The sequence below is a fragment of the Pinus tabuliformis genome, chromosome 1_2 (assembly GCF_031772625.1).
Source record: "Pinus tabuliformis cultivar Carrire ecotype Pingquan chromosome 1_2, CPIR1, whole genome shotgun sequence".
NCBI lineage: Eukaryota > Viridiplantae > Streptophyta > Pinopsida > Pinales > Pinaceae > Pinus > Pinus tabuliformis.
The window spans coordinates 435,107,471-435,251,649 of record NC_142298.1 but is presented as its reverse complement, the minus strand read 5'-3'; positions in this window follow the sequence as shown (position 1 = coordinate 435,251,649).

Here is a 144,179-nt window from a genome sequence, read left to right as displayed (position 1 = left end):
CTCTGCTCGAACATACCAGTCATAATACAAGAAACGCCTCAGGTGAGGTAGTCATATTTAAGGAGCTATACCCTCGCTAGTTACTCCAATTTGGCAAGTTTTAACTTTTGCCCCACATCCTTTCTTTATGCAAGCTCGGAAACGACTAATCCAAAAAATAGATAAATAACCGCTCTTTGCTTACACTCCAAAAGGTTTGCATGCCCCCAGGTATAAAATATAATTTCAAGGTTACCCCTCCTCCGTCCCACCTCTGTTTTTCTACTTGTCGTCTTGCTATATTTTTAACGATACTTGTCTTCTCGTTATTCTTCGGTGCCGACGGTACTTGTCTTCCCATCAGTTCACTTTTAGGTTTTTGCAAGATCGCAACAGATAAAACATTGGTGTTACGGATGGAGGTTTTCTCTTACTTATTATTATCCGAAAAATGGTTTTTTTTGTTGCCGCAAACTAAACTCTCTTTTCGGCGGTGCCTATCATTAGGTTGCTAAGGATGGTGACTACTTGTTGCAGCAATTTCATCTCTTTCTTTGAAGACTGCCCCTACTTATCCTTCAAAACATATTGTTTTAATGGGTGAGGCTTGACATTCAAAGATGGTGGCTACTTGCTGCCACAAATGATCTCCTCCTTAGGAGAGCCTACTTTTTTAGACACAAGGGAGACGATCTTTTCGCTCACATAACTTTGACAAAAGAATTTTATCCTATAACAACCCTCTCTTCCTTTTTCGGACGGGGTACGGACTAGTCTGTTCTTCTGTGGAAATTAACTTTATACCCAAGGTTTTCTCTGCCCAAGGCAGGCCAGGGTGCATGCCCCCTGGGTCCCAGTTCTTTTCTTTCTGAATTACTCGCATTCATCGGGAAGTAGAACCGGGGTGGAGGCATTTCTTGAGTGAATAAGCCGTTTAGGTTTGGTATTTGACTATTTGCGATGCGAGATCCCGGAAATGAAAGTTGGTCTACGAGCTTGACCATCTTTCCTTCGTGTGGAAACACATTACTCTAAAGAGTGAGGAGACTATAGCTCCCATGCAATATATATAGTCCCGTCCAAGGAGTAGGTTATAATCCAAGGGTCCTTGGACAACCATGACATTCATATGAACTGTCTTCTTCCTCAATGTAATGGGAACATTGGGGAGGATCCCTAAAGGGCGACTGGTTCCTTTATCAAAACCTGATAGATTTCTCATCTCAGGTAAAAGCACTGGGGAACCCAGTGCTTTCCAAGCAATAGAGGAAAGGATACTCACAGATGCCCCTTCATCAATTATGGTTCCAGCCATTACCATTCTATAGATTTGGACAATGATTCTGAATGGTATACTGGCTGGTAACTGGGGTCTGCCTAGTTGGTTCCAATCAAAGGATACAACCAGGTTGCTTGGTGGTGGGACCGAATACACGGCCGGATACGACCCTGACGATGTTCCTTCCTGTGATAAAGGAATGGGCGCATTGCCCTGATGCTCATCAGAGTCTGTGTTGATGAAAAGAATCTGGACGGTGTCATCCTTATTCTCTTCAGTGAGGGTGTCATTTGAAGATGAATCTTCAACGACGGTGTCATTTGAGGATGAAACCTCTGAAGGAAGAACCGGGTCAACTGCCGCCGTTTCGACCTTTAGACTTTCGTCTGGTCTGGATTCAGTTGGTTCATTCTCAATGACCGACACTTCAGCTGACCACTTGAGCGGGCCAGCTGGATTTTCAACTATCGAGGGATTAGGCACGAGTTTTTGGTATCCAGGAGGAAGTCGTAACGGTGATACCGGACGATCTTCCAAAACTCTCTTTGCCTCATCTAAGAATGGACATTTTTGGATGGCGTGATCGCCTTCACACAATATACAGGGTGATCTTGGTCTCCCTCTTCGTCCTTCACTCTCGCTAGTTGACGGACTGCAATCAACATGACTACCAGAGGTTGATGCTACCGGATTGTGCAACCTTGGGGACCAGTCCCTTAGTATCCGGGGAATACAAGGACAATCATGATGGAAGTGGGCCCCTTTGCAAATGACACATGGCGATTTAGGCCCGGTCGGTGCAGTGTGTGGTTTTTGTCAGCTGTCTTTTGCTTGCCCCCAGTCGCCTTCGCCATAGGCCCCTTCTGCTTCTTTTCTCTTTTCTTCTTTTCCTTCTTCTCCATGGGAGGCTGACTTTTGCCGGCTCTACCTTGTGAAGATGAAGGATCAGAGGAAGAATTGTAAGAAGTGGAAGGCTGGTGGGTAGCTCTAGATTGGTCTGACTGTTGATTCGACTGCTCAGGATTAGTGGCGATCTGGACTACATTAGTTGAAAAGAGCCATACAGGTAGGCCAATTGTCAATCCTGGAAGTGACAATGTGGCCATATGAGGCGCACCAACATCTCCCCAAGAGGAGAAGGGATTTGGACTTCCACCAAGGTTACTTCCTTGGTTGGTGGGCTCCATACTTTTCAACTGAAAGATCAACGTGGGAATAAGAGGTGATTATGTTCCGTTTAAAATAAATTTTATTAACGACGCTTTTAGACACAAACTTGCTTTTTCATGTTTTAAGAGTCGAGATAAAGCTAAAGATGAATCTAGTCTCCTTCGATGTATTAACGAGCCCGAAGTGACAAATGCTCGGGTGGACTTTTTCAGTTATAGAGTTTGAAAAAGGCCAAAAGAAACTGCTCTGGAGTTCTAGGCAGAGGGTGTGCCAAACTTTTGCGAAACCACAGAATACGTTTTACGGTACGGGTGGTCGATCTTCGTGAATGCTGTGTTCACTGCATCGCGATCAGTAGGGCGGCCGACACGACTTCCTATGGATAAAGGATAATTGCCTATAGGGGTCTCCCAATATATACGCGACGGTACGTGGAGCACAAGTCCGTATTAGTGCTACCGACTCTCAGGAGGAATCACCCACCTTCGTAGATATCGACAGTCACTATGTTTAACGACGCCGGAACACGTCTCTACCTAGACCTCTATTTGTTTGCGTTATGTTACAAAGCGTTGTTATGTAAATTGAATTTATTTTAATGTTGATCTTGCTTAGTAGTTTGCCTTTAAGGATCACCACGAGATGTATGTAACAAATTCCTGAATGTAGTCTAAGATGAGAAGCAAACTTTTCAATCTTTCAACTTTGAAAACCTTAACTACTGAGGGAAAAGAAAGGCAAATCTTTTCACACAGATCATAGAGCACACACTAAATGCAAATTTTTCCTAAATCGTCAAGCAAACAGTCAAATGCAAAATGCACAATGCATGTATTTTCTTTTCCCTTTCTTAATGTGGATGGGTTACAAAAAGAAAGTTGTTATATAACTTTGATTTCGATTTAAAGCGAAAGTAAACAAGCTTGTCCAAAATCAAAAGACACCTTAAGATCACTTGCTTAATCACTGGAAATGCATGAAATCAAACCATAATGACGAAAGTAAATGACTAATCAGCTATGGACAGCAAACAAGCTAACTCTTCAGACCAGCAAAATGCCTAACACAGGTTCAGATCTAAGAGGCCAAAAGCAAGACTAGTTTACTTTTCGTTATGGGAAATTGTAAATGAGTAAGAAATACAAAAGAACAAGTACAATTTCGTTATATAACAGAGGCGGAATGATGGCAAGTAATATTGGTTTCAGAACAGGTGCAAGACTGGTAACTGGCAGCCAAATCAATAGTGAAAACAGGCAAGAGAAAAGGAGGAAACCCCAATAGCACTAGGCAAAATTGGGCCAACGCAGGTGCTGCACAGCCAGTCTGGCTCTCAGCGCAGGTAGCCCCTTCGGGACCTACGTTGCAAAGCATGTAGCCTGTGTACTACCTGCTTTGGAAAACGAAAGTTGCGTTTTCCACAGTTTCCGGGTCATAATTTTCTCAAAAATGCACAGTTTTTGCTCAAATCAGAAGCAATCAGTCAAGCACACTCAAAGGGATGATTAGGAAGGTAAAAAGCTATCACTAAGAGCTTACAAGGATCCTTGTAGATCAGCTTTTCAAATCATGAACTTGCTCAGAAATGAGCTAGAGTAGCTGCCCTCTACTTCGCTTTTGATATAGTCAAAAGCTTTTCGATTTGGTACTCTTTTGTTCAGAAATGAATAGCAAGATACTACAAACACAATCAAATGGATACGATCCCCAGCGGAGTCGCCAGTTTGTTGTAGGGAAAAGTATCTGACTCGGATGACCCTATCCCACTCTAAGGGTGATAGTTCCTTAGCAACAACTGTAAAACAAACTACTTAAGGTTTACTTCTTTATGAAAGCAAAAGAGAATGGAGAAAAGCACTAACCATTGCCTTGCTCTTAATGTCGAATCCAAACTCTTCTCTTTGGCCGCTTGCTCCTAGCTCCTTGCTCTTTTGCTTGCCCAGCTACAATGAGATCCTGCAAAATAACAAAGAAGGAAACTACAAGAGGCATGCAATCATAACTGGTTCATGGATTAGTGTAAACCAAACATGTAATCATCACAATATATCATTGAAACAAGAGCACATAGAAGAACCTCAATAGCTTTTATTAATGAAGAAAAAGGTTCTGAGAGTATTACAACCATTGAAGGCTCCAACCCAGCAACACCTCCCAGTAGAAAGAATTTCTCCTCTTCACCTCTCTCAAACAATCACCCAATAGTTCTATAATGAAACCAACAGCATATCATTACTTTGCACAAAATTCCAGCCTCCTGAGCTCATAGGAGAGAGCTCAATATATAGATGAATTGAGAAAGGATGAGTCAGCTTGCAACTGATGTGTAGCTGCCTTGTGTCCTCTCTCTCTTCAGTTAATCTTTAGTTGATCTTCAGTTCTTGAGTCCACTTGGTGAACCTTGCTTCCACTTGGAGAAACAAAGCCTCTGACTCATCACAAGGCGAAATCCTTGATCCAAGTGTCATTTTTGGAAGATTCCAGAGCAATGACTCAGTGTGCCACTTGTCCCATCTCGCTCAGCTACTATGTGTCCCTGCTACTATGTGTCCCATCCAATGGAAGGGTTGTGTAGGGTGCAACCCACTAAAACATGTGGTCAAAGACAGAGCCCATAGAGTATTACCTTGGATCATTTCTAAGGGATTGAGTAAAGGTGAGCTATGTGAAAGAAGACTAGATGATGTGACACGCTGACGTGCGAACGATATTGGTATCAGGTGGTATGGTTGGCCCACAACCACATAGGCCTGAACACCTAGCCCAGAAGCATGAAAAGGAGGCGTAAAGGAAAATGTTGCATAAATCCTAGCGGGATGATGAAAAAAGGTTGTGGCTAGACTTTCACCATTGTGGTAATGCTATTGGTCGGAGACTGGCCCACTTGCTTAGTCAACCCAATGAAGTTGACCTGAAATATTAAAGCGGGAGTCAATTATGAAGCACTGAGAGTTAATCTAGTGGGATGACGTAAGTCATGCCATGCAGTGGTATGCACCCATTTGATTGGTGGGGAAGGGTCCTACCAGCTGTTACAAAATATTTTGTCATGCCTCCTGCACTTCCTTGTGTCATACCCTGAAGTGTCAGAAGCTTGGCAATCGTGCAATGTACCCATCCTGATATGCATTTCATATCCTCCCTGAAACACTGATGGAAACATGCCTTGAGCCTTCCCTGAAGAAGTAAGTTCTAAAGCCCTAATTTCAGGACCAACGCAACCCTGACACTGGAAACTAGTGTTGGTCGTGAGTTGCACTATACTGCCCTCCCTCACATTGCCAGCACATTTTTTAGTTGGATACTCATGCTGATCCCTAAAGGAAATTTTTCCCAAAGAGGACATGAAGATTTGTGATCTAGAGGCTTCGAGAATAATGAGTTGGAGGTTGTTCAGTGTGGATGTGGTCTAATTCTCTCAATATTTCCTTTTGTTCTTATTCCTATGAGCTACCTCCATGAGATGAGGCCCTTCTCCTATCTTTGGAGAGATCCCAAACCCCTTTCCCTACCTATATATTCATACTCTCCCATTACCAAATGGTTGGTCTCTGATTATTTGCACCCTTATGCTGAGATAGTGTCTACATGCTACTCATTTGGCTAGGAAAGGAGTGCTTGGAGAGCTTGAGCTTGGATTTGGGCATTCACTCAAGCAGAGCTTATTGACATTAAGGCTTGGTTGTATGATTCCTCCTTTATTTCATTAATATATACAACTATTGGTTCACTTTCCATAAGTGTTTGTATTAATGCATCATTTATCTTAATGCTCCTTAATCTGTTAAGTGGATTACTTTCGATTATGCTCGTTGCACTTGTATTCTTTGTTGTGTCTTTGATCTCTTATGCAGGTATCCAAACGCTGTGAGCAGTAGAGCTATGCTTGAGGCACAAGCGATTTGAGGCCTTCAACAAAAGAGTACGTTATAGCATCATAACAAGGTAGGACATCTTCCACTTCCACTTCTCTCATTTTGATTGTAATTTAGGAAATTGTCCATGTAGATTGTCACGTAGGTTTCTAGTCCCACTCATTGGGATAAAGGGATCGTCTATTCGTAAAGAGGATTTTCCTAGATAACAAAATGGTGAATCCACTGTGGAAGCTATAAGCCTTTCCATCCATTCCTTCAATCAGATTCTCTGATGAGTTTGACCAACTGTGAATATCTTGGCTTGTGTCTATCATTGTAGCTATTTGCAGTCATTCATTATTGCTTGAGGATGTTTAGCCTGCTATTATATTGAATATTTTTTATTTCTTTCTTAGTTTTCCCGCCCAGCACGTTTTTTTCTCCATAAAAGCAGTGCCAGCATTGATTTTTTAATTACAGTCGCATTGATCTGCCTTGCATCACCCCTTTTCCTTTAACAGATGAGTTGATCCAAGAGGATAGAATAAAATTAGAGTTTCTTCTTGTTTTCAGTGTTTTTTGACCTGTGCTAGTGATTTTCCAGTGTGACTACAATGTATTTGCCTTGATTGACATCCGTGTATGATTTCAATTTATCTCTTAGCTTTGCTGAACTGTTTTTTGAAGTTTGAGTGCTTTCTAGGGTTATTAGGTTTTCTAGGTCACCCTCTACTCATTGCTTGGTTTGCCTATCTGAGATTGATTTCTTCCATTCAAGAGTCTTACTGCAGTTCAGACATTATTCTCAAGTTTCTTCCAGTTCGTGATTAAGTTATTTTCATTAGTATTGAGTCATTTTGATGATTTGAAGATTAATTTTGCTCCATTGTCAAGCATAGATTACAATTGCATGCTTTGGAAGGATTGAAATTGAATGCTTGTTTGATTTATTTTTTTCTAAAAGAAAAGTTAATGATTTCCTCATTTAAGTATTTTTGAAACAATTTGCATTTGAAACCATAAGTGAAAGGAATTTTCATTTTCATTGTTTTAGATTGCATTTTCTCTTTTTCTCAATACATTAGTTTTAATTGTTGTATCAAATTCAAAGGAAAAAAATAAAGTGAGTGCATCTTAGTGAAATAAAAGTGATTTTTGTTTCTCTTAGGATTGCATCTTGGCTTTGCATTTGTTTGTGAAAGTGAAAGATTAGATCTCATTTTTTAATTTTTCATTGTAAAGATAAGGAGGTGTGTTTTGATGTATTATACTTGTTTGATGCATTATTTAGTTGTCTCTCTTCCTTCATTAGTTTAGCCTTCATTGAATGAAAATATTTCATTTCCATTTAGTTGCATCATAGGTACAGGTGACATCGTTGAGCCATCAAACTGAAACTTAATTGAAGATAAACTTAAAATTTACCTCAATTAATCTAAGGAGCATTTGGAACTTAATGCAAGTATCTAGAGATCTAAGCTAGAGACGTGTTCTAGTGTCTTTAAACATAGCAACTATCGTTAACTTCCTCCATTATATCCCGTGGGTGAAATCTCGTTCCAGTATGTAAGTATATCAAAGGTTCTCCAATACTTTTGGGTATATTGTAGGCACTTCAGTATGGAAAGTATATGGGAATGCTCTCATTGAACGGTTATGCATTAGGTAATGCTAACATGGACGTGTGCTCCCTGTACCATCGAGTATATATTGGGAGACCCCACTAGGTTTCTATCCTTTAGCCACAGGTAACCAAGTTAGGCGCCTTGTAAATGTGATACACTGAACACAATATTCAGGGATATTGGTCATCGTACGTCAAGTCCTTAGCTTCGGCTAAGGTATATATAATGGTTCATGGATACTTGGTAAACATGTTTTCCTAGATTACCCCTTCTTTATTTATTTTTGTTAAAATTCTAAAATCAATTAATTGACCATAGAAAAACATCCTTCCTGTGGAAATACTCCTTAGTAGATCTTAGGTTGATACTAATGGAAACATTTCAAGAGTTTACTAGTAAAGGAAAACCCTCTGATGGGAATCCTATTCCTTTTCCTTCTTTTGGAAATACTGGTGCTCCCTATATGGCATCATTGTCCCTTCCTAGATTAACCATTGGTCTGCTAGTTTGGTTATTTTCAAGCTCGGTGATTCCGAGTGTCTAAACACCTTTTCAACCGAGTTGTCCTCCACCTGAACAAAATCAACCTCATCTTGATCATAAAGTTGACCCATCACCTTCTTTGCCTATTTCTTCACCTCGTTCTTCCTCTTTGCCTAGTGAAAGTCAGGATTCTAGTAACCAGGAAGCTAAGAAGAAGAATAAAAATAAGCAAGGGGGAAATGAAGTACCCATTGCTATGGATGCAGCTGATGTAGAAAAATCTTTCAATCCGCCCCAGAAAATAAAATTCCCTTACATGTTATGTAAGGGTGACCACCTTCTTTGTAATTGTCCTAGTATTTCCAAGGTCTTAGAAGTGTGGTCCACAAGCTCGCTTCAACCTTTATCATCAGTCCCTGGAGATCATGCTAGTGATAAACCTTCAACTAATAATAATAAAGCTCATGGGTAAAAGGGAAAAGCCAAATTTCCTTGTAATTTGTGTGAAGGTAATCATCCCATTCACCTTTGTCCTCTTGTGGATGAAGCTTCCAAAGAGTTGGAAACCCTCAAAACTTTCTAGCCTTGTCTTCTAGTTGGTTATCAAAAGCTTTCCCCTAATCATTCATTAGTTGATCAAAATTCATATTTGGTCAACCCCACTATCTCTGAAAGTGAGTCTCGTGAGTCTGTTTTCGACCAACCATTCGTCAAGAAAATAGTAGACTTGGCTCCACCTTCAATTAATTGTACCTTTTAAGTAGAGAGTGAACCTCATAACACTCAGTTTCTTCTGGTTTCTTCAATTTTGAATGAACTGGAGGGAAATACTCCCGTTCTCGAGAGTCCATGAGATCAGTTCTCTTGTTCCCATAGTGAAAGAGGGCAAATCTCACATTCCTACAACACCCCCCTAAGAATAGTTTAGTCACTTCTTTTGATTGGAGTTGATTGGCATGATATCATCTTCCGTCTTATGTGCCTTTCCAGATTATAGTACAGGTTTACCATATGGCCATACCTAGCATAGTCATAGACTAGGGCACATCTGTTAGCATCCTATCTTCAACTACCTGGCAAGCTTTAGGTTCTCCTCAGCTTGTCCCCATCACCCAGAATATTTTAGCTTTTAACAGAGGAACCAGTCAACCATTTGGGATCCTTCCTATGTTACCTATTACTTTGATAGGAACTATTGTCTATATATACGTGATGGTTATCTAAGGCCCTTTAGATTTGAATTTATTACTTGGCTGTGACTATGTTTACATCATGAGAGCTCTTGTTTCCTCCATATTTCGAGTGATTTGTTTCCCGCATGAAGGAAGCATTGTGATCATTGATTTTCTTACATTCATTGGTCTTGAAGCAACTCCCAATCAACCATCATCCCTAAATGGTTCTTATGAGCAAGCAGTATCACCTCGCCACAGGTTAATTACATGGCCACCTGTTCCATGCCCACATCTACTAATGATCTAGTGGGTGATGTAGTACACCATGTATTGGGGGCATTGGAGCTGGATTTTTCATTTGGATCCCTGGACATGTATCCCTTCCAGAGTGTTGTTCTCCCCTCTGATGAGAACCACTTGGAGGCCCTGGCCTCTTTTTGTTTGTGATCAAAGGTCTTGGAGAAAAGTTCCTTATCTTATGTCAAGCTCATTAAAAAAATGAAACAAGGACCATGAGGATAGTTCTTTTACTATGTCAACCTCGTGAAAAAGAATGAAACAAGGTGTCATGAGCATGGTTCTTTTCCTATGTCAAGCTCATTAAAAAAATGAAACAAATCCCCTTCCAAATTGAGTGTTTGATTAGATCTTGTACAATCCAAGTCGAGTCTTTCACTTGATCTCGTAAGTGAACCTTCATTCCATCCACATGTTAGTAACCAATAATCTTCTTAGGTGAATGAAATGAAGCTCAAGGGGTATGTACCTCAAATTGAGTCATTATGTTGGGGACACCAAAACCTATCTCAAGCATAGTTTATCTTTGTTTCAAGCTTGTGTAAAAATGAAGCCAAATCCAAGCATAGTTTTTTCCCATGTCTCAAGCTTGTGAAAAGATGAAACCATATTCAAGTATACTCAAGCATAGTTTCCCATGTTTCAAGCATGTGTAAAAATGAAACCATTTACCTCTTTACATCTCTTGATTGCCATTTTTATCAATTGATTTTTTCCAAATGGGCCTTGGTTGTTTTATTCCATCGTCACCATCTCTTTAGCCGATCATATGCTTTCACTTGGTTGTTTTACCTTTTCCTGAGGAACATCTTTGATGAGTGGTATTATTAGCCAACCTCTTGACCTTTACATGTTTAGAGCATTTCCATCATCATCGGAACTAGTTGTTATCCTTTTACACCACTCTTCCTCTGGGTGGAGTCATCTTTAATCTCTTTTCTGACTCTTGAAAGATGAAAATATTGTTGAGTACTTGTCTTTTCAAACTCGTTAAATTAAATGATTTGACTTCATCTCAGTATATGTTTACCCCTTTTTTCAGGATGGGATTGACTACTTACAAAAAAGGAACACCTTGATCAACTTGGTCAGGGGGTTCTCTCGAATATTGTTTTCTACCTTTCCGGGTTCAAGAGACAAATTATGAAAAGGGACGTGATGGAGTTTTATTTTTCGTCTGTTTTTCAAACTCTCTAAATATGGAAAAGTCACTGAGTTACTCTTCTGTCAGACTCATAAAAATTAAACGATGAAAGACTTGTCACCATGATGAGCCCGATTTTCTCCTTCCTAGGATTCGTAAAGCTTACTAGAATAGATTCATTCAATGAATGAACTTATATGGAAAGCATTTGGTATCCTCTTCAATATTGTGTAAAAATAAATAGGTACTCACTAGAAATAGTGGGGAAAAGTTAAAGTGAAACATCTCTTGTATCGTTAGCATGTTGCTCTTGAACATGACACTCATTTGTTTCTCATGTCAGGTTTGGGATATCATCACTTAGTCACTTGTCCTTACAGGTTTGGGTAATATATTTTTCCTCTCATCTGACTATTCCACTTCATCATTATGACCCTTGGTCCTATGTTGAGTCTAATGCTGCCACACTCTCAAGTCGTGTTGCCGATATGTTCAAGAGAAGTCCTATATTTAGTTTACTACCTATACATTGTCTGACCTTTTTCCATAGTCCTATATCATACTCATTTATTCCACTTTATTCCTTGTTTCGTGTTGATCATGAGGGAATCATTATGACCCTCCTTTGATGGGTCATTTCCTGTCAACTTCAGCTCGTTATCTAGGAAGATGATTTAGAAACTTCCTTTCTGTACCTTAGATCTTCCATGCCTTAATGGCAAGTTCTTCACATCCAACGACAGGTTTTCATCACTGGCCTTGGATCAGATGACTCCACCAGTGTTCGAAATTTGCTTCATTTTTACATTCACGGATTATACTATCATACCTTGAGAACCATTTTCATTATTGGTGGTTTCTCTCATGCCTGTTAATGGTTCACATCATTCGTTGGTAATTAGGTGGTTTTCCAACATGTTTGACTTTGACACATTCATTCACATGTTAGAATTTGTACTTTGATCAGGTTAAGGATGGAGTGCAAGACCCTAAGTTTTGTCTGATATGACTCAGGTCGCATGGAGTTATGTATTTTTCATGATTGTACACATGTTTCTTCTATACAAATGGTTGTGACCATACCGCAGGACTTTATATTTATGATGATGATGATCCTTCTATCGGGTGGATGCATCCATACCTTGGATCTTAGACTTATAGGTGATCCTTTTCTCGGATGGTTGCGTCCATGTCATGGATCCTTTCACATAATACTTTCTAATCGAATGGATGAATCCATACCATGGATTCATGGTTTGATATTAGATATGTATATGTATATGCATCCTTCATTTGCAGGTCTTCTAACAATGTTTGTTCTTGTCCTTGCAAAATCTCATAAAGAATCTCATTCATCACTCCCTGTTCTCCCTTCATGCTTTAGGGGGCATCTGTTACACGATATTTTGTCACGCCTCCTACACTTCCTTGTCTCATACCCTAAAGTGACGAAAACTTGGCAATCATACAATGTACCCATCCTGATATGCAGTTTAGATCCTCCTTGAAATACTTATGGAAACATGCCTTGAGCCTTCCCTGAAGAAGTAATCTTTAAAGCCCTAATTTCAGGACCAACATAACCCTGACACTAGAAACTAGTGCTAGTCGCGAGTTGCACTATATTGGCCCTACGCTGCCAGCGCACTTTTTACTTGGATACTTGCATTGATCCCTAAAAGGAAAGTTTTCCCGAATAGGACAAAAGCTTCATGATCTAGAGGCTTCCAAAACGACGAGCTTGAGTTTGTTCAATGTGGATGTGGTCGAATTCTCTCAATATTTCCTTTTGATCTTATCCCTATGAGCTACCTCCTTTAGATGAGAGATTTCTCCTATATTTGGAGAGATCCTAACTCCCTTTGCCCACCTATGTACTCATCCTCTCCCACTCCAAAATGGTTGGTCTCTGATTATTTTCACCCTTATTCTGAGATAGTGGCTACATGCTACTCATTTGGCTTGGAGAAGGAGTTTTTGGAGAGCTTGAGCTTGGACTTGGAAATTCACTCAAGGAGAGATTATTGACATCAAGGTTTGGTTGTATGCTTCCTCCTTTATTTCATTAATATATACAACTGCTGGTTCACTTTCCATAAATGTTTGTGGTAATGCATCATTTGTCTTAATGCTCCTTGATCTGTTAAGTGGATTACTTTTGATTATGCTTGTTGTACTTGTATTTTTTGTTGTGTCTTTGATCTCTTATGCAAGTAATATCATCAACTATTCCAATGGAAAATAATATCATCAACTATTCCATAAGCTTAACAAATTTGGGTTTGAAACATCATTAACTATTCCAATGGAAAATACATGCTTAGGATATTTTAAATCTTAATATAATTTGGTGAGGTGAAAACTCCATTTTTTAACCTTCACCTGAATGACTAATATGATATGCTAATAAAGGGTTGCAAGAAAGGCTTCAAACACATAATACATCATTGAAATAACCATTATCTATTTTAACTATTCTAGACCCTAAAACACTAAGAGATCTATCATCGCCATCAAATACTTGTTTGGTGTTACAATTATTAAGAGTGGAAAAAATGGCTTTATCCTTATCCATATGATAAGATGTTGCAAATTCAAAAATTCATTCTTCGAAAGAAAAAGTAGAGGATTCAATGAAGGAGAAAACAAAAGAAAAAAGTGCATGTCCATGATAAGAAGTGTTAGAAAAAGAATCAAGTTCGATATTTTTCTTCTTCGTTGCTGCTTCTAAGGCCTCCATCTTTTTAAATATCTAGATTGTAGAAAAATTTCTTTCCCATAATAGATGCAATGTCTATCAATCTTCTTAATCTTTGATTTTGGTCCCTTTTCACGCTTAGGAGCAGAGGCCAGTTGAGAGGATTTGAGATCCTCATTTTTCTTATTGTTTAGAGTTGTTTCTTATTTGAATGTTTTGCTTTATATTTCTATATGAATTGTCAGATCACTTTTGTCTAGAACATATTGTTGAGAATATCCTAACAATTATTGTAGATGTTTCTTTTGTAGGTGATACCTTGTTTTTGAACATTGTATTAAATGTCATTAAAGAGTTACTCCATTTTGTGTCGAGACTTTGAGGCTATGTTTTCATATTTATGAGATTTACTATTTATGTATATTTTTGGCCAAAGGAGACTATTCCATTGTGTCTGTAACACTACTTCCATGAGTTCAGAATACCTACCATTTCATCCAAAAATGTGTCTATTTTCTTGATATACATATTTTTCATCAGATATGGATGTATAAATATTAGATATGCCCTTTAAAATAAAACTCCATATATTTTTATATTTTAGTTTTCTACTTTTATTCCTAGTTTTCTAATCTTTCTAATATGCACACGTTATTTTCCCTACGCACTATGCAATCTAGACAAATTCAAAACAAATTGGAAAGAGTTTTTTTTTCAAGTTATTCTCTTTATCATGCACTTCATGTGGTCTCAATAAATTAAAAGTAAAGAGAAAACATGTGTTTCTAGGTAAGATAACTAAGATATAACACCATTTTTGTTGATATTAAAAAAAAAATTAGGTTATTATTTATTTTTGGATTCCATTATTTTTGTAATGCACGGACTTCAAGACGGGGCCCCAACAACAACACCACCACCCTCATTCTTATTCATTAGTATTATTACCTGTTTTATACCATATCATTTGGTTAAAAGTTACTTTGCATAGTAATATGTCTCATTTATAAAGTAATTTCATTGTTAAAATGACTTTCACTTATTTTATAAAAGTAGGTCACTTCATAAAATAACTTTTGTAAAAATGAAACTATGCTCAAAGATACAGAGTAAAAATAATATTTTATTTCTCACCAATATTCATCAACACACAGTCCAACTTCTACCTACCACATGGAGTTTTGTTACAATTAATGTCTTTCTAAAAACAATTACATAACTTTCACATCCAAAGTCCATTTTTTAGTGCCATTTTTTTTAAACAACATATTTTTCTAAGAGTTTTCCATTAAAATAGTCAGTTTTAACTTTTGAAACTATATTATCTGCATATTTTAACATAGCCACTCCAAATGAAACTTTTATCACCAATATCAATTGCTTCTCATTTAAATCCCACATGGAATATGTAGTAAGAAGTAAAGGACGATATTGGATTACCTTTAAAAAAAGAAAAATCCCCCACTCATGTCAATAAGAGAGCCAAATGGAACAATAAAAATGATAAATAATGTGGATTAATTGAAATGAGTATTTCTCCTTATTTGTGGTTTCATATTCAAGGAATCAACAACATAGATGTATCCTATCAAGTAAAGTTGAAAAAGATATTTTATGAAAATAATGTGATTAGATTTGATCATCTTAAAAATCATGTCATAAATTTAATTCCTACTAATTTCTCCTACATTAAATATTATTTATATAACTTCAAAACATGTAGACATTTACTTAAAAATTATTGAGTTCATCTGAAGGATGATAAATCATATATGTTATTATTTCCAAGATTGGTATTACATATTATATTTTTGCATAAAGATCCCACCGTTGAATCTTTTTCTGATTCTCTAATTAGAGAACAAGATAAGCTCTTCCATAATGGAGTGATTGGCACCACAAGTACATCTAACAATACCTTGGTGGCCCAAAAGAAAGAGAAAAAAATCATCCAAAGAAGCAACATCCTCACAATAACAAAAAAATCAAGGGCATTAAACCCTCCCAACCATCTTCTACTCTCAATGGTGACTGACCAAAATTTAAGAGTAAGAAGAGTAATGGACATTGAAATTATCATTGAGGAAAATGGTCATATAGATTCTAAATGTTTTAAAAAGATGGAGGCCTTGGAAGCGGCACTAAAAAAGCATAACATTAACCTGAACTCTTCTTCTAACACTTCTTCTCATGGACATGCAATTTCTGTTTCTAGTTTATCCTTAAATGCAACATCTAATTCTTCTTGTTATGCATGGCTTATTTATTTTGGATAATGTTATCACGTGGTTAAGGATAAATCCATTTTCTACCCTTAATGATTGTAACACCAAAAAATATTTCCCCCCTGATAGGTCTTGGCTATCGACAATTATCCCTATCATATTGAACACGGGTGGATCAGGTGGCCACTTGGCCCATAGCTTCAACCCTCATATAGGTCGGCAGGCTCATATTTATACTCGCGATATGGAATCATTTACTTGCTCTTAGTTATCATACATCATCCCTCATTGGTTCATCATGTCACCTTATTATTGCACGAAGAGGCTTACTTTGATGGAGATGGCTAGAGGTGGCATCATAGTTCATATGTGTCCTTATTTAAGGCTATTTCCAGACCTAATGAGTAGTTCTGAATTTTTTTTATTGATGTCAACTATTCTTATTTTCTCTCTCCCTTTATTTCATGGCTTCCATGCCTTCACTCCTGATTGTATCCATGCACTCTTTGGATGACCCATATATCGGTCTACAGTGAACTTCTAAAAATTGGAGGGTCAATGTAGCCATCCTCCTTTAGTATGGGAATTTACATCCTCCTACATTTGTATGGTGGGTTTGGGGTCTTCGCTAGCCTCTAAGACATTTAGTGATGGTTTAGATCTCACAAACAGTGCTCTGCTTCCTCTTGATTAACAAGCAGTTCTAATTTATCATTTATGTCAGTGGATACTTATTTATAATATGGGACATAGATTTGCATTTTCATTTGTGTGCATTATAAGACTCAAAGACCTCTCAATGGAGCCTCCTATCCTTCCTAATCTATGGTTTCAATAGTTTATGGTTTGTGGATGCTCAGTTGGCTTGTAGCAGTTCATGGTTTGTGGTATCTCTTTTGGTTGTTAACATCTTGAGGTTCATGGATGCTTGTGGCTGATGTTCATGGTTCACAGCTCAGAGGTGTACTATTCCTACTACTCATGGTTCGTTGGGGAAGATCCATCACACTGAATGCTAAGGGCCCAAGTTTGTGGAATGTTGTTGTTCAACGCCCATGGTCCACTATTGCTCACGATCCATTAGAGGGGCTCCTTAGTGTGGCTTGACACCTGCCACTCCTTTTGTGGAACTTCTTGGCCCCAGGGTAGTATTTTTCATGATTTAATGGTAAATGGTTGAAATGATTTTGATATGGTTCGGCCTACACAACTCTATAGAATAAAAACTTCATGTTTTTTCACTTTTAAAACTCAATATTCATTATGGAAAATTTTTCTTTATATCTATAAAAATGTTGAAGTAAGATATTTATAATCTCAATATTATCATTTTTTGTTACTAAGTTGGTTTCCCGATGGGAAAAATAGTAACATAGAGAACTATCACATGTAAAGTTCTATTTTAGTAATAAGATGGTGAACCTTACACAACAAAAAAACACCAAAAATATATTTATTGGTGATGATAAATCTATTATTGTTGTAGGATATGAAATATCTTGAAAGTAGATATTGGTCATTTCGTTGATGTATTATGTGTTTCAAGTATTTCCTACATCCTTCTATCAATATATCAAATCACTCATTTAGATGAAGGAAAAATAGTATAGTTTTCACCTCACCATGTTAAAACAAAGGATTTAAAATATCATAGGCATGTCCTTGCCACTAGGATGGTTGATGATATTACAATATTGTACAGGTTTTACAACTTTGGGTCATCAACTTTTCTCTTAATTTTTATTTCTCACAATTATGAGTTGAGAAAAATTTTGCATGAGAAATTTGGTCATCTAAACTATCACACATTTGATGTAGTTATGTCATCAAAATATCATGAATAGTCTTCCTCTTGTTTCTTACAGAGATGTTTTTTATGCTTAGAGTTGTGTTCTAGGAAAACAACATCATGATAGTTTTGACAATTGTTCCTCTTGGAACATCTTAACCCCTTTACATCTTGGTCATAGTGATTTGTGTGCTTCACTTTATTCTCCTAATTTATCAAGGTACACGTACTTCTTAGCTTTCATTGTTGACTTCTCCAAATGCAACTAAGTTTTCTTAAAACTTGAGAAAAATCTTAATATTTTTGTTGACTTGTTCTTGGCCTACTAGGCCCTTGTAGAAAAACAATCTGGACATCCACTACAAAGATTAAGAATAAACAATGGAAGTGAATATGTCAAAAACAAATTCACAATTTATTGTATTTCACAAGGAGCTCAAATGTAATGTAGTGATCCATATACAATAAAAGAAAATGATGTTGCTAAGACAAGAATTGAGCAATAAAGGAAATGGATAATTGTATTATTCAATCTAATATCTAAAGTCTTGATTATTAGGTGTAAACAGTCAACTATGAAAATTAAAAATTAAACCAACATTTCTTTAAAAAAATATAATGGAGAAGAAGAATCGACTAACATTAATCCAGATGCAAGCTACTTTCATGTATTTGGTAGTATAACATAGGCTCACATTCTTGATAAAAAGAGGAAATCATTATAGCCTAAAAGTGAGAAGTGTAATTTTGTTTGATATTATAAATATGTGAAAGGTTATATACTTCTTCAACCTAGTCTGAATGAAATAATTATTAGAAGATATGTTAAATTTGATAAAGATATCTTGGCTTCTGAGCTAAATTAATAATATATTCTATCTTCTTTGACTTACGATCCATATTTCACAGTTATGTTAATTTTTGCTCCTATTTAGTTTCTTATTTAGATGATGATAATGATGATTAAAAAGAACCTTTAATTTCTCACCTTCCTCCATATGATTCCATTGAACATGAGCCTGCACCAACACCAACTTCCCAATTGGTTTTGTTCAACAAAAGAAGTAATTATCAGATCTTTTTAATGATCCTAGAAATCGACGTCATACTCGTTCATAGTGCCAAAAAGTCTCCTCTCTTTTGGCTTAAGTTTCAGAGACTCATCATTTGAAAACATTTGCATAAGATTAAGTCCATCCAAATTAGGAAATCATCATGAATAGAGAATAATGTTCCTTGATGGTGAATGGTACTTGGGAATTTATACCTCTTCCAAAAGGAAGAAAACTTATCATATGTAAATGGGTATATAGAAATACGTATGCATCAAATATAAGTGTTGAAAGACATAAGGCTTGGTTATTTGCTAAAGGATTATCTCAAGTTAAAGGAATTGAATACAATGAAACCTTTTCCCATATCACCAAAATGAATCTATTCACGTTATTCTATCTTGTGTTGCCTCACATGGATGGAAGATCCATGAAATGGATGTTAAATCTAACTTCTTCCATGGGGATATATAATAAAAAATCTACGCAAGCAACCTCTTGGCTATATCAAAGTGAGTACAACCTTGTTTGCTACCTTAGTAAATCTCTCTATGCTATTAATAAAGCTCCTTGAGCTTGGTATGAAAAAATGGATATCTTTTTTCTTATCATCAACTTCTCTAGATGTCATTTTGACCCCAATGTTGACACAAAGAAAGTAGGAAGCCATCTCATAAGCATTTTTCTTTTTGTTGATGAACTCATACTCATTGCTAATCAGTCTAAAAATTTAACCCCTATGAAATGCATACATAATAATATGTTTGGAATGACAAACTTAGTATATTTGCATTATTTTCTTGGTCTCTAGTTATTGCAAACCAAGAAAAGAATTTGACTTTCCCAATATAAGTATGCATGTGACCTTATTCATTTCTTTCACATAGAATATTGTAAACCATCAATTTATCCATTTGAATATGAGTCAAACTTGTTGTTAGTTTCACTACACCTGAAGTTGATGTCACTTAGTAGCATTAGTTGGTTGGTGGCATCCTATATTTGACTCATGCCCATCATGATATATCCTTTTATACTAATTATGTTTCCCAATATATGCAAACAACCAATGAAATTCATTGGAATGAAACAAAAAAGATACTTTGTTATATCCAAGTTATGGTTCAATTTGATATACATTACAATTCAAGGGGGAATCCTTTGCTGGTTGGTTGCATTGATCCAAATTGGGCTAGTGACCCTAATGTTTAGAATTCTACTACAAGTTATCTTTTCAGCTTTGGTTGAAGGCTTGTGAACTTAGGATTGTAAGAAGTAGCAAGACATCACTCTTTATTTAATAGAAGTAAATTATTTGAGGAATAATTAATGCAAGTAAAGGAGTTTTGTATCTTCAACATATCCTTTTAGAGTTTGTATTCTAGCACCAACATCCAACCACCCTCTGGTGTGATAATTAGAGTGCCATCAAGCTTGCCAAAAATCTAGTTCAACTTTAGTATAGTAAATACATCGAGCTACATGTACTTCATTAGAAATTTAATTCATGATCAATTTATTTAAGTTCTCTTTTCCCCACATATCTTTAAGCTACAAAAAATTTTAGAAAGTCTCTTAAAAATATATTTTTTCTAAACTTTGATCTATGTTAGGAGTTCAAAAAGTTGTCATTAAGGGTGTCTAGGCTCTAATACCCGTGTCCTTCTATTGTGTCACCTTTGTAAATCCTTCAATCCTATCCCAAGTTTCTCTGAAGGTGGGATGATAGGATATTTATACATTTAGCAGTTACTAAAGTTTAATTCGATTTAATGTGTTTATTAGGTAAAAATGTGCTTCTTTAGTATGCATTAGTTATATTGTAATCTAATGGTCATAATATGTTCCAAAAATAAAGTGATATGACAACTAATATTCTCCTAAATATTAATGGATATTTATCTATGGCTTAGAACCTAATTGTTTAAGGATATCTAGTTAAATAGCGTGGAGGGTCATGGCCAATTATCAATTGTGAGAAGCCTCTTATGTAAAAAAAAATATTTTGCATTAATAAAATTTCCTCACATGGGAACGATGGTTGGGGTTGTGGATTATTTCCAAATTAGACAATTTTAACCACATAAAAGCGTTGGTTGTATGATATTTAATCTAGTTATAGTGTGGGTGGTTATTGACAGTGTTTTTCTTGTATGTAATATCTTGTTTTCCTGAACGTAAACCATTTTCATTCCATTCCAATTATGTTTTCACTGTGTATTTAGTTTCCGTTTGACTTGGCTCATATTTCCACTGTTAAAAACTCTACTATCATAATTATTTATTTCCAGTTGGACTTGTAACACTAAATTATTTGATACTCATTAATAATACCAATGATCACTCAAGTAGGATTTTTAGGAACCCTTGGTATCTTAAGAAAACTTTGTGCATGAGTATTTAATATAACTATATGCAATGCAACATATTCATGGGTACAACAACTTAATAAACATGCATAATCACATATAATGCATAACATCATGTATACATGATGATCTGCACAACATTAAATAAAAATACATAATAATATAACAATTATATTTGTAAACTTCCATCAATTAGATGTAAATTATGATGTTCATCCTAACCATATAGTACATTTCTTATAATCTCTTAGCAATGGGTGATCTCTGAGTTGGGGCTATTACTCCACAAGAGAAAAGGTTCACCTAGAGCAAACTATGTGCACATAGTCCGTACCAAATAGTTATTATGCTAGGAACCAACTTTAGCATCATCCATAACTACAATCCTACATCCCCCATCCTAGAAAAGCAAAGGTAATGCACCCATTTCTCTACCTTTATAGTTCTTTAGGTTATGCCACTAACGTTCCATGGATTTCAACACATGTCTACCAAGAAGTCCCAAAGAAATGTGGCTCCGAGAGTTCCAACTACCTTTAGGAATATTATAGGCACCACTCAGGCCTCATTGATCCAAGGGATCAAAAAAATTCTCAAAATTGACAGTGTGCAGTAGAGCTCGAAAACTAGACGATTGGATAGATCTCGATGATCTGAATCCAGTGTAATTAGTTTTACTCAAAACCGATATCTTATGCTTCTAATATCAAGTTCTAATTGAATTGACAAACAAGTAAATTTTTGGAAAATGGATAGGTGACTCGGTATTTTTGGGCCAGTGACAGGATGCCACATGGCCTTATCTGGTTGGTCGAAAAGTATTTTTTTTTTCTTCGGAAATTATCCAATTTTATCGAAGGTCGAATTTTTAATTATTGTATTGATGATTGGGTTATTAAGTGGCCGATGGTAGAGGGCCACTTGGGCGAACTAGAGGTGGTCACGTCACCTCCAATTGGCACATTAAAATTTTGCTAAGGGTGGAATGGAGGCCACGGGGGAAAACCCATGACCTCCTTAACCAAGTGACAAGCTTCCACGAAGTGTGCTAAACATGAGCCTTATTAACTATATCGAAAAACCCACTCATAAACATTAATAGCTCATATATGGAGGGGGGGCTAGCACACGGTCATCACATGCACCACAAGACCAAGGGAGCATGTGGAGACAAGGGCTAGACAAACCCCCCTAATATCGACACTTTTTACGATCATATGGTCGTCATGTGAACATGAATTTTAGGACTCGGGGATTAGTGGCACCCTTAACGATCCTAAAAATTTATCTACCAAGAAGGAATTATTCCATGTTTGTGTGTCCTTTCCACGTTTGGTGTGCTCAAGCCAGGTTTGGGGTGAATTGTAGGATCACTAGTCAGAAATTTGGAAAAAGAAGAAAACAAGCATAACTTTCTCTAGCCAAATGAGGTGCAAAATGAACCAAAATGGGGGTTCTTGACTATTCGGGAGCAATTGAAGACATTTGTTTTTAGCATTCTGAGCCCTATAACTTGATGTAAACACATATTTTTGAGCATAATGGAAGAGGCACAACATTAGAAGCTGAACCAAGAGATGTAGCCTAGGAGGGGTGAAATCCTTTATCATTTTTCGTTTTGTGTGTGATGTTATGGAACTACTCTTTTCTTTATTTTCTGCAAAACTGAGATAAAAATCATCTTTATGTATTTAGTAAATTGATCCTCTACCCAAAACACATATAATTCACACTTGCAAAATTGTTTTAAAAAAAAATATTCAAGTTTGTACATTTAGATCATTTTGGTATTAGAGCCCATGTTATTGTGAAGATTTGATTTGTTTGTAAGTGTTTTTCTGATGCTTACAAGGTTGAAGCTTAAAAGAGGAGAAGGAGAAATTGTGGAGCCAAGATCTCAAATTGTTTCAAGGAGAATAAACACACCTCAAGCTTCAATAGTCATGGCACATGAAGAAGTTCTCGAATAGATGTTTGAATATGAGAATACTTTTAGAAAACAATTCTTTGAGATGTCTGATATGGTTAAGGTTTTGTATGAGGAGAGGAATTCCAAACAATATGGGGAAAGCTCAAAACCTCATGGAGGAAAAGGAGACAAACCTTGAAAAGGGAATGGATAAAATGGTGAAAAGCGACCACCTTCACCTCCATCATCATCCATGTCTTCATCTTCATCTTCATCGTCATCTTCAAATTCTTCTACCCTTTCACAAACACATCCAAATTCCCCAAAGGGTCATGGTAAAACTCCTTTTCTTAAGCTTGATATTAAGTTTGAATTTCCTATGTACAATAGAGAGTTAAATGCAGAGAAATTAGATAATTGGATTCATGATATTGAAGAATATTGCATGATAGAAAGAATCAAAGATGATGAAACCAAGATTCATCTTTCTTCTCTTAGATTGGAAGGTGCAACACTAATTTGGTGGGAAGCCAAAAATGAAGAGGACATGAAGAAACATTGTAAGGTTTTATCCTCTTGGAATGATTTTTTTGTTGCAATAAGAAGGAAATTTTATCCATTAGCATACATGAAAAAATATATTATGGATTGGTAAAACTTTAGGCAAGCTAAAGGGAAAAATGTGCAATCTTATACTCAAGAATTTAAGAAAAGAGCTTTGATTTTGGGTATAGATTTGTCCTCACAAGATACTGATCCAAGTGGATATTGGTGGCCACCCACCTATCTCACTTGGACCCCCAACACTATCTCTTTTAGTTTTTCAGTTTCCTTAATTGTAGCACAATTTACTATTTTTGGCAGTTTTTCAGGTCTTGAACTTCGGAGCCATTTTGAGGCCCTAAACGACATTTTTAGGGAAAACAGAGAGACCAAAACCTTCCAAAGTTGGCATGCCTATTTTTGTTTGTCCTTCTCTTTGAGATATTCGAAATGAGGGATTATGATAGTCAAATAGAGATCATATGCCAAGGTTACGACCCTGGGAAGTTGATGTTCCAATTTACCCAAAAGGGGTCCACAGTTTTGGTCCTTCATCTCCTAGAGTTAGGTTTTTGGATGTTTAGGGTTTTGCATTGTTTCTCAATAATAAATAGGCCTTTGAGCCTCATTATAACATAGTTCAGAGGCATCTGGCCACCAAATCTCTTCTCAAAGATAATACCATCGCCCGAGCTAGTTCATTTTTATTTATGTATGTAAGCATATTTCAGTTGTTTGACATTAGTGAAATGAGGTTTTATTTCTGTTGCATCTTTGTGTATATGGGTATTTTCATATTTTGTTGCATTCCTGCATAATTCTAGATCAATGGTATCAAAGCAGTCTTCTCTTTCTTTGTTTTTCTTTGCGTGACCCTAATGAGGTCAGGGTATAAAGAGTTAGGGCTTGATCTGGTTGAACCTTTGCAAGACCAGCCTAGAAAAAGCCGACAACCTCCCATGGCGGAAGAAAAGAAAGATGAGGGGGTAGGAGATCCTTTCAAAATATTTCTCGAGGAAGCTCTCAAGCGATAGAGGAACACGATAATGGATAATTTTTCCCAGATCCTTTGACGGCTACCCACATACGACACATATTCATCCAGTAGCCACTATGGAGGCGCCACTCCTTTTAAGGTATAGGTTAACTTTCATATTCCCATATTTGAGGGCCATATAGATGAATACATCGTAAATAAATGGTTAAAACTGTTGGAAGGGTATTTTTGAGTTCATGACTTTCCTAATTGCGAAAAAAATACTTTTACACTTCTGGAAGTCACCCCACACATCAAGAACTTGTGGGAAACCTACTGTGAACAAAAGGACGAGAGGGAATCCTCATTGTTTTCAGTTGCACCCTCCTGAAATTCTTCCGAAGATGCCATCAAGGAACAATATTACCCTGTTAAGAGCTATGAAGATAAATACATAAAGTGGATGACACTACAACAGGGAAGGGACCAAGATGTGTCAAAGTTTATAAATGTTTTCCATACCCTTCACATGAAGGTGGGTGTCAAGGATTCCGAGTGGCATTTGGTACTCAAGTACCACGACTTCCTACACAATTACATCTAGGACGAGATGGAGTTCCTAAACATCTCCTCGCTTGGGACAACGTACTCATACGTTATTAAGATTGAGTAGAAGTTTAAACAGAAGTAGAGAGACTTTGGATCCGCGAATCTAAAGCAAGGAAAATGTGCCCCAAAACCACAGAGTAAAGGACAAAGCCAAGGTGGGGCGACCCAGGACAACCCACCGAAGCAACAAGCAAATAACAACACCATGAAGAAAAAGGACATAGGAAAATGGTGTGAGTACCATAAGAGCTCCGCTCACAACACGAATCAATGTTGGGCCATCAGTCACTAGTGGTCGAACTAAAGGCTTCAGAATCAGACGCATGTTCCAACTCTGAGTAGGAATGAAAAAGGGAGGCAAATCATTGACGCGGATCCTAGTGCCATTGTGGCCACCACTAAGATCCAGAAGAGTCAGTCTGAAGATCCAGAGGAGGGGGAACAACTCTTCCACTCACAAATGTGGGTGAAGGGTTCTCTGCTGCAGCTCATTGTCAACAGTGGGAGCCAAAATAACCTCATTTCATCCGAGGTCATGAAGTGGGCAGGCCTACCTACTACAGCACATCCAAAGTCGTACACTATTGGGTGGCTTCACCAAGGATGAGATCTTCACGTCAGCCAAGAGTGTCACCTTCCCTACAACATCAAGCCCTTCATAGATGAGGTATTGTGTGATTTTTCTCCTCTTGAAGTTTGTGATGTATTATTAGGACAACTGTACTTGTAAAGCGAAATGTTGTATATGAGTCTAGACCTCGCTCCGTGATGATTACTTTGGGTGATAAGTTGTACATGATACTCGAGGTAGGCCCGCTAACCACAATCTCCTTGATCATTGCAAAGAAATGCAGTAAGAACATTTCCCAAGCCAGGAAATCTTTTTTCCTTATGATTTGCCCTGAGGATAAGAAGAAGGTTATGACCACAACTTCTAGACAGGGCTCCTCCACAGAGCAGTAACAGATGGACAAGGTCATGGAGGAGTACAGGGACATTTTTGCCTCACCTACAAGGGTACTTTTCCACTGTCAGGTTAAGCACTCCATCGATTTTTCCCCGGGTGCGCTACTACCCAATGGACCGATCTATCGACGCTCTATTCTAGAGAATGATGAGATCAAGAGGAAGATTCAGGAACTGTTGTAGAAGTGACACATCAGACCAATATCATCACCTTGTGGGAGCCCAATTGTATTGGTACAAAAGAAGGATAGGGGTTGGAGACTCTGTATTGACTATCGGGTGCTGAACAAGATCACCGTTTGGAATAGGTACCCAATCCCATCGATTGATGACCTTCTGGATCAGCTCAAGGGGGCCAAATATCTTTGTAATATTGACTTGAGGTCAGGTTATCACCAGGCACCTATCGAACCCTCCGATGTGTGGAAGATTGTCTTCAAATGAAACGAGGGCCTTTTCAAATGGTTGATCATGCCTTTTGGGTTAATGAATGCCCCCACGACCTTATCCTCATCTTCAGCCAGAGTTGTGAAGATCACCCCAACCATATTCGACAGGTCCTTCAAATCCTGTGACAACACAATTTGTGTGCCAATTTGGAGAAATGCACTTTTGGCATGACTCGGGTTCAATATCTGGGGTACACCATTGATGAAAAGGGTGTGCATGTGGACCCAGCCAAGATATAAGTCATTTGGCATTGGCCTTCCTCTAATAGAGCTCCACAACTTTCTGGGTCTTGCCAATTTCTATCGAAAGTTCATGTTGGGGTTCTCTCATATCACTTGGCCTTTAAGTCAAGTCACCAAGGGCAGAAAAAAAGCAAAGTTATTTTGGTATGAATCCTAACAGAAGGAATTTTCTGAGTTGAGGCATCACCTCTGCTCTACACAAGTGCTTACATTACCATACCTGCAACAACCATTTGAGATCAAGACAAATGCCTTTGACTATGCTATTGGTGTGGTTCTTACTCAACAGGGGAATCCAATGGCATATCATAGTGAGACATTTTCATACACAGTCTGAAATTATCCCACCTATGACAAAGAGGTTTGTTTCATTGTGTAGGCTTTCCAACAATGGAAGAATTACATTCTGGGGAAAGAAACAATCGTCCACATAGACCACCAACCCTTGTAATTCATACAGACATAAGGGAAGTTGCAGAATGATTGCCATCAGAAATGGTCCACATACCTGCACCAGTTCCATTTGAACATTAAGTACAAGAAGGGAAGCAAAAACAATGTTGTAGACTGCCTAAGTCGATCACCGTTCATGGTAATGACCACTATGCTCGACTCTTTTGGGAAGGAGACTGTGGGTTGGCCACATCTTTACAAGAGCAATTAAGAATTTGCAGCACATACTAGACACTCTTGAAAGGTAAGAAAGTTCCAAAATTTCACCTCTAGGATGCATTGCTATGCCACTTGGGACAAATATGTGTTGTTTCAAGAGAGTGTGCCAATATTATTTAGTAAGTGCACTACAATCAGATCAATGGACATTTCTAGGTAGAGAAAACAGTGGTAGTACCACAAAAGTATTTTTATTGGCCAAACCTTTGACGGGATGTTGGGAAATACATCATATCCTGCACTACCTACGCCATTTCCAGACCAAACATCAACAATAAAGGCCTATATACTCCTCTGCTTACTCCTATTCGACCTTTGGACTCCATCTCCATGGATTACATGTCGGGATTTCCTTCTACTAAGCATGGACATGACTGCATTTTCATGGTAATCGACAAATTCTCTAAGATGGCCATTTTGTCGACCTACAAGAAGAGTATCACAGTATAAGCCATTGCTAAGCTCTTCTTTGAATAAGTGTGGGTACATTTTGGGATCCCACAATCCATTATCTGAGATCAGGACATCAAGTTCATAAGTACATTTTGGTCAAGTCTCTGGTCGATATTGGATACCAATCTCACTAAGTCCATGACTTTCCACCCCCAAATTGATGGCCAAACAGAAGTTGTCAACAGGATGATCGTACAAATTTTGCATATGTACAACATGAAGGATCCACACAAATGGGAAGAAAGCCTCCCCTATGTCCAACACAACTACAACAAAGCTCTCCATAGCTCAACTGGCAACAACCCATTTCAGGTGGGGTTGGTGTTGGGCCCGGGATCCCCTAAGGAAATTTTTGGGGCTTAGAGCCCAGATTTTGGTCAAAGATTGTAATTCTGATGTAAAGACTCGAGATTTTGTGGGTGCAGAGCACGTAGTTGGTTAAAAAGTCATAGGGTTATCCGCCCTTAATTTTTTTATTGTAATGTTGACTGTAGAAACCTACCCATGGTCCGCGGACTATGGGATTGTATAAATAGAGTGAGGGTCTAAGTAGTTTGATAGATAGATAATGGATAGTCGAAGATGAAGAATTGAGTCATATCTATGGAGTAAAGCCTAGTTTTGGGGTGTAGAGTAGGAGAAGGCTCTACATCTGAGTGCACAGAGGCCTAGTAGTCTGCAGCTAAGTGCTCGGGCCCCTGCAATTGAGTGCGCAGGGCGAATCGAGTCTGTAATAGTTGGAAGTATTGATAAAGAGAAGTTTCCTACAATTTCTGTGTATTTATTTCCTGTTTTATGCATTTGTTACATTGGATATACATTGCACTTTTAATGCTTATATGATGCGCAAATGTGTATAAATGTGTTGATTAAGTAAACATGAAATAGAATATCTTTTCACATGAAGTTAAGTAAGGTCTGTTAAGAAGATAAGTAAGACATGCGGTGTAGTTTGGGGAAATAGCACAGGTCACTAGCATAGCAGTGCGAAAGCATCTCAACCCTTGGTTAGGGCTGCGCAAAAGACGATTATAACAGATGGCGAAGGTATTGAAGGTTAGAATAGTGCGTGAAGCAACCTATGCAAAGGAAGATATAGTTGGACTAAATTGACATCATAGACATCTCAAAGGTGCGAAAACTTGGTTCCAGCATCCCCCCATACTTCTTCGGGTGAGTCTTCAGTTTGCGCTCTGCAGGCTGATGCCAAAAGGGCTAGTAGTGTAGGGATTTGTTTGGCTAAATAAATCCAAACCTAGGTTAGGCCCCCATAAGCCAACAAATGGTTCTGTTTCTAGGACCGAAATCTGCATAGAGATGTCTGATGTCGTATCACTGGAATCAAACTAAGAAAGAAATTGAAGGCTAGTTGGTAGAAGAATTCACGAGTTCGTGGCGTAGGAGAATAGGAACCCACAACTGTCAAAAGAAGAGTGGTTAGACTACTACCTATGAGTGGATCGTGAAACTAGCAGATAGCTAAGGAAGGTGGAAACTTGACGGTCCTATTGTGTGGACCATAGAGTTAGTGCGAAGGTTGGAAGCATCAGAGGATAAGATTGTGTGCGCCATTGATCATTGGCTTGATCAGATTATAGGAGGATTCAGTACTGAGTTCATGGTCATCACCTTAGTTAGCTATAGAAAGGTAGAGTGATGCTTTCTGAAAGGACTGCGAGGTAAGTATGTAAAGTCTTTGAATACTTGGATTAAAATTCTATTGTGTGAAAATAGGGTTATGCAGTTACCTTGTTGTTCGGGGCTACGCAAAGTGGAAAATCTTACAGGAATGAAGAAAATAAGGGACTAGAAAATAGCCCCTTGATTTCACCTCTGTGAGGGGACGAGGAAGAGCTCACAAAGGTCTTTCCACAAAGTGTGATCCATCTGATAAGGGAAAGAATTCTGCAAATACCACCTCCACCCACACCTCCACCAGCTTCACCACCATCACCTCCATATTCACTCGTACCACCTCCACCACCACCGAGATTTAATATGAAAAGCATAGTGAAGTTTCCTGTGTTCAAAGGATTGGGAAATGAGGATCCAGACCAATTCTGGTTCGTTGTAAGGGTTGTATGGGAAGCGCAAGGAGTTACAGATGACAATATAAAAAAAGCGACACTTATTATGTTAAGAAATTGACTGCATAACATAAATAATTACCAAAAGGAATAAATATAAAAATAACTAGCAACAACCATAAACACATAAACACAAATATTTATCTGGGAAAACCCCAATTCCGAGGAAAGACCCAACCTAATAAGATCTCATTAGCATTAGCCACAACCCTGGCCAATCTGACCAAGTGAGGCTTCACCGCTCACCTCCAGGTCTTGCATTACAATGAAATCCTTCCAGCTTTTTATAAGCTCCATTACATATAATACCACGGGTAGAATACTATGGGTGCACAATACCATGTGCCCCAAAACCATCACTGTTTAACCTGGTCAACTTTGACTCTATCCTGAGTCAAGTTTACCTAACAATTCCCCCCTTAAACTTGACTTAGGGTTCCTTGACTAACCCTAGCCAAACCTGCTAAGTGAGACAATCCCACCCACTCTAGCTCTTACCCCCCTCAGAGTTTTTACCCGGGGTATTGTTAACCGGACATCCCCCCTATCACCTAGGTCTAACCCAGACTTTACCAGTGATCATCGAGGGGTACACATGCCTTACGAGGTCTTACAGTAGTATGCCCATTTACATGCAATAATTTTGACTTCATTAATTTTTTTTTTTGTTGATTGCTGCTGTGATTCTGATCCATCCTCTCTCAATTTGATTTGCTCAAAAACTTCTATCAAACCACTCCAACTGCGAGCCTGAATAGAACCTCATAGATTCCAGCACCGATGGCCTCACGTAGCAGAAGACGAACAATTTTCGAAGCCGCATGAACAATTTTATTCTGCTGACCTTCTTTAAATAGCCGCATGAATCCCGAAGAATTCGTCAGCATGTTCCAAACCAGTATATATCGCAAATGCACTGTGATCCTTGGCAGTTATGGCACTATCTTCCACACATTCTCCTCGAGGTTCTTCCGCGTACGATTGTTCCACCATTATTTTCCAAACCCAGATATGTAAAAAGACTGCATTGATCTGATCAGGCACTATAAACCCCTAGCATTAAAGAATCCCTTTGAAGCCAATATCTAGCTCTGATACCAGTTGTTAAGAAATTTACAGCATAACATAAATAATTACCAAGAGGAAGATATATAATAAATAACCAGCAACAATGATAAAAACATAAACACAAATGTTTATCTGGGAAAATCCCAAATTTGGGGAAAAACCCAACCTAATAAGATCTCATTAGCATTGGCCAAAACCCTGGCCAATCCGACCAAGTGAGCCTTCACTGCTCACCTCTAGGTCTTGCATTACAATGAAGTCCTTCCAGCCTTTTATAAGCTCCATTACATATAATACCACGGGCAGAATACTATGGGTGCACAATACCATGTGCCCCAAAACCATCACTGTTTAACCTGGTCAACTTTGACTCTATCCTGAGTCAAGTTTACCTAACATATTAGCACCCTGTCGCATCACGTGCTGACCTGGTATATTAAGCACTCCAATGATAATCCAAATGTGAGAATCACAGATATCTAGATGACGCTAAATAAAGAATTTAGAAGGATGAATTCTGAAGCACAATCGATCATTGGATTCAAAGAGATCATGATGCTACCAGGCAAGACTCCCTGGGAGCTAGATTAGAGGCTAAAATATACAATTCGTGAAGATAATAAGAATCTGACGGATGGACATCATCGCGAGTGGTTTATAGCTTCGCTAATGAAACATTTAAGGAGTGAGTTATCGCAGCAGAAGATAACAACTCAGGTAGAGGGCTTAGAGAGCGTGATGAGGTTGCATGAAACCTCAATGTAGGATCCTAACTTAGGAGTTCAGTAGATCTATGCACAACTAAAGAATTTATGCCTTGAGATTCAAAGTCTAAAACAAGATAGGACAACTTGACCAAAAGTGCGCGAAGAGGTATGGTGTGTAGAATGCAAGGGTTAGGGTCATGACAAGGACAATTGCCCAGTTTTCAAAAATTAGCTCATAGGAGGAGGACCGATGCCTTTAAGGCCAGAAGTGCAAGCAAGAACTATAGTGGTGCCTGCTTTGTGGTGCGCGATTTGTCAAATAGCTGGAAAACTTGCCATAGACAACTGCCACTTGTTACAGAAGTATACACAAAATTCACAACAATTGTTCTGCAAGTTTTGTAGGTCGGTGGGACATGATGAGAGCACTTGTAGAAGCTATGAGTTAATGATGTATAAAACTCCCACCTATAGAGTTCAAGCCAAAATGCGGCCCCTTGACCAAACTACAAGAATGGTGCGAACAGGATTTCAAGGGCGCAAAAGGAGGCTGAGGTGGAGGAGGACCTGGAAGAGGTTGCAAACAATTGATATGCTACAATTGCAGAGGGCCAGGACATTAGGCGCGCAATTTCACGAATCCAATTCATCTTTTGTGTTTGTATTACACATTGTTTGATCATGAGATAGAATATTGTCCTACGCTCATAGAGAGGATACACGACAAAGCAGCACTACCTCCTCCCCTGCATCAGAACATGCAGATGATGAGGTCTGAGCCATGCGAGGAAGATCCGAATGTGAACATTTTGCTCTAAAGTGGAATCATGATTGGAGATGACAAAGGCAAACAACTAGAAGATAGTACTAGGTTTCACAACGCTCTAATGAAAGAAGCAGAGTTTGATTTGGAGCACACTTCAGAAACCTTCATGGAATCTAAGAAGAGCTTCGTTGATGCCTCCACTTCAGAAAGAAAATATAAACTAGAGCCGGAGATGGACCCATCTATGCTCACAAAGTTCCTGGAAACATTTATGAAGTTATTGCGCGATAGTAAGGTGGTGAAAGGGTTACAGGAACTCATCAACAGATGGGCTAGGACCATTTTAGGAGAACTAGGCATAATCCAGAAGATCGGAAAGTATAAGGAAAGAACAGGAAGAGAGATGAGACTAACCGCGCAGATCGGAGAATATGAGATGGATCAAGTCATCCTAGATTTAGGATTGGATGTGAATGTTCTGCGAAAATAGACATGGGAGAAAATGGGGAGCCTTGTGCTACAGTGGTCTCCCATTCATCTGCAAATGGTGAACCAACAGAAAATAATACCCATGGGGCAATTGCAGTGAATAACTGTGGATATTGAGGGAGCGAGCACACTGGCAGACTTTGAAGTGATAGAGATTGTTGATGATATCAATCCCTACCCCACGCTCTTAGGAATTGATTGGTCCATTGACATGAATGGGGTGATTAATCTGAAGAAGCACAAGATGATTTTTGAGAAGAAATCACTACGCATAATTATACCCCTAGATCCTGCTAAAGGATTGCGCTATACAGAGCCGATGCGTGACTATGAAAGTGATGATGATTTGGACTGCATCTACAAGATAACAACGTGAGAGCAAGATTGGGTGAATCCCACCACGTATGGGCAGATTTCATGGGAGCGAGAGAGCTACTGTACTTCAGATTCTGATGAGGGGATAGAGCGATGGAAAAATCGGTTACTTAAAGTAACTATGCTGAATTGTAATATGATGAAAAAGTCGCTGCGTTGTGTATCGACAGAAGTAAGAGACCTACCTACTTATGATTGTTTAAGTGAGGTAAATATTTTCTTGGATGCATTTGAAAGGGAGGTTCCAGAGAAGAAATGCTTCCAAGCCTTCGACTAGGTACTGCGCGCTATGCCCATGAGATGGTGGGGTACACACAAAGGAAGATTTAATGACTAGCATGAATGTAGGAGAATGATGCACACATGATTTGGGAAGCCTAGGGTGCAACTGATAGACAAGTACAATGGACGGGATGATTCACGCGCAAGCATATGGAAAACAACCTACGCAGATTCACATGTACTTCGTGCTGAAATGCATGGTCAATAAGCATGTGTTGGGGGGACAAACGTGCAATTGGCTCTTAATGTTGGGAAGACATTATGTGGGGAAAGAAATTACACAGAAGGTTTTATGCGAAGAAGCGTTCGACAAGGTATGCAATGTTCAACGAAGTGATTGGGACCTACGCGTACCTGTAGTATTATGGGCTTATAGGATGACATGCAAGAAACTGATGGGACAGACACCTTTTAGGCCTATCTATGGAATGGAAGCCATAATGCCTATGGAATACATTGTACCTAGTCAGCGAATAGCAGCGCTCATAGGTATTACGGATTGCGAAGCCCTGGAGGAGAGGCTCGCTCAGTTGGAGGAGCTCGAAGAAGAATAATTTTTCGCTGGATTTCACCAGCAGGTACAAAAGTAGTGCGAAAAGGCCTGGCATGATCGACATATTAAGTTGTGCACCTTTAAGGTGAATGATTTGGTTTTGTTGTATGATAGTCAGTTTGATAAATTCCCTGGGAAGCTCAGAATGCATTGGCTGGGGCCGTATGTTATTAAGGAGATCACAGATGGTGGCGCAGCGTAGTTGGTAAAGTTTAATGGAGAACTCTTCCCAGGAAAAGTCAATGGCAGTCATTTGAAGCCATACACAGGGGGCTCGACCATCTAACAAGCTGACAGAAGCACAGTCTTAGTGCTCCAAGTGGCTGAAAGGAGGTGTGGGACCATAAACTACTCTACCCAGGAACTCCGCGATGTCAGGACTACGCGCAGTAGCGAAGTGTCACAGGGTCTGCAACAACGCAAGGGTAGCTGCACTGCCATGCAGGTTGGCTAGAAAGTGACCGTTACAGTCACTATTCATGAAGTGATGCTTGTTTTGAGACCAAATGGAGTGGGTGGCAGGCATTTAAGGCGAACTTTATGGGCTAGATTCTTGAAAATCTACTGCCAATCGAGCATTAATGGACCAAATGTGGGGGGAACGTTCAAATTCAAATTCAAAAGGCACTATAAATTACAAAGGTATGTCCAGCAAACAGCAATTGGCAATTTGAGAACTAAGTTGTTGCACACCTAGAAATTCATGAACTCAGACTTGTTCGATCTTCTGAAGGCAAATTTGTTGCTTGAGAAATTACCCGAGACATTGAGAGAATTGTGGAATCGCACTATGACAACACCTAAAGAAGCCATGGATACAAGAGAAATGACTGTTGAGAAAGCCGCGCAGGCCATTACAGAAGTGGAAGCCCTAGAAAGTGCTGGAATAGTCACAGAAATCCCTAAATTGCCACACACGCTGAGACCCAAGAAAGACAAGTAGGCTATGGTACTGGTGCACGTATCACCTAGGAATCCATTAAGGAATAAGCTTATCATGGAAGAAAAGGGGAAGGTTATCAATTTGGAGTCCGATGAGGAGGAAGAATTTGAAGAAATCCTAGTAGAGGAGGAGGATGTAGAAATGGAGGTTGAAACCTGTTAGTGTCAGTATTTTCATCCCTCCATCAGTTATCGAAATTCTCTTTTTGCATGCATTTTTAGGTGTCTCATCCAATCAGCTACATTCCATTAGGTCATGGATCATCTGATGGTAGTGGCTCATTATCAATTTTCCCTCATGATCTTTACTTGCTAGCCTATTTTCACAAATTCAGGTTATTTACAGTCATCTTTTGTCTTTACATATGCAAAATCCATTTTTAGGGTTTTAGGTCTCACTAGGTCTAGGGTTTGTCATCATAGTCTTGTAAAAGCTCAATAATGGTCAGCAAGCACATGAGAAGGTCTAATAAGGTCTCAGGATCAAAAATTTCAATAATAACACACTCAGTAATTGATTTTTCCTCAAAACCCTATTTTGAGGAAAAACAAAGTTTTTATGTTTTATGTATAAAAATTTCATGTAATTTTAATTTTCCTATATGTAATAAGTTCGAAAATGCAGCCCTAGGTCACCTTGCCAAACTGCTGCACTGCAGCTCCTGCAAAAGAGACAAGAAAGTCAAAGCATTAGTCCATCAAATGTAAAAAAGAGAGCCAAACTGCAAAACAAAGTTTTAAAGACCAAAGTGAAAAAGCAAACTTTAGAAAGTGGGTTTTCTAAATGAAAAATTAAAGTTAAATGGTATATAAAGTGTTTCTTGTGTTAAAGACTTCATTTTTGCTCAAAGAGAGAGAGAACAAGTGAAAATCATGCTTCTGAGGCAAATAAGGAAAAATTGTAGCAAAGTTTCTTGGCGTAGCGCACCTGGGTTTAGGCGTGGTGCACCTGCCCGGCGTGGTGCACAGAGCACAAAAATTGCCTACAAACATGAATTGGCATGGCACACCTGAGTGTTGGCGTGGTGCACCAGTCCTCCCAGCCTAAATTTCACTCAATCGATCTTCTCAAGCTCTAAAACTTTGCCAATATCATTCCACAAGTAATTAAAACATCCCTAATTACTATTGCACGAGATTTAGTCCTCCTTGATGGTGTTTTAATAGGTGAAAAACCAAACCATAATTTGCTGCATAGTGTATTACAAAAACTGTCTAGGGTTTTGAAAGTTGTCATTCTTGCTATTACTCCCTTGCATCATTTTCACATTCCTCTCCAATGAAATTTCCCTCATTTCATTTCCCTTTCCCTCTCTCACTTACAATCATCCTACCTCCCTATCCCCAAAACCCTAAAACCCTAACAAATTCCCACTATTTCGTAAACCCTAATTTGCATTCCCAAACCCTATCACTCCCTAATAACCCTACAGCCAGCATCAAATCCTCCACTAATCAGTCCCACTCATCACTCCCATTCATTAAATAGCAGTTACCTATTCTTGATATAAAATCTCTTTATAGTCATCATTTTACACCATATAGTGGCAAATATGCAAACAGATTCAGCTTATGAAAGGGATGAGGAAACTATGAGTGATTCCTCCCAAGAAATTCATGCACCAAGAAAGCCACATAAGGGAGGAAAACACATCTGGGAGGAGCCTACTACACTCACAGAGCTATTGGCTTTTCCTCTTGCAGTAGCATGTTTCAAACATCAGTCTTGCTACCAGTTTTGTGAGATGGTGGAAAGGGTGAAATACCACCATGAGCTTGCTAGACTATTTCTCCTTCATCTTCACAATGTCCATTTCAATCTAGCAGGTGTTACCTTTGCTTTGACACCTGAAACTATAACTGAAGCAACAGGTATTCCTTATGTGGGTGAATAGTGGAACAAAGGACAACTTGTCGATAAGGAGCATTATGAGCCTTATATCAAAGGCTAGTTATCAAAAGCAAATCAGTAGGGTCTTTCCTTTCAGATACCTAGGGGACACATATGCTCCACTCATGAAGCTCACTATCAAATACTTCAGCTGTGAAGGGAGATTTTCTCGCTTGTACACTTATCATGTTAGATTATTGATGAATTTCACTAGAGTGAGGATGATGAATCTGCCCTATTTCATATGCAGAAATATTGAGAAAATGACCACATTAGTGCAAAGAAAACCTCCTCATCAACAATACAACAACATTTTTGACTTTGCATTGATCAAGATTGTTGTTTTGCATCAGCTAAGTTTGTTGAATTTTTTGTTTCATGGGATGATTTCATTTCACATGGGGTTTTCAAAAGCCCTCAAGTGACCCCATCAGTATTTCAAGAGGTAGGAGGGCTTTCAAATCAGCAAGAAGTTCATGAGACTAAAACTACAGGTGTGCCAGTATTTATCACTTATCAAAAAGGCACAAGGAGATTATTTGCAGCTGCCAAACGAGTACTATCTCCACCTGGGGTGGAAGGGGTCTCGTTTCCTTCATTAGACCATAGGCAAATGTTATCCTCACCTGGGGTGAAAAGGGCTTTGCTTTCTTCTTCAGCAAAGCAGTACAGGATGAAGGGAAACAACCATTGCATGATGAAGGGCCTTCTGAAGGTCAAGAGAGAGATTTCATTTTGATTCAGGATGAGGATACTGATTTGGGCTCCCAAAGCTCAAAACTCACGGAGATCATCAAAGAATAAGAAGCTGAAATTCATGACTTATCTCTTAACCTTGAAAGAGCTAAGTGGATCATAAATTACCTTGAGCAACGGAACAACAGTTGGAGGACAAGCAGACAATCATGGAGCTGCAAAACATAAGGGAAAACAGGCAAGTAGCAAAGAGGAATAAATTCAAATTGACACCACTTGAGCAAGAGATTGATGCTGACCAGGAATCTTGGCTAGAAAGGGAAAATATGCACTTGGAGAAGCTTCTTGAGAAAGCCAATAATGAGAAAAAGATTTTGTGGTACATGGCTTATCACTATTTGGCATGAAACAAGATTTGCAAAGTAACGATAAGGAGCCTAAAAGCCAAGTTGAGGAAAACTTTGAGGAGCAAGAAAGAGAAAGATAAGCTCAAGATCTTGGGTAAAGCTTCATTGGTCGAACATAGTACTTGATGCAGGTCACTCATGCCAAATTTCAAGAAATTTGGCAAATTTTTTAGCAATTTTGAAATTTTGAACGAAAAAACAAGGTTTTCCGGCAGGTGCGTAGCACCACACGGCGCTTGCTTTTGATAGGGACCTCCTCTAGAGGAAAACTTTACATTTTTGGATTACTTGTGAAAAATCATGCATACCCAAAAATTACTTGGAATTTTTGACAAGTTTTGAACCTCCAAAAGGGTCAAAAACACCTCAAAAATGCCCTCTCTACCATTTTTTGGCCACACAAGAAGCAATGTTGTGAGAAATGATTTTTGGAGGGGAAAAGGGACACCAAACTAAGAGATTTCAATTTTTCTAGAAAGTAGATAGATAGATCTTTCCAAAAAGCCCACTTGGAGAAAATTTGGTAAAGGATAAGGCCTCCAAAATCAGCTGGGAAAAAGCGCGACGCACAGAAAAAGTGGCACTACGCACAGGATGAAAAAGTGCCAATTTTGCTCAAAAACTCTGTTTTTCGCCTAGTTTTTTCTCAGTTTAACTTTTTCTCTCTCATGGTGAAATTCATGATGTAAATTGATGTAATGGATGTAATTTGATGTAAAAATGACGAAAATTGACTGAAGGAGGTAGATACATCATGTATAGGTGGTTTTGAACTGAATGAATTAGTTTCCTAGGTTTTAGAAGCAAGCTATTCCATTGCTTATTTTTCAGTTCTTTGTTCAGATCTTGTTAAAACAGCTCCTAATATCATGAATTAAACACCTAAAAGCTAGAAAGGGTGGTTTGTTTCCTATATCTAGTACTTTTTCATTCATTTGTAAAGGTTCGACTCTTGTGAATGCTTTGAGCATTATTGTACATTCATCTCTGCAGTTTGGCAAGGAATAGAGCAGGGTTTGCAGCATTTTGTGGGATTCTTGTGGCAAGGTGATTTAGTATTATTTTTTCTTTTGTGATTCAAGTTTACATGTGTTTATGTGTGTCATAATCTCTCTCCTTTCAGCTTAACTAAATGAATCAAGGATGAAGGTAGAAATCATTGATGTTGCAGTGCTCTACCTTAGGGTTTACTTGGTTTTATATGTTTTCAACTGTTTGAAGAGGATTCTTGATAATTTCATGCCTTATACAACTCCTGACTAGTCTTAAGACTCTCCATTCCACTTAATCCAAAGTACTAAATCATTTTCTTACCTTGCCCCACAAAAACCTCTACAAGACTGAGTCCATTTCCCAAACCCAAAACTGCCTTTCACTTTTGATCTAGCAATCAATCATAAAACTCAATCAAACTCCTCTGAGCATATACCTAGCCTAAAATTAGTCTTTATATTAGTCATCTCAAGCCTCATTTTCTATATTTTCGTGAGATTGACAAGGAGAGAGCCCTCTCCCGACTTGGTAGGGCTAGCTACCAGGTTAAGCGTGGTTTGATGTTACCCTAGACCTGCCTTTCTCAGCCTGAGGTAGATTTAGGCTATGAAAAACCCAGGGTGCAGACCCTCTTACCAGGCTACCCACATATGTTCCTCCATGGAAGGATAAAGCAAAGGTGCCCATAGATATAGATGAGAGCAAGATCTCTCTGCAGACTCCGCTGCTCCCTGACGCCATTATTTTTGAAGGAGTGCACTTGGGGTGAGTGCCCGTATTGAAATTTGAAGACTGGGATCTTGCGGATCATGAGAATTTCCCACATTTGGCAACTACACAGCTAATGTACCAAAAGAAAGACACATTGATTGGAATCATAGAGTTGGAGGTGCGTAAATGGCTGAGAGGTGTAGAGAAGGAAAGGTTGTTAAACTTGCTCTGGGTGCTGCATTACCATTGTGCCCTAGTGACCATTTTTGTCATCAGGCGGGTGCTCTACTTGGTGCATGATGGGTGCTTATGGCTGGAGAAGCCCATCCCCATCAAAGCCCATTTAATTCATATAATTACCAAGCTCCCTTACAAAGGGGAGGACCCAACAAACGTCTCGAAGGGAACATGTGATGATTTGGCCATCGCGAAGGCCTTGAAGAAGAAGTTTAAACTAGAGAAGAAGAAGAGAGGGTACACAATTTCTAGCATCAACAACCCTGTGATGAAATTTGTGACACAGATATTAGTAGGAAAGGTTATGCGGAAGTGCCACACAGATGAGGTGCCCATGCCAGTGGTTGCACTAGTAGCACAATGTGAAAAAGGGGCACAGTTCAACTGGGCAAACTACTTATGCAGAGAGTTCCTTGAGAACTGCCGCGAGGCACAGGATTAGGGAAAAACTTTTCACTATGCATGGCTTCTCTTGTCCATAGTACTCGTGGCATGGGAATTGCCCAAAGATAGCCAGTTCCTAACGATCGCATAAGACCTTCTAGAGGCACTGAAGTATGCTTCGCTTTGGGAAACCAGGGTTGCACAAGGGATAAGGGACAACAAAATATTCTGGGTGTTCATGGAGATGAACATCAAAATGGGGATTAATCACAAGCTGTGGTTATCACCAACAGTTTACACCAGTCTGCAGTGCTTTGCGGCGTTCAAGGCAGATTTCCAGCACATCTACATTAGGGTGTGGAAGGACCCTGCAGAGACATGGCACAAGCTACCCTATTTGGCGACAGATGATGTCATCTTGCATTCCTTGAGTTGTGGCTGCTGGAGTGGCACGCTCGAGCTAGCTTCGTGGTGGAACTAGAGAAGTCGGCCACGTAGTAGAAAAAGTTAGAGGCAAAACTGCGAATGGTACAGTTTCCAGAAAAGCGCAGAAATGAAGCAACAACAGCTAAGGCCTAGGTGGCGCGTGACGATGCGAAGTTGGTAGAAGAGAAGCAAAACACAACAAAAGAAGAGCGTGAAGGAAAAAATTTGCCTTTGCCCAAGCCAGAGACAGATACAGAGCAAGGTGGCATGGATCCGCAGATAGCGTCTACCTAGCTAAAATATCTATGCTGAAGAGAGTAGGTAGGGCCGCGAAATAAGTCGAAGGCTTCAAAGACTTCATTTGACCCGATGACCCTCACTGAGAGGGATCTACACGACATTGGCAAGATGGTGAGGGAAATCACTACAAAGGCCCTCCAACAGTTCGAGGAGGAACACTAGATGGTGTTGGGGTTTGTTCGGGCACAGATACAGGTGTTGCAGGTGGACACTCCACAAGCTACCATTGTGTCAACCAGCCTTGTAGTAGGCACGTTCGAGGCCGAGGAAATGTTGCACGCCCAGATGATCAACACCATAGTGCTCCCAGATTTAGCAGTTGTTATAGAAAATGAGGTCAACAGGCCTATGGTCAGCAGGTTGAAGGGAATTCGGTTAAAAGTGGCTGTGCTCCCTTAGGAGACGCTTTATGTTTTGCAGGATAGAATCACTACAGAACTATGAGCCAGGGAGGGTAATGCGCTCCAGGTAATGAGCATGTAGTGTATCAACATTAAACAGTTGAGCCTACAGTGCGATGAGGTAGTGGCGCAGAACAAACAAATAATGTAGTGGTGGAGGAAGCCTGTTAAATGGTCCCGGAGTTGGACATCCAAGTAGAGGAACCAGTGGAGGCGCACGTCTGGAAGTTAGAAGTAGGGGTGCACAAGGCAAGGGAAGAAATGGCCAGGGTTTAGCTAGACCTGAACCTTCAGATAGCAGAACTGTTATACAACAAAATGACCCCCTCATTAGCTCACAGGGGAAAGATATGATAGATGAAGCAAAGACCAAGATCACATGCCTTGTTTCCACACTAACATTGGCTATACACTGACAACCTGCTTTATAAAGCTTCTCTGTAAGCCTAATGGTGTGTTAGTGACCCTACTAACTCTAGTTGTTAGTTCAGGAACAATGTTAGTGGATCCTAATGAAGTTCTAAAGGTCAAAGGAGTGAATTGACTCATAAATATCTAGATATTTGCTCCTAAATCTACTCAAGAAAAGTAAGGAAACATCTCAAGTTTGACCTATTTGGGGGATCTCTAATCCTAATGAAGGAGTAAAATGGGAAAGAGCTGAAAAGCATGGCAACTTCATTGATTTTACCCTAAGGAGCTCATGGAGGAACTTGGCAACCCTAACTCAATTGCTACATAAGCAAATCTAGGACTATGGTGATGGAGGTCAGATCATTTGAAAGGATAGCTTACTTGATTGTTGAGCATAGTCTCAAATCTAAGCATAAGAAGTTGGTAAGAAGGGAGAGAGAGAAGTTGGAGGGGCAAGGGAAGGTTGATGCAACAGATTGTTGTAATCACTCTTCCAACATTAATAAAGAACTGCAGTTGTAATGGCTACTCCATGGTGTTGGTACTATTGTTCATTTATTTGTTTGTCCAATACCTTTTAGCATGAATAGATTAGTTATGTGTAAATAGATGTCTTTTATGTATTCATTTATTAGTTATGGAGGTTGTATGTTGTGATTATGCTTATCTCTTCTATGTGTAGGACTTGATTTGGAGCCAGCCCAGGGGACTTCCACCTAACTGCATTGTGCTCTCCAACAAATCTACTTGGAGGCTTGAGGTAATCCATCTGTTTTGCTTTGATAGTTAGTTAATGTTTATGGACATGCATGTAACTTTTTGATGGCTACAGGTAATCTTACAGTCTACCAAGGGTCCCGCAAAGACCCTTGAGGGTATATCCATTCTCCATACACCGTGCATTTCATCCTATAGAAGAATTGGCGACTCTGCTAGGGACTATACATCTAGTTCCTGGTTCACCCAGATAGTTCTCATTTTCCTCCTCCTTCTAAGACCTCCCTATACTTCTGCATTCCCTTTCTGACCCACCAAAACCTTGCTGCATTCTGCCTTCATATATTCATCCTTGAATATGATCCTAAAAGCCCTGTTTTGAGTTGTTTTCCCACACTAACATAGGTTAGCAGACTACACAATGCTTTATAAAGCTCTGTGTCTGCACACACAGAGCGTTAGTGGACCCAGTAACTCTCTGTGGCCACTGCTATAGAGCGTTAGTCCCCCAAATCTTGACATACAGCTGTGTCTGTAAACTCAAAGGGATGGGAAGCTTGTTCATGGACTGAAAGGGATCTGCAGATGCATTTTTTTAGCAAGATAGGTGTCCTGAAAGTTTTTTTTTTTTTAGGAAATAAGTTTTTCTTTCTTTCTTAAAACATTTTTATGAAAGAAAGATCCACATTTTTATTCATTCTTCTGCTTAGATGGTTAAAATATGCTTTATTTTGGTTTCAAATAGTTGTTAGGAAAGCATTTGAAAGATTTCTATTGGTTATGCATGTGCTCTAATGACTAGGATGCATGGAACAAATATGAATATGTGAAAGACTCTCACCTATAGAATACAACTTGTTTTCATTAAATTTAATATTTTTTAAGCATTGTCTTATTAATGATTTTTGAGTCAGAGTCCCATGACATTTCATACATCAACTCCCCTACCGAACACACTAAAAAAGTACACATAAAATTTACCTAAAATAAATCAATAACTCTTTATTAAGCAAATGAACTTTAGTTCAGGCTAGGATCTTGGGATAGGCAGTGTGAGTAAACTGCCCAAGATTGGAAACCAAAACTGGTGTCATTAAAAGAAAGAAAATTCCTTCTGCAATCATATTACCATGACCACTCCAGTCAAAGTGGAGCTAAATACGAGACAACGTCGGACTGTAAGCGAAGGTAGCCCGCCTTCGCTTACAACTCCTTTGTGTATTCTGTGTATTGGGGATCCCTTTAGGGATTACGGATCTCAGTCAGTGATTCAGGTATCCTGCCCACACAACATACTGTTTGCGACTATGTCCCTCATGGTAGTGTCTATGATCTGAGGTATCCTTAGTGGCCAAGATTTTAGGGACTTACACAAGGTGACTAGGGTGGGCTTCCCTAGTACCTAACCTAAATGGACCTACTCTGTCTTTAGTTTTTGGGAGGGTGCTCATCTTCACGAGAGTACTTGGCCCCTCAATCTAAGGTTCGAGTGAAGCTCTAGAGTAACCGTAACTATACATTTGGCCAACCCTCTCTATTGTTCATTATGATATTGGGTTTCATCTCCAGTGAGCAGTGCTTATCAGATAGGGTGATTTCCCTCTATTTGTTGATTGATCAACTTAGTGTATTTTTTATATTTTTTAGGTACCTGTGTGCTCTTATTGAGACTTTAACAAATATCATGATAAAAATTATTGATAAAAATTAACATCACCGCGGCTACATCCTGCCCTCGTCATCAATCTAGAGGATTGTTAAGACTTCCTCCACTCATTGTGGAAGATCCACCAAGCTCCAGTAAACCGGATTCCCCATCTTCGGTGAATCAGTCTCCTAGATCTCATACAGAATCGTTTTGGACAACTGACGATTCAAGGTTGCCGAAGGATTTATTTCTCCCTTTAACCCTCCACTCATGAATCCGTTGGACCCACTCTTGGTTCTCGTGGCACCTGTACTCTATGTCTCTTTAGTTGGAACATTTCCATCCATTCCTTCGACGATTAACGATTCATGGAACTTTGTGGACACTTTTGATCCTCCACCACTTCCCTAGTCGACAGTCACCGCCACACTGTTGATGGCAAACCCCGCTATCCCATTTGTCCCAGGTACAAACACTTACATGACACCCTCCATGAGTGGAACCCAGCCGATGCTAGGTTCCACCCCTTTAGTGTCAAACTGTATACCTTCGACAAGTGCTACATAAAACGCTCCTTATAACACTCAATATAGCACTATTAGAGCGGTTCCCATCCACCAACAATATGGTCGGTAACCATTGTATAGATAAAACCCCCAGATTCAAGTATCTGGGGGCATTGCCAATATGCACATACCGGTCGGGAACATAACAGTTCCCCCTCGATTCTCAAGCATGCATGGTCAGTCATTGATTGACATGAGCGTTCCTTATGCCAATCAAGGACATATGGTTAGTTTTGTGGTGGGTGAGAATCCTCAAGGAGGTCCCAACCAATCCATGGGGGGACCCTACTCACAAATTCAAATGAGTCAAGCAGGCACTACTTATCCTGGACGAAATTCTATACCCTAACATCACATTCCCCATGGAAATCCACACTACAACGCCATACCCCAAGGCAACTACTATACCACATAGCCTATGTATAATATTGGGACTCAAACGATGGGAGGACCGCAAGGATCCTCAAGTCATATGTCATTGCCTTGGTCCGAGTCAGGGGCACCACATCCTCTGCCTTTCTTGGCAACGTTGGATATCCCTGACTTGTACAAACTTACAAATGACCCCATCTATCATAACTTACTTTTGCCACCTATCCCGCATAAAATACCAACAGACATCCCCAAGTTAGAAGGGAAACAAGGGGAGGATTTGGGCACCCATATCACCACCTATCATCTTTGGTGTGTTTCCAACTCCATGGTGGAAGATAGTGTCTGGTTACGTCTTTTTCCTTGCACCCTCATTGGAAACATAGCTAAGTGGTACATTGAGTTACCACGTGTGTCAGTAAATACCTTCGATGCTCTAGCAATGGAATTCTTAAAGCACTTCTAGCTACCCGTCCGCTATGAGAGTAGGACAAAAATTCTCACTTCATTACATTAGAATACCACCACCCACATCTCTAATCATATACATGAATGGATACATAGGCGAAGGTTAGTCAAAGCTCCCCTCCCAGACTATCTCTTAGTAGACTGGTTCTACAAGTCCCTACTCTCACAAATCACTAAAGATGTCGCTTTAGGTGGTGCGGTGATAGAAGACCAATCCATACCAGCACTTAGATCTTATATATTCACAGTCTGGCACTTTTACGACGTAATCCCCAATGCCCCTTGTAACTCCAATGTTTCTGCTACTCAGCACCCTCGAGCACACGCCGATGGGATTATTGTCGCAACCTCTGGGGGTTGCTGTAAAACGACTCAGCGGTCACATTGCCCAGATGTCAGTGGACCCCTCTACCAAATCGACTGCTCTTCCTACCACCGCAATAAACTCTGTGTAGTCTACGTAAAAACCTAGTGGTAAGAACAAGAAGAATAAGGAAAAGACTGCTCCTTTTGAGGAGCAGTAAAAAAAGCAGCAAAACCCAAAACAAAAGGTCACTGTGCCTCCTGATGATGGAAAGGATAAACCCACCAGATTCCCTTGCAAAATCTGTGCTAAAGACCACATGACCTATTACTGTCGGTGTCTTCAGAAATGCACAGAATACATTGCTAAAAAGGATACTAGTAGGACCCTCGCTGTCCTTAATAATCCTTTCCCTGCTCAGCAACATCCAAAACTTATTGCAGACCAACCCCAACCCCCGCAAGGGGGCAATGGTGGTTCGCAACATCCTTCAGCTGGTGAAGGATCTTCTACCATTTACAACTTTGAAATGGTATATCTATAAACAAGAGCCAAATCCTATTGAGCTCCTGTCTCTCATGCAGAGGAACCTTCCTAAAGTCAAAACCCACTGCTACCCAATGATTTGCATATCGAATGGCCAGTTTTTGACCTTGTAATTCACCCCCCTAAAGGGGCACTTCGATGCACAATGCACAATACATATGCATGTGTCGCCCAAAACTACTGCATTGTAGAAGACTTGGCGCAAGTGCCATTAGCTATGTTAGCGCTCGAAGTATTACAAACATGCTTAGCACAAAGGAAAGATTTTGTTTCGACTATTGGTAGTGTCAACCCATAGGATTCCATGCCTGCAATTTTCGACATGGAAAAGTGTAAACCTCTCCTTTCCCACCAGCTTTCATTTCAAGTGAAATTTTTTTCAAAAGATAAAGGTATACACATAACTATCATCGAAGAAGGATCTTCTACCTACGTCATGTCGGCTTCATGTTGGCTTGCTCTGGGTTCTCCAACCCTATCGCCACTATCAAATTCCCTTAAAGCTTTTGACGACCACACTTTCGTCCCAAAAGGTTACCTAGCTAGCTACCCCATCACTTTGTATGGGAAAACGGTAATGGTGGACATAGAAGTAGTAGATAAAAAACTCGACTATAATCTCTTGCTGGGTCATAGTTGGACATATGCCATGACAACCATCGTATGTACAGTCTTTCGCATTGTTGAGCTAATTTATTAGCATAAATCGACACAAGTATTTAATTATCAATCTGAGTTTGTAAAACTTGGAGGAAAATCCACAGTATATGGACATCGGATATAATCAAGTTTAGAAGATAAAATTTGAAGATTTAAAGAAGTACATATTACAAATATAAACCTATTTTAACAATTTCTAATTCACTTATGTAATATATGAGGGAAGAGGCTTCTAACTTAGGAGAACCAGGTTGTCCTTCCCTACAATACTACTTTCATGAAGATAAATCTAAGAGCACTAATTAAAAATGGTTTATGATGCAGAAGATGTAAAAGAAGAGGTTCCTAACTAAGGAGGTCCAGATTTTCCTTCTTCACAATCCTACTATATCACAATCACCATTGCTTCAAACCAGAAATGCAGAAATAACTTCAAATAAGAAATGGAGAATGAAATTCAGTTTTAGTTCAAGATAAAATAGAAGGAGAATTTAACTTAAATTCCTGTGTGTCCCTTCATATGTAGATTAGAATTAAACCAATATTCATTCAGCAATCATCACACATCTAAATACATTTGAAACAAGAACTAATCTATGAAAACTATGAAAATTGAACCAAGAAGTGCACTTAGCTTGGTGTGGGGGCCCTCCACCCTTGCCTTGCACACTTGAAGAAATCTCAGTTACAACAACTTCAGTAAATCAACCAAGCATGAAAAACAAATTGAAATGAAATAGGTTCTTCAAATTAGTTTCAAACTCCAAAGTGTCTCAGCCTAAAACTATACAAAAGTAACATACATAAGCCATCAAAGTATTGGCTTTAAATAGAGGTTTTGTGAAAAAAACTGATCTATAATCTTTCTAACAATAATATCTACTCATATCCACCTATCTAAGTTGAACTCATCCAATCCATTCCAAGAAATATGGTCAATCCCATAAAATCTCAAAATTGCCCATTTCCTAGGGATTTTCTGGTGACTAGTCATGTTTGATCAACCTTAACCGGGCCTAATAAAGCTTGTTTTGACCAAGCCAAGTGGAGTTAGTACAATCTTAATTCCCAAGATTTTCATTCATGCATCCAGCTCGAGCCCAAGTGTCCTACAAATATGTCATCCACATAGCTATTACGAGAATTTCTGATTCAGTCCAAAATTACACTTGAAACTCAATTTTCATAAAAACTTCTAGAAATTGCAAAATTAAAATTAAAAACCTGAATATGCATAAAATACATCAAAATGAGATGGAAGTGATGGAAAATGGATGGAAAATATAAGGGTTAAGTAAGTTTCCTTAAGCAAAAATAGACCAAAACTGAGGGCCAACATCTCCCCCTTGCTAATCTTCAAGCATGTCCTCATGCTTGTTTCTTCCTTTTGACCTTTTACTTTTATATGCTGACTGGCCTACTAATGTACCTATGGCTCTAACCCTTGAAGATGAAGCTTTCTCTTGAGATACCTGTAAAAGGATATCTAAGCCTTCATGTACTTCTTCTCCTTTTCTTCCCTATGTTTTTCATCATTTCATCATTTCTCTTTGAAGTGTTTCTCTTTGTAATATTCTTCACCTATCAGTGGAAAAATTATGTCTTGGGCTATGTATTCTGGAGTGACGGGAACAAGAATGTCTCCGATATGTGATAAGGTTTCACCATCAACTCATAAATACAAAAACTTTACATTATTCCTCCTCTGATGATAAAATGCCAATATATCATTCTAGATGAGTAGCTTCAGAGAAGAAAACAAATAAAACTTGAATTTTGCAATACTTCTGACACAGGATTCATGTCCCTCTCAAATTAGCAATATCAACAATTTTACTCAAAGGATCCAATATCCAGTTTCTCTTACATCTCACTAAAAGAAGCAAATTTTTTATGTCTAAGCATTCACTTTCAATTTAGCCACTGGTTTACCCACGCAAAATAGGGGTCAAAAGAACCATAAAAATATCCAAAATAGAAATGAATTTGAGAAAATTGCCCGACTAGAGCCTAATTAGGCTCATTCTGAAGAAAATCCATGTTTTCTATTTTTCAAATTTCATTTTATTTTACTCAGAAAAAGGCAACTAAAAATAGTGGCTTTCAAAAATCGAAATGCCTTTCTGGGATTGAATAAAATTTTCATGATCATCAAATTTGAAATCAATTTCTCTATTCGATTGCTTCTCCAGTATCCTTCTTACCTCTTCTCTAATGCCCTTGACAAAGGCATGAAACCAATCCTCAAAAATATGAACTTACTACATCCGCAAACACAAAATTTTGATATAGAAAGACTATAAAAACATAATAAACATGTTGTTATTAATCTATTTCTTACAATCTATCCTCTGTTTCATCAAAATTTAAAAAACTCCTTTGTCTCTGATGTAGAATTCTCTGTTTTTGAATTGGTTGTGTAGAAAAATCAAAATTTCCATGTCACAATATCTTTTCGTTTTTCGAATTCTCGCCTCTCTTTAAGACAAAATCACCATGTTGTCATTCTACAATTATCTAAGCTCACCGTGTGCAAAAAATTTCAAAGAATGGTTCACTGTATATATGTCAACATTCATCAAATAACTCATGAGATGGCTTCACTGCATTTTCAAAATCCATAAAAACATTGCTCTCTGTATACAAAAACATTTTGATCATGTTTGTATTCCTCCTTAACTTATAATGCAATCTCTATTTTTGCCAAAATTCATCAAAATCCCTTCTTGGTTTCGAAAATTCTCACTGTGCACATAAAGGAAATGAATTTTCCCATACAACCATACATGAATGTAATGAATTATGCCCACTATGTTGAAAATAAGAAGAATTATGTTCTCTGTTTGTATAAAAATCGAAATCAAAAACTCTGTGTGTAACCATGCATGAGAAAATTACAGGATTACCTGATCTGGAAGTGATTTTTGAGATATCTTTGAGATAACTTGAGTTCCTTCTTGCTTCACGAGATCTTTGTACTTAGGTGGTGTGTTTTTGTTACATGACTGCCAGATCTCTTGGCTTAAATCCCAGTCAACTCCGCTTGCTCCATTTTTCAAAAAATTTCACTAAATTCTCCTCTCTGCTTTTAAAAATTCTCTGATATGGCAGTGACTTGAAGACGTTTCTAAGTTATTAAATCACGTTCCTCTTCATTCTACAGATTTTCTGGAATTTTTTGGCTTACCGTGTTAAGCAAAACAATTTCAATTAAAAATCTTCTCTATGCATTTCAAAATCTACAGGTGGCAGCATGTGGCAGCATATATCTATCATGACAAATCCTTAATTGAAGTTGTATTTCCATACTATGACATTTATTTAAATATAATTTTGAAACTATCCTCGTAATCCTCTAACTGTTGATGAATTTACAGGATTAACTCTTACAGGTGGCAGAGGATTTTACGCAGAATAGATCTGGAACTAAAGACATAAAATCTGGGATTCGATTTTAAATTTTGATGCTTACCTTCACTGAGACTTCACTGCATAATTTGAGGGATTCTCTACATAAATTACGGCTTGGTGCAAAATACTCCACCTTTAAATAACCCTGCAATTCTATACGCTGCTCAACATTCCTTTTTCAGCTATTCAAATATGGCTCTACGCAATTTTAATAGCTTATTCTTTCTCAATTCAAAGTTCTAGGCTTTTTTACGGCTTCAGTTGCTGCCAGTTCTACGTAACTATAGCTCAGAGTAGCTCTGTGTAATTCTCTACAACTCTCAACTTTCTTCTACATCTCACAGCAACTCTGTGTTAGGCTACAGTTTTGCTTCAGCTCAGAATAATCTTTTTCATGGCCAGGAATGTTTTACTACAACTCCAACATTTTTCTACCTCCATTTCCTCGGTTTGTTTTCTCTGTCAAACCGTTTTTCTTCTTTCAACTGTATGCCAATGGCATCTACCATCTTTCCTGAGCCTCAAACAGCTATGATGGCAAAGATAATTTACAGTTTTGAGGTCTCTGGCTTCAAATATGGCAGAGCTCTCTCTGTTAAACGCACAGGCTTTTTTCTCTGCTGTTTCAAATGCATATTTGACTGTTTTATATTTTAATTGTTGTCCTTTTGACTGGTATGCCATGTATAGTCTCCATTGGACTGCTGAATAGAACTGTTTATACCGTTCTATCGCCACCATCCGGTTTATTGTTTGCATTCATATTTGAAGCCGTTCTTCTATCTTGTCGTGGCTGTCATATCTACATCACCATTACCTACGGCTGTTTGCATTCATCATTGATCACTTTGCATTATATTTCCACCATATGAACCATACACCCATAAATCATTTCGATTTGATTTGTTTAATGGTTTTTTCCATAATGCGCATGTTCCATATGTATTGTAATGTATTTCCTTAATTTTAAAATGACCATTTTTTGGGTCATGTTTAAAATTGTTTCCATAGGACTAATGTTTGCTTTGTTTGTGCAGGTTCAACTTTTTGCATCCTTTTTAATCCCTTTTTCTTAGAGGAAAAGTACTTAATATTATATACTTAGGGTTAGGGTTATGAAATGAATATGGCATGTAGGAAATAAATATAGGTAAATATAGAATGATATTTAGGGTTATGAAATGTTAGGGTTATGGAATGAATATGAAATATATGAATGGGATATAGAATATAAATATAGGATTAGGTCTAAGATAATGGGTATAGGATGAGGAAAATGTAATGAATATAAAATATGCATTCAGGTATTAACTTAATTTTAACAAGCTCTAAAAATTTCTAAAAAAAATTCAAATTTGCAAGAGCAAAATTTCGTACTCACAATACTTGTACTTCCCTAACAATATTGGATGATGTATTCTACTCTGTGACAATATTGGATGAAGTTGTCTTGTTCGAATATCGTAGATAGATAGAAAGATAGAGCTTATTTTTGCTTCATGTTCTACGTTCTTCATTGATTCCGGTCCATTGATTGTTGATGTCGTTCAAGTCCCTCTGCAATTGATTCATAATAACTAAGGTCCCTTCTGTCATGTACATTTTTATGCAATATATACATGTTTTTGCTAACATTTCAGGTCCCTGTGCAATTGATTTCAAAAATATTTCAGGTCCCAGCTGTCAATAATACAAGTTTCATCGTCAATCCAGCTGCACAGCTAAGTTTCTTTTTGCGAACCTTCCCCTCTTGCTGATGGGAAGACTTGTCCCCAAATCTTGTTTATTTTTGAGGATGATTCCTGCAAACTCAAACTGAAGAAATGGTAAAACAAAATAGAGAATTAATATTAGCCAAGCTTGTTGGTTTTCCTATATGAATTCGAGTTTGTATCGTGCCACTTTCATGGATTTTCACAACCAAACTCATTTATTATTTTTTATCTTTTTCTATTTTTTCTGTTCTTTTCTGGATGGAGGTGGGGTGTAATGGAGTAGGGAAGTATGAAAAGCTTATGAAAATAGGTTATATTGAAGTCATGATTTAGTAGTAAATGGATAGATAATAAGTGTGGACTTCAACATGCATGGTCGCAGAGCTTAACATACAATATGGATGATGGATGAAATCATGAACAATATGGCTTATGAAAGGCTTCTTTGGATATTGATGTGACTTGACATGGTATAGAACTTTGTTGATTCTTCTGATGATTAGCTTCATGTCTTTTTTCCTTGATCTCAATCATGTTGTAGGGTTTGTTGATGTTGGTGGTCAGCATCTAAGAGCAAGATTCAATAGTTTGAGTTTCATTGAATGAACTCAACATTAGGCGAATTTTCACTTTGCTTTAACCTGAACTTTTGTATTCACATTCTAGAATATGAATTTGACTTTGAAAATTACTTCATCCATGGAGTTCACTCCTTCATTCTTCCTATGACCTGCAAAAACATAGCACTTTCCTGCAATACAACATTAGATGATGGAGGAAGAGAGGTGTACAGTCTGTCTTCTTCCAATAAATATGTAAATCATTACAAGCATTGCTTAGAAAACAAGTCCAAATATGATATACAAACAAAATGCATTCATTTACCCCTTTAGGAATGGTGGCCAGCCTAGACCTCCTAGCGGTATTTTGTTTACAAAATATTTGTTTTATATCCAATTAGAGTGATTCCAAAGCCAAGTTGAAGTGAATTCACATGGCTACCTCCTGTATAAACATGTTTTCAAAAATGATTTCAAATGATATGGTAAAAATTATAAGGAGTGCCATGTTTGATAGTGTTGTTTGTTAATTTTTAACTAGACCAATAGTCACTATTTGAAGTGTAGCTTCTTTGATAAAGATCAGATCAATGTGATTCCACTTGGAGATTAAATTAGATTCATTTTTTTTATTTCAAGTAGACGTATATTTTAAAAATTCTTAGGCTTGATACCACAAAATTGGTGATGAATAGACCTAGGAGGCAGAGTTTTTTTATGATGGTTTGAAGACATGTAGTCATTAAATATGGCATATCTTCTTCGTTTGACCTCCAAATGGATGATTCAAATTGTGTCTTAAATTAGAATTGAATATATATCTCCCATATAAATATTTTTTGAAAAGAAGATGATTTGGTCTGTCAAATATGCCAATGAACAGTCAAGACCTAGAATTGTCACCATGCAGATTTTTCGACAAGCAGTTAGTATTTCAAGAATAACTTCTTCATATGATACCTGATTGAAGTGATTCAAATTGATTTGGAAACTAGATTCCAAGGGATATCTTTCCCATGAATTTTAGATAAAAATGTTTCTATTAGACACCTCAAATATAGGCTGTACTAACTCTGTCCTCAACATTTCACTTGAGACCTAGTTTTGATTTTGATCACATTTTTATTTGTGATATAAATTGAAAACTTCAAAATAGATTTAAAAGCTAGATTTCAAGAGATTTGTAAAAAAACCATGATTTCAAAATGATCATATATGGTTACCCAAAATAGGCTTGTTCTTACTGCATTTTTCCATGTAGTCCTTTCAAATGAATATTGAACAATGATTTAAAGAAATATTCACGACAATTTGAAACAAAATTACTATGGAAGTCTTATTGTGAATTCATTCTACTTGTTTATTTATTCTATTCTATCCTATTCTATTTTAGAAAAATAATTAATTCACTCAAGTATAAGAGAATTTCCAGTGCATCCAATTTTGTAACAAGATCATAAGTAAACTCGTATCCAATTTTGAAAAATATACTTTAATGAATGTTTGGACATGAAAATTTATCTGATCATAAAGATTTGATGAGAAAGAATGTTGAAGAATGGAGTAGTGTTGTGACTTAATGACTAGTTGAAACCAAGTTTTAAAATGATCTTTGTCTGCTTGGTTCTCATTAATTGTCATAGCACAAAACTCTTCTTGTGGTACTTGTTCAAAATCTTGTATTTACAAGGGATCGTGTGATATACTTGCTAGAAATTCTTCAATTTCTGGTTCTAATGTTTGATCTTCATTGCTTGTGATCCATGACTCATTCACCTCCTCACAAAGATAGCTAGAAGAAAGTTATGGATTCTCTTCCTATGGATCATCTTCATGGATTTTTTTTTGCTCTTCTATCCTTTGACATAAAGATTCATCCCTAGTGAGCATTCTAAATTGAGGACAAGGACTTGAGAATAGTTTTGTGGTGGCATACCCTCCTTCCCTAAATGATTTCTTTAACATCATTTTTTAGATCTTGTCTTTCAAATGGATTTTGTAGTTATTTTTTATTTTCTTTATTTTTTTTGTTGGGGGGTTTGTTTTGGGAATCTACTTTTAGGATCTCTATTTCTAGGCATAAAGAAACATAACTAAGAGAAATGTATACTAACTATTGTTTTTTAGTGTTTTTGTTTATCTTCTATTTGACTATGCTGATAATTGCCTCCCCGACAACGGTGCCAAAATGTTGAGATAATTTATTAGCATAAATTAACACAAGTATTTAATTATCAATCCGAGATTGTAAAACTTGGAGGCAAATCCACATTATATGGACATCAGATATAATCAAGTTTAGAAGATAAAATTTGAAGATTTAAAGAAGTACATATTACAAATATAAACCTATTTTAACAATTTCTAATTCACTTATGTAATATATGAGGGAAGAGGCTCCTAACTTAGGAGAACCAAGTTGTCCTTCCCTACAATTCTACTTTCATGAAGATAAATCTAAGAGCACTAATTAAAAATGGTTTATGATGTAGAAGATGTAAAAGAAGAGGCTCCTAACTAAGGAGGTCCAGATTGTCCTTCTTCACAATCACCATTGCTTCAAACCAGAAATGTAGAAATAACTTCAAATAAGAAATGGAGAATGAAATTCAATTTTAGTTCAAGATCAAATAGAAGGGGAATTTAACTTAAATTCCTGTGTGTCCCTTCATATGTAGAAAAAAATTAAACCAATATTCATTTAGCAATCATCACACATCTAAATACATTTGAAACAAGAACTAATCTATGAAAACTATGCAAATTGAACCAAGAAGTGCACTTAGCTTGGTGTGGGGGCCCTCCACCCTTGCCTTGCACACTTGAAGAAATCTCAGCTACAGAAACTTCAGTAAATCAACTAAGCAAGAACAACAAATTGAAATGAAACAGGTTCTTCAAATTAGCTTCAAACTCCAAAGTGTCTCAGCATAAAACTATACAAAGCTTACATACATAATCCATCAAAGTCTTGGCTTTAAATAGAGGTTTTGTGAAACAAACTGATCTATAATCTCTCTAAAAATCATATCTACTAATATCCACATATCTATGTCAAACTCATCCAATCCATCCCAAGAAATATGGTCAATCCCATAAAATCTCAAAACTGCCCTATTTCCTAGGGATTTTCTGGTGACTAGTCATGTTTGACCAGCCCTGACCGGGCCTAATAAAGCTTGTTTTGACCAAACCAAGTGGAGTTAGTTCAGTCCTAATTCCCAAGCTTTCGATTCATGCATCCATCTCGAGCCCAAGTGTCCTACAAATATGTCATCTACATAGCTATTATGGGAATTTCTGATTTAGTCCAAAATTGCACTTGAAACCCAATTTTCATAAAAACTTCTAGAAATTGCAAAATTAAAATTAAACACCTAGATATGAATAAAATACATCAAAATGAGATGGATGTGATGGAAAATGGATGGAAAATATAAGGATTAAGTAAGTTTCCTTAAGAAAAAATACACAAAAACTGAGGGCCAACATGCATCATCCTATTTCCATTGGATGGAAAGTTAGTTACTGTGGACCAGCTATCTTTCTGTACCCTTGATTATTCCTCGTTGCCAAGTGGCTCTGTACCCCTAGTAGGTGGTGTACCTGACTCTTATGTCAGTATTGGTACTGGTCTACTGAAGGCTTCTTCCCTCATGGGTTGTTTCCCTCCTCAGCTGCCCAAGGTTTCACAGAAAATCAATATTATTTCATGTATTCCTCATGAATAGACTGATCCATGGATCCTACTGGCTCCTTTAGACATTGACACATACAGAGAACAAATGCTGCTGTCACTAGTTGAATTGGCCTACCATGACATTCAATCTGCATCCACATCTTTGGTCACTTTGGTTACAGCCAACAGTACCACTGCCCATCCCATAAACGCTCCTTCTTTCGATCCACTCAATCAAGTCCTACCTATAGATGAAGCTATTCAAGAAATCATGAGTTTAGCAGAGCGACCTTGGGAGGATTCACACCATCGTGTTTTGATATTTGATTTGGACACGATGCCTCTTCAAATCCTATCCCCTGACATACCAAAAATTGTTTCCTCAACTGATATGACCATCCAAACTTTGGAGGCGAAAGAAAACATGGGAAATATTTCAAAGACATTGCTCATCGATATTTCTATCAAGACAAGTATTGTGGAAAACATCTAGATTAGAGTAGATTGCAATCTTGAGGAAATTGCAAGCTTCACCTGCCTTTTTTAAGGAATTCTGTGATGTATTTGCCTGGTGTTATGAGGAAATTCCTGGCATAGATCCGCCTATTGTCAAGCATGAGATCAAGCTTTACGACAATGCTAATCCTATTTGTCAAAGGCTTCAACCGGTCCATCCCCGCAAAATGGCAGCCATAAAAAAAAGCTAGAAAAATAGTTACATGCTGGTTTTGTCTGTCATGTTCCTTTAATGGAATGGGTTTCCAATTTGGTTCCTATCGATAAAAAACAAGGGACAATCCACATATGTGTCGACTATCGCGACTTGAATGCTACGTGTCCCAAGGATAATTATCTGACACTGTTCATCGATCAAATCATCGACGACTATGCCGGTTGTGAATCATTTTTATTCATGGATGGATTCTTAGGTTGCAACCAGATTGTTATAAAACCCAAAGACCAGCATAAAACCACCTTCATCTGCCCATGGGGCATCTTTACCTATCACAAACTCCCATTCAGTTTAAAGAATGTTAGAGCAACTTTTCAAAGAGCCATGGACTACGCATTTCACGATATCAGGAATATCGTTCAAGCTTACTTGGATGACCTTCCAACCCATTCCAAGCAACAAACACATCACCTAAATCATTTAAGAGCAATATTCTAAGGTGTTAGTTTTATAACATCTGCCTGAATCTGCATAAATGCATTTTATTTGTCGAGTCTGGATGCTTATATGGATTCATTGTCTCCAAGTATTGGATTAGGGTTGATCCCGATAAGGTAAAGGAAATTACTCAATTTTTTGAACCACAATCCGTTCTATAGCTCCAACGTTTGCAAGGGAAAGCGAACTTTTTTATGGCGGCTCATCGTAAATTATGCCGAGTTGATGAAAGGCTTTATGCACCTACTTAAGAAGGGAGTGTGGTATCTGTGGGATGATCAAGCTCAAAAATCATTTGATGCCTTGAAAAAGGTGCTTATATCAACCCCACTCCTTAACCCTCCCGAGTATGGTCGCAACTTTCTTCTATACCTGGTATCCTCACCATCCTCTCTGGAAATGATCTTGGTTCAGACTCAAGATGACCGGAGTGAACATGTGATCTATTATCCATCAAAAGGCCTGGATGGTCCCAGACTCAGATATTTACATGTGGAAAAGCTGTCATTGACAGCTATCTTTACTATCAACGGATTTCGACACTACATCCTGGTGTGACAAACTATTGTCATCACCTTGGAGAATCCCATGAGACATTGCTTGTCTCATCAAGTAATTGGAAGAAAATATTCAAAATGGATCTTGATCCACCAACAATTTGATCTAGTTTTCATAGCTGCCAAGGTGAAGAACTACTTAGTCTTCGTCGAAATTTTGTCAGGCCTTCCCATCGTCGATCCTAATGAGATAGCCCATGATCCTCTTCCGGATGAGGTTTCCCATCTTATCAACACCATTGACCCTTGATATAGTGACATTCTTGTCTACGTCCAAGCACAATGGTTCTACCTCGAATTATCGACATGCGACCGTTGTCACATCCACCACCAAGCATGACACTACCTAGTGATTAACGATATGTTATATCATTGTGGTGTGGATACAGTTCTTCGACATTGCCTCACTCATGAAGAGGCAGTACATGTTTTAAATGATTTCCATGCTGGGGCATGTGGCGATCATCTTTCTAGCATATCTACTACATAGAAAATCTTGAGCGCAGGCTATTATTGGCCAACCTTGTTCAAATATTGTGTCAAGGCCATCTGGCAATGCCACCCTTATCAAGTGTTCACCAAGAAAATGTGCGCTCCTCTGGCCCTACTACACCGAGTAATCTCCATCGGCCCCTTTGTCAAATGGGGGATAGACTTCGTAACCTACAATCCCGTTTCCTCTGCTAGACAGAACTATATCATAGTAGCTATGGACTATGTCATGAAATGGGCTGAAGCCCTTCCCACCTACAGAGCCGATGGAGAAACTGCGATGCTATTCCTATTCAATCAGGTTATCTGTCATTTTGGTGTACCACGCATGATCGTTACAGACCATGGATCTCATTTTCATAACCATATGATGTTTGATTTAACATCGCTACTTGGTTTTTGTCAGGATCAATCATCCTCCTACTACCCCCAAGCTAATGGTCAAGTAGAAGTTGTCAATGGCATCTTAAAAACCATGATCTGTAGGTTGGTAGGAAATCATAAAACCAATTGGCACTGAATGTTATATTGAATGCTATGGGCATACCAAACTTCAGTAAAATCTTCCACGAGCTTTACACCTTTCCAACTGGCTTACGGCCTAGAAGAAGTTTTACCCATCGAGTGTCAAATCCCTTCCTTGCAAATAGTCGTTGAACTTCTGCCTGGCACTACTGTCGAAGAAGAATGCTTACTATACATTAATCAATTGGACGAAACCTGTCAAGATGAAAAATTGGCACTCGAGGCTCACAAGCACCGAGCAAAAACCTAATATGAAAAAAAGGTCAAGCCTCATTCTTACCAAGAGGGAGATCTTGTTTTTCTCTATAATCAAAACCATGGCCTCTTGGGGGCAGGAACACTTCAACCCTTATGGCTAGGTCCCTATGTCGTCAAGAAAGTCCTCTCAAAAGGGGCATATGAACTTTAGGACTGAGAAGGAGCCCCCCTGGCGGAGCCCAGAAATGGGCTCTATCTGAAAAAGTATTATGCCTAGTATTGCACTAGGCATGTGCTTCGTAATTTTATGTATTCATAAGTTTTTCTTCCCTTTTTGGCGTGATTGGATTGTTTTGATATTTATTGGAGTATTTTTCTCATACATCCTTCCTGCAATGCATATGTCTTCGTTACCCTTAGCATACGTATGATACACTGATGATGCCAGTCGTCACACATGGCACATTGCATTAGTGGCTTGGGTCATCTACACACTAGAGTCGGAACTATTTTGTTCCGGAGGAGTCTTTCCTGGTACCGCCACCAACAATATTTCTGAGTACATGTCCGTAATTTCATTTCTCACGGAAGCATCATCAAGGGACATCTCCAATCTGGTGGTCAGCTTAGACTCCCAGCTAGTTGTTATGTAATTGACAAATCGTTATCACATTCATAATCTAACCTTACTACGTCATTATTTAAGGGCACGAATCCTGGAACGTCAATTTGAAATAATCACATATGAACACATTCCTAGAGAATTTAATGTGGTTGCTAATTCATTAGCTAACTATATATTAGATTGGCATCTGTCTCATTCACTATAGAAGCATGCATGAAAAGAAAATTTACTGTGTTAAAATTTTTACAAAAACATTTAAAAAACATTTACACCATCAAAATACCAAAATGTCTGTATATATATATATATATATATATATATATATATATATATATATATATATATATATATATATATATATATATATAGATATAAATCAAAATCCAGTCTTTTGCATCGAAATAGTCTAAAAACTTGGATGTTTTAAGTACAAAATGGCTACTAAGCCCAACTACAAACACCCATTGGCACGCCAAAACACTAGCTAAAAAGAGCCTATTTCTCCTAAAATGCTAAAACCACTCTAGCTATCCTCCGAAGAGGAACCAAAAACTGCTTAGGTACATCAACTGTGTGCCGCTACATATGAGTGGGAATATCCCTCATAGCAAAGGGGGGACACCCATGCTCAAGCCCTCCAAGTTCCTTAGAACCTCGTGAACAATTTCGGTATCACCCCCCAGTAGGTAGTTGGCGTCCTTGTCGCATATGGTGAGGTTCACCTGCAGGTCATAATGGCGCCACATCTGTGTTAAGCATAAAGCTTCATGTCAGTACTTATTTCACCTATAAAAAACATTACACAAACATTCAAAAGCTAAAAAATACTTGAGGTAGTTTCAAAAATCATTCTCACCTTGAGGACCCTAGTTGGTCCTGGGTGGCAGCATCAAGTCAGGGTCGTTGGTGAAGTCCATGCCCTCATAAGCATAGTCATCAATCATCACAATTTGGTCACAAAGCCACTCGAAGAAATGCTGGATCAATCCTCCTTCTGTGCGAGGATCGAGTGACGCCCATCACTCCTGCCTCGACTCCCTCAGATCAAAGAGAACTAAGCTCATCCTTGGGCACATAATAGGTACCCTCTCAAGAATGAATGAAAATATGAGAGTACCATACTTGAAACTGTGTTCGGTATGAGTCTTGCATGTCGTTAACTCTGCCTTCAACTGGCGAAGCACCACTTCACACCAACTGAACATCTACGGCTGGACACAGTCAAATGCAAGCAACAGTTGGGCGTTTGTTGCAAAGTGGGGACTCTTTGACCCCACCAACCACACAATCAACCATAAAATTTCCCTCATATACCTGGACCTTATCCTTTCTATGGGGACTTTGTTGCTAACTAGTCCACTCTAAGGGATGCAGTAGGATTGCACCAGCTCTAGGGTAGATTGTGGATCTGACCTACCCCCAGTGAGGTTTTCCTGTGCCCCACAACATGATAGACTAGTTAAAAATTATATATCATCATGGTCAATAGCCAGCTCTTGATTTGCGATCATGAACACTTGCTCATGTTCATCCCAGCACTGGATAATCCATCTCAATAAATCCTCCTACCCTTTCATCAGCTTCAACTTTGCATACTTCAGAAAACTGTAGCAACGGAATGCAAGTATGCACGCGAGATCATTTTGCATCAAAAATTCCTAGCTATCATGGGCCCGTTCTCTCCATAGACTAGTCAATATAGCTTGAAACCTGCGCAAAATAACCCTCAAAACAGTCAAAATGGGGAAAATAGCTTCAAGAATGCTTGCATGAGGTTTTAAACTGCACCCTTAAGCTCTAATGCTCCCCCCAGTAGTACACAGGGAGGATTAACACCCTCCGATAGGTCATACAGGGCATTTAATGTTCCCTACAGGCCATTTGGAGGGTGTTAGTGTGCAAACACTACCTTAGGGCATCTCAGATCTACAAAAATCCACCGCTGAAACTGTCAAGAAAGGTTAAAAAATGCATAAAGTAAGGTTTTAGCCTCTACCTGGGATTGATAGCACATCGAATGGTCTCCCAGATCTCCTACAATGGTCCATTGAAAATCTCCTCCTCTTTAGCTCCAAAATGCTCTCACAATTCTCAAATAGTGAAAATGGTGAATGTGAAAGCTCAAAACACTTCCTTATATTTATTTTTGGAGACATGATTTTTTGGAATCATGAAAGAGAAAGTAGTCCATTCGCCATGATTTTTTATCACGCATGAACCCATATGGATAGGAATTGCTTCTTTTTATACTTTTTCCACTTTTGATGAAAGTACCTTCAGGAATGAAAAGCAGTTCAAGTTGCATGCAATTCTCAAGGAGTGATATTGTTTTATGGGATATTTTCTTGCTCTAAAAAACTAAAAAATCCTTGAGTTTGTCATTGTTGGGCTTGTTAAACACATCTGACGATGGTCTGAGTAACTCTTTTTGTTCTTTTTCTAGCTCATTAAACTGAAAAAGACCATTAGAGCATTCTTTTTAGGCACTTTTTTCTTGCTCATAAAACTGAAAAAATCCCAAGTTTTTTCTTTAGGCTCATTAAATATTTATAAAGATAACCCGAGCATTCTTTTAGGTACTCTTCTTGTCCGTTAAACTAAAAAAATCTCGAGTTTTTGTCAACCGGTCTTGTTAAAAATCTACGACAACAACCAGAGCACTTGCTTTTTTGGGACCATTTCTCACTCTTAAATCGAAAAATCCCTGAGTTTTTCCCCTTCTTTAGGCTTGTTAAATCTACAAAGAATGAATGGGTAGTTCTTTTACCTCTTTCTCCTTGCTCAATAAACTGAAAAATATACCTTGAGTTTTCTTCATTTGAATTGTTAAAATTTGATGAAGGTATTGAGTTTGTCGTCGTGTGACTCATTAAAAATTCACGATGAAAAATGAGTTTAGTCCGTCTCCTCGTACGCATAACAAAATGAGGTCAACATCTATTGAACCCAGGTTTCTCTTTATCCAGATTCAATAGATTAACTCACAGAAAAGTAACCAATCAAGGTATACTATTAACCTTTTGTCGCACCCAGTTAACAACTATGACAAAGGGACCACCATGGAGTCATTATTTACGATCTTTTCAGACTCTCTAAATATGAAAAGACCACAATCATTAAAATATACAGACAAGATATAGAGTCGCTCTTTTTACGATCCTTTTCAGACTCTCAAAGCATGAAAAAATCGATGAGTTTGCCTATTTGGACTCATTAAACTAATCAGATAGGGCATAAAGTCGCTCTTTTCGGGGTCCTTTTAAGACTCTTAAAGTATGAAAAGATCAACGAGTTTACCTGTCTAGACTCACTAAACTAATCAGATGGGGAAAGTAGACAATACAACTACCTTCAGTATTAGAAAGCATGTTTTGGCAGTAGTCGTTCCTTTGAACATGGAACTCCCTCATATAAACCTTCCTGATGACGGCCTCTCAATATGAAACCTACCATCCTATGAGTGTAGCCTAAATATCCTGATGTTCTTGTATCTCTGTATCCTAACACTCTTTGGTGTTCATTAGTTTAGTGCTACATAGTTAAAATCATTGTCGCGCCTTCTATTGTTCAAGTGTTATCCTTTTGTTTCCTCCATTAACGCATCAAGCATATCCTTTCATCATGACCTCTGTTGTTTAAACCCTATTCTCAAAGATTCCTCAAAAAACAAATAATTCTTGTCCTATTTCGTTTCGATTGATTTAGGACACATTATTGCCTACCTTTTGACAGATATCTTCCTATCGACTTCAACCCTCTATCTAGGAAGACAATCCAGAAACACATTCAGTGCCTTGGTACTTGTAGACATTAGTGGCAGGTCGCCTTGTGTTTGATTAGGGGTTCTGTTGGGTCCCTATAATACTAGTGATTACCCCATTTCTATTGTAGTTGCATCCCTTATTAATATTTTTGTGCCCCTATTATCCCCATATTGTTATTACTGTGGCCCATAAAATCCCTCTATTGTTATTTTTGTGGCTTTATATTATTATTGTTAGGTCAGATGGGTTATATTGTGAATCCTTAGACTCCTATATATAGAAAGGAGGTTTTGTCATTTGTATCATCCAAGAATTGTTCATTTATGTAATGTAAAGGAGGTTTCCCCCTCGAAGAGGCTGAATTCTAAGGCGTTGATCTATCTTTTCTATCTTTTCTTGAGCTGGTTTCATAACATTTGGTATCAGAGCCTTGGATTCTAGGGTTTCGCTGCTCCAAATAGGTCATCGTGGCATTTTCGCTATAACTTTTCTCTGTGATGTTTTAGAAGCTAAAAAGAACCCATTTGATAAGACATCATGCTGAACCTTGGATCCAAATTTTAGAGCTTTTCGCACTATATTTGCTAAGATATGGTCTGAGGAAGTTGGTCTTTTTGCAGACTCCTGAATTACATTCCAAACAGGTGACCTGGGGAAAATTGTCATAACTTTCTCTCTCAGCATCGGATTGAAATTTCATAAGATGTTACAGAAAGAGGATGGACTGTAGTTTCTTGTAGATATTTTTTAGAGCCAAAGGTCGAAACAGTGACTCATGGCACGTCATACAAGTTCGGTCTACTGAACTAGTCTATAATCAAGTCACTGTGGGAGATTTCACATAACTCTTTCTTGGTGAATCCAATTTGGGTCAGACTAGTGGCATTGGAAAGAGGACACAGAGGGCTACTACAAGTCTCAATTTTAGAATTGGATGATCAGAAAGTACATAGATACATCAGAGGCAATATCGAGCTCCTACAAAGTGAAAAAAAGGTGCGTAGATTTTTTAAATTTTTTCTTAAGCTTGGTTTGAAAATTTATTTTGAAGGAATTCAGAGGGCATAGTAGAGCATTATTATCGTTAACTGATGCCCTGAGGAAATAAAATGAAAACACCTAGTAAGCAACCTGAAAGCTCTAGCATGACTCATGAAGAAGAGGAAGAAATGCTACATGATATATCAAAATTACAAGAACAAGTGCAACAAATGTCATTCTCACAAAAGCTAACAGAAGCTAAGATAAATGGCATGGAAGCTAATATGAATGGCATGGAATCTAAGATGGACAATTTGAAGATAGATTTGAACACAAATTTGAAGACAAATTTGACAAATTTACTACAAGAAATACTTACTAATGGTGAAAAGGTAGTAAAGGAAACTCATGATGCGAATAAAAGAAATGTTGATCATGATTTCTTAGACTCTAATGTGCGATTGAAGACCCACCATATTCCAAAAATCAATATGAGGAAGTCTGATGGCAAGGATCCCGCAACATGGATATGACAAATGGAGCAATTTTTCGATCTCAATAATGTGCAAAACACACAAAAGGTACGTATTGCAACTTTAGATTTGGAACCAAATCAGTTTGTATGGTATGAATGGCTTTGCTCTCATAAAAAAATTATCACTTGGGCAATTTTTACGGAAGAATTGATAGCACATTATGAGGATAAAAGAAGAAACACTTTTTTTAGCCAATTGATAAATCTCAAACAAAAGGGTTCAATAATGGCGCACATTGAGGAGTTCCAAAAATTGAACATAAGGGTAAAAATATTCCAGAGGAGCATAGGATTGATGTGTTCATAGGGAATTTAAAGGATAATATCCAACATGATGTTCACCTTTGGAAACCTGATTCATTAGAGAAGGCATTCAGGTTAGCAAGAAAAATGGAAAGCAAAATTATGGCAACCAAGAAGCATACCACTCACAACTATAAAGATGGAAGTGTGGTTGCCGCTATTCTTCCACAACCTATAAGGTTGACACCACAAAAATTGGAAGAAAAATGAGCAAAAGGGCTCTGTTACAGTTGTGATAGCAAATACACTAAAGGTCATAAGTGTTCTGAGAAGAAATTATTCAACATAGATTGCGAACAGGAAGAAGAAAAGGAGCAAGAGAGGTCAAAAGAGGAGGATATACTCCAGGAACAAAGCCTAGATAAAGAAGAAATGAATCCAAACATATCTTGTAATGCATTGGTGGGAATTACCACTCCTCAAACCATCAAGATAGAAGGACAAATCAAGAAGAAAAAGGTAATAGATTCAGGAAGTACCCATAATTTTATTGATTGTAAGGCAGCAAAAGAATTGAATTGCTTCTTATATCCAGCACCAGAATGTCAAGTGATGGTTGCAAATGGAGGAACAATAAATTGCTCTGGAAAGTGCCATAATATCAAGCTATCGATAGGAGAATATGTATTGACTAGCCCAATGCTTTCCATTCCAATGGGAGGTGCTGATGTTGTACTAGGAGTCCAATGGCTACAATCCTTGGGTACAATAGCTTTTAATTTTCAAGAACTTTTCATGAAATTTTTTGTGGAAGGAAAGGAAGTTGAATTAAGGGGTATTGCAGGGAAACCAGGAAAGGTAATTAGCTCTAATGGTATGACAAAGCTTCTAAAAAAGGAACAAAGTGGTGTAATTGCACAACTATGTTCGCTAGATGTTTCCACATTGCAATCATCTATTTCTCCAGATCTCCAAAAAGTCTTGGACAATCATTCCAAGGTATTTGAGACTCCCAAAGGTCTCCCACCTATTCGTGATCATGATCATGCTATTCATTTGATTCCAGGATGTGTTCCTCCAAACATCAGGACGTACAGATATCCCATGCCGAAGAGAGTGAAATTGAACGTATGGTTGTAGAAATGCTAGAGGCTGGTATAATTCAACCGAGTCAAAGTTCTTTCTCTGCTCCAGTAGTATCAGTGCACAAGAAGGATGGATCATGGCGCATGTGTCCAGATTATAGGGAGCTCAACAAGCTCACTATTAAAGATAAGCTTCCCATTCCCGTCATTGATGAATTACTGGATGAATTGCATGGATCAATTTACTTCACCAAGTTGGATCTTTGTTCAGGATATCATCAAATCAGAATGAAGACTGAAGACATTCCGAAAATAACATTTAGAACTCATGAGGGTCATTATGAATTTTTGTTCATGCCTTTTGGCCTTACCAATGCACCTTCAACATTTCAAGGTTTGATGAATTCCATTTTCAAACCATTCCTTATAAAATTTGTGTTAGTATTTTTTGATGATATACTAATCTACAACAAGTCTTTGAAGGATCATGTCGAACTTGTTGACAGGGTGCTACAACTATTGGAGAAGAAACAATTATATGCAAAAAGATCCAAATGTTTCTTTGGAGTACAAGAGGTGGAATATCTGAGTCATATTGTATCTCATGAAGGAGTTAAGGTAGACCCTAGCAAAATTAAAGCCATTAAGGAATGGAAAATCCCCACATCCATAAAGCATCTGCGAGGATTTCTCGGGTTGATAGGGTATTATCACAAGTTTGTTTAATAATTATGGGAGAATAGCAGCACCTCTAACAACATTATTGAAGAAAGATGCATTTTCATGGACTCCAGAAGCAGCAAAGGCCTTCGAACATCTTAAAGAGGCAATGTGCAAGGCACTGGTCTTAGCTACGATGGACTTCACAAAAACCTTTATTGTGGAATGTGATGCTTCAGGAAATGGAATTGGTGCTGTTTTAATGCAAGATGAAAGACCCATTGCTTTTGAAAGTCGTCCAATCAAGGGAAAGTTTTTACACAAAGCTATTTATGAGAAGGAAATGTTGGCAATACTCCATGCACTTAAGAAATGGTGACCCTACTTAATGGAAAGACACTTCAAGGTAAAAACAGATCAAGATAGCCTTAAATACTTTTTAGAACAAAGATTATCCTCTGAAGAGCAACAAAAGTGGGTCACAAAGATGTTGGGTTATGAATTTGAAATCATCTACAAAAAAAGGGAAGCAAAATGTGGTGGCAGATGCACTCTCAAGAAAGGATGAGGATGTGGAAGCATTGTTGTGCACCATTTCTATTATCCAACTAGATTGGATAAACGAAGCAACGGAGGAATGGAAGAATGACGAAGAAGTGTGGGCACTTATTCGAAAGTTACAACAAGATTCCAGTACGTCTGATACATTTAGCTGGAAAAATGATTCTTTATGGTATAAAGATTGCTTATACCTCTGTAAGAATTCCCAACTAAAACAAAAGACTCTTATGGAATTGCACACTTCTCCCTTAGGAGGGCACTCAGGATTTTTAAAAACTTACCACAGGGTTAAGAAGGAATTTTTTTGGGATGGCCTTAAATCCGATATTCAAAAATTTTGTGGCGGATTGTTTGGTTTTCCAACAAAATAAATTTGAAACAATTAAGACACCGGGTCTATTACAACCTTTATCCATTCCAAGCCAACGTTGGGAGGAGGTTTCAATGGATTTTATCACAGGTTTACCCAAGTCTGAGGGAAAGAGTGTCATCATGGTGGTAGTTGACAAACTTACCAAGTATGTACACTTTTGTGCATTATCACATCCATTTAAATCCAGTACAATTTCTACTGCATTTATGGAAACAATTCAAAAGCTACATGGAAACCCAAAGATTATTGTAAGTGACAGAGATCCCATTTTCACTGGAAATTTTTGGACAAAATTATTTTCTTGTCTTGGTACTCAGTTAGCTCATAGCTCATCTTATCATCCTCAATCTGATGGGCAAACTGAGATAGTAAAAAAATGTTTGGAAGGATATCTTCGTTGCTTTGTATCTGATAAACAGTCACAATGGGTCAAATGGTTGCCTCTAGTTGAATGGTCGTATAACACTTCCTTCCATACAGCAACAAAAATGACCCCATTTATGGAACTTTATGGATATCAACCACCATCCATCACATCATATTTAAGAGAAAATTCTAAGGTTCGAGCAGTGGAACATCACATCAAACATCAACAACAAGTCCTCCAACTCTTAAATGATAACCTCGTGTTGGCACAGAATAGAATGAAACAACAGGCAGATCAACATCGCAACGAAAGAAGTTTTGATGTAGGTGATTGGGTATTCCTACGGCTACAACCATATAAGTAAATGTCCCTCAAGCAAGCTAAGAAGGATAATAAATTATCACCAAAGTATTATGGTCCGTACAAGGTGTTCCAAAATATTGGTACTATGGCATATAAATTGGAGCTTCCTGCAACTTCTTGATTGCATCCAGTTTTCCATGTTTCATGTTTAAAGAAGGTTATAGGCGACAAGCTCCTAGTTCAAACAATATTACCAAAACTTGACGAGGAAGGAAAAATTTTATTGGAACCAGAAGCAGTCACAGAAACAAGAACTCAACAGCTACGAAATCGATCAATTTCGGAGTATCTTATCAAGTGGAAGAACTTATCCGCTAAAGATTCCACATGGGAGGATGAGAATTTTATACGGAAGCATCCAGAACTACTCAAGCATTGAGGACAACACCTTTTTGAAGGAGAGGGGCATGTTGGGTCCCTATAATACTAGTGATTACCCCATTACTATTGCAGTTGCATCCCTTATTAATATTGTTGTGCCCCTATTATCCCAACATTGTTATTATTGTGCCCCATAGAATCCCTCTATTGTTATTTTTGTGGAATTATATTATTATTGTTAATTCGGTTGGGTTATATTGTGACTCCTTAGACTCCTATATATAGAAAGGAGGTTTTTTCATTTGTATCATCCAGGAATTGTTCATTTATGTAATGTAAAGGAGGCTGCCCCCTTGAAGAGGCTGAATTCTAAGGTGATGATCTATCTTTTCTATCTTCTCTTGAGCTGGTTTCATAATAGGTTCTCATTATTGGCTCCTGGTTAAGCGATTCTACGGGTGTTCAACGACAAAAAAATCTTTCACACTCGTTATATTGTACTGTGCATCTTGGAGACCAACACCATTACTGGTGGCCTTCCTTGTGTTTGTCCATTGTTGACTGGTATTCAGATGATTTCGTGCATGTTTGACATCAATGCATAATATATTCACATGTATCGATCTATGCTATTCGGTGAAGCGAAAATCAAGACCTTGGGTAGAGGCTTGCATCAATCAACCTTGCTTCCTCTCCCAAGTTGTGTATATTATTTTTTGGAGACAACTCATCAGAATGATCTTATTTTGACACCGAATCCACATTGTGCTTATCTGCGGCCAGCATTGTCATATCTCTCTTCTGAGAAAATCACTTTGACATAGCTACTAAGCATGGGAATTCCCAAATCAGGACATTATTTTAATAGTTTTATATATATGTGTTGTATTAGGTTTCCCATACCACCTGAAGCTTTGATCCTCTCTCTCTTTTTGTCGAAGAAGGAAAATTACAGTTAAGTAAAGTATTTCGGCCATCGTCACAGCCTATGATCTCACACTTTATGGGGCATTTGTTATATAGAAAAATGACCCCCTAATTAGCTCAGAGGGGAAAGACATGATAGTTGAAGCAAAGACCAAGATCACATGCCTTGTTTCCACACTAACGTTGGCTATACACTAACAACCTGCTTTATAAAGCTTCTCTGTAAGCCTAAGCATGCGTTAGTGACCATACTAACTCTAGTTGTTAGTTTGGGAACAATGTTAGTGGATCCTAATGAAGTTCTAAAGGTCAAAGGAGTGAATGGACTCATAAATATCTAGATATTTTCTCCCAAATCTACTCAAGAAAAGCAAGGAAACATCTCAAGTTCGACCTATTTGGGGGATTTCTAATCCTAATGAAGGAGGCAAATGGGAAAGAGCTGAAAAGCATGGAAACTTCATTGTTTTTACCTTAAGGAACTCATGGAGGAACTTGGCAACCCTAACTTAATTGCTACATAAGCAAAGCTAGGGCTATGGTGATGGAGGTCAAATCATTTGAAAGGATAGCTTACTTGATTGTTGAGCATAGTCTCAAATCTAAGCATAAGAAGTTGGTAAGAAGGGGGAGAGAGAGAGAGAAGTTGGAGGGGTAAGGGAAGGTTGATGCAACTGATGGTTGTAATCACTCTTCTGACATTAATATAGAACTACAGTTGTACTGTCTACTCCATGGTGTTGGTACTATCATTCATTTATTTGTTTGTCCAATACCTTTTAGAATGAGTAGCTTAGTTATGTGTAACTGGATGTCTTTTATGTATTCATGTATTAGTTATCAAGGTTGTATGCTGTGATTATGCTTGTCTCTTCTATGTGTAGGAATTGATCTGGAGCCAGCCAATGGGACTTCCACCTAGTTGCATTGTGCTCTCCAGCAAATCTACATGGAGGCTTGAGGTAATCTATCTATTTTGCTTTGATAGTTAGTTAATGTTTATGCACATGCATGTAAATTTGTGACAGCTGCAGATAATATTACAGTCTGCCAAGGGTCCCGGGAAGACCCTTGAGGGTATCTCCATTCCCCATACACCGTGCCTTTTATCCTATGGCAAGAACTACGCCAGAGGTTAAGGAAAAACACACCACTGTGATCATGATAGCAATCGCGGCGGTCAACAATGTAGTGACAGATTGCACAAAGTTGTTTGAGCAGTCGTTCAAGATCCTCACCACCCTATAGGAGGACACAAACATACAGTGCCTAGAGATAGAGGCGCGCAAGCTGTAGCAGAGATATGACAAAGTGAAAGGGACAACGTAGACGGTTTCCCTTACATAAAGTCTAGCGAGGATGTATCAAGCTAAAGCACTCAAGGAGCAGGTGGATGCTGCTCGACATAAGGAAGTAGTTTTGAAGGCGCGCTTACAACCATGGATTGATTAGGCATATATCATTATTGCCTCCATTGAAGCAAAGCTCACGTAGTTGCAAGTAATGGAGGAAAGGATCCAGGTCAGTAGTTCAGCCACAACGGTCTCTGAACAGTGCATCAAGGAAGTACAACAGGAAGCCACTCAGTTCGGTACCAAACTTGCAGCGATCTAGTCACATTTGGGAGGTCTTCATGCAAAGATCTCCACACTGACAGAGTGACTCTAGGGCAAGTCACGATGTTTGTGTTGGGGGCCTATTGGGCACGGGATCCCCCAAGGAAAATTTTGGGCCTTAGAGCCCAGATTTTGGTCAAAGATTGTAATTCTGATGTAAAGAATTCGCATTTTGTGGGCACGGAGCGCGTAGTTGGTTAAAAAGTCATAGGGTTGTCTACCCTTAATTTTGTTATTGTAATGTCGGCTGTAGAAACCTACCCATGGTTCGCTGCCAATGGGATTGTATAAATAGAGCGAGGCTCCTAGTAGTTTGATAGATAGATAATGGATAGTTGAAGATGAAGAATTTAGTCATATCTATGGAGTAAAGTCTAGTTTTGGGGCGTAGAATAGGAGAAGGCTCTATAGCTAAGTGGGCAGAGGCCTAGTAGTCTGTAGCTAAGTGCGCGAACCCCCGCAGCTGAGTGCACAGGGCGAGTCGAGTCTATAACAATTGGAAGTATTAATAAAGAGAAGTTTCCTACCATTTCTATGTATTTATTTCCTATTTTACGCATCTATTACATTGGATATACATTGAACTTTTAATGCTTATATGATGCACGAATGTGTATAAATATGTTGATTAAGTAAACGAAAGATACAATATCTGTTCACGTGAAGTTAAGTTAGGTATGTTAATAAGATAAGTAAGATATGTGGTGTAGTTTGGGGAAATAGCACAGGTCACTGCCATAGCAGTGCAAAAGCATCTCAGCCCTTGGTTAGGGCTGCACAAAAGACAATTATAACAGATCGCGAAGGTATTGAAGGTTATAATAGTGTGCGAAGTGACCTACATGAAGGTAGATCTAGTTGGACTAAATCGACATCACAGACATCTCAAGGGTGTGGAAACTTGGTTCCAACATCCCCCCATACTGCTTCTGGTGAGACTTCAATCTGTGCTCCACAGGCTGATGCCGAAAGGGCTAGTACTGTAGTGATTTGTTTGGCTAAATAATTCTAAACCTGGGACAGGTTCCCATAAGCCAACAGTTGGGGTTCTAGCCACTATGTCCCATTGACGTGGCCATACCATTTACAACTACTAAAGCAGATTCGACTCATGTCTGTTTTGAAGCTGACAAGGCTAATATCTTCATTTAGCGCACATAGTACATCCACTAGCAGGTCCCTGATATTTTGGACAAAGCCAATGCTAAGTACAAGCAGTGACATGATCAACATCAGGTTCCACACAAGTTCCAGGTGGGCGACAAAGTTTGGTAATTACATCTACAGAAGAAGTGCCTTGCTGGACCCCACCACAATCTTCGCCTTCTCCAATATGGGCCTTACACCATGACTAATTCTATAGGTGACAATGATTTTTAGCTCAGCATCCTCCCATTCCTTGGTATGCACCCAGTTTTCAATGTGGATGCCATCGACCAAACTTTCCACCATTACTGGACACATCAGACATTCCAGAACAACTCACACCAGCAAAACTAAACCTAGACTGGATGGAACAAGCCACAATTGATCAGATCATGGTTACACGGATCAAGTAAACTCACCAGTAGAATATCTAGCTATATTCGATTGTCAATGTTGGCCAACTCCTGCACCAAGGCAAGTGGCTCACCAGGGACCAAGTGCAGCAAAAGTTTCTGTTGAAAATGCAACAAGATGATGGAGCTTAGTGAAAAGGAGTCGCCTTCACTAAGTGGGTCTGCAGGCTATTTTTGGCGCAAAGTCTATTTTTAGACATATGGATCATCATCTATGAGTTATAGGATGCTATTTGTGGATAATTGGTCATGTTGGTAAAAATAGATGGAATTCTATTTTTAGACATATGGGCGGTTTCTATTTTTAGACTGCCAGGCTAAAAATAGAACAATCGAATATTATTTAGCTCATAATAATATTTGGACTATAAATATTATCTTATCCTCTTGGAGCACTTCAGTTCGAGCTACAGATGTGGCACATATAGCTTTCAGAAGGAAATACGCTTTTCTTATGGGTCAGTTGAGCTATTGCATGGTGGACTTCAGTTAGAACTCATGTGGTTGAGTTTGATGGAGTTGATTGAGGAGTTGATGGAGTTGTGTTCAGTTTGACTTGGTTAAACTAGTTATATTTAGTCTAACTGCAGAATACACTAGTGATAAGTGATGTGAATTAATTGTTAATTAATTCACTAATTATTAACTCATAAAGCAACTAAAGAATACATCAGTTAACTCAATGCATGGACAGTTCAGTGGAGACAGGTGTTAGAGGTTGAGATTGCTATCAGTTGTGACTATAGTTGTGCATGAGATCTTGCACAATCAATGGGATTGAGTAATGCCAATGAGAATTGTGTGGTTCAACCAAGGAAATATGAGTTTGCTTCAGCCATTCATCATTATTCTCATGCAGGATTGCGCAGTGGAGGCAGGAAAACGGTGGAGGAGATTTGAGGCATCAGATCTGAGCTAGTTTGTGTGTAACAGGTGGAGATAGTACTGAGTACTTGTGAGGAGTATTGTACTATGTATTATTACATGTTCTCAATCATTATAATATACAGATAGTGTGGGGTTTTCAGCTGTATGCTTTCCCCGGGTTACATACTGTGTTAATGTGCGCATGCGATTGATGTTTCATTGTTTTTAATGCTGCTAAATTGATGATCAACGTAGAGGAGGTTATGTATTATGCATGTATTCCGCAATAGTGTATAATCGGGTTAATCTCTGTGAATAAGTGTCATATTATTCAAAATTTCTATAGTTTCCCCATCTCATGAAGGCACTTAACGCAATGGGGACCATTGTTTCCTAAGGGGGGGGGACTAGTGCATGTGGATATTGGTGTCCACTCGACTATTCCACTTGGACGCCCAACACTATCTATTTCGGTTTTTTAGTTTCCTTAATTGTAGCACAATTTACTATTTTTAGTATTTTTTCAGGTATTGAACTTCCAAAGTCATTTTGGCACCCTAAACAATGTTTTTAGGGAAAATAGAGAGACTAGAATAGTCCCAAGTTGGCTTGACTATTTGATTTTGGCCTTCTCTTTGAGATATTCGAAACAAGGTATTATGATAGCCAAACAAAGATCGTATGCCAAAGTTACGACCTTGGGAAGTTGATGTACCAATTTACGTAAATAGGGCCCAACGTTTTGGTGCTTCATCTCCAAGGGTTAGGTTTTTGGATGTTTAGGGTTTTCCATTTTTTCGTAAAAATAAATAGGCATTTGAGCCTGACTGTAACACTATTCAAAGGCATGTAGCTGCCACATCTCTTCTCAGAGATAAGCTACCATCGACCGAGCTAGTTCATTTTTATTTCTGTATGTAAGCATATTTCAGTGCTTTGATATTAATGAAATGAAGTTTTATTTCTGCTACATCTTTGTGTATATGGGTATTTCTATATTTTTTTACGCTCCTGCATAAGTCCAGATCAGATACTTTTCTCAAATACATTGGACGATTGCATAGTTATTTGAGACATACCATTCTCATGTTTAACCCTACAAAACTAGATGAGGTTTGTGTTCAAGCAACTCATCTAGAGGCAAGAGGGAAACATGTTTATGAAGAAACTAGTGAGAGTTCCTTTCAGTTTGGAGAAAAAGAAAAATTTAGGTTCAAAGGATAAGGGAAGAATAATTCTACCATCAAGATGGAGAAATAAAAAATTACATATTATCATTATTCCAAAGATGCCCATGATGAAGATCATTGCTGGAAAGGTCACCCAGAAATGAGATCCAAAAAGTTTAAGAACAGGGAGAAGGAGAAGACAACTATAACTACACAATAAGATTTAGGTTCAGATTCTAGAGATGAAACAAAGATGACAACCATGGGTTTGAACCATAAGGACATTGCAAGTACTAGTTCTTCAAATTGTCTCAATGAAACTTAAGATGAAAAAACAAGAATAGAGAGTTTCCACATTAGAGTTATTTGAAAACATACCAAGATAGATACATTGTTTGATAATGGTTCAAAATCAAATCTTATCTCATAAGACATTGTCAAGAAGTTGAATTTAGAAACCATTCCTCATCCTAAACCTTATCCTTTAGGTGGGATATGTGAGAATGCAAAATTGCATGCGACAAAAAGAAGTAAACTAAAATTTGCAATCACTGCAAACTTTTTAGATGAGGTACAACTTGATGTAATTCCAATTGATATATGTGGTATTGTTTTGGGAAGCCCATATCTATATGACAGGAGATATTTTTCATCACCATGAGAACACATATCATTTTTTCAAGAATTGGATTGAGTACATTGCTGTAGCACACATCAAGAAGTTGAATGCATCTCCTTAAATGTGGGACAAATGAAGAGGATTGTTAATGATAGTCATAACTTTGCATTGTTAATGATCAAACATGAAGATGTTGAGGAATATAAACCCTTTCAAGGATATGAATCAAGCTTGAAATCTAATTTAATTGATGTTTCTAATCTATGTGATAAAATGTTTCAAGAGTCTAACATGTTGCCTCCTAAAAGAGGTAAACAAAATGAAGTAAATTTGCAACAACACGCATCATTGTTGTACATTGGTGTGAACAAGATGTCAATGTTAGAGAGTGCATAGGTCAAAGAGAAAATGCAAAAGAAAATTGACAAAGAGGACATTGGTCCCAAAAATTCTTCTTCAGGGTTTCATAATGTGTTGGCTTTGAAGTAGGATGGTGCATGGTGATGGTGATCACATTTGGTCAAGAGTCAAGCCAAGTACAAGGCTAGACATGGTAACCATTATTATGAGGACAATGTTCAAGGTGAGAAGAATTTGAGATTGTTTAAGATTTCTTTGATTGGAGATTGAGGAGAGAATGTGTTTATTCCACCAAAGGAAGTTTTTTGTTCTGCATACTCTTGGAAATTTCAACAAGATTCATCTATGAAAGCAAGACAAGGACTCCAAAATCAGGGAAAATGATGTATTTTCATGAAAAGTGCAAAATGACAAATTCAAGAAAAGTTTAGTGGATTGAGACTGGAAGGGTGAGGGCATTGTACCTCATCTATTCATTAACATAAAATGTGCTTTTGGAGGTTGAAAGCCTTCCAATGGGGAGGATTTATCCAAGAGATAAAAAAAATGCTTAAAATTTAAAGTGTGCATCAAAGTTTGAAACCTGTACGATTTGATATATCTCGATGATCTAAATCCAATGCAATTCATTTCAGTGAAAACCGATATAAAAAAAAGTTCTGATCGAATTGGAAAACAAGGAAAATTTTGGCAAATGGATAGGTGACTGGGTATTTTTGGGCTATTGGTAGGCTGCCACATGGCCTCATTTGATTGGTCGAAAAGTAAAAAAAAAAATATTTTTAGAAATTCTCCAATCTGCTCCAAGGTCGAATTTTTAATTATTTTATTGATGACTAGTTTATTAAGTGGCCAATGGTTGCGGGCCACGTGGCCTCCAAATGGCACATTAAAATTTTTCTAAGGGTGGAATGGAGGCCACGGGGGTCGAAGCCATGACCTCCTTAACCAATTGACAAGCCTCCACCAATTGTGCTAAACATGTTCCTTGTTAACCATATTTAAAAAACAACTTATAAAAATTAATAACACATATATGGAGGAGGGGCCAGCCCATGGTCATCACATGCACCACAAGACCAGGGGTGCACGTGGAGATGGGGGCTAGATAGAGCCCCCAAATTTCGGCACTTCTTGTAGTCATATGGGCATCATGCGACCAGGAATTTCATGTTTGTGGGATTAGTGGTGCACTTAACAATCCTACAAATTCACCCACCAAGTGGGAATTGTGCCAAGTTTGCACACCGTTTCCACATTTGGGGTGCTCAAGCCATGTTTGGGGCAAATTGTAGGATCACAAGTCAGAAGTTTGGAAAAAGGAGAAAACAAGCCTAACTTTGTCGGGTTTTGGCCAAATGAGGTGCAAAAAGAACCAAAATGGGGGTTTTTGACTGTTCTAGAGCCATCGAAGACATCTTTTTAGCATTCTGAGCAATGTAACTTGAGTTAAACACATATTTGTGAGCATAGTGGAAGAGGCCCAACATTGGAAGCTAGACTAGGAGATGTAGCCTAGGAGGGGTGAACTCCTTTATCATTTGTTGTTTTGTGTATTATGTTATGGTACTGATGTCCTCTTTATTTTTTGCAAAACTGAGATAAAAATCATCTTTATATGTTTAGTAAATAGATTCTCTACCCAAAACACATATAAATTACACTTATAAAATTGTTTAAAAAAAAAATCTTCAAGTTTATACATTCAGATCACTCACATTAATAAATCTTACCCAACCAATTTTATCTCCATGATTTAGCCTTACCCAAGATGAGTAAGGAGATCTAGCCATACAATTATATTGAGGAATTCCTAATAGTTTTTATAGGTCATGAGTTTTGATGGATATCCAAGCATATAGCTTGACTGATTTCAACAAAACCAAGGAAGTTCCCCAAAGAGAATGAATGATGGAAAAAATGAATGAATTATCATGGAAAACAAGGCTTATGTAGGTACAAATTCGTTTTTCCAAATGTCACCCAAGGAACACACCCCCACCATATGGGAACTCACATAAACCTTCCATCCACTTACTTTTCAACTTAGGATATAATATTCCATCTTAACTTAGGCTTATATCATGTCATTTGGCTTTCAAATGTACTCCATAAAGTGACTTTAGGGATATTTTATTATTTTAATGATTTAGGAATCATGTCAGTGTTCCACCCCCTGACCTTTCCCCCTTGTGGAGTCTTATCCCCGCATACTCTTTTCATTTGGTGGTTTGTACTCGTGATGTAATTTATAATCAAGGGCATGATTACAAATTACAATATTAGGCTCACAAGCCATTTTCACATAGTCTCTTTGTCCTTAATCACAAATGCACTCTAGCCTCAAAACATGTAAACATAGGCACAAAGGCCCCAAAATAGATATGCATAGATGGACATGCAAGATCAACATAACTGACTCACCAACCTAATAAAACATGTACAAATAGATATAAGGGGTCATCCTAGGGGTGTTACATATTTAAATGTAGGGATAATTAACCATGATTGTGATTAAAACAAATAATGAATGGGTTAAGCTGCATTTGTTCTTAAAAAGAAATCAACATCCAGATTTAGTTTGACTAAGCATAGAGGTGCATTGTCATAGATAAATAAATATATCAATGGAACTTACTTGGACAGGGGATGCACCTTTTTTACTAAAACCTTATTTTGTTCATTCATAAAGAGGTTTTTTTAATTGTGAAAATTTAATTCAAAATATTAATATAAGTATTGATGAAAACTTGACTAAACTGGGAGGGGGTGAGGGGGGGGGGGGGGGGGGGGGGTGAATCAATTTAGTATATCCATGGACATTGATATTGTTTTCTTTAAACTCATTAACTTAAACATTACATGAGCAACTTCAAAAATAATGACCAACAAATTGAATATGTGAACAGTAAGTAATAAGAAAGCCAAAACATCACATGAACACATAATAACAACACATATTGAAACCAAATATATGTCGAAACTAGTAAAGGTAGAAAACCACAATTTTGTTATTTTTTTGATGCAAAGGCAAGCTCCTACTCCTTATTACATCTGATTTTCTGTAGGCTCCAACCTACATGAGGTTGCTACCTCAATTTTCTGCTAGTTGCAACATGCAAGGAAGCTCCAACTCCCATATGTTTTTTGCAGGTTACAACCCATAGGAGGCTCCTACCTCAAAGGCTACAACCCATAGGAGGCTCCTACCTCAACATGCTCCAGCTTGATGTTTATCAGGCCACTACTTGAAAGGGGAACGTAATCTATTGATGCAAACAAGGAAAAACAATGTGTTGGTTTACCTGATCATAAATTATTATGCATATCTCCATCTTCATTTCTTCCTCTTAGTCATATGTGCCAGGTAACTAATGCATAATACTTCAATCATCTCTCACTCATTCTCCTACTCTCTAACTCTATAGTATTGCAACCTCACACATTTTTATAAGAAAACATTGATGGTTGTTGGTATTCCAAATGTGAATGTGACGTGAAAGGACTTGTCTCTTAGAATTCCAATCATTCGTTACCCAAATTTGAGATTTTGAATATTAAAATAAATAAATTCTTCACCAAATATTATTTCTAGACACCTCTAATGATTGGATCAACAACCATAACATCCAGAGAATTTTCAATATATATTAGTAATATATCAGTAACTATAACACATCACAACATTACAAGCACAACAACATTCTCCATGCATTTTCCCTTGTCTTTTCCTTGCATTAATTTTTTGCCTTTGCCTTTGCCTTGCATCACAACATCTCATCTCAGCCATCATATGCATATAGACACATGAGCAAGCCAACATCACCAACTCATCAACATCTCCAAGCATCACAAGCATACTCATAACATAACAAGCATCAACATATGCAACATAACATAAGAATAATATCTGTAACAACCATAAGAATAACATATGTAACAAACATAAGAATATTATATGTAACAACCATGCCTCTTAGTTGTTCCTTCTCACATATTGTGACCATAGTTCCTTGCTTCTCCTTTACAGTTCCTTGATGTTGCTTCTTGCTTCTTTCCCTGTTGTTGCTTCTTGCTGCTCCTTTACAATTCCTTGCTACTGCTCCTTTGCCTTTGTTGTTCCTATTGTTCCTTGGCCTTTACTGCGCTTTTTCCTTCTTTGACTTGCTGCTTCTTAATTGTCTATGTTTCCCTTGTGTTGTTGCTTTTCCATCAATGACAATAATGCCAACAATCTCCCCCTTTAGCATAGATGGAAATACATTCATCCTCCCCCTTTTGTCCTAAAAGATATTTCTCATTGCCGCCCATAACATCTACTTACCTCCCCCTTTGACATCAATGACAAGGGTTTATAAATGTCTTGTAGCCCTCCAATTCACATTTGTCTATTTTATTTCATTAAGGCACTGAAGATTTGGTCTTCAACAACCTCATCTTATTGTAAAAGAGTCCTCAATGTAGCTGCCACCAATGCATTGATCCTCTAAAGCCTGCAATGTTTTGTCTTGCACAAACAATATTGACACTCTCATTGAATCAACGTCACTCCTACTGAAAATTATGGCTGCTTTAGATTGAACATTGCTCCAAAATGAATGTTGATCCATATGATATATAAATGTTTCTCGAAATGCGCTTCAAAATGTATTAACATTTCAAGAGTGTTGTTGAATATTGTTGTGAGAACACTTTGTAAAATATAGAAATTGTATGTATATAAGAAATAAGCGCCAAATAATACTCTTAAAATAAGAATTGCTTTTCAAATTGTTGTGAAAGGATATAAACACATAGACCATTAAGTATAAACGCATCTGAAGGTAGGCTTTTATGAACACATGAAGGCATATAAGATATGAATGTATTTGATAAAATATGGGCACTACCATCACTGCACCAACACTCCATGCTCACAAAAGAAATATTAGAAATAAAATGGTATGTCTTTGTTTCATTGGTGTTGCTGCAAGGAGGAGCACTCACCTATTTGAGTCACCAATGAAAATGTGAAGTCCATAGTTATGTCAAAGTGTAGCTTGCGATCACTTCAGTTCTGCACTTGCATTTCTGCTTGCAAGGTTATGGGAATGACATGATATTAAATATGGTCTCCTACAATCAATCAACTCATTCCTTTTTTTTCAAGAAAATAAAACTTCAATCATGTCAAAACAATGTTCAAAAATAGGTAGCCCACAAAAAAAATGAGCAAATGGCTCCTTCTCTTCCTTTTGGTAGTTGAAAGGTGAAACGTCATATTTTTTTAGTTATGATGATTGCACTGGACATAGAAGTCATATGATATTAACCTATCATAATATTCTCCAATGAACATCACTCGAATTCCATATGGAGGATGAACAACTCGATGATGCAACCATTGTCTTCTATTCTAGCCACGTCCTAAAAGCTATCCTGTAATCCTTGAGATGTTTGTCAGTGAAAGCATATTTATGAGTTGACAATAGTGAATTAAAAAAAACAATTGTCAGATACCTCATTGATGCTTCAAAAGAACACCTTCTGTGTGATGGGGAGACTGGAGACATTAAAGAGGAAAAGAAAAGGAGTACTATCAATTTCAATGTCTTCCTTTTAATTGAGAATGTATAGGATAAAGCCACTTGAATAATCCTCACATTTGTGGCAATGGGGTTACAGGAGACATAGTTCAGTTATGCATCCACCACATGCTCGATTACCTTGATCTCCAAACTAATTTCAATTTAAAAACAAATAGAAGATGCATGTTTCTGAATTGACTAACAGTGACCCAAACTAATGCTTATTCCAGTGTGAACATACTGCATCGATGGTCTTATAATTTCAAAACTATGATATCAATTTTAATCTCTTCTTTTTAATTGAAACGTATTTATGCGAGGATGAAGCCACTAGGCAAATATGTCCACCTCATATTTGTGGGAAACATTGTTACAAGATATATGTGTGTGTGGGCACTGTGAGTTCCATCACCTTAATTGTAAAGCTCCCCAGGAAGCATTAAAGCATACATATGATACTCACCACATGTAGGTATTAGCAAGGGCTTCAACTAGATTAGATTGAGAGATGTACGCATAAAATTTATGACTGAGTCTTCCTACACTCTCCTCTCACCAACATAAAACTTCCTTGTCAGGTCACCCGGACAGCATGCCTAACTCCACAAGCAATATTGTTGACATCGAACATGATTGTTGATTACCCTATGTTTGGCAAGAGTGAATTTATCTGTATTGGAACAACAGAACTTGATATATGAGCACCACCTCCTAGCATGCCATATTCTATGCCTTCTCCCCACACTAACACATCAACCAAAACATTGTTAGCTTTGAGACAAGAACCTTGGCTCATTGAACTTATTGCACTTGGCAAACACATTCTAATCTGTAAATTGTTGCGTAGAGACGCCATATAGACAACGCATATTTAGTGAATACACATCATTATGTAGATTCTAAGTTATATAACCTATATTAATATGCTCTCCATGATACATTGATAAATTTACGTTTCGCTTCAAGATGCATTAACAGATAGGCCAGGAAACGTTGTTGTTGTTTAGAAATTCAAATCATTGAGTCATTTAATATTATAAGGCGGCCACCCAATGCCGTAAAGTGGAGGTTGCATCACTGCTATTGTGGGATTCCCCAGCTGCATCCGTCCTTCATAATTTTTTACATTTTAGAAAATAATATCGTTTCCCAAAAAATTGAGCTCTTCCAACTGTTGAAGCCATTGGTGCATTTGAGCAATGGGCTCCATGGTAAAAATGGTGATGAAGTTTCATTCATCGTAGGGAGAAATGAAGCCCAAGGTATGCTCGATCAACATGCTTTGGCAAATAGCAATTTGTTTCAGATTGTTTCTTTTCCATATTCGATCATTGTTTCTCCCAATTACCAGGTGTCACACAGCTCAATAAGCATTCATTTGGCATTTATCATATTTAGGATCTTCAAAAATGGAATTCCCGCATAAAATATTTTTGGGAGGTGGAGTACGTTTTCCATGTCGACTAGAAATTTATGATGGTCATTAACCAATGTCATTACAACTCCATGCAAACGCAAACGTGACCTGCAAAACCTAAAATTTTTACCCCTTTCATTATAACGCTCCACCAATAAAATTTGTAATGTTTCCAATGTACTCATTGTAATATCTATGATGTCTGCTACCAATAATAAATAATGTTGCAACAATAATATATTCTGGCAAGATGCAATATGTAAGGATTCCAATAGTTCAATGTGCGTTATCATCAAGCATATAGTAGATCAGGGTTCATCTGGTCGTTAAATACCACGTCCAATATTGTGAACGCACAATTTTAATGAACTTTCATAAAAAAATCACCAGAGAAGTTGAAGAGGAATGACCCCCCCTCCGCCAGGTAATTCCATTATAAGATTTTACCCATGCTACAACATAAATTTGGACAATGATAATAACTCTAACTTGATCCTTTTGTTGACAATGGACTTTGAATAATAAATCCATATATCATGTATCAATAAGGAGAACTATAGTAATAATATGCAGCACTTCTACCTCTCAATTATCGCCCATTTAATTATAACAATGTTGTCTCGAAGTTAGGGCTCAAAACCCTAATTCGACCTACCAATATATATTAATATATGCCCATAGTATGGACAGAATTGTTGATCTGTATCATTGCTAATACTATTATAGCGCCAATAATCCATGTGTATGAATAATCGTTGAACCCATTTGTAGTAATCGCACCATAATAACCTGATATCTACCTGTATTAAGAATGCCAACGCTAATGCATAGTATCCACAGCAAAGACAACGACAAAAAAAACCTTAATTCTTATGTAACTTACTGATAAATGATAATGCATGCCATATGATAACGGTCCAGCCATTCTAGACTTTATTTAAGGTAGCGAGGTAGAATTCATTCAATGCACATTTTTGCGATAATGTTTCTATGCCTTTGATGTCTCCATTACATCCCTGTATCTCTGCTCCGTGGTCTCTAATGACTGGCACCTCTCAGGTCTGGTGTCAGGCACCTCTGTAATTCATTACTGCATAATCGTTACTCTCTACTCCTCGTCTACATATGCCAATGCATTACTTCTTCTATTGTAATGTAGACAAGTCATTCTTCCATTGCTTGTATCAAAATTTGGGTAGCTCAAACATACAATACCCCTTTCTTGCGTCCCCTTCCTCTTTTTTTTTTGTTTTCGTTTTTTTAATAATGACAAGTTTACATAATTGAAGCTTCAAAGGATGTGATTGAAACATTGTAGGAATTAATAATAAGGGCGTTATGTGGTTGTCTTCCATCCATGTTGTTTGCCTTGGCGCTGGAAATTCTCCGTCTGGAATCACAAACCGCCTTGGCGCTGGAAATTCTCAGTGTGGAATCACAAACCTTCTGTCCTATCTAGCCTTTTTTTAAAGAAACTTGCTTATTTCCTTTGGATGTTCCATGCAAGGTCTCTCAGTATTGGCCTAAATTCCCTATCAAGCTTGTCTACTATGCTTGCTTCACCCCTTCCTTTGTTGTCTTCCAAGAAAGGAATAAAGGCACCTGCTTTCATGTAGCTTCATTTCTTGTATACATTTCTCCTAAATAATTCACAAATGTTAAATATAGGCGTTGACTATTAGGATCTTTATCAATGTTGGTATGGTCTATCCTTTTATGAAAATCCTTAATTTTTTCTTGTACATTAGACAAAGGTAAATTGAGTGCAGATTGAATCACAGCTCACTCCAAGAAATGTAAATACTTTGGAGCATCCTCAAATGCATATGTAATTTCTTTTTTTTATAATTCTTAAAATATTTGACCGGTGCTTTCTCCAAACTTTTGGGCACAGAAGGAATTATATTTAATGGTGGGATTTCGTGAGTTTAAAAATAATAGGGTATGGCCATCACTTGAGGCTAATTATTTTATGACCTTCATGAATAGAAACTATACCTTTTCTTTTCTCGGGGAAATTTTACAACAGTTTGGAATCTCAATGGAACAACATGTTCTCTTTGATCTACACTGGATAATTTGTAAATTTTCTTCATAACATCTATTTCCTCCACAACTCTTCCAAAGTTAATATGATTTTCATCTAGATGAAGTGAAGTTGCAAAAGTAATAATAATAAAGAAAACTTGAGAACCATTGGTGTGTACACTAGCATTGGCCATAGATAGCAACTTTGATCTCAGCATATCCATTATCCTCTATAGAATTTTTATGGGTTTCTCTCCCCGTGGATGTGGCTTCTCTTCTATTATTCACTGGATGACTGCATTGATTCCCTTGACCAAATCCCCCTAAGGCCAAGATGGCTTCAATTTATCATTGATGTTTTAGGCTGCTCCTTTTTCTTCCACTTCCATACCTTAGTTAGATTCCTTCTGTTGTTGTCTGTATTCTTTTTTGCCTCATTGTCTAGTCTTCTTGGAGTTAATTATGTTTTCTGTTTAGAACTATTTAGTGCATATGACAACCTACAATTCTCGGCTTTGTGGCCAAGGTTATTACACACAAAACATGTTATGTGGCCAAGAAATGGAGAAAATGATGTGTTTCTTTTTGCGTTCATGTTTTTCTTCATATACACTTATCATGCAAATGCTTTATGTCGAAATTCATGACACATATAACAATAGCCATAGAAAGAGTTTACATACTTCGTTGCTAATGTTATCCTTTGTTTTATTGCGGGATGGTACCTTCTTATTTGTTGCATTTTTTGTTGAATAGTCTTGATCTTCTTGTTCTTACAATTCAGTGCCACATGTCCATGTTGATGGCAAGAAAAACATGTGATGTTTCTTCCAGGAGCAGAGAATCTCCTTTGAGATGTTCCGAACTTGTTCAACTCATTTTCAAGAGAGAATGATCTTCTTGTAGTGAACCATTTTTCACGTCATTCATTTGCTTTTGATATTGCTGCTTGTTTTTGTTTTCTTTACAAAACATGTTGTTGTTAGACTCTTCTTTTGTAGGTCCTTTTAGAGCTACTTCATTATCATCCTTAATGGTTTCCTTTGCTGAGTTCTTCATGGAGGCAAGGTCTTCTTCTCTCTTCATTATTTCTATCCTCGCCAATGATAAGTCCAACCTAGCTTGATTTTCATCTGATTTTTCTTCACCACATTCACACAGGTAAATGTTTCATTTAACTAAATGCTTTCCTTTTGACAAGGTTTTTTCTCCTTCATCTTTCTCTTTCCCTCCTCTACATTGTTGTTGCTAGCCTCTTCATGCATGAGTTGTAATCTATTCCATATTTCTTTTGGAGAAGTTGAATCTATTATTGTATCAAAATCCTTATTATGAAGATTTTTATACATGACACATTTTGCTTTAGCATTCCACTTTTGTTCATGCAAAATGGGAGAATATTTTCAATAGCCATGACATACAAGTTTCCATAGACTAGATCCATAAGCTATCAGTTTGGTTTTAACTTTATCTCTCCACTAATGAAAGTTTGATGTATTAAGAACATGCACACTTTGATAGTCCATGATTCACCTAGATCTACCTTCAAGCTCTTAGGCTTACATAGAAGGAACCTACTCTAATACGAATTGATGAAAAAATCACTGAACTGGGTCGGGTGGTAGGGGAGGGGGACATTCATATTATTTTCTTTAAACTCATTAACTAAAACATTACATGAGCATATCAACAAATAATGACCAGGAGATTGAATATGTGAATAGTAAGTAATAAGCAAACCAGAAGATCACATGAACACATAATAACAACACATATTGACACCAAATATATGTGGAAACCCATAAAGGGAGAAAACTATGATTTTATCATTATTGTGATGTAAAGGAAAGCTCTTACTCATTAAATCAGATTTTATGTAGGCTCCAACCTAGGAGGCTACTACCTCAATGTTTTCCAAGCTGCAACAAGAAAGGAAGTTCCAACTCCCATATGTTTTCTTAAGCTGCAACCCACACGAAGCTCCTACCTCAACAGGCTCCAACATAATTTTTATGAAGCCACTACTTGAAAGGAGACCATAATCCCATGACACAAACAAGGAACAACAATGTGATGGTTTACCTAATCATAAATTCTACATGATGATGAACAATACTATACTCATTATTACCCCATAATAACATGATGAACACTACTATACTCATTCACTCATTTTCTTTAACAAGTGAATTTGAAGAAATTGACCTATTTATTAAGAATTTTTCAAATTTCACACTAGGGACAACACACCATCATTTTCTCTAGCATATCAACTATCACATCAACTTCAAAACACTAACCAATTTGTCATGAATCTTTACTAGTTTATTTTTCGTGCGAGTTCATTGCAATGAGAAGGCCATATGATAACCACATGGTACTAAAATGGTAATTCCTATTAAGATGGTCAGTAAAATAATAAAGCAATCAAAGTATATGATAAATGATAATGTAGTTTGAGATATATACTTTTTTTTTCACCTAACCCAAAAATTGTATGAAAAACACTATGAAACAAGTATGCATTCAATGTCGATAATACGTCATGTGGTTGCCCAAACTTTTGGAAGTGCCATTGTATGAAACACCATATGCATGTGACATATGAAACACATTGATAATGGAACATATGTACCGACTTTATAAATGTTAAAATGCAACTTAATTAAATAAAGGAACTAAAAAATATCAAAAGATATTATATATATTAAAATTTTAAAATGGCATAAGCTATTTCAGAGAGCTACTTCAATATTTTGAAAATGGGCTATTAGAGGGAGCCAAGTAGACGTGAAAACAACTTATTGGAAAGTTGATTAGGGAAACCTAATTGAGCTTTAACTTTTGTGCTAGGGATAGAAAATAAATGTAATATTTATTTATTTATAAATTTGATGTTTGGATTAGATGTGTGCTTTTATTAATAGTCATTGTATAGGTATGCCATAATAGGCAAGTTAGTTGTTGATCATTATTAATTTAAGATTGAGTAGCGCAAGTTATAATGTTTAAATTTAGAAATAATTATAATATTTTTATTTTAATTAAATAAATAATTTGTTATTGTTTTATTGAAAAAAAATTAGATCTATTAGCATCATGTATTCCATGTAACCCATAAAGTTTTCTAACCCTGAGAACTCGCTGGTATCCATGGCTATCATGTTTTTAACAACTTTTTCAAGATAATCTTGTATCCTCAACTTTCTCGGAATCTGTGCTATAGTCGATCACTTTCTTGGGATTGGCAAGCGGTTTTCATTGGTAAGCTACAAATGTTTATTTAAAACCTTCTCTGAACGTGGAGAATTCAAGCAATAATGGTCTAACGCTTCAATATAGCTATAGAAAGTATTCCTTCTTAGACAATCTGGAAGTTTTACTTATGGAAGAGGGTCATAGAGGACGAATTTGTGGATCACTTTATCCATATGTTCAGAAGGTAATATTATTTATATTTAATTATGCAAATTATTTCCTAATTAATATTTAAACACCTATTCTTTCTTCTTTTATCTCACAAAAAAATACACGAGTTGGATTTTTTTTTCCCTCAAAATTTTTGAACATATAGAAATGTTGCAGATTCTAAAGCTCCAAAAACGGGTAGTATCTCACATTCATATGAAAAATTAGTTCAATGAATTCCTAGTCATATGATATTTCTTTTCTACTCCCTTAATGACCATAGAAACATTTAAAATATATGAAGTCTTATTTTGTTTTCGTAGGAACTAGGAGTTTGGGTGTTCAACCAAAACTTAATACATTAATTACTATGTCTCGATAAGGAGAAAAAAAATATAAAATTATTATTATTATTTCTATTAAATGATTGGGCATATCAATAATTCAAGCATTACTTTGGTTCCACATCTAGTTTTGGTTTAAGTGAACGATAATGGTAATGTGTCGTGTGTGTATGCATGAATTTTAAAAGCTTTGTGCAGATCTGCACAATATTATGTGTTTTGTTTTATTTTTTTAAGTATTTGTGAGGTTTTTATGTGGTAAGTCATGTGTTTTGCATAACCTGATTAAATTCTAGACTTGGTAAATTCTAGAATAGGTGAAAATCTAGTAAAAGAAACTTGAAAGAGTAAAATTTGTTTCATTTTATATCTTTTAACAATTTTGTTGTGATAAGTCATGGAATTATGGGAGAGGATCCTAAAAGAAAATCTTGATTTCGAAGTAGTTGAGACAATTATTCTCTCATCCCATAGAGATTAAAACATCTCAACGTGCAAAAGGAAAGGCAGAGAGGAAAGGAAGGCAATGGGAAGGATACAAGAGAACTTGATTGGGACACTACCAAGGTGAAGCAAGACGCTACTAAAGCGTATTCTTGAGATGGACAAGAGCCAGTGGAAGCCCTAGAGTTTTAAAATTTCTCGGCTAGACTAGGAGTCTCGAGGCCTAAGAACAAACTATTGTCTACAAGCTACTCTGGAAATTAAGAGGCTCGGGGAGATTTTTGGATGTCATTGCGAAACCCATTGATTGGGTAGAGGATTTTTCTTCCCAAAATATTCCACAGTTGATTGAATTACCATATGAGTATATTCAAACTCATATTTTTCTGTTAAATATGTTTTTTTATTAGGATAATGATTTCTAGAGTAGTAATATGAATGATATCAGAACAAAGAAGCAATGAAACAATGTAGCGATGTGGAATTGAGCCTTCTTTGTTTTCTTCTATAGTTAATGAATAACGTAGAAATATTAAATAAGTAGAGAACCATGTATTCGCAATGAAAATTCTATTACAAAAATCCTAACAGAGTACCTATTCGTACAGAGCATTTTCGAGTGAGAACTATTGTAAGTAAAACACGTTGGTTGATATCAGGGTGAAGTGAACCCAAGACTAAACTTTTTAGTGAACTGTAAGGAAATGCACATGAGGTATTGGAACCTCTACAAGAAACTGAGGTTATTTGGGAACTAACTGAACTTTGTAGTTAATCGTTGTACACCATTAGACATTCCTGAGGGAACATGAAGTACCTAGTACCACTATGAGAGTCTTATAATAAAAATTTTAGTGGTAGTAAGAAAAGCAGGTTAAATGCTAGAAATAAAACTGTCGCAGAACAATAGAAAGAAAAAAAACACGATGGGTAATTCCAAGGTTATTGAATACAGAACAAAAAAATGCAAACATTATTCCTAAAATAAGTTAAACAGGTACTAGGTTAGACAACGGGCCCAACTGGTTACCAAGCAACCCCTCAACAATCCTCATCTAAGAAAATAATTGAAACCATTTCCCAACAAAACCCTGCTAGAACAAGGAGTAATTGGTAAATTAGAATATCATACAAAATAATCACGTGAAACTTAAAATGAACTATACAAGAACCAAACTCCATAGCTATACAATTTCCTGAGAAGAAATGAATGTAATTTCTATGATTGCTTCTAAGAATTCCAAGTAACAGAACCAAAACATTAAACAAATGAGTAGCAGTTGCATAAGAACCAAATCATATTAAAAAATTACAAAAATTGTCACAGAAAGATTTGCTACCACTAAATACCCTCTCAAGTTCACTGTATCTAATATTACCCTCGTAATTGACATAGAATCACAACAAATTATTTAAAATTTATAAACGAGGTGTGGCTCGGAGCAGCATTTTAATAAAAAATAGTCCAAGATACTGAGGGTCCTTTCAAACCCTAGAATTATTATTAACTCTACAAAATACATGAGCATCATCCCTGAGATGGAAATTCCCTAGACAAGGAAAAATATTGAACAATAGAAGTTTAAAAAGAACCTATAACCATTCAAAAGGTTGGAGTCATGAGTGACAACCCTTAATGATCATAGAAAAACTCAGAAAAAACCATAGTGGATATTCTTCCTTTGAACGAGGGAAGAAACCTTACCTACAACCAACTTTTGGAAATTGGAAAACTTAATCTATTGATAGGAAAGGTATACTTTTCATCAACAAAAAAAGCGTAGATGAGCAAGAAAATATGGGAATTCCTACCTCAGGATTTTTTCTCCCCTCAAAACTATGATAGAGAACCTACTCATTACAATAAAAAGTTAACCAAGGAAATATATAAGAAATATAAGGAAAGGAAAAGCTTCATTCGTGAGAATACTGAGCTCACTTGTGTACGTTAGAGGTTGCCATGAAGCACCAATCTTGTTCACAGATGTGGTCATTGAAACCCTACCTCCCTTAGCTTGTGACAACCATTCTTGTTGGTTAATAATATTAACCCACATGCACTAAGGTTAAATTTGACAATGTGAAGTCATAAACCTCAAAGAGTAAACTACCTATCAAAGGATGGGCATAGTGACTACCCTATTGTTGAACATGATAGGGTTTGTTGAACCTTTTCTTGACACTTTGTTGGATTTAGAGGATTCGAATGAGAGTGAAGACCACTAGTGGGTACAGGGTAGTTACCCCAAAATTTCTATAGAACACCTTGACCGTAGATCATAGGGTTTCCCAGGGGTGAATATGATGCCATCTCTCAATAGTTAACCAACTTTGACTCATAAGAAGAGTCTAGAGTATCTTCCTTGCCATCAATCAATGTATGTTTCAAGGGGTAGAAAAACTTAAGAAAATTATGCAATAGACTTACCCTCTCTTCACCTCATAAATATTACACTATGCCATAAGTATAGATGGGACAACGTCCTTGATGAATGCCCCTAATCGAGTTTAATTGTGTACAAGAATGACATTAGAGTATTTTTAAATCATGAAATACAACCATAACCCAATTTCTTGAGTAAATTATCATATGTTGAAGGGTGATAGTAAAATTATTAATAAATAGATTTTTGTGTGGTATATGTTTAGTCTAAGTGGATGTTACAAGTGGTATGAGAGCCATGTTGCAATATTTTGGCCTATTCGGGCAATTGAATAACAAGTATGTATTATGTCCATAGATGAAGCACAATGACGAGAGGAGAAGGAAGTGTACCACCATTGAGGCCATTTGTAGAATCTGGCCATATACCAATTTCTAGAGCTAATCCAGAAATGTGAGTTAAAATGGGACGAGAACACCAAAATCCCATTGTTATGCTATTGGAAACAATTGAAAAATTAATGGCTGAGATGGCTCATTTTTAAGTTGACAATTAAAAATTGATGCGAGACCAATAGCGAACCTTTAAAATGTCATTTGATCAGTAGAATTATAGGAATTCTATACCAAGCCTTGGTAATGAATACTTGGAAGAGGAGAAAAGGGAGATATGTGAAAATATGCTTGTAGGGAGCCATACCCAAAAACCAAAAATGGATAAGGGTGAGGATGAGAATGAATTTGATAATGCTTCAAAACATAGGAAAAACAAGAAGCATAACAAAATTAAACCCCCAGCTTTTGACAAAGAATTAGAAGAAATCGTTGAATCTTGGCTCATCAACATGAGTACATATTTCTAGATTTATGACTATGATGATAACTTGAAGGCTAGATTAGTAATTTAATAGCTTCAGGGAAAATCCACCTTGTTGTTGGAAGATGTCAAAACTGTTCATATAATTGATGAGAAAGGAGTGACTTGGGAAAATTTCTAGAATTTTTTCAAGGAGAAGTATCTAACTAAGCAATTTTACGATGATAAGGCAAGGGAATTTCAATTGGGGAAAACTTCTATGGATGAGTTTGTGACTAAATTCACATCTCTACTAAGGTACATGCCCTACATGAATGAAGGAAAATCCAAGGTTCAACGTTTTATGAGTAGTTTACCAGTGTCTATGAAGGATTGCTTGGAATTTGATAATCCTAAAACTATGGATGAAGTCATCCGGATAGCGCGAACATACTACCTGTAGATGAAATGGAAGGGGGAGGGTGGTAAGAGTTGGTTAGGTAAGAAGGGACAAAATAACTTCGAAGGTATTAAAAATACAAATATTGGAAACACCAAAAATTTGCACAAGAACTAGCAAAAATGACCCCCCTAGAAAGAATTAGCAAAAGCTCGGACTACAAAATGAATCTAAGCAAGTAGAACTATCAAGTAAACTAGAGACTAGTCAACCAAAAAAAAATCTATTACAGTGTTGGGGCTATGGGGAGCCTCATTTTTATAAAAACTTCCCCCACCGCAATCGAGTGAAACAAACTACTAATATTCAGGAGGATTCTATAGTTGGTGAGGTGGCTAGAACTATACCTAAAATTAACGATGCCTTGGAATATCATCAAGAAAAATATCAACCTACTATGATCAATTTTGAATGTAAGTTGCTTAACCACGTTGTGTCTTTTTTGATAGATCTGGGATCAAGATTAAGTTATATCAGTCCTAAGGTAACATAAACGTGTCATTTGTAGACCCATAAATTTAATAACCCCTGGTTGGTGGAACTGGACATAGGGGAAGAAGAATAGTGTTAACAAAAGTATATAACTGTACTATTGAAATAGTGGGCAACCAAATTTGTGTAAACCTTAATGTGTTACCTTTAGGTCTTACGATCTCTTAATTGGTATGGACTGGTTAGAAGTACATTGGTCCTTGGTGAATTGCAAGGACAAAAGCATTAGTTACCTTATTAAAGAGGGTGTCAGACAAGAGATTTAGGGGGTAAGGAGACACGTTAAGTTGTGGCCAAGTACAACTTCCCATCTAGGAAAATGTATAAGTAAAGGCTGCCAAATCTATGTGGTTCAAGTGGGATATACCAACTCCAAAGAGAAGGCATCTTCCTTAGAAAACTTTCCAGTCATTCAAGATTTTGTTTATGTGTTTCAGGAAGATATCCTGGGGCGACCTCCCAAACATGACATATTTTTCACCATAGGGTTAATTCTAGGAGTTGCCCGTATCTCAAAAAACCCTTATCGAATGAGCATACCTGAACTAACTAAGCTAAAGATGTAGCTACAAGAAATACTCGATAGGGTATATATCCAACCAGGTGTATCTCCTTGGGGAGCTCTTCTGTTTTTTGTTTGAAAGAAGGATGGTACTATGAGACTTTGCATTGACTACATATAATTAAACAAGATGACCATTAAGAACAAATACTTGTTACCAACAATTGACGATTTGCTTGATCAAGTTGAGGGTCCTACTATATTCTCTAAGATTTATTTACAATTAAGATACCATCATAAAAGGGTAAAGGAAGAAGACATCCCAAAAATTTCTTTTAGAACTCATTATGGTCATTACGAGTTTGTGGTTTTACCTTTGGGATTACTAACACCCTGGAAGGATTCATGAGTCTTATGAATGGTATTTTCCACCCTTATCTTGATAAATTTGTCCTAATTTTTATTGATGATATTCTTATATATTCCATGAATTTGGAAGAGCATAATAAACATCTATAGATAGTCATTCAAACCTTACAGGAACATCAATTGTATGCCAAATATAGTAAGTTTGATTTCTATAAGGATCAGATACAATATTTGGGTCACATAATTTATGTGGAAGAAATAATTGTTAACCCTGAGAAAATCCAAACCATTATGGAGTGGCATGTTCCTAATAATGTTGTTGACATATGATATTTTATGGGTTTAATGGGGTATTACCATCACTTTATTGAGTGATTTTTTAGAATTGCTTATCTTATAACCTCCGAGCACAAGAAAGGAAACTATTTCAAATGGAAAACTAATTGTCAACACAGCTTTGAAAAATTAAAACATTTATTGACCATAACCCCATTATTAAAGGTTGCATACCTAGAAAAAGATTTCTTGTGCTGTTGTGTGTCAAGAAGGAGTGTTGATGAAAGAAGGAAAGGGAATCACCTATGAATCTCGAAAATTAAAAGAACATGAGTAGAGATACTATGCCTATGATCTAGAGTTAACTGCGGTGGTATGCACCTTGAAGTTATGGAGGCATTACCTAACGGGTAAAAAGTTTGTGTCAATGATTGACCATAGTAGTCTAACCAGTTTCTTTAAACAACCTAACCTTAATGCCCAACAAGCTAAATGAAAAATTTTTCTAAGTGAATTTGACTTTGATACTTAAAAGGAAAAGAAAACCAAGTGGTTGATGAAATATGTAGGAAATTACATCATATATATGAAATCTCTTATAGTTAAGAAAAATTCAATTTTTCGATTCAGATTAAGAAGTTACAGTTAAATATCCAGAATATAATTTTTGTGGTAGCTAGCTAAACAAACAATCAACTCTAGTAATCAATTTGAATATGTCATAAACTAAGATAAAAAGTTGAATGTTAAAGAAAGGGTATATGTCCCTAGTTAGATATTTTCCATGCGATTAATACTAGATAAATTTCATAGAAGTCCTTATGTTTCCCATCCTGAATATCAGAAACGTTTTTCCTCCATAAAAATTAATTATTTTTGGCCCAAAATGAGGAAGGAAATTAGTGAATATTTAGCCAAATGCTTGAAATGTTAGAAAGTTAAATTGGAACACCAACATGCAATGAGTTTTCTGCACCCGCTACCTATTCCAGAGTGGAAATGGGAAGTTATTAAACTGTATTTTATAACAAGTGTGCTTAAAACCAAGAAGCAAAATGACTCAATCATGGTGGTAGGAGATAAATTGAGTAAGTTAGCCCATTTCACTCCTATTCAATCTACATACAAGATGGTGCAAATTGCAGATATATTCATGTAAGAAAATTTTGGATTACATGGTATGCCGAAAGTGATGATTTCTGGCAGAGATGTGAAGTTCACATTAACATTATGGAATTTTGTTTTACTGATTTAGGTACTAAGATTCAATTAGCACCATGTCTCACCCACAAATAGATGGGAAAAATGAGCAGTTAAACTAGGTATTGGAAGATATGTTAAGAATGTACGTAATGTAGCAAGTAACTAAGTGGGAAGAATACATTCACATGGTTGAATTCCCATGGAACAAAAATTGTCATGAATCATTAAAGATGAGTCCTTTTGAAGTCTTATATCAAAGGAGGTGTAGAACACTGATTAACTAGAACAACCATGAAGATAAATTATTACTAGGACTTGACATGTTAACAAACATGGAACATACCATGACAAAAGTTAGACAAAACTTGAAAGATTCACAAGATAGGTAAGAAAGCATATGAATATAAGAAAATAACTTATAGAGAATTTCAAGGAGGAGATCATGTATATGTTTAGGTGAAACCCAAGAAAATAACTCTATGGGGTGGATGTGCCAAATTAGCGCCTTGATACTGTGATCCTTCAAAATCCTGGAAAGATTTGGGTGTGTTTCACATCAACTTGCATTACTTGGCCATATATGATTCCATAATGCATTTCACGTTTTTTTATTAAAGAAATATGTATATGACTCTAGACATATAACTAACTAGCAAGATCTGTAGGTAGACATCTAATGATTAATTCTTTTTTATTTAAGAGTCCTTGTTGAAAATTAGTGTAAACTAATGAAAATTTTACGATGCAGAACAAGTCAAACCAGTCGAAGAGTGCATGGCGGAACCTTTGTGTATTCTCGATCAGAGAGAAAGACTGATATGAAGGTGAGCTATCACCTAAGTTAAAGTGTAGTGGAGGCACTTTAGTCCGGAATAGGCTGTCTCGGATGATTAAATCTTAATACGGGAAGAATATTCAGGTTTATTCCAAGGGAAAGAATGAACATTGAGGATGGAATTCCACATGAGGGGAATATGTAACACCCCCTGATTGTTTAAGTAGTTGTCATTTAATTTTATAGTGCAAGACTTGGTAAATTATAGATTAGGTGAAAATCTAGCAAAATAGGCTTGAAAGAGTAAGGTTTGTTTGATTTTATTTCTTTTAATAATTTTGTTATGATAAATCATGGAATTACGGGAAAGGAACCTAAAAGAAAATATTGGTTTCCAAGTAGTTAAGACAATTATTCTCTCTTCCCATAGAGATTAGAACATCTCACATTGGGAAACAAAGGGAGAGAGGAAAGGAAAGCAACATGAAGGAGAAAAGAGACCTTAAGCAGGATGCTTCCAAGGTGAAGCAAAATGTTTCTAAATGATATTGTTGAGCTAGATAAGAGCGAGTGGAAGCCATGGAGTTTTAAAAGCTCTTTGATGGACTAGGAGTCCTAAGGCCTAAGAACAAAATATTGTTTGCACGATATTTTGGAAATCAAGAGGCTTCGGGGGAGTTTTGGACGTCATTACCAAACTCATTGTTTAGGTGGAAGGGTCTTCTTCTTGAAATAATTCAGATTGGTTGAATTACCATATGAGTATATCCGAACTCATATTTTATGCTAATTATGTTTTTGTAACAATGTAATGATTTATAGAGTAGTAATATGAATGATATCAGAACAAAGAAGCATTGAAATAATGTAATTGTGTGGAAGATTCTGTTACAAAAAGCCTGCCAAAGTACCTATTCCTACATTGCATTGTTGAGTGAGAACTATTGTAAGTAAAACAAATTGGTTGAAATTAGGATGAAGTGAACCCAAGACTAAACTTTTTAGTGAATTGTAAGGTAGTACATTGAACACATGAAGTAGTGGAACCTCGGAAAGAACTAGAGGTTGTTTGGAAACTATTTAAACTTTGTAGTTAACCGTTCTACACCATTAGACATTCCTGAGGGAACAAGTACTACCTAGTATTGCTATGATGGTCTTAAAAGAAAAGTTTTAGTAGTAGTAAAACAAAGAAGTTAAATACAAGAAGTAATACAGTGGTAGAATAACAAAAAGGAAAAAAAACACAATGGATAGGCGGGTCCTATAGTAAGTCCAAGCTCATTGAATATAAAACCATAGAATGTAAACATTATTCCTAAAATAAATCAAACAATTACCAGGTTGGACTTACTACAACGTAACAATTAAAACCCTTACCCAGAAAAACCCTCTTGGAAAAATAAATACTCGGTAAATTAACATATGATGCATAATAATGATGTGAAACTTAATATTAACTATACAAGAACCAAACTCCACATCCATACGATTTCCTGAGAAGAAATTAACATAATTTTGAAGATCTACTTCTAAGAATTCCAAGTAAAAGAAATAGAACATTAAACCAATTAGTAATGGTTGCATTAAGAACCAAATCATATTAAAAATTTCAAAAAATTGTTCAGAAAAAGAGTTACTACTGCTAAATACCCTCTCAGGTTCCTTGTATCGAATATTACCCTCGTAACCGAGGTAGAATCACGACAAAATGTTTAAAATTTACAAATGAGGTGCAGATCAGAGCACCATTTTAATAAAAAATACTCCAAGATACTGAGGGTCCCTTCAAACCCTATAATTATTCTAAAATCTACAATATACAGGAGCAGTGTCCTTAAGATGGAAATTCCCTCGACAAGGAAAAATATTGAACAATAGAAGTTTAAAAAGAACCTGCGACCAATCGGAAGGTCAGAGTCGTGAGTGACTGCCCTTAGTTCTCACAGAGAAAAATCATATAAAAAGCGTAGTAAATATCCATCCTTTGAACCAAGGAAGAACCCGTACCTGCAACTAAGTTCCGAAAATTAGAAAACCTAGTCTGCTCATAGGAAAGCTATAATTTTCATCAACAAAAAAAAGGGTACATGACCTAGAAAATATGGCATTCCTACCCGAGGAATTTTTCCCCCAACCCTAGAACAAAGAACTTGCTCATTACACTAACAAATTAACCAAGGAAATATATAAGCATAATAAGGAAAGGAAAAAATTTGTTCCTGATAATATTGAGCTCACATGTGTAATTTGGAGGTCGTTATGAAGCACTAATCTTGTTCGCAGGTGCAGCCGTTGAAACCCTGCCTCGCTCAACCTTTGGCAACCATTCTTACTGGTTAATAATCTTTACCCGCATGCACCAGGATTAAATTTGGCAATGTGAATCCATAAACCTCAAAAGAGTAAATTATTTGTGAAAGGATGGCGACAATGACTTCCCTTATGTAGAACATCCTAGGGTTTGTTGAACCTTGTCGAGATGCTTCGCTGGAGCTAGAGGGTTGGAATGAGAGCGAAGACCACCAATAAATATGTCTAAAATAATAATAATAATTAAATAAAAAAAATACTTAAAAGTAGGTATGTTTAAAACTATGTATAAATTCATGTCATGTTATTATAATAAATGAGAGTTTCGGTAATTTTTTTCCTTAATAAAACTGGTTAAAATATATATTTAAATATAAATTACTATTTTTTTATAAATAAATATTAATTTTTATAGTTAAAAGAATTTTAAAAATAAAAATAAATAAAACATATTCATTTATTTATTTATTTTAAGCCAAGTCTCGGAGCATCCATGGTAGAAACCATATTTCTGTCAACATTTCAAATCCCAACAGGGATCTATCATCAGAACCAATCTGAATAATGATGATAGAAGAGGAGCTTTGTGAAAGGATAAATAGTTAAAGAAATATTATTTTGATTGAAGGTGGGTTAATAACTATATTTTAATTTATCATTTTTATTATTAATAGTAATAATGAATATTTTAAATAGTAAATAAATTATTATTATTATTATTATTATTATTAATTGTTTAAATAATACTAGTTTAAAAGTTTTAGTTAGTTTTTTAATTATGAAAATAGTTGATAATAATAATTCTTAACTTATTAAGAATAATAATTATTTTATTATATTTTATTTTAATTTTATTATATTTTTTATAATATAATAAAATAACATAAGTAGATTTTCTTCTTAGTTAAAAATGATTATTATTATAATTGATTTGTTAATATTATTGTTACTATCATTATAAATATAAATAAAATAATCCTTAAATTTAAATGATAATAATTATTATCATAATTAAATTATTCTTACTTATAGATTTAATTGTTAACTAATACAAGTTTAAAATTTTTATTTGATTTTCAATTATGAAAATAATTCATAATAATGCCCATGGGGCTTTGGATTGATAGTAAATGGGTGTACTGTTAAGACACTCCTTGCTATAGGTCATTGGTTCAAATTCCTTGTGGATGGTTACACCGATTCACCATGTTGTAAAAAAAAAAAAATAATAATTATTAATTTATTAAGAATAATAATTATTTTATTCTATTTTATTTTAATTTTATTATATTTAATAATATAGTAAAATAACATAAGCAGGTTTCATTCTTAGTTAAAAACCGATTCTAATTATGACTGATTTGTTAATATTATTATTACTATTATTATATAAAGTAATCTTTAAATTTAAATGATAATAATTATTATAAAACCTAATCATAATATCTATTTTAATTCTATTATAATTCATATGATTATTTAAAAAAAAACTACTTGATTACATGGGAAGTTTTTGGTGGTTCTAACCTTTTGATTAAGGGAAGCCAACTACCACTGATCTCAATACCATTGTCTTGATTGAGATTCTTCGGGTGTTTTATAATCTCAAGAGCCTCCCTGATCTTCCTTCTTTGATGTTGCTCTTCCCTTACGATAATTGAGGCGTTTTCCAAACAAACCTGATGTTTTGTTTTTGAGGAATGCTCTGCAAGGGTTGATGTATGCAATCTTCTGTGCTTGATATCAGCTCCATGTTCTTTTAGTCTTTTCTGCAAAGAACGACCTGTTTCACTAATGTAACTTTTGCCACAAGAACAATCAATTTTGTAAAATCCCTTGAGTTGTTGTCTATCAATATCATCTTTGACAGACCTCATACCCTGTTTAATTGTTCAAGGTGCTGAGAACTGAGTGACTATGTCTTTCCTTCTTAGGATTTTGGCAATCTTATATGTTACTCCTTGGATATATGGTAGGAAAACTCTACCACATTGGTTAAGGTCTTAGGCCTTAGGTACTTTAGATAGCAACTTCTTTTCTACTCTCTCAATGGCTATCTTAATTTCCTTTTCTTTGTAGCCTATACTCTTAAACGCTGAAGATAAATGTTCCTTCTCTTCACTAATATGTTCAGAGTCAGAGATTTGAAAGGCCCTAATGGCAAGGGTGTTAAGCACACCGAACTTTTGGGATGGATGGTGGTAGGCGTCAGCGTGGAGGTAGCTTTCTATGTGAGTGGATATCCTAAAGACCTTATGTCCTATAGAGCCATCCATTTTTCTAATGATAAGAACGTCCAAGAATGGGATACTATTGTTTTCCTCCAGCTCCATAGTAAATTTTATTTCGGGAGAAATAGAGTTCAGATGTGTGAAAAACTTGTTAAGTTCTTCCCTATCGTGGGTCCATTTTAGGTTGGTATCATCGACGAATCGTTTCCACCAAGATGCCTTCAAAGGGTATGATTCAAGGGCCTTCTTTTCAAAGTATTCCATGTATAAGTTGGCCACAATTGGCAAGAGGGGAGATCCCATTTCCACCTCAGATGTCTTCTCATAGTATCCTCCCTGGAATGTGAAAACGGTTGATCATAAGCAAATTTCAGGAAGTTTTGTAGTTTTTGGGTCAATAACTTCCTTTATAACCTAAATAGTTTCATCAAGAGGAATTTTGGTGAATAATGAAACCACGTCAAAACTTACCAAGATGTCATCGTGGTTTGCCCTCTCATTTTTGATAAGTTTCACAAAATCATTAGAGTCCTTGATAAAAGAATCAGTATTCCCAACTAGGGGTCTAAGGATTTTGGAAACATACTTTGCAAGTTCATAGGTTGGGGAGCTAATAGTATTAACTATTGGTCTAAGAGGAACGTGGTTCATATGGATCTTGGGTAACCCATAGATTCTTGGGATGGTTTCAGAGGAAGGAGTTAATTTCTTCTTTAATTTCTCTTCAAGGCTGGAGTCTAAAATTGCCTTCTTGCTCCCTCATAATCTTAGCAATTGGATTAGTACTAAGCTTCTTATCCTGCCACAATTCATGTTAGAAATTATATATTATGGAGTAATGGAACACATAAAATATTGTAGAAATATAAACACAGAAAACGCATAAAACAAGAGAGACACAGATATACGTGGTTCACCCATTTTGGGCTACGTCCACCCTAAACAGCCAGTCCTTCCTTTCTATTATCCAGCAAAATGAAGAGACACAACCTACAGAAGATCCGCTCTAATATCCTCTGTTTTCTCTCACAGTCTCACCTTTCTATTTCCCGCTCACAGAATACACATCTATCACACAGCCTTAAATACAATGCCCTCATACAAAGAGAGGGGTTGCCTTCTAGGGCAAAAAAACCCTAAACTAAACATAAGTTCTACCGTCAAATCATCCGCCTAATGAACGGCCCAGATTGACTAGAAATTACTATACTTTTACAAGGAAATTTTACAGCTATTTTTAGCTTCGGGGGCGCTGCCCCCGAAACCCCCCACCAAGGGGGGGGGGAGGCTCCCAAAGGTCGCAGGCACCCCCCCTTGGACCCCCCTGCAACGAATATTTTACGAGCGGCGTTGCCGCCCCCATTTCGAACTGGGGTCCAATGTGGCGATACCTTTGAATATAGAAGATAATCAGGCTCCACACCCAACAATCTCCCACTTGGAGACTGATTGTAGCAACTCCATCGCTGCTCCATTTGCTGGACAATGACTCCTCCTTGGACCTGGCTATTTCTCATCTTCATCATCATCCTTGAAGAGTAATTGAAACTGAGCATATTCTCAGTTTATCCCTCGTTACAACTTTTGTTAGCATATCTGCAGGATTCTGGCTAGTGTGTATCTTTTCCAGCTTCAACTCTCCATCTTCCAACACTGATCGTATGAAATGGTACTTGAGCTGTATGTGTTTAGTCCTGGAATGAAATGCTGAGTTCTTTGCAAGATGAATGACACTTTGGCTATCACTGTATAATGTGCCCATATCATGCTCCTTACCCAATTCACCCATAAACCTTTGTAACCAAATCATTTCTTTACTAGCCTCTATAGCAGCAACATACTCTGCTTCTGTTGTTGAAAGTGCAACAACACTTTGGATTTTTGAAACCCAACTGACATTTGTTCCTCCAACAGTAAATACATATCTTGTAGTGCTCCTCCTGTTATCTCTGTCACCTGCCATATCTGCATCAACATATCTTTGTAAGGAAATGTTTGAACCACCAAAGCATAATGCTTGATTTGTGGTACCTTTCAAATATCTGAGAATCCATTTCACTGCCATCCAATGTTCCTTTCTTGGATTGTTCATGTACCTGCTTACAACTCCCACTGCATGTGCAATATCGGGCCTTGTGCAGATCATTGCATACATTAAGCTTCCAACTGTTGATGCATATGGAACTTTAGACATATAATCCATGTCTTCTTGGGTCTTTGGGCACATTTCCTTGCTAAGCTTGAAATGGCTAGCAAAAGGTGTACTAACTGGTTTTGCATTGTGCATGTTAAATCTTTTCAAGAGCTTTTGTATGTACTCATTCTGAGACAATGTTAATTTACAATTTTTCCTGTCTCTAGTTATTCTCATACCAAGGATTTGTTTTGCAGCTCCCAAATCCTTGATTGCAAATGAATTTGCCAATTTTCTTTTGAGCACATTTATTTCCTGCATGTTAGATCTTGCAACAAGCATGTCATCTACATACAATAACATTATAATATAGCTGCCATTATTTTGCTTTTTCAAATAAACACAATGATCAGAGTGACATCTAGTATAACCTTGTTCAGACATAAACTTGTCAAATTTTAGATACCACTGCCTTGGAGCCTGTTTTAAGCCATACAAGCTCTTCTTCAACCCGCACACTAGTTTCTCATTCCCTTTCACCTCATATCCTTGTGGCTGCTGCATATATATCTCTTCCTCCAAATCCCCATGAAGAAAGGTTGTCTTTACATCTAACTGCTCAAGGTGCAAATCTTCAGCTGCTACAAGACTTAAAATAGTTCTGATTGAAGTCATTTTAACAACAGGAGAAAATATTTCATCAAAATCAATACCTTTCTTCTGTGCAAACCCCTTCACCACAAGTCTAGCTTTATACCTCTGTTTTCCTCCATCTTCTTCCTTCAGCCTGTAAACCCATTTATTCTTCAATGTAGTATTTCTACAGGAAACCTGACTAAATCCCAAGTCTGGTTATGCATTAAGGAGTCCATCTCTTCTTCCATGGCTACCTCCCACTTCTTCCTACTTTCAACCTGCATTGCTTCTTCATAACATTCGAGTTCACCGGAATCAGTCAACAATAAATAATATAATGAAGGAGAGTATCGTTCAGGGGGTCTACTTATCCTGGTAGATCTTCTAATACCACTTTCAGATGTTTGGGGTGCATGTTGTTGTTGTGGTGGTTGTTGTTGTTGTGGTTGTTGATTATTATTATTTTGAGGCACCTTTACTTTTTTAGTGATTTCATCAAGAACTGCATATTCCTTGTTTTCCTTTTCCTGTTTCTTTTCGTGCAACTAATTCTTATACAAGACCTTTTCATTGAATATTACATCTCTGCTCCTAATGATTTTGTGATTTTCATAATCATATAAGTGATAACCAAAATCATTAACACCATATCCAATAAAGGTACATTTCTTTGACTTTGCCTCAAGCTTTGTTCTATTTTCTTTATCAATATGGACAAAGGCCTCACAACCAAAAGGCTTTAAAATAGAGTAGTTTACCTTTTTACCTGTCCATGCTTCCTCTGGAACACCACCATCCAAGGAACTTGAAGGCCCTCTTTTTATTAGATAAACAACAGTATCTACAACATCTGCCCAAAACTGTAAAGGCAATCCTGCATGCAATCTCATGCACCTTGCACGCTCCATGATTATTCTGTTCATCCTTTCCGACACACCATTTTCTTGTGGTGTTCTTGGAACTATCTTCTCTCTGCAAATTCCATGCTTTGAACAGTACATATCAAATTCTTTTCTGTAATATTCACCTCCATTGTCTGATCTAAGACACTTCAATTTCTTTCCTCTCTCAATCTCAACCAAAGCTTTCCATTTCCTGAAAGTATCAAATACATCAGATTTATTCTTAAAACAATAAATCCAAGTTTTTCTAGTTGCATCATCAATAAAAGTAAAATAATAACGAGAGCCACCGAGAGATGATACCTGAGCAGGTCCCCATACATCTGTATCCACAAGTTCTAATTTTTCATTCTTCTTTTCTTTCCCAACTCTGAGAAATCTGACTCTCTTCTGCTTTCCATAAATGCAATTCTCACAGAAGTCCAAATCAACATTCTTCAAACCCGGCAACAAATTCCTTGAGTGAAGAATCTTCATCCCCTTTTCACTCATGTGTCCAAGCCTACGATGCCATAATGCTGCATCTGCTCCTTTGGAAGTTAAAGCATTAACAAAGTTAGAAATACCATTGCATAAATACAATGTACCAGCCTTTTCGCCTTTTTCTATTACCAGGGCTCATTTGGTGACCTTCCAAGCTTTATCTGTGAAAGTTGTCACACAACCTTCACCGCCTAACTGCCCTGTTGAAATCAGATTTTTCTTTAGATCTCGAACATGCCTTATCTCCTTTAATAGCCATTGGTTTCCATTCTGCTGTTTTACAAGAACTTTACCCATTCCAACGATTTTACAAGGTTTATCATCACCCAGACGAACTTGTCCAAAATCTCCTTGAACATAGTCATGAAAGTATTTCTTATCAGGTGTGGCATGGAATGAAGCCCCTGAATCTACCACCCAGGAATAATTAATATTTTCGAAAGAAAGAATCAAAGCATCTTGTAACACCTCACCTGTCACATTTGCTTCATGATTGTTTTCTTACTGTGCATCTCCTTCTTTTCCCTTTTGAGATCTACAGTCTTTCTTTAGATGTCCTTTCTTTCCACATTTCTAGCACACTATCCCCGATCTGGACTTGGATCTGCCTTTCCTTGATTTACTGCGATATCCTGAGCTCTTTCCTCTTTCCATTTTTCTTCCTCTTGACTCTACACTCAAAGCATTTCCCGATGTCTCACCAGAGCTTTTTCGTTGCATTTCCTCGCTAAGGATAGCACCGCCAACATCATCAAACTTTAAAGTACTAGATCCAGAAACGGAGTTACTAATGGCCATTACCAAACCATTCCAACTTTCTAGTAATGAGCACAAGAATAATAGAGCTCTAACTTCATCATCAAATTTTACCCCTACAGAACTTAACCGACTTGTAACTGTATTAAAATAATTTAAATGGTCTGCAACAGATCCACCTTCCGACATCTTCATATTAAATAACCGTTTCATAAGAAATACCTTGTTTGAGGCCGAGGGCTTTTCATATAGTTTCGAAAATGCCTGAATCAAACCCTCTGTTGTGGTTTCCTTCGAAATGTTGAAGGCGACTGACGCAACAAGGCACAACCGTATTGTTCTGAGTGCCTTTCTATCGAGAAGGTTCCATTCTTCATCTGTCATACCCGTCGACATCTTTGATTTTCCGCCCAATGGTAGGTATAGATGTTTCTGATACAGATAATCTTCCATCTGCATCTTCCACAGCGAGAAGTTTTGGCCGTTAAATTTCTCGACCCTAAACTTACCATCTTCCGCCATTGCTCCCACTCGAACCAGGAACCCTTCTTTCCTGCGAGTTTATCAGCCAAATAGACCTTCGGCTCTGATACCAGTTGTTAGAAATTATATATTATGGAGCAATGGAACACATAAAATATTGTAGAAATATGAACACAAAAAACGCATAAAACAAGAGAGACATAGATATACGTGGTTCACCCAATTTGGGCTACGTCCACCTCGAACAACTAGTCCTTCCTTTCTATTATCTAGCAAAATGAAGAGACACAACCTACATCAGATCCGCTGTAATATCCTCTGTTTTCTCTCACAGTCTCACCTTTCTATTTCCTGCTCACAGAATACACATCTATCACACAGCCTCAAATACAATGCCCTCATACAAAGAGAGGGGTTGCCTTCTAGGGTAGAACATAAGTTCTACCGTCAGATCATCTGCCTAATGAACGACTCAGATTGACTAGAAATTACTATACTTTTACAAGGAAATTTTATAGCTATTTTTAGCTTTAGGGGCGCTGCCGCACCCCCCCTTGGACCCCCCCTGCAGAGAATATTTTACAAACGACATTGCAGCCCCCATTTCGAACTGGGGTCCAATGTGGCGATACCTTTGAATATAGAAGATAATCAGGCTCCACACCCAACAATTCAGGTGTCATTCATTTTACAAATGTAGTCTTCTTTATTCAAGATCACAACTGCCCCTCCCTTGTCTGCTTTAAGAACCACAATTTTGTCATTATTTCGTAGGGACCTAAAGGCAGTTTTCTCTTCCTTACTTAAATTACTCTTGGGAATTCTAGCCTTCCTCATTATGAGAGAAAATTCTTATCTCAATGCCTCCTTATCTTCTATAGAGAGGTTATTTATTCCTTCTCCTATGCTACAAATGATATCTTCAACATGAATGCCCTTCGGAGCAACCACAAACCCTAAACCTTTGTTGAGCACACTAATAATTTCAGGGTTAGTTCTTGGGAGGACAAATTAACTACCTTTCTTTTGGGAAGAATTCCGGGGGATAAGCTGGAGCCTAAGATATTGTTTCCATTGGCCTATCCTACGCTTGGGTTTGTATCATGTTCAGTTAGTCTATCAGTGCTATATTCAGTAGTTGTGAATTCCCTGGTTTTTCTTTCTCCCTCAAGTACCACACGATTCCCAAACTCATGGTGATTGATGTGCTTAATTCTTCTGAGGTGCTCGGGATAGCTTCACTAGATCGATCCTGCTCAGAATTGGAATTGTTCAAACTGTTGTTAGGAGAGCCAGCTTCCTCTAATCCCTCAACTGTGCTATCTACCAGGATGCTAGCACTCATGCTGTCAGTTTTTCTGGATTCGCCGAAGCTGAGAGCTTAATTGGGTCTGCTTCTTTCTACACATCCCATCATGTTGTTGTCTTGGATGACAACGCTAACTGCTTTATTCTGCCCAGGTAGCATTCTTTTGCGCTCACCTTTATTGCGAATGCTCCTCACTGCGTTATTTAGCCTACTGCATATGTTGCTGAATGAATTGTCAGCCCCTTCCGACATGTCAACATTGTTGCTACTGCCCGGTATGTCAGCGCCAACCACTACATCTGACTTACATGTTCTCTCATCTTCATAGAGCTCAGGTTTGATGTCCGAGTTTTTTAGGGTAATGATGGGTCCAATGGTTTCCACGCTCTCCACATTTTCCAACTGTTCTTTCTTTCAATTCCAATGTTATTATTACCTATCTGCTCATTAGTTTTTCTTATGAGATTTCGCTCGCCTTCCATGGAACTACTTGTCTTTTCATTTATGTTTGTTGAACCAACATTTATTGAACTCGAATGTTTTTCTTTTTTATTTACTGTTTGTCCTATTGTGCCTGAATTATTTATTAATTTTAGGGGCTTCTTTGGTTGTCTCAAATGGGAAATGCAGCCTTCTTGTTGAGCTTTTAGAGCTGCCTTGGCATCAACCACCGACCAAAGATATCTACTAATGTTGCTGGCTAATTTTAGATGTTAGAAAAAAGCTAACCATCCCAGATTGTTTAGAGAAGCCCTAACTCTTTTAAGTTTTGCACGCACCAGAGCTATGCTTAATTTTAAAAATGTTTTTTCATTAAATTTGTTATGCAATCTATGATTAATCTGCGCAAAAGATGGAATCAAGTTATTATCACAAATTTTTTTAAGGAATTGGAGATCTACAACTCTTCTTGCTATCTTCACTCTGAAATTTTTGAGTAAAATAGTTTCACTCCATGTATCCCCTCTGTACAGGGAAATGATTCTATATTTCAGGTATCTGTGGTTCATTTCTTTTGAAGTCTCGGTGTATCCACAGTAGAAACCATATTTCTGTCAACTTTTCAAATCCCAATAGGTATCCATCATCAGGACCAATCTGAATGATGATAGAAGAAGAGCTTTGTGAAATGATAAATAGTTAAAGAAATATTATTTTGATTGAAGGTCAGCTAATAACTATATTTTAATTTATCATTTTTATTATTAATAGTAATAATTAATATTCTAAATAGTAAATAAATTATTATTATTATTATTATTTATAATTAAATTATTCTTATTTATAGATTTAATTGTTTAAATAATACTAGTTTAAAATTTTTATTTATTAAGAACCATAATTATTTTATCTATTTTAATTTAATTTTATTATATTTTTTATAATATAATAAAATAACATAAACAGATTTTATTCTTAGTTAAAAATGATTATTATTATAATTAATTTGTTAATATTATTATTACTATCATTATAAGTGTAAATAAAATAATCTTACATCATTATTGAAATTTATCTTAATCTTATTAATATGTTGATATGAGTAGATTTTGAAATACCATATTAAATATAAGTTATCCACACCATTTAAAAAACTTAAATAAAAACGTTTAAAATAATAATTGTTTATTAATTTTAAATTTAAAAAATTAATAAATTTATTAAAGAGGATTATATATATATATATATATATATATATATATATATATATATATAAACATTAACATTTTAACGATTCTTAATGAAACTTGCCATAATAAGTAATAATAAAAACCAGATTCAAATGGCTTGAAGAATAATCTAAAAATGCATTTCACAGAAATATAATGAATTCCGTTTTTATTTTAATTTTTTTTTTAAATTATATCTTTTAGTTATAAGTTTATTTAATAATGTATTCCACATAACTATAATGAACTAATTTTTATTTTATAAATTTCTTTTAAATCATATCTTTTAGCTATAAATTTTTAAATATTTATATGCAACTATTTATTTTTCTATTTAAAAAAAAAATAAAAATAAAAATAATTTAATTTAACATTTACTTTAATTAGATTTATATGTTGGATTTGTACGTGGGTGAGGGGAGGGGGTTGTTTAATATTTTGGTGGAATTTAAATTAATAATTAATAATTATTTTTATATTAAATATAAAAAATAGATATTGTTATAATTAATAATTAAATTTATTTATTTTATTTTATTTATTAATTGAATAAAAAATGATTATAATTTTAAATATGGGAATTAGTTTGTTTTAAGATAATATTTTTATTATTATAAATAACAAATTAACTAAAATATTATTATTTTTATATTAATATTGTGATTTTGAAGATTGAAAGATTTATAATTAAAATATAAGAAAGTTTTATGCTTTTTAACTATGTTCAAATTGTGATATCAATTAAATGTTAAAATGATAAATATCTTTTAAAATAAACAATAATAATTATTAAATTACAAATTTTCCATATATTTAATTTATTAACCATTATGATTCTTAAAAAGGAATATTGCAACTCTTCAAAGGTAGATAAACCACCAACAAAACACTCTTTTTTGTAAACAACTCTTGATTATCTCATGAAAATTTGTTTTCATAATTATATGGGATTAGTTTTTACAGTTTAGTTTTATTTTTAGTTTTGTTGGTGTTTATGAATAAAGAAATATTAAGGTTTAGTACAAATAAACTAATTATAATATATGAAATAATGAAGTTTTTTATCTTTTATATTTTTTGGTATATACATTAACACGTTAGAGATTTTTTGGAAAAAAAAACGAATTGTGTTAGCTAGACTTTTTCTAATAAAGTAATTATCTTTCTTCTTTGCATTGTGATATTATTCTTATGTTAAGAAATCCCTATGATCTCAATAAGATATTTAAAATTCTCAATGATTTCTCCTCTAGTATGGATATGACTATTAACATTGAGAGAACAGAGGAAAGGATATTAAATCGAGAAAGATCACTTATACCCAATTCATGTATGACAGTAACAATGTGGAAGAAGTGACTTCATGCAAAAATCTGAAAATTGATCTTCATCCAAAGCTTGGCTAGAACTATAGCATTGAGAAAATGATAAATGGAGGATGGATAGCTTATTAACAGCTTGGAAATAATGGACCTTTGGCTATGGAATAAAAAGAAACTTCTCTTGGAGACTCTTGTCACTCCTTTTATCTTATATGACTATGAAGTTTGAGGAGGCAACATATCTTGAGAATCATGGAGAAAGATAGAGAAAATCCAAGAGTCAATGTACTATAAATTCTTTTAGTTAAATCTATAAAAAAAAAATAAATCACGAAGAAATATATAGAGGAAACTGAATGGGAAAATAAATCAAAACACACAACATAACACAAGAAATTTACGTGGTAAAACCCTCACAATGTGTCAAGGAAGCCTCCATGAGGTAAGGGATTGGAAATCTTATTGATTAAAGATAATTCTCCATCTTGCAAGCCTCTCGGGAAATCCCAATTAATATGGGCTACTCCGTTACATAAATCATTTTCATTACAAAACTAACTAAATGGTAAAAACACATTTACCCATAATAATGTTATTTACGTTACATTCTTGTCACTTTTCAACAATATACAACTTGACAACAATTTTCCTAATCCCTTGCCCATTCCCATTCATCATCTCTTCTACAAGCAAAAGAAGCCAAACACCATCACAACTTCTCTACTGTAACTAGCTTCGTGAATATGTCTGCATGATTCTCTTGTCTATGGACCTTCTTGAGAGCTACTTCACTGCCTTCGATCACGTCTCACAAAATGGTACCTGGCATCAATGTGCTTGGTCTTGCTGTGATAAACTGAATTTTTAGCCAAATGAATAAAAATCTAACTGTCACATAATACATTCACTTTCTCCTACGTCCTTCCAATTTCAGTAGGTAGGCCTTTCAATTAGATTGCTTCTTTACTAGCATCTAAAGCAGCTATATATTCTTCCTCAGTAGTGGACAAAGGAATTGTTTCTTGAAGCTTTGACATCAAGCTAATTTCTCCACCTCCAAGAGTAAATACATAACCTATAGTAGATCTCCTTTTTCTCAGATCACTTTCATAATGCACATACACATATCTTCAAACTAATCCTTCACTACCATTAATGATGATGCAATGTTCACTTGTGCCTCTCAAATATTGAAACACCCATTCCACTGCTCACCAATGTTCTTCTCCTGAATTTTCCATGAACCTGTTGACAACTCCAACTGCATGTGAAATGTCAAGTCTTGTAGATACCATCGCATACATTAAGTTTCCTATTGAATTTTCATATGCTACACGAGACAAATACTTCTTTTCTTCATTACTTCTAGGACTCAAAACCGAAGAAATCTTAAAATGGGAAGCTAATTGAACACTAACATGTTTCACATTTTTCATACCTAACTTTTCAAGTACTCTCTCCACATGCTTATGTTGTGATTAGTAGAAATTACCATTTTTCTTGTCTTTGTGTATCTCCATTCCCAAGATATGTTTTTCGCTCAAAGATCCTTCATATCAAAATGTCTAGAGAGATGAGCCTTTAACCCATTGATCTCTTCCATGATATTGCTTGTAATAAGCATATCATCACCATACAAGACCAAGATAATGAATATGCCATTGAAAATGTTAAAATATACACAATGATCATGCTTACGTCTAATAAAGGTTTGTCTCACCATGAATGTGTTAAACTTCTTGTACCACTACTTGGGAGATTGCCTCAGGCCACACAATGATTTCCTAAGCTTGCAAACTAATATTTTGTTGCAACCTTGTACAAAACCTTTTGGTTCTTCCATATAAATATCTTCATCCAAATCACCATGAATAAAATTTGTTTTAACATCTAATTTTTCTAACTCAAGGTTAAGCAATGCAGTTAGTACTAACACAGTACGGATAGAAGTAAGTTTTATGACTTGTGAAAAAAAATCATGAAAATTAATACCTTCAACTTGAGAATACCCTTTTTCAACCAGCCTCACCTTATACCTTTCGATACTTCCATCAAAATTCCATTTCAAATTGAAGATGCATTTGCATCCAACAACACTTCTCTCTTTAGGAAGTTATATAATATCCAAAGTTTTCTTCTTGGCTAAGGAATCAATTTCTTCTTCCATAGCCTTTTTCCATTTTTCACTATCTACATCATCCACTTCTTCTTGATAAAAAGAAGGTTCCCCATCTTTAGTAATCAATGCAATAGATGAATCATAACGTTCATACATTTTGGGTGTTTTTCTTTCCCTTGTAGACATTCTTAGAGTGACAAGTTACTGAACTGGTTCTGGAACTTCGAGTTTCTAGAAAAGGTTTACCCTTTAGCTGAATTTTCTTATTCAACGATACTTGTTTCTGTTCAACTTTTTCATCATCTGATTTTAGAAGAGAAGATTCATCAAATGCTACATTTCTATTAATGAATATCTTCCACGAAGAAGGATCCCACAACCTGTATCCTTTCACCACATAGTCATACCCAAAAATGACTTAACATTTTTATTTTGGGTCTAACTTTGAATGCTGATTCTTGGGAATAAGAGCATAGGCATCACAAACAAAAATCATTAAAGGTGAATAATCACAAGACTGACGCAACCAAAATTCTTTAGGAATTTTACAATTAATGGTAACAGAAGGTGATCTGTAAACTAAATAACAGGCAGTAGATATTGCTTCTGACTACAACTCCTTTTGTAGGTTAGCATTGTTAATCATGCTTCTGGCTCTTTCCATAAGAATCTGATTCATGATTTAGAAATGCCATTTTGTTGAGTATAAAAACAATTTTATGCCTAACAATTTCTTCATCCTTACATTATTGTTTAAATTCCGAGGAAGTAAATTAACTTCCAATGTGAGTTCTTAAACATTTAATTGATTTGTCTGTTTTATTTTCCACCATAGCTTTAAATTTCTTTAAAACATTAAAAACATTAGGTTTTCTTTTCAATATATAGACCCAAAATTTCCTGGGGAAATCATCAATAAATGTTAAGAACTATAATGCACCTCCATAAGATACAATAGGATATGTTCCCCAAATATTAGAATGAATATAGTCCAAAATTTCCTTACTATTATGACTTCCAATTTTAAATTTTTGTCTACATTGTTTACCATATACACAATGTTTAAAAAATTCCAACCTCAAGGATTTCAAATTAGAAAGACACTTGTGATTCATCAGTACTTGAATACCCTTCTCTCTCATGTGACCTAGCCATTGAAGCCATAGGCAAATACTTTCTTTTTCTTTCTCTGATACAATTGCTTCCTAACTAACATTAGTACTTCCTTTGAGTCTATAAATATTTTTGATATTTTCTTCCTGCATAACATTGAGGGCACCTTTTGAAGCTTTCAACACTCCATTTTGATGTGTAAACTTGTAACCTTTTGAGTCCAACACTCCCAAAGAAATCAATTTTTTTCTCAGTTCATGTACATTTATAACATCATTTAATGTTCTAACTGTATCATCATATAGTTTAATTCTTATATTTTCCATCCCAATAGTCTAACAAGATATATTATTTACGATAAACAAAGAACTACCATTAATAACTTCATATGAAGTAAATCAATTTCTATGCAGACTCATGTGATCAAAAGCACCAGAATATAACAAAAAAATGTTATAATTCTGAGAGACATTACAAACATGTAAAGATTCATCTACCATACCAAATTCAGTAGATAAAACTTCATCAATTATACCTGACCCAACTTTCTTTTCTTCCTTCAGGTTTTCAATATACTCCTTCCTTTCCCAACAGTTTTCCTTGAGGTGTCCAATTTTGTTGTAGTACCATCATTTGGATTTACACTTTTATTCTGTTTGATTTTGATCTCGAAGAACTCCTTGTTTTCTCCCCTCTTTCCTTTGACCGACCTCAGGCTACTATGGCTTCTAGCGCAGAGGTTTCAATGCTAGACTTCCTTCTTACTTATTCAGATAACAGATCTCCCATAACTGAATCAAATTCTAAAGACTCAGTTGCACTCAATTTGATAGAAGTTATGAAGTGGTCCCATGACTCAGGTAGAGAACACAACAAAATGATATTTTTGTCTTCTTCCTAAAATTTAACTTCCATATCTGACACTTAGAAAACAAGTGTATTAGAAACACTTAAATGTTCTGCAATTTTTGTACCTTCCATCATCCGAAGTCTGTTCAATTAGTTTTATAGATAAATTTCGTTGGTTAAATATTTTTCCATATACAACGTTTCCAGTTTTTCCCATAAGCCTATTGGTGAGGTTTCTTCAACAATATTGAATAGAACTTCATCTTCCAGGCACAACATGATGGTACTGAGAGCTCGGGGATCCAAGTCCTCCCAGTCCAAATTTGTCATGCCAGCAAGTTTCTTCTTCACCCGATCTAAATCTTTGTGCAACCGTTGTTGCACCTGCAAATCCCTAACTTTCAGTTTCCATAAAGAAAAATTGTTCTTGCTGGTGAACCTTTCCACCTCAAATTTAGCATTCATCATTTTTTCCATTTTCTTCCTATAGGGTTAATAAAAATATTCTTCTATATTTTCCCTCTAGGGTTTATGTTCTTCTTTCAACTAGGGTTTCTTTCTCAATCTGATTTCCTACAAAAACTTTAAATTCTAATTCTGATTTTGTCTCTCCACCCTCCCCCCTTTTTATTATTAATAAATTTCCATAATTTCTTTCAAGCTTGTTCAGGCTTATGAATACAATTATTTAAACCCTACTCCATAGATTTAAAAAAAAAAAAAAATTCTTGAGATTGCCCGCAAAAAACAATTCCAAAATTTTCTCAAAACTTTAAACCCTATTCCTTTATCTTTGCAAAATTCATCAGTACCCAATCAAATTCCAAATTTTCAGTTGTTAAAAAATAAAAATAAAAAATACCTGGACTTTAGATAGGGGCTTTCTATTGATTGAACTGCACAATACGACTTCCTCCTAAAACCTGAACGTTCAACTTTGCATCCTCCTCTCACGTCGGTATTGGAAGTGTTCAACTTTGTGCCATCTTCTTTCTCTCACAGGGAAGTAGCAGATCAAACAGTCTCTTGAATGGCAGGCTCATAGTAGAAATTTTCTTTTGCTTCGGTGGCTCCTTCAGCCTCTACTCATGCAGGAAGGGTTTATTCAACTGTACTTCAACCAGTGGCAACACATCAAAATGGGTTATACTATGTCTATGTCCTCGACGACTATTATTCAGTTGTTCTCTTTGATGGCATGGATATGGGCTCTCTGTCTCATCGACAGTGCCCCCTCAACTGAGAACTGATAGAGATTTGGATTCAACACCAACGGTCTATTTTCATTTCGGCAGCGATTGATTTTGGATCGGCGGCTTTGAAAAAACAATCCTACATGTCTTTCAATCTCCAGTCGGCAGCCCTTTCTCCACTTTCTTTCTAGATAATTCTACAGACTCACTGGTCTTCCTTAATGGTGCAATTCACTAGATCTGACACCACTTCTTGTGCTTAAATCTATAAATAAAAAATAAACGAGGACTAAATATATAAAGGAAACTAAATGGGAAACTAAATCAAAACACACAACAAAACACAAGAAATTTATGTGTTAAAACCCTGACAATGTGTTAAGGAAACTTCCGCAGGGAAAGGGATTGGAAATCTTATTGATCAAATATAATTCTCCATCTTAGAAGCCTCTTCGACAATCCCAATTAATATGGTCTACTTCATTACATAACTCCTTTTCGTTACAAACATATTTACACACAATTACATTATTTACATTACATTGTTTTCACTTTTCAACATAAATCGAATCATAAGTAAAATTACTAGCTTCTGGAAAACAAGCGATCCACAGAGAATCCTTAAGCAATAATAGTGTGAGCTGCTGAGCTTAAAAGGTGAAATTCAAAGACTATGTTATGTATACTGAGTTACAGAATGTGTAATCCTTCCAAAAAAATGATCCATAGGGATTGCAAGCTTATTATTGTAATGTGATATTTCAAAATAGATCTGAACCTTATTGTAAAGCAATCTTCTCCAAGACACCACTGAGCAAAACTGATTTAAAATGCCAACATAGTGATCTTCAAGCCTTCTTTCTTCATACCAAAGCTCTGATATCATGTTGATAAATCAGGATTTCTTCAGGTTCTCAGCATTTCTTCATACCAAAACTCTGATACCATGTTGAGAAATGAGGATGCTAGCAGATTAAATTAGATTTCTCTTTTCTTTGACAATTACTTGTTAATTTGTTGGCATTTTTTTTTTAATGTTTTTTTTTTTTTTATATTAAGCAATTACCAAACATAAAAACATGAATATCAAAATAGAAAAGAAAACATAATATATATTCTCCAAGCAAGGGAAAATCCCCTCTAGGGGAAAACCCATAAAATTATCTTCTTATAGAATTACATCAAAGAGAGATACCCAAGATCCATGACCACAAAAAAAATATCAGCCTTCTAGATGCGAAGTCAAACCCTCCTTTTTCACAATAAATCCATCCAAAGAAAATGCCAGTAAATAATATTCAAATTATGATGAGTCAGAACTTTCAGAAACCCTTCACCAACTTTATACTTATGCCCTCCTTCTTCTGTGAGATTTCGGAACCAAATGAGCTCAATTCATCCTCTATTTATATTTTCCAGATGGGTGTGAATAGTCATGTCCTTTGGGGCTAGGACGACTTGACAAGTTGGTTGACTTGGCATCTAGAAGAGTTTTTGACCCAAATTAGATTTTTAATTTTTTAATTTTTTTTATTTAGAATAGGTCCAAATAGGAATTTGACTCTTTAACTCAAGAAAACCTAGAAACATGAAGAACATGCTTATATAACAAAACTATGATAATAATAAATAATTTTCCTCTTTTTTTTTCTTTTCTTTTACATAAAATATACAATGATATAAGTCAAACATCATTATGAAGACCAAACATAGTTATATTTTCTATTACCACATAGGTTTGTGGGATTTATTTTGTTTTGACACTAGATTTACCCTATAGTAATTGGTGTTGCGACTCAACCTTGACCCTGTATCAGGACGAAAAATTCTGTATGTTTTAACCCTGTACATAAATTACCTTCATACGAATACTAACATACATAAAATAAACAATAGCGAGAGCATAACACATAAAACAAATATACACATAGATTTTCCCCTGGATCCAAAAATCGAGACTACTAGATTGATTTTTCATTATTTTCCTTTCAATCTTATAATACATATATATACATGCCGAAGCATCCAATACCATGGACCGAAAACCATCACGCCCAAAACCATGTGCGAAAACCATAGGTAGGTTCGCCCACCTAATATAGGGTCCAAAAAAAATTTCCCCGAGGCACTGCCCTAGATCCCGTAGAGGGGGGCTAACCACCCGCTTCAAACCCCCTATGAGCCCCCTGCTGTACAATTGCCACAACTAAGGGGGGGCTCCATGGCCCCTCTAACCCCACGGTTAACTAGGGCAGCTAGTCGTGGACAAAATATAACACAACCCAACATTCTCCCACTTGTTGTTTTCTTTCCACAGGGGACCACAGGAGAGCTTAGTTATTTATCCAACCCTACAATGTCCATTGTTTCTCTACACCAGGAGAAGTTATCAGAGCTCACATATTTTGTCAATGCATTTGGAATATTCTTTAAAGTGTCCACCTTTACCAGCAACACCCTTTTGTCTTCTATTATATCCCACACAAAGTGACACTGAACATCAATGTGCTTTGTCTTTGAATGGTAAGAAGGGTTCTTTGCGAAGAAAATTGCACTTTGGTTATCACAGTCTATCGTTATATCTCCATGTACTAACACCATACTTGAACAGAATATCTGCAACCAAACTGCTTCCTTGCTTGCTTGAGTGGTGGCCATGTATTCTACCTCTGTAGTTGATAGTGCCACTACAGATTGTTTCTTACTCATCCAACTGACTACACCTCCAAATAGGTTAAACACATACCCACTTGTAGATATTCTCTGATCTAGATCTCTGACCCAGTCTGGATCAAGAAATCCACGAATATCAAAAACACTTTCCAATCCTGGTCTTCCTTGGTAGCACAAACCATAATCACTAGTGCCACACAAATACTTGAAAGCCCACTTCATTACTATCCAACACTCCTTCCATGCTTTTCACATAAACCTGCTCAATACTTCCACTACATGTGCAATGTCTGGTCTAGTATAGAACATCGCATACATCAGGCTACTGACTGCACTTACATATGGAACACAGGACATGTCCTCTTCCTCTTCTTGTGTCTTGGGACACTGTTCAATAGATAACTTTACACCTACAGGAATAGGAACCTTCACCGGTTTACTATCCTGCATACTAAACCTCTGCAGTATTGTCTCGACATACTTCCTCTGGTTTAAACAGAGCTTCCTCTTTCCCTGATATCTTTTAATTTCTATGCCCAGAATATAGTTTGCAGCACTAAGATATTTCATGTCTAATTTGGAGGACAATTGGGTCCTCAAATCCTGGATAATTTCTTTGTCATTTCCAACCAACAACATATCATCCACGTACAAGACTAGATAAATAACACGGTCATTAATTAATTTAAATACACACAGTGATATGCTTTGCTTATGGCGAACCCAAGTCCCTGTATAAATGTATCAAATTTTTGATACCACATCCTTGGTGATTGTTATAATCCATACAAAGACTTCTTTAACTTTCATACCAGTTCTTTCTTACCCTTCACCACAAGGCCTTCAGGTTGCTTCATGTAGATCTCTTCTTCAAGATCCCTGTGAAGAAATGATGTCTTCACATCCATCTATTCTACCTCAAAATCAAAAGCAGCAACAACAGATAAAAGTAATCTAACAGAATGTACCTTGGTAACAGGAGAAACAATATCACCAAAATCAATTTCTAGCACCTTGGAATAACCTTTTGCTACAAACGGAGTTTTGTATTTCTCCACATTTACTTCTACATTTGTCTTCTTCTTGAACACCCATTTGCTGCTAATGGGTTTCCTTCCAGCCAGCAACTCCACCAGATCCCAAGCCTCATTTTTGTGCAAAGATGCCATTTTATCAACCATGGCCTCTTTCCAGATTTTTCCATCCTCTGAATCTACTGCTTCCTTCATAGTTATGGGATCATCATCAGTAATAGATAAAGCAAAATTTGAATAGAAAGTAGATGAAATATACCTTTCTAGCTGCCTTCTTTCTCGAACTGATCTTCTCACAACTAGATTTTGTGGCTCTTCATCTTTTGATTCATATTCTGCTGTAGAGTCTGATTCTTCCTCCTTAAGCTCAAACTCTATCTTCTTGGGTTCCTTTGATGGGACTTCATGTTTAATAACATATTTCACCTCTCTGAATACCACATCTTGGTTGTACAAAACCTTCCTTGTTACTGGGTTCCAAAGCTTATAACCCTTTAAACCATCCTTATACCCAATAAAGGTGCACTTTTCAGATTTACTATCCAACTTCGTTCTTTTCTCCTTTGGAACATGTACATATGCATCACATCCAAATACCCTCAGATGTGAAAGGGAGGGTTTCTTATGAGTCCATACCTCTTGTGGAGTCTTATCCTCCAATGCTGATGAAGGTGATCTCTTGACTAGGTATCATGTAGTCTCCACCGCTTCTACCCAGAATTCCTGTCCTAACCTGCCACTACTGAGCATGCTTCTTGCCGTTTCCATCAATGTCTTGTTCATTCTTTCTGCAACTACATTTTTCTCTAGTGTGTATGGAGTAGTCTTCTGCCGTACTATACCACACTTATAGAATTCTTCAAATTCCTTCTTGCAAAATGCTCCACCATTATCTGTCCTCATCACCTTTATCTTTTTCTCTATCTGGTTTTCCACCAGAGCTTTAAATTGTTTAAACCTGTCAAAGACTTTAGATTTCTTCTTAAGGAAATATATCCATGTATTCCTTGAGAAATCATCTATAAATGATACATAGTACATAGACTTACCCAATGATGGAACCTTCATAGGTCCAACCACATCACTGTGCACAAGCTCTAATATATGTTTCGCTCTCTTACCACTAGAGGGGAAACTCAACCGATTATGCTTCCCATATACAAAATTTTCACAAAAATCAAAATCCAAAGATCTATTAGTCATACATTCTACCATACCTTTACCATGAAGTATTCTAAGGCCCTTCTCTCCAATATGTCCAAGCCTTTGATGCCATAGCATGGTTTTTTTCTCCAGAGACCACTATATTTTTTGCTCCACTTTCAGGAACCACAGAACTGTTGCACCCATCAATAGCAGTGCTACCTTGCAGCTTATACAAAGTTCCAATTTGAACTCCCCGCATCAATACTAGTGCTCACCAAACCATCTTGCAGGTATCCTTCTTCAACACTGTTTTTACACCTGCATCATCCAACTTCCTTACAGAAATCAGATTTCTAGCCAATGCAGGAATGTGCAGAACACCCGGAAGTGTTCTAACCCTTCCACCTTGCAACCTCAACTTTACTTTTCTGTGACCAATGATTATACCCTTCCTGTCATCCCCCAAGAATACATCACCACCATCATATTTCTCATACTCGCAAAACCACTCTCTATGGGGAGTGAAGTGAAAGGATGCACCTGAGTCAATCAACCATGCCTCATGATCTACATGTGTACTTGAAGAAGGTGAGTACACATCCCCACATTCATTTGAGGTGGTTTTCACCTCTATAGAAGGAGCATCATCAGATCCTTTTCCTTTGTCAGGAGATTTAGATTTAGAGTCCCTTTTGTAGTGCTCTTCCTTTCTGCATTTCCAGCACACCTTTACAGGTTTTCCTGGAGATTTAGATCTCCTACTCGATGACTTATTTTTACTTCTATTCTAGGACCTTCCTCATACATACAAGGAATCACCATTCTGGCTCTCCATATTTTTCTGTCTCATCTCCTTTGTCAGTAAGGATGAGACTATTTCATCAAATTGCAAGGCATTTGCATTGCTACCTATTGCAATAACCAGACTATCCCACGAATCTCGTAGAGAACACAAAAACTGATGCACTTATCTTCATTTGAAATTTTAATATCAACATATAATAACTTACTTACAATAGCATTGAATGCGTTGAGATGCTCTGTCACTGAGTCTCCATCTTTCATCCTTAGGTTATACAATTTTTTCCATAGGAACAATTTATTCACCAGAGACTTAGATTGGTACAAAGTCCCTAATTTTTCCGACAAGGCCTTAGTCATAGCTTCCCCTGATACATTCAACCATACTAAATCTGAGACACACAATTGTATTGTGCTCTTTGCCTTCCAATCCAACTTCTTCCATGGTTTGGATCTTGGGGGAAGGCCCCCAAGATCTAAAAAATTGAAATGGATCTTGGGGGGAGAGACCCCCAAGATCTGAAAACTTGAATTTTCAGAAGAAAAAGAGGAGAATTCCCAATAAAAAAAACCACAAATATTTTTTTTATTAAAATGGAGAATAACTGTAAGAGCTACATCGTGGCGGACAAACTATCCTTTTACAAAATGCGACTTGTTACTTATAGTATTTTTCAGTTACAATACCACGGGTCAATTCCATGGGTGAATGAATACCATGGGTGGATGTCACAATACCACGGGTCAATTCCATGGGTGAATGAATACCATGTGTGGAAGTCACAATACCATGGGAAAATACCATGGGTGGATGTCACTTACAATACCATGGGTGGATAAATACCATGGGTGGATGCCACTTACAATACCATGGGTGGATTAATACCATCGGTTGATGCCATTTTCTATTCGGATCATTCCTCCCTCCTTAAGAAGCAATGGTCCCCATTGTGTAAAGTTCCCTCCTGCAAAGCCTTTGTTGAATATGAAGAGCTACTGAAGATAAGGGTTCTATGTGGTTAACCCATAACCATGATGAATGAAGATCTGAGGATAGAGATACCCTATAATGCTTGTGACCAACTGTGATTCTGACAGTGTGCGGCCTAGAAAATCGAATTCGATGAAGTGTGGCTTTGTGGATGACCCATAACCATGATGAACAAAGATTTGAGGATAGGGATACCCTGTAATGCTTGTGACCAATTGTGATACTAATAGTGTGCGACCTAGCAAATGGATTTCGATGAAGTATCGGTTTGTGGATGATCAATAACCATGAAAAATGAAGATCCGAGGATAGAGATACCCTATAATTCTTGTGACCAATTGTGATACTAACAGTGTGTGGCCTAGCAAATGGGCTTCGATGACAAAGATTTTGTGCGGTTGACCCATAACCGTGATGTTGGTTGTTGATGAAGTAGCAGGTGCCTACATAGCCTGGGGTGGGAAGGTACATCTCCAAATAACCCAAACCAAATGTTGCTATGCTGAAACTGACGAATGTGAAGCAGATGCCTACTAAAGTGGGGTGGGAGGGCATGTCTCCAACGGGAACCCGCTCTGAATGCTGCTCTAGAATTAAAATGGACATAACTCAGTTAATATAACTTAGAATATTTATTGTAACCTATTTTTGGAAGTAGAAGGACCATTTTGCATCTTCTCATGTGATGGAAATCCTTATCTGGACACTTTAGAATCTCAGATTCGCCCTGCAATTTTTCCACTATCACAAAATTTCTGAAAAAAATAGTTGATTTTAAATCAGTGATATCTCCCACATCTGATCTCCTATTCGACCCTTTTTTTTTAAATTGGGTTATTTTTCAAGAGGATCTCATATCTACAATCCGTTTTCTAAAATTTTGCACAAAAAATTAAAAATATGATAGGATAATCATTGTCCACCAATTCTCGTCAGAAACAATTTCTAGAACATAGATGATTTTAAATCAGGGATATCTCCCTCATCCAGAATCCAATTTGGCCGATTTTGTTTTTGAATTTTGGTATTTATTCACAAGGAACCTAGATATGTTAATTTTTTTTGTAAATATTGCACCAAATGTCTTAGATCTGATCTGCAAACTCGCCACCCAAAAAAACATTTCCTGCATAAAAATGAAAAAAAAAATTCCTGCTTTGCACAAAAAGTGCTATGTGGAGGACGTAGCACATGCCTGAAGTTTGTTGAATATTGCTGCAAAATTGGAAACTGAAATATGCCTCAAACCCTTATTCCCATGAAATCATAACCTGCTTCGATACCACTGGTCCGGATCTTGGGGGGAGGCCCCCAAGATCTAAAAAATTGAAATGGATCTTGGGGGCAGAGACCCCCAAGATCTGAAAACTTGAATTGCCAGAAGAAAAAGAGTAGAATGCCCAATAAACAATACCACAAAGATTTTTTTTATTAAAATGGAGAATAATTGTAAGAGATACATCGTGGCGGACAAACTGTCCTTTTAGAAAATGCGACTTGTTACTTATAGTATTTTTCAGTTACAATACCAGGGTTAATTCCATGGGTGAATGAATACCATGGGTGGATGTCACAATACCATTGGTCAATTCCATGGGTGAATGAATAATATGGGTGGATGTCACAATACCACGGGTCAATTCCATGGGTGAATGAATACCATGTGTCGATGTCACAATACCATGGGTGAATGAATACTATGGGTTGAGGTCACTTACAATACCATGAGTGGATAAATACCATGGGTGGATGCCACTTACAATACCATGGGTAAATTCCATGGGTGGATGAATAACATGGGTTGATGCCATTTTCTATTCGGATCATTCCATTCTTCATCGAACACTCCCATTGGTTTAGTACCCGGATCTACCATGATCCACTCATCTTTATCTACCAACAGATCCTCCATCTTGATTTTCCATAACTCAAAACTTTGATCATTAAATTTCTCAATCTCTATCTTTCCATTGCTCGCCATTTTCTTTCACCACCAGAATTGATCCCGTAGATCTCCCAGTAAGAAAGGCCTACCAAAAGCCTGAGAGAAACCCCTCAGCAACAAAGGCATCCCCTTGAAGCCAAAATAACTATGATACCAAATGTAGTTTTTAACCCCATACTCAAACTACCTACATACGATTTCTAACACAGAAAATAATCAATAGTGAGATCATAACACATAAAAAAAATATACACAGAGATTTTCCCCTGGATCCCAAAATTGGGACTACCAGATTGATTTTTCATTATTTTCCTTTCAATGTTACAATATATATATATATATATATATATATATATATATATATATATATATATATATATATATATATATATATATATATATATATATATATATATATATATATAGCCGAAGCATCCAATACCATGGACCGAAAACCATGCACAAAACCATAGGTAGGTCCACCCACCTAATATAGGGTCCAAAAAAAATTTCCTTGGGGCGCTGCCCCGGACCCCGTAGAGGCGGTCTAACCGCCACCCCCCAGCCCCCCATCTAACCCCCTAGTTAACTAGGTCAGCTAGCTATGTAAAGAATATAACACAACCCAACGAATTTAGCATTGAGGGATTCTATTGCTAGACATTTATTGATTTAGAAGACACTTGTCCAATATTGTGCAAAATCCAGTGATTTATATTATCAATTTTATAATGCAAAAGAGGAAATATGGTGATTCATTGCTATACAAGTTGGAATTCAGTTGTTTTTTTTTAACAATGATACCTTTCAAAATAGATTCATGAGTTCATTGAAAATTGTTGGTGTATAATTTCATAAATTAGCTACATTTTTTCCATTGTTAGGTTTCATTCATTGTCTTCTTTATTTAGTGCTAGATTTCTTTCTATTTAAAATGTAAAAAGATTGTACAACACAAGCTTTGGAGTTCATATAAATCTAGAAATCCTAAATAACATCCATATTGAAAGTTTCAGTGGGGTTTTCCACTAAACTATCATCAATTTACTCATCAAGAATAAATATATTAATACTAATCAATCTCATAGAATGACATCATATTGGGTAAAGAGTTTTCTTGAAATAAGGTTTCTGCATTCATGAGTATCAAAACAATAGATGTTTCTACAAACCGAAAATCAGGATGGAAATGATATTTAGAGAACATATGGATTGATAAGAGAAGATAATTGTATTTTCATTGTATAATATATCTTGTTTCAAGCCCAACAAGATTCTATTGCAATAGCAAGACAAAATGGATTTGTTCAATAACGTTACAGGTTTTAACCTAAAGTGTCCTATATACTTTCAACTACAAGCACAAGTTCAACTTGTAATTCAAGTTATCATGTCACCCTTTCCACTCTCATGAGCTATTTTTAGTGCATATTTGGAATCGCGTGACCATCTTGTATATATACCTATTGATCTAGCTATTAGATATATTATTTGTACCAATAGAAGTAAGGTTTGATTGAGAACCTCAATCAGTAAGGAAACTAAAATTTCCAACCTGGTTTGGATACCATAGATAGATTCATAACACAACCTGATGAGCCTTGGTATTGCAACAAGAATGCTGCAACTCCCAAGGCCACCAACTTTAATTATCAACCTAGGGTTTGTAAAAAATTAACAGGTATCGGCACTATATGTGCAACATACAATTTGTCCTTCCTTTGTTTTCATAGTGAAATGGAGTTAATGTAATAAAATCATATCCTAAACTAATTGCATAAAATTAAATGCTTGAAATGGAAAACTTAACCTATTGCAAGAAGCCTATTCTAATTGCATAAAGTAAAAATCATGAACTAAATCTCATCCACTATATTTCAAAGAGTTTAGATCCATTACCAGATTTCATTGGATGTGGCAATCATGAAAATCATCGTTGTATTATCTAATCCATAAATTTTTCCATTAACCCAAATTGTTGAAATGTTTTCATTGGTAAAGAGACATGTCCTAAGTGGTATTTTATCTTCCCTAATAATTTGTTTAGAGCCCGGGGTTATTGATTCAACCCTAAGGGACAATAACCAATCTTCTTGAGAAAATCTGGGCAAGTATATACATGTTGGAAGGTTGTTACAGGGTTTCCTGTAGTTTACTACAGGAAACAACAAATTTTATATAGGGAGTTATAATTCACGAGTTACCAACCAAAACAAATCCAAATTGGATGGGATGAATTTTTTTATTGAATAAGAAGTCTTAGGTCTCCATTCCAAGTGGAATCACTCAGAAAGATCTATGTTAATCCATGCTAAAAATGACACAAAATTACTAGTCTAAATCTATAAATTCGAGAACTAGTGAGCTAGTAAATCTATTAAATGTCTAACCTAGTCAAGTGAAAATGAAATGGGGTAATTTTTTTCATTATCTAGAATTTGTTTGTGATCTAATGCAATTGGAGTCAAATTGATTGAAGCTCGTTAGCATTCACTAAAAAATAGCAGAAATTTATTGTTATTTGCCATAGAGGACTTCCAGAAATCTAGATTTGGGAATAAGAAAACTAATCCAAGTAACTCAATGATTAGTATGACCTTCCAAATCTATTTCAAAGATAAAATGATGCTTTTGATCTTGGAAGATAAATTACTTCAGCCATTTAAACCAATCCTACAACAAGAAATCATCAATACTAAATGCAAAAATAGGCAAAAACAAGAACAAGATATGCATGTGAATAAGAAGTGAAAAGAATAAAAGTAAACGATAAAAAAGGACTTTGAGGCTCCCGGGATGGCAAAGCGTAAGGAAAATTAGAGCCTTATGGAGGAAACCAAGATTTGGAAGCTGAAAATGTCACCAATCTTCATTATTTCCATCAATACAATTACATCCCTGCAAGAAATGAAAGTTGTGCTACAGAAATACAAGTTCTCTCCACAAGAAGACTAATAAAAATTAACCCCTAGAGGGATATTTGACTTGGTACTTATAAAAACTGATTAGGAATCATTCCCCATGAAAGGAGGAAGGTTTCCCCACCAAAATCCCTTGATTAGTGGATATGGTTCCCAATACTAGGAATCTGCACTAAATGGCAGGGAACACATTCCTAGATTTTCTCAATCATTGGAGCTCCATAATCTGTGCCATAATTCCATAATATTATTTTTATTTATTATTTAATATTGATCCTCTTGTATTAGGGAGAAGGTCCCTAGATTATCTCCTCTAAATCTTCATAATCTACCCAATATTCTCACAATATTCCACAAAATAAATAATATGAAGCACAAATATGCAATTATCCAAAAATATCCATAATGAACATATTAAAGTTAAAAATACATTATCTAATGAAAAAAGAGACATTTAATGTGCTGAAGGATGGTCATATGGGCCTTAAGTTATGTCTAATTTAAAGCCACGGGCCTTAATTTATGTCTAATTTAGAGTCCCATCATACCCCCATGCTGAAAGTGTTTCTCATCCTCTGAGAAACTTAATGACCTCATTGTGCCTCATTCATGGCCGTGGTGGACTCTGTCTTGTGTATTCCTCAATCCTTTCTCTTAAGGATCTTGGTTTTAAGTTCTGCAAGGACATGCATAAAAATGTAGTTGTTATTTTCATGATTGTTTAATAGTATTTCAAGCAAAAAACATAACTTTCCTCTTTGCAAGTGAACTCTGTTGGCTTGCAGATCCATTTCATTCACATCCTCTCCCTTGAAACCTTCATTCCATTTTCACTCATTTTTCCAAAATTATTTGTGCATAGAAAAATTCATAGTGTTTCTTGAGACCATTACTCTGCCTTCTCCCCCTTATTTAAGATGGGTTCTTGAATATTTTTTAGTTTCACAAGGTCTTCCACATCCTTTTCCAACATCCTGCTACCTTTTTCCACCATTTGGACACCTCTCAAACCTTCAAAACACCTTTAGATGAGAACTAGGACATCCTATAGTAATTCCTGTAGTAACAACAGAAAACCCTCTAACACCCTGTTTAAACATGTTTTGATTAGAAATAATAGTCTGAGCCTAGGGTAGGCCCTCAACTTGACTTCCATGTCTTTCTTCCCTTTATATAACATCTTTTAGGCCTTGGAAAAAGGCTAGAAAGAGATTAAAAACCTCTTGGAAATCGTCTTTTCATCATTGCAGTTTGAGTTCTATTTTGATGGTGAATTCCTTCTTACCTTTTGTTTCCTTCTCCTTCTATTTTGTGGCCTATATGATTGCCTAATGGCCTTGGAGTTCTCTGTTTTGATTAGGTCTCTCTTAGGCATTTCCATTTTTGTTTTTAGCACAATTTGTTCCTTTCCTCCTTCTTGTAGCAGCATTTTTCCTTCCTGTAGCAATCATTCCTCCTCTTTTAGGCTCTTTTAACTATATGAGAGTGATGAGAAATTATGTAGAGGGTTTGGAGGATGATGCTAGGGCTCAGAGGGAGTAGTTAAGGTATGTGAAAATCAAGAGGATGTGCTATGTGTGTTTTTTCAAGAAATTTTCAGGGTGAGACAGAGTGTAGGGTTTGTTCTTGAAAAATATTATTTTTTTTCTTATGAAATGGTATAGATGAATGATGGATAGATAGTGGATATGAAGTAAATGGAGGGCTTGGAGTGCTATGGTGACTTGGCCTTTGCATAAATTTATTCTTTTAACTGTTGTCCCCATTCCTTGAAATCATCACCCTTCCTAATTTAGATTTTCCACATTACGTGAGTAAAGGAGTGAACTGTAATGAACTATTTGAAGGTGGCCGAGACTGTTGAACCATCCTTAGCTTATAAAGCCTCATCTTTCATGCATTGACAAAAAATTTCTAACTATAATATGTTCAAGAGAAGAGGTCAACAATATTTCATACGTGTACCTACCTGATGGTTGTTGGAGAGGCATGAATGTTGCTTTTGAGTTGATGATCGATCCATTGTCCTATGGAGGTGATAATTTTCTTTGTTTTCTTATACACAGGTCTTCATAGCTTGGTGATTCTAAACCTCTGTCTTCCAGTTACCATGAGCAAGCGATTGAGTCAAATCTGGTCTTCTTAGAGTGTTGGGCTTGGCCATGGGTGACGTTCACCTTCCCTATAACCTATTCCACCATTAGACACCTTTCTCACACTTTATTTCACCTTCTTTACCTTCCTATAGCTTTCGACCTATTTCCTGTAGTAAACAAGGACATCCTATAGTACTATAAGAACCCTTGTAGCATTTTGTTTAAACCCATATATCCTAAATGGTATACTGGATTGACCTGAATTTTTTTGGGTATGTTTTCATCATCCTAATGCACCTCCCCATAAAAAAAGTTTGGCCAATGGATGCACGAATCTCGAGAAAAATTAAAAATGGATGAAGTTGATGGAGGTCGATTTCTTGGAAATCGTGCACTAGAATTTTCTTAAATTTCTTTGGCATGTTACCATCATCCATATTCATCTCCCCATGAAACACCTTTGCAAATGGATGCATGAATATCGAAAATAAAAATTGGTTGTAGGTGATGGATGTGATTTCTCGAAAACTGTGCACTAGATTTTTTTTAAATTGCTTGAGCATGTTGCTATCATCCCTATGAATCTCCACCTAAAACATCTTGGCTAATGTATGCATGGTTTTCAGGATATGAATGATTTTTTTTTTTTCTCTATGTATTTGTGTTCCCTATAGTAAAACAGAGCCTTCCTGTAGTATTTTAGGATAGAAATGAAAATGAATGTGAAAATCTTCGGAATGATGTGTGGATGGTGGAAATAGATGAGGGTGATGGTTTGGCAAGGAATTGGTATTTCTGGAGCATTTGAGTAAAGGAGGAGAATGTCCAAGTTTGACTTCCTTTGACTAGAATTTTGACCATTTTTTTTTTGGTGCCAACTTGTTTTTGTTGCTTGCATATGTTGGAGAGAACCTGCACGCATCAAGGAGATACATGAAGGAAATATTTTTTATTTTTTCTCTATTTTTTCTTCTAGGCCTACTCGCCGACTTAATGAGGTTTTCAACTAGTAGGTCTGCCTAGGCGCCTCAAAGGAGGTTTTCCCCTAGGATATTTTCTTCCTCATTTTTTCTCTTTTTTTCCAACCCATTGACCACCTCATGAAGGTTTTCAATCAATGAGACAATCTCAACCGCCTAAAAGGAGGTTTTCACCTAAGATTTTATTTTTTTCGCTTCCTTTTCATTTTTTATTTCTTTTCTTATCCTACTCTACTTGAAAAAACAAAATCATTTTTAAGTGTAGGAATGCTTCCAATGGAGCCACTTGCACAACTAGATGACAAATAAAATCATGTGTAGGCTCGAAACGTATTCTTTGACATGGGCCTGAATGTAAGGGACCAAATTCTTTGAATGATATGAGATTAGGAATGGTTGAAGAAGAGTGGGTTGTTGCGACTTGACACTTTGCTCGAACCATATTTTGATATAGTTATGATGCCCCTAGTCCACTTGTTGATCTAGATCATCTTGGATGTCTTCTATTTCCATGAAATTTAGATATTCTTCTTTTTGTTCATTATTCTTTTGAGCACGTAGAGGATCTGTAGTAAACATGAGGGCACTTTCCCAATCTCTGATTCTGATGTTTTCTCTTCATCAACTGAAGCCCATGATTCTTTGGTCTTCTCATTTGAATCTTCTTTTTCTACATGTTGTCCTTCAATGATATCAATAAAATCTTTTTTTTGTGTACTCTTCTTGAGCTAAGATGAATAAAATTTAGATCAAGAGGAGATGTTTGGAAGTGTTGTAGCTCAACATTGTAAGTGGGTTGAGCTACTTCATTGTGTGGGTTTGAAAATGGTGGTATAGGTAGTTGAGTTGGAGTAGATATTTTAAATGGATGTGGTTGGGGTTGTGGCTGTGGTGGAGGTGAATGGTAGGGATAACATGGAGTTGAGTATGGAGGATATTGAAGAAAATATCGAGGATATTGTGGATGGCTCCCATAAGTTCCTTGCCAACCTTGTTGCCAAGATTGGTTTTGGGGTTGATATGGCTAAGGTTTCCAAGGAAATGTGTGTTCCAATTACTTTGAGATGAATGTGCATAATATTGAAATTGTGAATTAGGCTCTTGCTTCAAATCAGGTTGAATAGGCTTCCATGTTCCTCATGGAGAAACATAACATAGTTTCCTCGGCAATTTACTTGCTCCATTGTTCTCTTGGTAAACTTCCTTCAACCTTGGTAATGAGGGGAAATATTTAACATGTGATTATGCATTAACAACACAAATATCATCATAATGTTTTTCTGCATCTTGCATTATTAAAATTTCTACCTGTTTGGTTAGATTGCTAAGAATTTATGTTTTAAAGTCATCAAACAAATTTCCAAGTTTAGCTTGACTTATGGATCTTGATGTTGATTTACTTACTCTTTCCCTTCCTCTTGATATGTGTTTGCATGTTTCAAAAATTTCTTCAAATGATAATTCGCATACATCTCCTCTACTCATGAGATGAATAAGATCAATACACTCATCCCTAATTGTTCTAAGTAAGAGGGTTTTTAGTGTGTCAGACCCTAAATGATGTAGTTTTTCCCTGTTAACAATATACATGAACCTCTCTATTAGATCCTCAAGGTTCTCATATTCATTTTTATTCATTCTAAATATTTCTTCTTTAAGATCATGATCTTTATATTTTTCTAGAAATATATTTTGCATATCATTCCATGATCTTATTGAATTAGTCCTTAAACTCGTAAATCATTTAAGAGCTCCATCCTTCAGTGTTGTTGGAAACAATCTCAACTTGTGAGTGTTTAGTAAGTATCCATAAGATCTACAAAGGATTTCAAATTCAAAGAGAAAGGCTTCTAGATCCTCTGACCTTAGACCATGAAATTTTGGAAGGAAAGATGGAGGGGTGTTTCTCATATGCACATTGACTTCATAATCTTGATTGGGAAATCGAAGAGTATCTTCCTCATTTTCATCATTTCCATCCATTTCTTCTTCCTTCTCTGCCATCTCTTCTTCTTCTACCTGCAAAAATGAATGGTGATGTGGTTCTTACTGCACCACGTGATCAAATGGGGGGGTTGGTATTGGATAATTTTTTTGTTTTTATGATTGAATGAAAATACTAATGCAATGCACTTTTCAATTTTTGAAATGAAATATATGTTAAGCAATTTTTTTTTTTTGTTTTTGCGAAAAGTAAAAAAAAGAAATGAATCAACTAGGGAAGAAAATAATGCATGCTTTGACACCTCCTCGACAACGGTGCTAAAAAGTGACGAGCCTCAATATTGCAAAAAGAATGATGCAACTCCCAAGGCTACCAAATTTATTTATCAACCCAGGGTTTGTAAAATCTTAAGACGTATCAACACTATATATGCAGCATACACTATTTTCTTCCTTTGATGTCATGCTGTAATGGAGTTAATGTAATAAAATCAGATCCTAAACTAATTGCAGAAAATGAAATGCTGGAAATGGAAACCTTAACCTACTACAATAAAGAAAATACAACGAAAGAAACATATTCTAATTGCATAAAGTAAATATCATGAATTAAATGTCATCCATTAGATTTCAAATATTTTAGATCCATTAACACATGTTACTGGATGTGGGAATCAAGAAAATCATCATTGTATTATCGAATTCATAAATTTTTCCATTAACCCAAATCGTTGAAATGTTTTGCATGGGTAAAGAGGAAAGTCCTAAGTGGTATTTAGTCTTCCCTAATAATTGATTTAGATCCTAGGGGTCTTGACTCAACCCTAAGGGACAATAACCAAGATTATTGAGGAAATCTAGGCAAGTATATACATGTTGGAAGGCTGCTATAGGGTAAACTACAGGAAACAACATATTTTCTATAGGGACTTATCAACATATTTTCTATAGGGACTTATAATTCATTGACTAACCAACCAAATCAAATCTGAATTGGATGGGAATTTTTTTGTATTGAATAGGATGTATTAGTTCTCCATTCCAGGTGTAATAACTCAAAAAGACCTCTGCTAACCCATTCTAAAAAATGGTAGAAAATCACTAGTCTAAAATCTAGAAATTCGAGAACTAGTGAGCTAGTAAATCTATCAAATGGCTAACCTAATGAAGTGAAAATGAAATGGGGTAATTTTGTTATTAACTAGAATGTTTTTTTGATCTAATTCAATTGGAATAAACTTTATTTAAGCTTGTTAGCATGCTCTAAACAATAGAAAAAATTTATTGTTATTTGCCACAAAGGACTTTCAAAAATCTAGATTTGGGAATAAGAAAACTAATCCAAGTAACTCAATGATTACTATGACCTTCAAAAGTTGTTCCAAAGATGAAATGATGCTTTTTATCCTAAAAAATAACTTAAACCATTTAACCAAATCCTACAACAAAAAATCATCAATACTAAATGCACAAATAGGAAAAAACAAGAATAAGAGATGCCTGTGGATAAGAAGTGAAAAGAAGAAAAATAAATGATACAAAAGGGACTTGAGGCTCCTGGGATGTCCAATCTAAAGGAAAATTAGAGTCCTATGGAGGAGACCAATATTTAGAAGCTTAAAATGTCACCAATCTTCATTATTTCCTTAAATACAATTACATCCCTACAAGAAATGAAAGTGGAGCTGCAGAAATACGAGTTACCTCCACAAGATGACTAATAAAAATCAACCCCTAGAGGAAAATTCGATTTGGTACTTGTAAAAAATGCTTAGGATTCATTCCCCATGAAAGGAGGAATCTTTCCCCAACAAAATCCCTTGATTAGTGGATATGGTTCACAATAATAGGAATATGGATTAAATGGTAGGGAACATATTCCTAGATTTTCTCAATCATTGGAGCTCCACAATCTGTGCCATAATTCTATAATATCTTATTCATTTATTATTTAATATTAATAATCCTGTAGTAAGAAGCATGCCCCTAGATTATCTCCTCCTCTAAATATTCATAATTTTCCCAACATTCTCACAATGTTCCACAAAAATAAATAATATTAGGCAGAAATATGCAATTATACATAAACCTTCCTAGTGAACATATTAAAGTTAAAAATACATTATCTAATGCAAAAAGAGAGGTTTAATGTGCTAAAGGATGGTCATATGGGCCTTAATTGATGTCTAATTTATAGGCATAGGCCTTAATTTATATCTAATTTAGAGGCCATTCACAACCACAAAACTATAAACACAAGTTTTCCATAAATGTGGTTTATTTGGAATTAGAGTATTCAGATGGACCATACATAGGTCCCTAGCCAGTAAAACACCTACCAACTAGTAGTAATCAACTAGACGACAAAATGCATGCAATAAATGGAGTCACTTCAGAAGAACTGCGGAATGTGTTATTTTAAGGTGGTTGTGCCATCAAGAATGTCTCTGAGTTCATTGAAACAACATAATAGTTGAAATTATCACAATGAGACTCCAAATTTTCATTTTTCGATGTAGTTGCTATATCCATTAACATTTTATGATGAAGGTTATGCATGGCTAGCAGGTGTCTGTTGAGTTGGTTCCTTCCTCACATGGTTTACATTGTTTTGCCCAACCAATATGGAATGTGGCTAGTGACATATATCTAAAGACGGACAATGGACATTAGATGCAAAATAAGGTGGTGATTAATTTGTCTGAGTGACCCAATGGGTAGGATGGCTCCGACTACCTTCTTGACATGGCCTTACCTCATTCCATATCGTCCCCCAACATAGCTATTCCAAAACCAATTTGTGGAGGGCCCAATAATTACTTCCGAGAACTAGGGTTGAAAGTGGTTTTCATTCAATTTCTAAGCAATGAGATGAGGTAGAAGGGTGTAGCAAGGAACATAAGAAACTAAAGTCCTAGAAAATAAGCATAGAATTAATTCTATGGTTAGTTTGGGAGCGGTGGTGAAATTTAAAGGGAAGACAGACACTTCCTGCACTCATTTTATCAAGTCACATTTTTGTAGAGATACAAAGCATCCATATACTAGGTTAAAGCTACAATATAGCTTTGTGGACACTAATATTATTAATGAGTGGAACAAAACAAGGTTATTGTAGCTAATACCTTGATGGGGTTTGCTAGTGTTTTATGATTATTAGAATAGAAAATAATCACTATGAATGATGGCTCATCTCCATGCATTTTTATATGGCTCCATATCACCTAGAGCTAATCAAGGCTCCAAATTCTTATGGTCCAACTAGCCCTCTTTCTTACATCATATCCTTTTCTCATACCGATTTACCAATATCCAATGCAACACTTTGTCATGTTCAGTATCTCAGTGGGTAAAATATGTAGAAAATTAGAATGGTGGACATAATATTTTAGTTTCCATTTCAAAATGACTTTTGCGAGAGTCCTTGGCCTAGAACACCAATAAGATTTCTCTGAAAAATTGTCAATTTGAAGGAAAGATTTCATATCATGGGACTAATTTATAATTATCATAATTTTTGGAAAATATTCTCCTCGAACCACAGAGAAAATTGAATGCGAATTTAGCCACAAAATATTTAATTACATTTGATGTAGGAGTGACTACTAGAGCCAATGATGTAGCTAGGGTTGAGTGGATCAATATGCTAGAAAAAAATGCTCCAAATTTGTTAAAGATGTTATTATATATGTAGAAATAAAGGCCAAAGAGACATCATATGAGCTTATACCATATTTTCAACAATGGATGGACTCAACTCCTTAGGTGAAAGACACCATTATTCCAACGTTGATTTTGTTACAATCTATGGCATAGGAGACACACTACCATCACTACTCCACACGGTAACTATTAATTTCATATTTTGTGGCTAAGGATAGTTGCAATGATAAACACACAGATGGCATGAATATTGTAAATAATGTTTTGCACACCTAACATATAAAAGTTCACGGGTTATTTATGTGGTGAACATCTACAATTATGCAATCATTACATTAAAATGATTAGCCCAATATTCATATGCCACCATTGCATTTGTCCTCCAATTGCATACATAAATTTTTTGCATTGTTTGTTTATGCATTTTCATCCTTGTATTATCTCCGCCCAACATGTGACACCCCTGTAATAAACTTATGAAATAAATGGTTATGTCATATAGGTCTAGTGAAGGTAGTGTTCCAGTTATTTTCTTCTATGGGAAAGGCTTATCATGTAATTCCCATATTAGAGTGCTACTAATAAAGGGCTTCATGTAACTGATGAAGAACATCAAATTATGCAAAATAAAATGTTGTTGATAAAGGACTTAATAATATGGAAAGTAAATTTTTGAAAGAATGTGAGCCACGTGGAAAATTTGTTTTGGATTCTAAATCTTTGACAAGATTGTAGAAATAACTCAGTAATCAATGTCCGGAAATATTAATGAATATTTTGAATTAGTGGGTCCAGTACTTCAAAAGAATGGAAGGGATATTTTCTTAAAAATCCAACACTCCATCAAAGAGCTTGGCAGGGATGGAATTTGGATTCCCCTTAACGCATCAAACAATTTTTTTTGAGGTTTTGACTTTTTATGTTTCCTGTCAAGGAACGTTATGTTTAAATTTTTTCCCTTCATTAGTGATGTTTTGATAATAAATTAATCCTTCACTAATAAAATCTTGATTAATAAATTACCCTTAAATAATGCAGATATGTTAAAATATTATAACATGGTTATGTTAAAAAAATTCACATATTTATTATAAGAAAAAACTAAAACTACCATAACACACAGAAGACTTATTGAATTCTAAAAATTGGTTTGAAATTCAATGGAACACTGACACTAAAATGTATCATTTGAGAGTTGGAAACAACCACGACAACTTATATTTTGATGTTTTAGTGGTTCCTTATTGACGAGATACAACAGATAATAGTGAAAGTCGTATATATTTAAAATAAATTTGATAATACATGAAGTTTCTCTTCAACATTTTAAATAGCTTAAACATATTGCCAAATGATCATATTTATGTTGATCATAGACATTTCAGAGATCAGAGCAAAATTAACCATTTGATTTTTTTATGCCCCTTCTATTTCTCAAATCTGCATTCAACATACCTCCACAAAAGGGATTTCACATCCACCCTCACGATTTGAAATAGATCCTGGTCACTGTCACCGTCAACTATTTTGATGTGAATCACACCCCTAGTCACTTGATGATGCCCTCATTACATTGCATTCCTAGAGGCAGGTTTTGGAAAGAAGGTGAGCATTTAATAATTTTAGATATTCAATAAAATCAAATTTCTAGATGAAAAATAAAAGTTTCGACACAACTTGCTTTTTCTTTCTAAAGAAGTATTTGTTTGTAATATCAAAAGTAGGATGAATAAAGTTTTGTACAACAAAAAAAGATGGTTTCAAGGAGTGTTGCTAATTTTCCTCTAACACTAAATGCTAGTCATACTAATGAGCGCATCCATGACCCATGCAAACAAATCCTATATGTATGTTTAGTTGTTCTGAAGACAAGACACGGAAATAGTTGTCACAAAGCATAGGGAGTGACGATTAAATATTTCCGATCTGTTCTTCTACTGAATATGCATGTAAATTCCAAGGAAGTTAGAATACATAACTATAATCTCCATGATACAAATGATCAAACAAGTTGATCAATGCTTTTGCGTTCATAATTGACTTTATGAGATTACACGACCTCGACACATAGTTTTAAAATACGTTGTTTGAATTGAAAACTAGCAGGTGACTGCTTCACAAAGGTTAATGTTGGATTAAGGGAGTCACAATATGTTAGTGGAAAAAGATTGATCAATCAAATATTTTCTTAAGATCTTGCCAAATGGGGACTTGGGAATTGAATTCACAAATGCTACTCAACTTATCTTCTTGTATGGTGAAACTTGCACTCAACCATAGCAGATATTTTCTCTTCAAAATTAACATCTTAAACAAAATAAAATTTTAAGTTTTAGGTTGAGAGTGGGTAAGGAAACAAACAAAAACTCAAGTTCTTCATTTTCTCATTTTGTAACAAAATTTATTATATCATCTTCACGAAGATTGTTGTTTGACTTCCTCACAACAAATGCCATCAGTATTTGACCTGCTTTGATATCAGGATACTTAATATACAGAACCAAAAGGAGGAGAGTTTCATGCTTAAATAAATTAACATGTAGTATGAAAAAATATTTGGATTAATGTGAAACCCGAAAATAAAAACACTAATGTACACCTTTTGCAGGGAAAGGAAGGGACATTTGATACCCTGCATTATAGGTAAGTGTAACGTCAAAGGGAAAAACATCAAGCTTCAAACAAATTCAATGAATCCAGTGAATTTTCAATCGTAATGACATTGGTAGGCCCCAACCCAAATAGAACACAGTTGTTTGATAGAGTATTAATAACGTTTTCAAAAAATAATAAACTGTCAAAAATAAGTTTTGCAAATTTCACAACACATAAACGAATATGATTATACAAGATTTTTAAACTTCAAATACGGTCAAAACTCCCTATGACAGGCATTTTTCCTATAAAATTCCAAGCCTAGAGCTTGGCTATGTTGTCATATTTGCTGAAGCGGATTTGTGCTCTAGCTGATCATCTTAAGTTTCTTGCTTTATCTACCTTTGTGGAACTTAGGAAATTCTATCTATTCCAACAATGTAAATTTTTTTTATTGGGATTTCAGGAGTTGGTTCCACCAGTTTATGACGTTCGAAAATCCTCGTTCTTTTCTCTCTTATTGTCGGCGATGGGTTCACCTTTTCTTTGTTCCAGCGCAAGCGTCCCTGTGCTTTGTCACAGTATTTACGTATAATAAAGCTAATAAGAGAATGAATTTCAATTTACTTATTGGGTGGGGGGGCTTATGGTCGAGCCCCTGCCGGTCCTCAGGTTGGGTAGATGTGTAGTGAGGAACGATAGGTAGTCTCGGGTAAAGATGGGTCATCTTTCTTTCTTATTCGAGCGAAGCTGATGCTGGAGGATACATCACTGGGTCACCCTGGTATGGATATGAAGCTCCTGTTGCTTACGGATCTACAAAATCTGGGCTCTGCTAATAAACTTAGTTCGACATGGTTGATAGTGTATGGGTTTCTAGTGATAGGGATGTAGGTGAGAGAGATTACTTTTTCACTATAGCCGATAAAAATCGTTACTTGGGATGGTGCATATGTAGAAAACCTTTTAAAAAAATAACCCTCTTTCAACTACTCATGGCTAGATTGATCAAAATGTACTTTCCAATCCATGGAGATAGCTCAGTAGATCCCACAGAGGCAAAGAAAACAAAGCCAAAGGCAGAGACTAAGCAAGGTGCATCACCGATTAGTGGGATCTGGAGAGAAGAGATCACAACATTAAGTGATGGAGAGAGTTAGAATACTTGTTAGTGTTATTATTATTTATTCTTCAAAAGAGAATAACATGCCATTTAAAATATTTCTTAGTGGAAGCATCATGAGACAACACAAACTAGACAATAATGAATAAGGGGTTATGCTGGGCAAGATGCTTTTTGTCCTACTATTGGTGCTATAACTAAATAAATTGGCCTACACCTATATTGGTATGGTCCTTAGCCCAGGGAAGCATAAGAGCCAATTCAGTCATTTAGTTCAATAGCCTCAATTGAGAGAACATAGTTCTGCGAGATAACTTATTATATCTTTTAGGGAAATAAAACCTTATACCTTTGAGAAGAAACTTATCATTCTATATTTCATGACAGTTAAAGTGTTGATATCTTGGAGTTAACCATGGCCATCAGATTTGAGGTCCCACCTAATACAAAGCACATGGCCACCATCCAGGCCTACAAGTCCGAAGCACTTGGTTGCCACCAGGTTAGATGACCGAGAACTTGAGTTATGCATAAATTGAGATGTATATAAAAATTGGGGCCAACTTGTAACGAGAACCACTTCGGTGCCAAGGAAACCATTTTTTCCTATGGTAATAATTTTGGGAGAAGTGAAATCCAAGGTTGAGGTTAGTTAAAAATCCATTGAAGAAATTTGTAAACCTAGTGGTTGAGCCAGGTACAATCGAGACTAGTTTTGGGACATTGACATTGGTGAGGTAGTTAACTGGGGACCATCATGAGTACAATATTCCCCATATTCTCGTGTATAATCATGTATACTTGATATAATGCTATGGATTGAATAAATTATATAAGGGACATACCATCCGAGTTGAGTAGAGTCAAGCAAAGTTAATACCTAGACTAGGCCAGACTGAATTGGGAATAATGATAGTGAAAATATAGGCATCTAACCCACAGATGAGTAATCGTAGATTTCCTTGGAATACTAGGTAAGAAATGATATCCAGATTGATCTATGGATCAATAACTACCAAATAGGTAGGGAATATGCTACTATGCATTTATCCAACTTGTTTTTGTAAACATCTCACTCCATAATATATACAAGCAAATAGTATTATTTTTAACCCTTACCACTTCATCTTTTACTTTATTTGTAAAATGCCTTATATTATTTTTAATCCTTCCCATTTAATATATGACATCCTCATAAAAGTATTATTTTTAATCTCTCCCATTTAATATATTCTATCCTTTTTATATTTAAACATTTATGCCCTCTTATATCTAAACATTTTAACCTTTATCCCTAACACAACTCTTAACCTTTCACTCCTTATGCAATGCCTTAATTATTTATATTTAAACATTTAAATATTCATCCATAACACAACTCTTAACCTTTCACTCCTTACACTATGCCTTAATTATTTATCCTTAACTTTAAAATTCAACAATTTTAACATTAAGGCTTTACTTGTAGAATGTTTTTACCTTTATCTGCAATAATTAACAATTTTCCTTTCAACATTCAACATTAGAATGGATTTCTCCCCAATGAGGGTGACCAAGGCAAGAGGCAGATGGAGGCGCGTTGGAGAGTGGAGCCAGATGAGCCTCCATGCGCCACATGAATGACTTAATGGGCCGTTGGGTCTTGGACCCTACACGTTTGAGTACTACATAATGAACAACATAGGTAGGAGGGTGGTCAGTTGCAATTGTTGGGTGATGAGGAGAGAGTGTTGGGTGAGATAGAGCAACAAGGAATTAGCATCCTGGCTCAGGCTGTGGCTTGGGACAATTGTTCAGTGCAAGCTCGGTGAATGAGGATGTGTGGAGGATTCAAATATGTAGTCAATTTGACCATGGGATCCGGGGTGCCGCTCCGGGGCTGGAGAGTGTGGGTGGAGAGCAATCCTCCCACCATCCTTAGTCTAGTTATACCGTTGGTTTTTGGCTGTTCATCTTGAGAGGTGACATGGTGGGGAGCACGGGTCTTGGACCCCTTACTGGAGTGGTTCACCTAATTCCGGGAATGGTGATGCACCCCTTGTTCACCGACAGATTATTCTCTCTTCCCATAGAGATTAGAAAATCTAAGTTTGGGAAAAGAAAGGGAGAGAGGAAAGGAAGACAATAGGAAGGACAAAAGAGACCTTAAGTGGGATGCTTCCAAGGTGAGTAAGAATGTTGCTAAAGGGTATTCTTGAGTTAGATAAGAGTAGTGGAAGCCCTAGAGTTTTAAAAGTTTTCAGATGGACTAGGAGTCTTGAGGCCTAAGAGCAAACTATTGTTTGTAAGATATTATAGAAATAAAGAGGCTTAGGCCACATTTTGGAAGTCATTACGAAACTCATTGGTTGGGTTGAGGGGTCTTATTCCTAAAATAATTCCCTGATTGATTGAATTACCATATGAGTATATTCAAACTCATATTTTATGGTAATTATGTTTTTGTAACAAGGTAATTATTTATAGAGTAATAATATGAACGATATAGAAACAAAGAAACACTGAAATAATGTAACTGTGTGGAATTGAGTCTTCTTTGTTTTCTTTTGTAGTTAATGAATAATGCATAAATATTTAATAAGTAGAGAACCATGTACTCACAGGGAAAGTTCTGTTACAAAAATCTTGCCAAAGTACCTATTCGTACATTACACTGTTGAGTGAGAACTATTGTAAGTAAAACACATTGGTTGATATTAGGGTGAAGTGAACATGGGACTAAACTTTTCAATGAATTGTAAGGGAATACACATGAGGTAGTGGAACCTTGGCAAGAATGTTAGATTATTTGGAAACTAATTGAACTTGGTAGTTAACCATTGTACACCATTAGACATTCCTGAGGTAACACGTACTACCTAGTACTGCTATGAGGGTCTTAAAATAAATGTTTCAATAGTAGTAAAAAATAGGTTAAATTACGGATATAATACAATGGTAGAATAACAAAAAGGAAAAAAAACAGAATGGATAGGTGGGTCCTATAGTAAGTCCAAGCTCATTGAATATAGAATTTCATAATGTAAACATTATTCCTAAAATAAATCAAACAACTACCAAGTTGGAAAATGGGCCCAACTAGTGACCCAACAACCCATGAACAATCCTAGTCCAACATAACAATTAAAACCCTTGCCTAGAAAAAACCTCTTGGAATCATGAATAATCGATAAATCAACATATCATACAAAATAACCATGTGAAACTTAAAATTAATTATACATGAACCAAACTCCACAACTATATGATTTCCTGAGAATAAATTAACTTAATTTTGAAGATCCACTTCTAAGAATTCCAAGTAATAGAAATAGAACATTGAACAAATAATCAATGGTTGCATTAAGAACCAAATCATATTAAAAAATTCCAAATATTGTTCACAAAAAGAGTTTCTACTGCTAAATACCCTCTCAGGTTCCTGTATCGAATATTACCCTCGTAACCGAGGTATGATCACAACAAAATGTTTAAAATTTACAAAAGAGGTGCGACTCGGAGCACCATTTTAAGAAAAATTATTTCAATATATTGAGGCTCCCTTTGAACCCTATAATTATTCTAAACTCTACAAAATACAGGAGCAATGCCCTTGAGAAGGAAATTTCCTTGAGA